Genomic DNA, 140,886 nt, shown 5'->3' with positions numbered 1-140,886 from the left:
CAGCCCTGGGGCCCCCAGCCTGTCCTAGCATGCATTTGCTGCATGGCAGGCTGCATGGTAGTGGCAGCCTTTCAGCCTCTGCTGCTGTCTTTATTTGACGCCACCGCTGAGCTGGCCAGCGTGAGGCATCCCAGACTCATCAGGGTACTTATGTGGAACCCAGCTTGTGCTGCTAAAGAGATCATAATCTAATATGGGCAGGAGATAAAATCTCATTATTGGTCTTAAATGCTGTGATAGCTTTTGAATTACCATCTAAAATAAAGCCAGTTCTTCAAAACAAAGCACGCAAAGTTAAGCTCCTTGTGTGTATTTAGAGACCACATGATTTTCAGAGATGGGCAACCACAGCTGGGCATTAGAGGAGGCCCTGCTGGGAGCTTGGGCAGCAGGCAGAGCTGAGTGAGCCCCATCCCACAGCTCTGACCCAGTGCCAGTAGTTCTGGCCACTGGGCTCAGCCGCAGCACAAGCAGTCCTGGACAGCAGCTGCAGCTGCAGAGGACTGCCCAGCTTATAAATCTGGACTTGGGTAAATACAATAAGAAAACACCATTTTCTACAGTTTGTTCTTAGAGAAACCAAAAAGATGCAGAGGAGCTTTTGAAAGGGGGCAGTGAGTGCCTTTCAGCGTTTTTTGTTTGGAGTGGCCTGTAATTTGGGGCTTCAGCTCTGCGTGTCATCTTGGAAGTCTGATCCTGAGGTTCTCTACCACAAAACTTGACACTTTTCCATTTAAAGCAGAAACACTTCCATCCTTATAGACTGATTTTGTTTCCAGTTGCTGGAATTCACTACAGTTCAAAGGTCTGAAAAAAAATTGATTCACGTGAAAGAAGGTAAAATGAGACACTATAAAGACACCAAGGATCATACTTGTTTTTCTGTGAGGTATAAAGCAAGAAGAGCCAATGTGTTGCCATAATAGAATCTTTTCTGGAGCCAAAAGCACTGTGGGTGTTCCACACTGGACCTGTAGTTCGAGGCATTGGACCTGGATAGAAAATACTGAGATTTAGATTGCCTGGTGTAACCAGTATTGAATGTACAATCAGTAGTGTTGCTAATACCAGGCATACAGATGGCTGGCATGCTCTTATTGACTCTCAGTGCAAGATTCCAGAAAGCCTTAGTGGAAGGACTCTTTCAATGCTATAATTAATAAGATATTATGATCACTGCGGATGTGTGAATGCTGGCACCCATTCTTCAAACAGTGCTTCTACAGTGCACTTAAAGTAGAAAATGAGATTCTGGGGATGGGAAACCAAGTCCTTAGAGCTTATCGTTTTGAAATTACAGTTCTAACATAATGCATAGTGCTTTGTAAACGTGGGTGGATGAGAAATGGGTAGAACTGCCAGCATTGTCACAAGGCAGCTTTATGTACCACTGGTTTTTCATTCAGTTTGTAAAGAAAGTGCATTCCTCAGGAAGCCAGGGCAAAAAGCGCTGCCAAGAATGTTTCCTGAAACAATCTTGCTTCATTTGAAAGAAAGATCTGGTTGTTTAAAAGTCAAAGTTGAGCAAAAACGTTTAGTTCTGCTAACATCCTGGGAATGAGCAATGCAACCCAGAGTGGGCATAATCTCTGTTTTACTCCTGAGTGTCTGGAGGCATTATGAGAGCACTTCTTGGAGTGAGAAGCTATGGAAGTCTCCTATCAAATACTTCTCAGTACTCTGATGGGACTATATAAGGATGAACCCATAAGAAAGATATGCGTTAATGTGGCAGGAGAAGAAAGAATCCTTCCCAACCCTTTAGCCTCTGTTTCAGACGTACCTTGAGAAATGAATTCAGGACATAAGAGATCAGGATTTACCTTCCAGTAGCTAGATCAGCATCCTGGTACTGCATTCCATTTGAAGCTAGCGGTTGATCAGTAAAACTGAAGGGAAGCTAAAACATGGTGCCACTGAAATATTGTGCTTTCTCCACGTGATCATGTGCAGGTCTCTAACATGAGCATTATGTTGGATGAAATGAAGAGTGAGAGGCTTGTGGTCAGTAGCAAGCAGACCACATGAATTAGGAAACACCAGGGGCAGAGGAACACTTGCATCACCTGCACTTCCATGTTTCCCTCCTGGAGAGTGGATGTGGGAATCTCTGTGAACATAAGCAAGATGGAGTTGCATCTGCTTCCTATGCATTCGATACATTCACACCCTGTGTGTAATCAAAGAAAATACTCAGGATTAATCAGACTAATTCTTCAGAAGGCTCATGCAGGGCTCTGTTAGCTGGCTGTTCACTACAATAACTCAGATGGAAAGCAGGTGTATTATCTTCCCAAACAATTGACACTTCTGTCAGTGCTGGACAGCAAGGTATCTGTTGACCTGTTTCTTTTAGTATGTTTTTCCCTAGGCAAACTTTTTAGGAAACAGAACTTTGGCTTATTATCTTCAGTGACAGTCAGTCTAAATCCAATTTTTTTTCTATGCTGTCAAATACTACTCTGGCCAAAACCAGGACTCTGTCTTTCTTGTGCCACTCTCCACAAGTTATCCTTATAATGAAATTTCATTCCATTTAATAGCTGTTATTTTTCTGAATCATTTGCCTCTTATAGGATTCATGTGTATGCAGCTTTGGTGGCTTCTGCTTTACACGATGTGCTTAGGAAGAAATTAGAATTGAGCGTGAGACTCTTAGGCTGATCATTAGTTGGAGATTTTTAGCAACACAAAACTCTTTCAGATGCAAAATACACATCAGTTGGTGATCTTATTTCCTTCTTGATACGCACATTAGCTTTTCTACGTTCTTAGAATACTGGAATTTTTTCATGCTTGTACTCTTTGGCTTGCTAAAAAAATATTTGAGTTAGGAGTTTCTGGGAAATCTCCTGAGTATGTAATGTTTGACTCCATTATTTTTGTAATGCCAGACTGTCATTGTCTATGGGCTACCCTGCCATGTAAGAGCTCCACATTCCATTCTTGTCGGTGAGCTCTGACACTTTGCTCCAGGCACTCTAGCACTGTCCCATGGCTTCCCTTTTTCATAATTATTGTAAATTTCCATCAGACAGATAGTCAGCCCTGTCCACACTGGCTGCCTCTGAGAAGTACAAAGACACTGGACAAAATTATTTAATGTTATTCCCATGCAAGAAAAATGTTTCATCAATAATGAGCGGTGACACCCTGTCCATCTCAAAGGAGTTTTCACCCCTCAAATCTGGTACAGGGTCACACACATACATTACCTTTCCCAGATCCTCCCCATCAATAAGCAGAAGTGGTTTGGGAATGCTGCATTGCTCACAAACAATTGCAGAACTGGGCTTTGATGTTAGCACAGCGGTAGCCCATGTGTGTCAGTCAGCTTATAACTGCCATTTCTATGTCTCCCACTTGAATTTAGCTTGGGGCTATGTGCTGTTAATGGGCTCTGTGTCTCTAAGTGATTTTTTTTACTTTCCATGTCCTAATTAATGTCCCTCCCTCTGATTGGCAACTTCCTTGTCTCCCCAGACACACTACGATGCTGTTTTTATTTTCAGCCACCGTTCATCAGGTTGTGATGTTGAATACTCCAAAGATACTGTGTTTAACTGTGTTAAACTATCCCTCCCAGCACTGTAGACCTTTTGTTCTTGCAGCCATACTTTTACTGCTCACTAAAAAAAAAAAAAAAAAAAAAAAAAAGCACCTGCATTTTTAGTTTATTTTACCTTTACTAAAAACTCTTCATTCTGTTCCTTACAAATGCCATCATGAAGGGCTGTGTTTTCTTTTTCAACCTTCCTTTTAAAGTCAAGCTCACTGGCTCATTGTTCAACCCCCAGCTGTAATACCTGCGGGCCAAAGCCCCCATTAATTCTAATATTCACTGTTGACAAACTAATGACGTAAACATTTTTTTACTCTGGAATGTTTGTTCTAGTCCCCCTTGGTTATGATATGTTTATAGCTGATAGTTTGAGAACAAAATTTGAGAAGACCATTGATTTTAAGGAGAGATTCTTGAGTACTCAAAGTTACTACACGCAGGTACAAAGGTAAATGCTACATGAGAATGGAGAAGGAGACATCTAACTGTACCTATACGCACATTATTTCCTAGGAAGTAGGTGGGCACAGTAACAACCTCTTTCCATTTGAGAGGTGAGAGCTGAACAGGGTGTGTGAGCAGAGCCTCCTTTTTTTCCAACACCAGCAGTGCCCATCGCAGCAGGTTGTGTGGGCCCACACTCCATCTGGCTCCTGCTGCCCAAGCTGCTTTTGCAGTGGCTGTGGGGAGAGAGGATACCCTCTAGGGCAAGAGGTCTCCAGTTAGCAGAGGTCTGGCTGCCTGCCTTTGGTTCTCGAGAAGCAGCCAGAAATCGAGTGCACTCCTGGATATTAAGCACAACAACTCTGAGCATGGGTGTGTGTGCTGTTTGGTCATGTTTGGGTATGCAGGCTGTACTGTCATGGTCAGTAAAAAGAAGTATTTCGTGCTGAGGATGAGTGGCAACTAAATGAGAAGTAGGTAACCTGTTTACTTTCACTTGCCCTCAATAACATCTGCGATTTCTGGTACAAATAATCTGTGATTGATCATCTGAACGCTACCACCCAAGCTGTCATTTTCATTTAGAAAGATGTGGACAGCTTTCCTCTTTCCTGGAAAGGATTAACAGGGTGATAGGGAATCAATAAAGGAAAGGATTTGAAAAGCAAACAAACAACAAAAAGAAAACAAATCACGAAGTAGTACTGAACAACTAACATCCCATAGCATCTAGTAATATTGATTATTGTTTTGCCCTCAAGTCCCACTCTGCCTGCATGGAAGTATTAACCCTTTGGTAAAATACAAAGAGGGAAAACAAGTGACACAGATCAAGTGTTTGTATCAGTCCCTGAAAAGAAACAAACAAAAATAATGAAAGGAAGTATGGGCTAGAGAGTGAGACACAATGTCTAGGTTAATGATATTCTGGATCAGTAGTTTCCCAGATTGACACGTCATCTGTACTCCCGTCTGTTCTGCTCACGCTGGAGAAAAATTGAAGAATGACAATAGGTCATTCCACATAGCTTGGCCAGCCTTGGGAGAGTGATGTAATGTGCCTTACGGTTTTGGGGATTAACGTTGGATGATGGCACTCCAGTTCTTGGATCTGCAAGTTGACCAGAAAGCAATCACCTAGAAATTCAGGTGCCAACAGTCCCCAAAACATTCTGTAGAAGAATGCATACAGAGCAAGCCACAAGTCTGTCCAAAAAACAGGATGGACATGCAGCTGAAACCAGGCAATGTTTTTGATCATTGTACAAGAATTATATGAACTTCCGAAGTCCTTGATTACTTCACTTGGGAAAGCAGGAACAATACTTGTGTGCGGTCTCTCTGGCTAAAAAGAGACATCAGTAGCACAGAATTGTTAAAAGCAGTAAGTAATTGATGCCATCCTAGTGCATGCACTTTCAAACTAAAAGCTATTTCAATGGAGGTAGCATAAAACATCAAATAGGCTACTTGGTGAAATCTATTAGCTACAGTTTGAGCAGAAAGCAAAATGAAGAGCCAAAGCTCTACTGCTCTGCTGCAGTAGATTTTTGGATTTTTTTTATTTTTTTTATATATTTTATTTATTTATCAAGAAACATACTTTTCTAACCGAAGACGCTTTTCTAACTTTGAGGGTCTTCTAAGTTGCCACTCAAAATCCAGTAAATGAAGAACATAGAGGATACAGGCATTAAAGAGAGGAGATCAGCAGAATGTAGATTAGCAACAAAACTAATTAATCATTTTGCATGTAGTATACAGGTGGATATAACTCAATAGAAGAAAGGCAAACATTCTGCATTTGTCTGGTGTGATCAACTGTGGAAATACATGTTCAGAAAGGCAAGTTTGATAGCAGTTCTACCAACAAGGGCCAAGGGGATCTGGATCACAGACTGAACATGAGTCAGAACCATGCTATGGTGAAAAAAGCTGCATCACAGAAGGGTGTATAAAGAAAAATGACTGTTAGATGAGACATGAAGTAACTTTGCTCTGCCAGATTCTGTCAGTAAGATTTCTGTTAAGTGCTGGACTTCAGAAGAGATTGAACCAATTTGGCAGAAATTGGGGAAACAAGCTGGAATTATAAGATATCTAAAAGATATGTCCTTTAATAACCTACAGATAAAGACTAATGAAACTAAAAACATTTAGTTTTAAAAAAATGCAAGTGTCAATAAAGATGAAGGAAACATGCTCTCAATCTCATGGGGTGAGCACAGGAAATAACGAGTTTAAATTGAAGCAAAGAAGATTTTGATTTAACATGATGAAAAATTCTCCAACAGTGGCAATAGAAAAACAACAACGCTGCCTAAAGAGAGTGTAGAACATCTTCAGAGTTTTTTTCAGGAAGAAAAAGGCAAGTATTGTTTATTTATTTCACAATGGGGAGAATTTATCCAGTCTGAAGGCAAGGAAATAAACCAGGAGCCATTCAAGATACTCCTATCATCATAAGCTCCGCAGAGCCAGGGGCAGGCTTGAGCTCTTGTACCCAGATACCCCCTAAGGTGCTATAGGTGTTCTCAGTAGGGTTCAGTCCTGCTCTGGGCACTGTCCTGGGGATTGAAACTCCAAAGATTGGTCTCAGCAGTCACTATGAACATGGCCTTTGCATCCAGGGGAAAAAGTATTCACTACACTAGCCTCGGGGCCAAAGCACAGGCCATGGCCCTGTTGCTTGTATAGGTGGAGATTAAAAGTTCCCTCTGGTCCTAATTTCTGTGGGCATTTCTTTACCAAGCTATTTTTAACAAGAAGAATCCAAAAGCCCTCTCAAAATATGTACAATTTAAATGAATAAGCTTTTTTGTATACAAGAGGCATCCAGCCCCGGGGCATTCATGCAGTTTTGTGGCACTTAGCAGCCATGAATAAATAACATGTGGAAGGAAATATTCCATGCATATGCTTGTAAATTCAAAATAGTTATAATACTTCATTTCAATGTCACCAAGAAGAAAATCCCATTATTCTAAGTACTTCTACAAATCAGTAGCAAGAGGCACTCCCTGTCCCAAACACTGTGCAGCATGGTCTGGCAAGACCAGAGCATGGACAGGAGCAGAGGGTAAAACGACGTGGTTATGTAAGCCATTTGATTCCAAAAAGATTATTATTATTATTTTTTTTTTTTAGAGTAAAAGTGGGATTGTCTGTAGCTATTTTCAATATAAGACACGATTATTTATCATTTCCCGCTCCACTGGGGCTTAAGTGAGTTTTTAGGAGGTTCAGCTCAGTAAGGTTTATGCAATGGTACAACTGCTTCAAAATTTGGTCTCCTTGTTCAAATAAATATATCAGTTAATCTGTAACACGCTTGTATAGGTTGTTTCCATTTATGAAGTTTCAAAGGGTTGAGTAGTAAGGAGATGAATTAGGAGTTCTTACCTACAGATATTGACCTAAATTTAGATTTCTCATTGTAATGAGAGGAGAGTGAAACATGGTCTGGTTCAATAAATACAACTTATTCTTTTTCAAGCTGTAGACAAGTTCAAAGCGATCTGTTCTTCTGGCCTTCTAAGCACCACCAATACTTTGAGTAGCAGCCCTTCACAAAACTCTTTCCTTAGGAGAAATTCAAATAAATTTATATTTGGTCCATATGTTTCATGCAGTAGTAACAATATCATGTACATCAGGGTTATTTTCTTTTCCTTTCAACCACCATAAAAAAAAGTATATATAAAAGCACCACAGACATGGACATAAGCTAGTGAGTAACCTCTTAGTGTACTGACCTGTTTGCTGCTCACAAGAGGGTTAATGAATATATTAGCTTTAGATAGGGTACCATTAGTAATCTATGCATGAGTTTTGTTACATAGCCTAAACCCCATCCGTCCCATAGAACACAAATGCACATCTGTCACACACTACTACATAAGAAGGTGAGTTGTGGGGGAAAATAATCATTAATTCTTTTATATATTAGTCCACAATGTATATTAGTACACAATGTGAAAGTTGTGGTATTGAGGTATAAGATTTCACAATTAAAAAAGGGCAGCACTATGCTACTAACTTCAAATATGGTATTCAATCTAACATTAATTTAACCATTCTGTTTGGGTCATTTCTAATGATTCCTACCATATAATCCTAATCCTCTCTGTACCAAACCTCAGAAACCTCGCTAAATTGATCTCAAAAAGAACCTCTGGCATCGGAAGAAATCACATCTAGATGTACACTAATTTCTGTAAGTACATTAGTAACTCATCTTTAAGGAACAGACAATGAAAAGTCCCCACTATGCTGTAAAGAGAAGACTGCAATCAGCCATGGATCTTGAGAATGGGAGAAGGAGCTTAATGAAATCGAAGAAATGCTACACAGAAATTGAATGTGACAGGATACAGCTACTAAATTACATGCTTTCTGATGATGAGGCTGGATCTAAAGCAGCTGTTTTAAAAAGTGTAATGTGGTGTTGGAAAAAAAAAAAACCCAACACCAACAGAGTGCTAACAAAAAAGATTGGCTCAATGTTTGGTGCTATGTGAAATGGCCCTTAAAAATCAGGCATACTATCTATCCCTGTTTGTTGTTTTTTTTTTTTTTACTCTATAAATGCACTTTGCACTTGCATTTTTCCTACCAACAGTGCATTTATACTCATCTGACTAAATTATTCCCAAAAAGAAACAAAATACAGCTCTGTAGCACAAGGAAATGAAGCAATTATAGGTAGAGTTAATAAATCCACTTTGACTGCCTTCTCCTTTCAGAGCTGCATGACACATCCCAAGCCCATCGTTAGGAAGACACATTTTTGACAAAGCATGGTAGGAGCCTCAGAAAAGCAATCAAAAAAAACCAACTCACGCTTTTGCAGAAAGTGGCAGATGTACGTCCGATGTGATGAGCCTTTATGGCATAATCTGCTGCTGAGCAGAGGTTGGACCTGGTGACCTCCAAAAGTCCCTTCCCACCTCAACCATTTTGCAGTATGGTAATATCACCTCATTGCCTTGGCTGAGTTTGAGCAAGAGCACAAAGCAGTGTAGTGAAATCACTGCAGTACTTGGTTTGGGTTTGTATATGCTGCTTCTCACAGCATGGCTTTGCCTCCCATGTGACATACCAGCAAGCAAGAGCACATCCCTGCATCCTGCTGGAGAAGGCAGCAAAGTGCTCATCTGAGTTATGTTTTCAGGAACGTCTTTAAAAAAAAGAAAAAAAATGGAGAAAATTCAAAAAATATATATAATACCACCAAAGCCAGAGAATCCTGGAGGTACAAGGAGAAATTGATACTGAATTTATTCTGAACTGATGATATGCAATATTGCAATGAAAATATTAAAATGGATGATACTAATACCATAACAGATAGGATATTAACTATTAGGCAGTAGCTACTTTACCATTAAGGGGGGGGGGGGGAAGAAGGGGAAGGAATCTGCCTACCCCTAGAAAACCTCAGGTAGACAAGGATCTCTACCAAGTTAACTTTGTTGCCACTGCCAGCCCTTAAATGAGGTCTTGGATGGATACTGGCTCCACCTCTTCTGGTCATTCAGGTACATTGCATGCACCTGAGCTCCCCTGGGTTGGCCCTGCTTTTCCACCAGGTGTTCAATCACTGCTTCAGGCTGAGATTTGGCATTTCTGCTACAGTTTTGAGATGTGTGAATCCTCAAAGTTTGTACATTAACATGATGTGACAGAACACTAGTTTCTTTTTATATGAAAGAATATTTGGTATTTTAATCAAAATTAATAGAAAACATTAAATAAGACCCTCTCATAGCACAGCTAAGTTGCTTATTTCTATTTTCTCTTTAAGTGCTGTCATTAAATTTTGTATCTCATTCTGGGGTCTATCAGTAAAGTCAGCTGAAATGCTATCTCCATTAGTGTTGGTATTAGCTGCGACAAATCTTTCCCTTGAAGCCTGTGCCTGCACTGATGGCTGCTTCAACACTGACTCATGACTGAGAGGAGATTAAGACTTTGTTTTGACAGGTTATAATCCTCTGCCTGCAATGGGAATGCCTGCTGCCTACAGAGCAAAGCAGTGCTCTGATATCTCTCAACCACCACTCAGTGCGCAAAGAGGCGTGATGGCCCCATCTGATGTAATTCTGTTTGTTCTGATTAGAAAATGCACACATATCTACTTGAGACAAGGGAATTATTTTATTGCATTAATAATGCACTTGGAAAATCTGTGCTGGCACTTATTTAATAAGTGTTTGGTCACATACATAAATGGGCTCTGTTCATCACGCAGGATGCAGGTTAGAAACTGCATCCTGCAAAGTGGTTGGAGCTTTACTTAGTTGCTGAGCTGGCAGCATTTTTCACATTCTTTCCAGACTGTCCTTATGTTTCACAACTATCTTCTCTCTCTTTCTGAAGCTGGCTTTGTATTATGACACAAATGCTAAGAGCAGCACCTCTTCTACCAAGCTTTACAGTGCTTTGATATGCACCACAGTATGTTGCATCCGTAAAAAGAAAAAAAAAAAAAGCAACCTTGAATAAAATATAGCAGTAGTTACACAAAATGTGCCTCTTTTGTATTTTCTGAGCTTTGTTTCTTACCATCTGCTTTGCATGCTGCACTCATGCTTTTGGGGCAGCTTCCAGGATTTTGGCATTTCTATTGCGGATGCCACGCTTCTTCCCTGATATAATGCCAAGATTTTCTTTAATTTGAAAAACAGCATACACAGGTTATACACTGGCTGACAAAGCTGACATGATAAAAAGGAAAAATACTGATTTCCATAGGAACCTGCCTAAAATGTATGCTAGCTTACATCATATCAAGATGGCAGTTGTTAATTCCCAGTTCACTTACCTGTCATTAGTTGTCACGCTGAGGTGATGTACCCATCCAATTTAGAAAAATGAAGTTCACCTGTAGTCTGGTGTCACATTGTGGGTCTCCTCTTTCTTAAAGCCCCATTCCAACCATGAGGTCGGTGGTAAAATTAAATGCAAATACTTGAGCAGCATGAAGCCTTAGGATCAGAAGGCAAATGAGAAAAACATTTTTCATTTTGATGTAATGCATCTTAAGGGGAGGATGGGTCTAGATGTATGGACCTGAATACCTGGACGGTACATAAGGTCCACTTTCATAACTGGTTGAAGCCAAACTAAGTCCACACTGTTCTAACAGTACAGCCATCCCAAACCTCACAGCTTTTGGCTGCATATTCTCATTGCAACTATTGTGAATATGCAGCACTCCTGCAGCTGCACAGTTATCCAGACCAGGGACTTGATCCACCATAACACATCTGGTTTTTGGGTAAGGAAGGAACAGAGAGAAGGATGTGACCACCTGGCTGCATGAATAACCAGCATGTAGCAAAGTAGAAATGTTTACACAGGGGGAAGGAGAAGATGGGATAGTCCATTGTGGAAGCAGCTACTGCTTAAGTCAAATTAAACTGATGGCTAACCTGTGTATATAGCTAGATAAATGTGGGCACTCCTTGTGCTTTCAGAGCATAATGCTGGATCTCACCAAAATGCAGGTATAGATCAGACTGTGATGTATCATTAGCCAGCACAAAATCAATTCCAGCATTCACACATGAGATTCACTATGAAATTCGTAAGAGCAATGAGGCATTTAGATAGATTGCCCCGAATGGAGCATCTCACTTTGTGACTACTTAAAGAATGGGACAAACACAGAGCAGGTGCCACCCTGCAGCTTTTCCTTATCCCCATTTCTGTGATTCCACAGGAGGAAAAACATTGCCAAGGTAGCCTAAAACAATTTCAAGACCCAAATGCATCCAAACATATCAACATGCTTCTCAACCAAAGTCTCAAAACCATCTATTTGTTCTTCAGATAGCTACAGCTTTGTCCACTGTTTCACTGGAGACATCCCATGTATTTGGCTTCACTAGCAATGATCACCACGTAATGAAAACATCTACCTAGTTCAAGAACCAGGTAAATCCTTTAAATCATTTTGCTTTGTGCTCCCAAACATTTAGAAAGAACTGAAATCTCTAACTCAGACTCCAGTTCAGGGACAGCTTTGTAAGGTAGATATAAGTTAGCGGCTTTTTTCCCACTGGAAAGCTCATCACAACTTCTCCATTTGTGGCAGCATGGTCTCTTGGTGAGGCCTTCAGTCATTCACGCCACAATGTCTAACAGCTAGCAGAAACAGATATTCGGATTTTCATAATGTTTCTTCATCGCTCCAGATCAAATTTAGGAGCAAATTTAGATGTTACAGCCAGCTAGGTCCTTCTCTCTGTGCCAGAGGTCTACAGCAGATCTTTATAAATGGGTGTTTTGAGATTCCTTTCTCCACTTACTTGTTTCGGAGCTGTTGCATACATGCAGGTATTTTCTTACATTTGAGGGGCATGAGAAATCAATCAGAGCATGAGAGACCAAAATCTTGATGGTTCATCAGTATTTCGGGCCCCATCAACAAGGCATTCAATTTTGTTCCAAAAGGAAATGGAAACTGTGCCCCTTTTGTGGATTTGGAGAGGAGCCAGTCCTGCCCAGGGACTTATCTTCTCTGCAAAAGTTTAATTTTCTAAAATGAAGCTCGCTCTCCATATTTTCTGTGTGACTGTTTCCTTTGCAACTCAATTCTGCCAGTCCAGTGTGCACTGGATTGACTAATAGAATCAGTGTCGTGAGTCTGAAAAGCATTTCCAAAACGTGTACGTGCCTGCTCGGCTCACAGTGTTCCTCTTGGAGGGAGAGTTACTGTGCTCAGACAAACATGTTGTACACCAGTTAGTCAGGTACCCTGCTGATTACATGTAGCTCTTTAAAGGAACGCCATGCCTTTTTGTGTAGTTTTGACTTGTTTTTATGGACTTTTTTGGCAGCTTGCTCTTTCTACTGTTTTTTTCCTTTCCCAAACTGTAATGTTATTTTCAAGAGTCTTAGAAAATTAGAAATGGATGTTTTGATTTTTCTCTTCCTGTTCAATAATTATGCACTTCCCTCTCTATTTTTGCTTTCCTCCCATTCCACTGCAATTCATGTTCAGCATCACAGGAAATGAATCTTGCGATTTCTGAAAGCACAGTTCAGAACTATAGATTCCTGAGATCAAAACAGGGCATAACCCACAAAGAAACGGAAGTCTGATTTTCATGTTCTGTCAGACAAGGCAACAAGTTGAGTCAAACATGTAGTTAGGGGATAGCTCAAATGGTAACCACAGGCTTCAGGAAGTGGCTGCGTGAACTCAGACTGCCCAGCAGAGACCAGAGAAGGATGAGCCTGGAGGTAATGGTGAACCAAAAGGAGGACACAACACGTATTTCCCCACTGGGGCTGTTTTACTGAGGTGGTGGGTTTTGACCCTCACTTTCTCTATTCTTGGTGTGGTTTCTTTTGCCTGCAGCTGCACTGCCAGCCTGGCCTCTGGTGCCTGGGAAGCTGAGGGTGTTGGAAAGCCTTCTACCCTTTTCTGCCTTCCTTGGGTTAAACACGGATGCTGAATCTCAGGCAGGCTGCCAGAATAGGAAGCAGGCTTGGAAAGGCAGATTAGAGCTTTGTTTTTAACACTTACCCCAGGAAAAAAAGAAAGAAAGAAAGGAAAAAAAAAAAAAGCTGTTTTCTTTATTCTGAAGCAAATAATGGGCATGTGATAAATTTGTAGGAGAGTTTGGGCTTGTCAGTTTTACTGCAAGAAAAACTTAGTGAGGTAAAGCACTCTGCCTCTGCCTCTTCTCTCCAATCATCTTTTCACGCTAAGTTCATTTGTTTTATCCTAAAGCTGCAGGATGTTACCCCACACATTGCTTCTTGGTTTTGTTTTTTTAACCTCGGGAGACTTCACCCATGGGAAGTAATGCAAGGTATAAAAGACACTGTTTTTTATTAAAAAAAAAAAAAGACAAGTTGCATGTTGGACTAGATATTCTCATTTTAAATTCTTCCATCCTAAATTGTCCTTGTTTCCTGTGAACTCAAGGGCCAAAAAGCCCTCCTTGGAGTAAGCAGTATACAAATGCTGTGTAAATTGGGATTTGGGAAGAGCTAGCATGTAGCCCAATATATCACAGGACAAGAGTGGCAGGAAGATGCTGCAGGACAGCTGGGACTTCTGTTGGTCACAGCTTCTCAAATGCCAGCTGGGGAGTGGATTGGGCCTATCCGTCTCTCATTTGCAATAGCTCTGGGGAGAACATTGGTGGATCAAGGCAATTAAAGGTGAAATTCTCACTAGGGAACATGGAATGAGGGTTTGAGGGTTAACTCCACACCCTAAAATTCCCCAATAACGACATTAAGTATCATATGCAGATAAAATCAGTTGTGCTGCATCATTCTTTCCATCTGTCCAGGAAAAGAGCAGGGAAGCTGTCAGGGCTAGCATCTCCTTTCTGCATCCCCAGGCTCATCATGCTCACACCTTCCCAATGGACTAGAACTGGCTTGATTTGATCTTGACAAAAGAAGATTAAGCACAAAAACACTGAAGGTATTGTAGAGAACATCTCTCTGAATCACATTTAGCTTCCAGTCATGCTAGGAGATTATCTCCAGTTAAATCCACCCTTAGTTGAAAGGAAGCATGGAGCTAATTCAGCTCGGTGTATTTCAGGTATCTGCAGAGCAGTAGCTACAATCAACCACTCTTTTTAAACACCTTAATTCCCAGGATATCGTAGGAAGCTAAACTGGATGACAACCCTCAAAACTTCATCTTCCATGTGCTGTTTCAAAAAATACATATTTTTTTCAGAGGTCTCTCATCTGCCACAGTTTTATATTGTCTAAACATTGCTACCATGGGCTCAGCTGCCCATTCCATTGTTCTCCTGATTTGTTCAAGTAAATCACATAGAGGTGGAAAACTGCCTTATGATTATTGCATAATAGTTGTATAGACAGGAGGTCAACTCACAGTAGTTACAATTAAATTATGATTCAACTAAATTCACATAGTTGTGATGAAATTGAGATTAAAATAAATTTGCATTCAGATGTCCAATCAAATCAAATCCTAAGTGTAAAATCATTTTAATCTCATGGAATTCATTGAATTCCTGCCCATTTTCATCAGCTGAGGCACTGACTACAACAGGACTCTTCTGAGCAATTTCTCCTCTCTATACCTAACAAATGAGCTTTCCAAAGTGCCTTGCAAGTTTCTGTCCATTCATTTAAGCAGAGGTCCTCTTCAGTGTTTTCTGTATCTTAAGTAGGAAGCAGGGATTCTGCAGCAATTCCTGCTGAATCAGGGCATACACTACCAATCACTTTTCTCACAAGAGTTCTTAAAATAGCAGCTTCAGCCCAGCCTTGCTTGTTGGGGAATCTGTCAGCAAATTTCACATTTCTGATATTACAAAGACCAATTTTAGAATCAGAAATATATAAATATATATACCCTAGTAGTGATAAAGCTCAGAGCATCTTAAAAGAATCCAGGTGAAGATGGAGCAGCACTGCAAACGCTTTCACAATGAAGTGCCAGAATTTCAGTATGAATTCACTCTAACATATTCATATCATCTTGGCTTTTCACAAACATTTGGGCAAATGAAATCTTGAATGACAACAGTGTTTACACTTCATTTCTTACAAAGCTGCATATGCAAGTCTTCACAGTAAATGAGTTTTTCATTAGCATTAGCAATCTTGCTAAAACACTCGCACACTCCTGAGTTTAGGAGAGCAGGTCTGCTGAGATCTGTCCCTATTCTGGGCAGTATAGAAATGTGTGCTTACCTCCCAAAGACTTCCTGCAGGTGCAGTTCTAAATTCATCTATTGCCATGCAGACCCAAGAAGTGAAGCTGCAAAGAGACTGAGGGAGGTGGAGGCTGGGAACTGTATGATTTACCAAATACTAAGCTTGAATAGCTGACACCTTGCTGTTATTCAAAAACTTTAAAAAAACCACAAGTGGTCACAAATTTTCTAATAATACAACTTGAGAGAAATCACAACAACTTGTAAACATCCTATAATTAAGGAACGTCAATTAGTCATTTCTGTCAAACATCGCTTTAAAATCAGACAAGTCTAGCACTCGTGTTTGTTTATTTCTTTTCATGCGATTAAGTTCTTTTAAAGCAGAATACAGCAACCCTGATTAATAACAGTAGACAAAGGAGTTCTGACATGTCCTTAAAGAGAAAAGTAGAGAAAATTCCTCAAAATCCATGAGCTTTGTTTAATAGAACAAAGCTAGGTAACTCCTAATGCTTTGGCTAGTTATTCACTCCACATAGAAACATGGAATGGCGTGGGTTGGAAGGCACCTTAAAGCCCATCCAGTTCGAACCCTCTGCAAAAGGCAGGGCTGCTACTCACCAGATCAGACTGCACAGGGCCTGTCCTGTGTGGCCTTAAAATCAAAGAATCAAAACCACCAAGGTTGGAAAAGATCTCCAAGATCATCCAGTCCAACTGCCAGTACTTCCCCACTAAACCATGTCCCTTAGAACATCTAAACGTTTCTTCTACATCTTCAGGGACAGTGACTCCCTGGGCAGCCCATTCCAGTGTCTGACCACTCTTTCAGAGAAGAAATTTTTCCTAATATCCAATCTGAATATCTCTAGGGATGGGATATCCACAGCTTTTCTGGAATTTAAATTATCAGAGAGAAAAGTCTGATTTAAATGCATGTACTCAACTCTTGGAATATTTCTATGGGATCCATAGTCCTATTTCAATCATGTTATGGAAGGGTGTCTTACAGACCCTCCCTGTGCAGCACAACCCTGAGCTTGTCATAATGGTGCTGCTGGACAGGTATCATCCAGTCACTTTTGTGAGAGCAGAAGGAAAGCAGCCAGTGTCTGAAGAAAGTGACTGATTTCAGTTAGGAACTGAAGTAAAAATAGAATTATGTTCTAATTACTTGTCATTTCTGTGAACTGGCAAGGCTGAGCCATGCCTCTCAGATATGCCATTATGAAATATGATTCATGGTTCTTCATGGATGTGTCCCTCTGGGTCCAAATGCAGCTCTGCATAGATTGTTTCACATTTGGTTGACTTTGAGCAAACCTATAAAATCTATTACTGTTCCCATAGTCAGTGTAAGCAATACAGAGAATGAAGAATGTATTAGAATCCTTATTGTCCTCCTCTTTTTTCAGGCTATCAGGGCACTTATAGGCATGTGTTTGGTGTAATTTTGTGTTCCTATCTTAAAGACAGGCATCAGAACACAGATTTAAATGTCTTAAATTTGGAGTACTGCTAATAAACAAGCATAAATTATTTTTAAAACGCAATAGTAATTGAGAACCTAAACACTGCATGATGTTAGAAAACAAATAGCCTGTCCTTGGCCATAAAAAATAACTTCTCTTACCCATATGCTTGTTGAAAGAAAACAGAATTTATAGTCCCTAGGTACTGCTTTGAAAAATTGATGTCAGTAGAAGTGGAGGTCTGAAGATAGGAAGGATTCAGAAGAAGAGAAAAAACAACAAACAACCTAAGGTTTCTAGCTGGAATCTGAATATTCTGCTGGTAATCAAAAGAGCTGTTAGCTGGTGCTGCTGACTCGTGCTGTTCCTGCTGCATCTGCCACCATAATATTGCTATTTTGCCTCAAGCATTGCTGTGGAGCTCACTTTAGCTAATGATCATGCAACTAACAGTCTGTCAGCCTTAATATCTCTGGGAAACAAAATGGAATTTGTCCCTACATTATTAGCCATGCTTTCTAAACACACCTCCTTTGGCCATATGTATTGAACATTACATTTGATGGCTGCAGTACTACATGTCTACTGGATCTGTGCAATAAAGGCAAACATTATTGCTCAGCAGATAGAAGTCTGCACGAACTTCTTTGGCATAACCTTAAAATACAAAATCATTTAGATCATTGCTCAGATTTAGGAGTATATGGAAAAAATTGGGAGCAGCAAGTTAGCAGTCTGGCTAATCAGAAAATATCCCAATTTACTGTAAGACCATTTTTGCCTGAGGTCATCTACATACGTGTATGGTAATCATAATGAGATGTAACACAAGGACAATGAAAGCTTGCATTCTGAAAAGGTGGAAAGGTCTAATTGCTCTAAAATGTCTCAAAAGGAAGTACAATGAGCTGGGGGTGAATCAGACAGGATTCCAGATCTGCAATCTGTTTAAACACAGGGAGGGATTACTCTCTTCAGCAGTAGCCACCCAAACCATCACTGTGCCCTAAGCACAGATGAGTAGCAGAGCATGTTGGGTAAAAAGCTGGCTGCCTGTTGGTGTCCAGAGTATGCTGAGAAGGCTCAGATAGGCATCTAAGTCCTCCCTGGTCTAGGGCATGTGCTGCTGTGCTACTGTGCTGACCCATTTCTTGTGGCAGTGAACTGATATGCAAACCGTCAGGAAAGCATGAGTGATGGGAATGGGGGAAAGCAAGCAATGAATTCCTTTCAGCCTTGCAACTACTGCTGCAGCACAGTGGACCCCTGTAGACTATACTTTCTTGTCTCATAAGTAGGTTTGCTTTAAAGAAATCCAGGAAAGCAAAATGACTACATCTTGCTTTTAGCAGATTTTCCTTCTCTGAGTGCAGCCATTGCTTTCATTCTCTGGTCAGTTTTTCCTTCCTCAAGTTTCAGTTCCTTGACTGAGAGAAGAGTACTGGTTCTTTCCAAGTGTCCAGTGACAGAAACAGGAATTTGCCCTCCTGACTTCGACTCAGGAAAGCTTGAGTGCTGGCTGGACCTCACAGCACACATCAAAATGAAGTGCAAAAGCCATTTGATCCCACAGTGGTCTCCATTTTTTCTAAATCAAGGAGCCAAGTAGTGTATAGTTGTTGGAAGGCAATGTAAGGTTTATTCTCCACACTTAATTTCTGCTACTCTCCAGCAATCAAGGTTGTGTTCCTGAGTCTGTAGGTACTCCTGCTTTGAAGAAGTGACTAAAAATACAACCGATGCACTGATATCTGGCTTAGTTTTGTTTAGAGTAAGAGTAAAGGATTTAATTATTTATGCTGTTGGTTAGTTTAGAAAGGTAGTATGCAGAAAGGTTTCAATATCTAAAAAAGTTATTGCAGAATAACCCAAATGAATTAATTTCTATGTGACTGGGGACGGGGGGCAGAGTGCTGCAGCAGAAGAGATTTAAGATGGTCCTTAGGAAAACCTATCTAATGGTCAGTGGCAGTTAAACACTGCAGTATCCACTGGAGATGGAGTGGGGTTTCCAACTGAAGTAATAAGGGATAAGCCCACTGCTTGCTCTTGACATAAGATGATTATAGGTTCAAATGAGTCTCTCCAGAACACCCGTCTCTTGCCACTCAAAAGACAGCTGGCTATAGATGGCAACTTTCTAGGCAGAAGCAGGAGAATATCTTCAGCGTGGTAAATTGTTGCTGTTGCAGTCTGCTTTGTAGCAACACTACTGCTTTGCTGGCTTTCTTTGTCATTTACTGATTGTAGATACGTCCTGCACAACAAATCCATGGACCCTTCACACCTTCTTTTAGTGATTAAATCAGTCCAGTATTCAGATGGTAAGTGACTTATTCAGCTGGTTAGCATACACTGCCAATTAGAGTGGGGTTCTGAATTCTGGAAACCATATATTTGCACTACTATGTTTGAGATACCACAACAGAAGCTTGAATGAAGCAAAAATGAAAAGCAAGATTTTGCTTTGTAAATCATACACAAAATCATCAGAGCCTTCAGAAAATCCTTTGGGTTTTTGGAGAAGTTATCTCAAGCTAGATCTTTGTTTCCAAGTGTTTCATAAGAAGTGAAATTAGAAAAATGTTTAATGTAATGAAGGATAGAGCACCATGGTGAACCTACCCAAGAACTCTCCTACGGGTACTCCCACCTGCATTAACTTCATAGGAAACTGAAGTGTTGTACACTATGGCCTTTTACTCACTGAAAAGGTCCTTTAATTTAATCCACATATTAGGTCGCAGGTGTTGCCTGGAGATAAAAACATTCAGTTTCTCTATGTGATAAATCTCAGAATAGCAAAGGCACATGCCCCAACCCCATTCCAACCTGGGGCAATGTTTTAATCGATGAGTGAAGGTCCTGGGGAAAGCTTTATCATGTACACACTTTATGAAACATGGGAGATACTCATTTTAAACAGAAAATGAGAAACTAATACGAAGTATTAGTATCATAAATAACTACATTTGCAATATTTTCTTTAAAACATAGTATAAATAATAATATTACTAAATTATGTCCATTTCTGTTAACTGATTTCAGGGAACAACTCAATACCAGCACGGATGCTGAGGAGCCCCCACACCCACTTTCATTCCAATAAGAATTGCTGGGTTTGTTTCCATCAATTTATAGGATTATGAATGTCTGCATTTACTGCATTCTTTTCTCCAGAAAATTAGCTGGATGTGACAGACAAACACATTTTGACACTGTATGAAATCTGCTTACGCTTAGCAAGGCATCTCCATTGTATAGGAAACAGTAATTATTTGCACATTAGGAATGACTAATATGGAGAAATCCATTTGTATTTTATGCAGTGTGTACTGTTTAGGAAAAAGAGGAAGTTTGGCTCAGCCCAATAATTTCGTCTTTGTGGTAACTGTACCATAGTTCTTCCTAGTATAAAAACAAATTGGGCCTTTACTGGAACAGGGCACTTAGAGTGTGAAAGAACATTAGAATCTTGTCCTCTATTTCAAATTTAAATATATATATATATATAAGATAAAGAATCCCTAGCTGAAATTTCAAATTTAAAGCAAAAATCACTGAAGAGGTGCATGTAGGTGGATGCATGTAGAAATACTGAAAGAGTTAAATCTTCTGCTCAGAAGTAAGTAGGTGTATTCCTTCTGACACCTTCTAGCCATCATACTGGTCCCTGCTATGCTCTGACTTACAATCAGTAACATTTATGGAACAATCAATACTGCCATTTTTATGCCAAAATAACATCTTGTTTCCAAATGAGACCTCTCAAAGCATCTGTATTAGCATGGCAGTAATCGAATTGCTGCTCTATATCACACATAGAGAATACAGCAGAATAAAAGAGGGATGGTCACACATAGGTGTAACCCTCTAGCCAGGGAACAGCCACGGTAAGAAGCCTATACACATGGTTCAATTTTCAGCTTCTGGGGACCTAGTTAGTTCAGTGTACAAAGATGTTCAGCATCTCTGCTTGTCAGTCAAGCCACCATCTGCTCTCACTCACTGTAACCCCTTCCAGGCTGCCTATTCATTACCACATGCCTTCAAACACTCCCTACCTCAAAGTGTTCGAGACAACTTCTGATCCTTTCCCCCCCGCTCCCCCAATTTCAGCACACCCCAGCTCCATGTCATGAAGACTAAGTTCTGCCTAGTATATGACCACACAGTATTTTGAAGGTAGATGCAAGTTTGCTTCAAGGTGGTAGGAAGGGAGCCAGTTTGAAAGCAAAAGGCACGTGACTGCATTATCAGCACAACGCTAAGCTTAATGCAATAAGCCTGACGGAGAAGTAGAATACATTAACTGAGCTTCAGTCAGTGCAGAACACTGGCAAAGCAAGCTTACATCTGTCTGCAATCTGTCAGGCAGCTCTACGTTGTGCCTGAATTGCACAATTCCCCCTTGAGTCTTACTAGCCCACACACAGACTGAAGCAGGGGCAGAAAGCGATTCTGTTTGCCTTCTATGGACAAATTTGCTGATACTGGGCTTCTGTCAGAGAAAGAACACCTGCATGGACAGAGTTCTGCTCTGCCCTACTGTTCCACTGTATCTATCAGAGGTACCAGGTATATATTTGCCAGAAGCACTTTATAGACCACATCTATGTTCATTCAGTTTACCAGCAAGAAATTATTTTCTGCACTGCTACCTGCTTTCACCCACCAAAAACCAGCTTCCTAATACTTTTATCACAAAAAAAAATATATATATATATTCTACTCTCTTTCCAATTTTGGTCCATCCAAAAGCAGTAGAGTGCTAATAGTGTAAGACTTTCAAAGGAGCATCTTGCTTTTGGTAGGATTCGTGTTTCAGTATCATTTAGGATAAAACCCAGTTACTCATTTTGAAGCACGTAAATATTGCTAGACAATAAAGAGGCCTTGTGACCATACTCTCCTGGGAGTTTTTACATGCAAATTTTCCGAGATCCCATTTTCAGTGCTACATCTAATGAACATAAGAGTAGCACATTACATATATACTTACTCTGTCTGAGGCCAGCTGCTAGGTGCATTGGCCATTTCTTTAATAAAACTCTGAGGACCTGTCAGGTTCAGCTGGAACACAATTGTTTTTCTTCAGAACATCTGGTTTCATGCTATGTTTTGGTTTTAGGAGAAAATCAATGCTGATAACAAACTGCTGTTTCTAATTGTTGCTGAGTAGCTTTGTAATAGAGTCAAGGATATTTCAGCCCCTCCATTTCTGTTGCCCAGCCAGGAAGGCACAAGGAGCTGAGAGAGGACAGAATCAAGACAGCTGACCTATACTGGCCAAGGGAATATTCCATATCATGTAATATCATAAAGAAGGAAAGTTTGAAAAAGAGGGCAAAATCTGGGGGTTTTCTTCCACTGCTCAAGAAGTAACTGTGCTTCAGTCACAGTGGGTGGTTAGCAATTGCTTGTGCATCATTCGTTTATATATACATATATATATACATATACATATACATATATATTAGTATATACATATATATATATAAATTATATATAATTAATTATATATAATTTTATATATATATATATAAATTGTCATAACTATTACTCTTTTTTTCTCTCTTCCTTTTTTCTACCTTAGTAAGTAGTCTTTATCTCAACCCAGAATTTCTACATCATTTTTTTCCTATTCTCACCCCCTCCCACTGGGAATGGGGGAGGAAGCAAGCAAACAACTGCATAGTGCTTAGCTATCTGCCAGGTTAAACCACAACACTTCTGAGAACAAAATCACCAGACACACTAATCAGAGCCACATCTCCTCAGAAAGCACATTAGGATCAAGTTTATAATAGGAATAGGCAGGATACATCACAAGCAGATACAGCCCCACTTATAGTTTGTGGGGATCAGGCACTGACATATCCATGAGCACTCCCTGTACATTCCATAGATCCAAAAGTCCACCACTTGGCTAACATGTCTGTAAAAACCCTATGGGAGCAGACATTAGGACAAGCAATCCTGCCGGTAGGGACATCCCATCCTGCTGACAGAGCCTGCATCTAGGCATGTTCTACATAGGACACGGGTTAGACTAGGGGAGGAGCCTGGACCTAGCTGCCAGTACTTTGCACCCAATAAAAAGCAACCAAAATCTGCAGGTGCAGTAAGACTTGGACACTCGTTTTCTCCTCCTAGGAGAGGGAAATGGGTGGCTGACCAAGTCTCCTGTCGGAAATCAGCAGCTTTTGTGCACTTCACTTACTTGCAAAATACAGTATTTGCAGGAGGGTAGATGGAGAGTTAGTCATCATTTGAAAACTGAAGTGCAGAAAACTTTTGTTATGACAGGTACTGTGTGGCTTTAGTGAGCTACCAAGCCTTATACACTACTTGGAAACAAATGACCAAATGAAACAGAAGGCAGTTCATGCAGTAGCCCTTGGGCCAGTCTGAACAGGACAAGAAGTAAAAAGAACGTTCTATGCTGCAGACATTATCCTATTTGGAGCCTCTGGCAGAAAGCCCCAGGGGATACTTGAGGTCAACCCCTAGAGTTTGGGAGTCAAGGACACAGAGAATCTGGGGCCCACTGTACTCCAACTGAAAAAGAGATGTTGGCAGCATATAACAGCATTCAAACTGCTTTGGAAGTGGTTGGTCCTGAAGCACAGCTCCTCTTGGCACCCCAAATGCCTGTCCTGGACCGGATGTTCAAGGGGAGGGTCCCCTCCACACATCGGGCTTGAATGTGGAATCATGGACATTCAGGAATCTTAGACATGATTATGGACTGGCCTGAAGGCAAAGATTTCAGAATATTGGCAGAAGAGGGGATGACACATGCTGAAGAGCTTCCACTATATAATAAATTGCCAGAAAATGAGAAAAAAAAATATGCTCTGTTTGCTGGTGGGTCCTGTTGCACTGTGGGAAAGCATCAGAGATGGAATATTGCTTTGTATGGAACCTAGGATTGAAAGGATCCAGTCTGGATTATTCTTGCGTTGGGCAAAGACAAGTCTATTCGTGGGACTTCCTTTGCTCAAGGACCTGGGTGCACATGGTAGGTAATGCGGAAGGATGGGGCCATCCATTGTGTACCTCAGGAGGACTTGATGCTGGGTGAGAAAAGCCAATAATTTGAACTGTATGATGTTAAATTGCTACGTAATACTCCATGTCATCATTATTGCGGTTGTTATATGTCAACTCGCTGAAACAGCTGCCTAATGCTCATGTTAAGCACTGAACATAAAGCAGCCTTGATCCCTTTGTACGTATAGTTCTCCAACAAAATTTCTCTCTCAAATCACGCAGCACATGCTAGAGAGATATTCACTATCCACAGTTTTCTTGTATAAGAACTGAAGGTGTTATTCAACGAAAAAGTCCAGCTTTTCAAAAGGACAATAAAGATTACTAACTCTAAGAGACATGCAAATTCAGTGAAATGAAAAATATGAGAAAATTTGAACAGACTTCCAAGAAAAAGTACCTGTAGCAAAACCTAGCATAAAGGTCCCCCCCATTTCTTCCCTAGCAACAGCCAGTGGCAGTCAGTACACGCTAGTACAAGCAGTACTGGCAAATCCTAGGCCCACCTCCAGGCTAAAGTAAAAGCTGACAGGAATAGCATGCCCATGGTGCAGCAGTACTCTGTTCTCTTCTGTGACTCCTGACCTCATTTCCCCCTGCAGCACAGGATTCATCACCTGTCTCACAGGTGCATACATCTGCCATGACTGAATTTCCACTGTGTCAATCTGCTTCTGAAATTGTTTCAAACAGCAAGGAACATTACTGATACCCCAGCAGAAACAGACAAAGCAGACAAAAAGTGCTTAGGGCCATTTTGAAACAGGGAGCTCTTTCACATTGAGTTTTACTCAAAAAGTCTACTCCAAGAAACTTCTCTGCCTGCTGGCTTACACAAATTTCTCTTGAAATGTAGTCCTGTAAGTGCACTTCAGCACCACCCGTATAGCTCCCCAGGCTGGAGCACCATGCCCAAAGCATAGTCTCAGCTCCATAAAGCTCCAGGTCGTCTCCAAGGCTTTATCTGCACAACATACTGATATCAGGAACGGCTGCAAAACCTCTTTGATCTCCCACTTGAGAAATGTGATAAAGGCAAAGAATCAGCATTACCATAATCACAATAACCCGATGCTACAAAATCAATCTCTCATCCCTGACTGGACTATGCTGAGTAACTCACTGGACCAAGACTTAATCCTGCTTCAGCAAACTCCTGTGTGCTGCCTCCTTTGGCAGTACTTAAAAGCAGGCTGTAAAAGCACAGTTTTCCACTGAGGGTGAAGTGCCTTTCTGGCACAGTAGCTCCTGCTCTCCTGTGTAGGTAACCTCCATCAAAATTGAGATGATTCATAAGATGACATAGTTAACAACTATACCAATTGAAATTAGGAAGAGGCATCTTGCTGGCCCCTACGGAGAGATTGCTGGAAAATATGAGGCTGAACAGAGGTCTTAAATGTCCATGGAACAGGATTAAGGCCCAAAAGTTCTGGCTGCTAGAAGGCAGCAGAAGTATTTGCCGGATAGCATTACTCCAGTTGGAGCTGAAAGACAGAAGAAGCAGAGGAATGAACATTAGTTTCCCTATAAAGCAGAGCCAGAAAGCTGAAGATTAGAGGATGAAAGATGCTGACACATGCAGAGGGCAGAGAACAAGTGGTGGAGGAAGACTTGAAGTGCTCTTGAAGGAGAAATGCAATGCGTACTTGAAGAGCCTGCCACACCACACGTACTGCACAGGGAAGATGGATGGCCTTCTCTGCTGGACTTTAGATGTTCAGTGTGTTGTCCTAGGCACTTTTCTTATGTGCAATAAACACCAATCCCCCTCCATCACTGTCTCAGGATTGCCATAGCTCTAGCTACCCTTAGAAAGCATTCCTCCTGGGGAAAACAACTGGGGTTCACAGCTGTGCCCCACCTCAGTGCACCAAGCCCTTATATGTTAGTCACATCCTGGCTGCTCTGCTGTTAGTGGGCATTTTCAGGGCACAGGGATGGGCAGAGGCCAGGCTGCAGTGTGAGCAACATCTCCTGCAGTGGGTCAGGGTTGTGGGGAGCTGTCTCCCAGCCCTGCTGCAGCCATGGGAGTCATGGGAATTCCCTGTCTCCTCCTCACATGGATTTCCAGGCTTCCTCTGACTAAAACCCCCATCACCAGAGCCCCTTTTCCTAGTCTCAGAGTCACCTCTCTGACTCTCAGAGTTGAACCCAAGGGGCCATTTCTATGCTCACCTCTAATGTTAGTTTGACCACCCCTACATTAAATCACTGCTTCTCTGGCACTCAGTGCAGAGTTGCCTTGTGCTTTGTGTCACTCTGTTGTTGTCTCACTGACCTTCCTTCCCAGAGCGGCTGTCACTGCTTTCCTCAAGGGTCCACAAAGAAGCCAGTATTGCACACAGCTGTCTCTCAGCCTCACTTCGCAGTGATCTCCTCTCTGGGGACCATGGTCTTTCTCACACTTAACATCAACTGAGATCAATAAATCCACTCCCCAATTATATTTCTCTACTGTCAAGTAGCTCTGGCACACCCTGTTGACTCTCAAATTAAATGTAGAATAAACATAAGTCTTAGCAAGTAATTACACTCTACTGTAGGTGTCTTTGTGCATCTTCAATTTGAGTACAGACATCCTTGGGGTGTACTCATGCAACACCTGTTTGTCTCAGGCATTCTCTCATATTCACTGGGAGAGATGGCATATTTTGAATTGCAGCGAAAGAGAGTTAGTGACCATAACTGTCTCAAAGCCATCAAGCTGCATTTTCAGTGGGCTGAAGCTCAACTGAAGCTAAAGAAGTTAAGCTGTGATGGAATAAAAATAAGATACTGTCATGGAGTAATAAATGTTTTTTAAGAATGATTAGAAGACAGGACATAAAGCACAGAAGTCCCATTGCTCAGTGGAAGAAGATCACCAGGGAAGTCCTGCAGGAAGACATACTGATGGATCTTGCTGTAAGTGACCTGGAAATCAGACTAGAAGGAGTAACAGTTCGCTGATAATAAGAAGTTATTCAAAGTACTTTAGTACTTTTGAAGTACTGCTAAGAGCTGCAGGAGGATATCATAATGCACAATGACTTGCAAAAAGAAAAAAAAAAAAAAAGGCAGCTATATTCAATATTGATAAATGTAAAGTAATGCACGGGAAAGAAAATGCCCAACTGTGCATATGCAGTGATAGCCTCCAAAATAGATGCTACCTCCATGGAAATCAATCTTGAGGTTATTATAGATAGGTCTATGAAAATGTCAGCACAGTGTTCAGCAGCATTTAATAAAACAAATCAAATATTAGGAAAAAAAACAAAGAACAAACCAGAAAATATCATGATATCATCATAAAGTGACTTTATCTGAAATGTGTGTGCTATTCTGTCCCCATTCTCCCAGCTCAAAACTGAGAAAAAAAAAAAGAAAGAAAGAAAGAAAGAAATACACTCAGAAGTCTGGAATGGTTTCTATGTGAGAAATGAATAACCAAAGCGGGAGCCCTTTTCTGTGAGAACAGAATACCAGCAATGAGAAAATCTGAACTGTCTTAGGTGACTAGATGGATGCAAATAGTGAATAACTACTCACCATCTTCCAATACAAGAATATAAAAAGAAATCTATAATGAGATGTTCAGAGAACACAAAAGGAGATAATTCTTCAGTCAGCTACAGTTCAGCATTGTAACTCATTGCCCTCAAGAAAAAGTCTCTGTAGGCTTGGAAAGTTCATGGAAGATGGACCCATTTAAAGATTTCTGGATAGAAAATCCCAGTTTCCCTAAGATGTAGATCTCAGGACTGTGGGAGATGTCCCTGTTCCCTTCCTGCATCCCATTTCCCTTTAGGCATCTGCTGATAAAAACAGTTCCCATGTTTTTAGGTTGTCTCCTCTAGAGATCAGAGTCAATCCCAAAGCTCATGCTTTCTTCTCCGAAGTGAGAAGGCAAACTTAGCTCTGATGTCTATTTTATGCTAAAATGAAATATAGTTTGGTCAAAATCAGAAGGGAGGTGTAAGCGGTGTGACTTGGATTAATTTGGCATTCAGTGGGTGTGCGAATGATGACATACCCACCAATGGAACAGATGGTCTGGGCAGCAGAAAAAAATAACTAGATAGCTACAAAAGAAAGCTTCCCCCCAAGCAAGTTCTGATCTTCATTTCACCAGGATGAACCTGAAGCAATTTCATTGAAGGGATCAAGCTGTTTACCTGTTTTACCCGAGGTATATCTTAGGTCTTTGCTTATTTTGACCTCTTCCTGCAATGTACTTGCTGGAAATTCATCTCCTTCCTCCAGGCTGAATTTGGATACTTATGTTATTAACTCTGCGTTGTCAGTTCTTTTACATGGTATCTATGGAGTAGATGTATGTAGTCTGATCTCCACAAAGGTGAAGTCAGTCTTACATACACCTCTTCTCAATTCCCAAGGCCAGTGGGCAACAACTCCATTGATCACACAGTGGTGCATGCAGAAATACCCTGAAATCCCTTTCACTTATGTTCTAAGAGTCTCGGAAATCTACAACCCTAAACTGCAGTAGAAATATAAAACTAACAGCTACATCCACGGTCTCTCTTCTTCTTCTCTTGCCCTGTCCATCTACTCTAGAAGTGCTGTGGCCACCTTGGTGTCAGGGACACGTCCCTCCTCCAGGACAGTGACACAGCACACAAGTAACTCCCAGGATTGCCCAAAAAGTGTATCAGATGGGCCCCAAAGCAAAAAGCTTTTTACATGTCCTAAAGTGATATCAAGATAAATAATAACACTGTGCTGAGCAAAAATATTTAGGTATTAGTATAGTATATTTAGTATATTTAGGTATTAGTATATTAATATTATAATATTGTAATGGAGAGCTTGGTGACAGAGCTTTATCCTAATGTCTTCCACACTGCAGAATTCAGTTTTCTTTAGTTTTGTGAAATCTGTTAAACATAGTTTCTGTTATCGTAAGCATGAATGTTTGTCAATATCAATTTTAAATAATGAGAGGGTGATTTGATTGCAGGAAAAAAAAAAAGGAATGACTCATCTGACAGCACATAAAACACTGAATTCTTGCAAATATATATTGTATATCTGAGGACTTAAACAAGCCTAAAATATGAGGATGCAATATTGTTTTCAAGTAGAAACAGCATCCAGATCTCTGTGTGGGTGGATCGGCAGTGGGTGGGTATAATAAAAGCCTCTGTGATGTATTGTACATATCCCTCTGTTGTTTTCAAATATGGTTCTGAATTATTAATACCTAAAAATGGAATTGTCCAGCTCCTATGCATCATTGTTTACATCAATAATACTAAATATAGCAGGAAATATTGAATATTTAATTCTGCAGCATAAATAAATACGGCTCACAATAATTTTGGAAAGACCCTGTTTCAGAGATGGCAGCAGTCTTGAAGTCCTTATTTTATTTATTATTTTTTTTAATTGCTACTGAGGTCTGCTGATTTATGACTCAGTCATTTGATACACTGTGATGAACTCCTCACTTTCACAAAGCAGGAGGAGAAAAACTGAGAGGTCTCTGACTTCACCCTTTGCATCCAGGACATCGCTTACCAAGTAGACGTGAGCAAACACATATCTGCACAGGCATTTAACATTGGCTTAGCTCTTCCTTTGAGACCCACTAGCAGCAGATGCTGACTTTTCTGCAGTTTTCTTGCAAACAACCATTCCAAGCATACAAACCCCCATGTGTAGGTGCTCTCCTGCCAGACGGCAGGAGAGGACTCCTTCCCTCAGCACCCACTTCCTCTTGTGTCACCTCAAAGCCAGCCACAAAGTGCCTGGGGGAGTTGCACAACAGGAGCTGCCCAGCTCCTGGTGACAGATACAACTGGAGGTGCACTGACAAAGTGTTGATCTGCTTCAGCCAATAGTTTTTTTCCTCTGTTTTGACACTGGCACATGTCCATGCCTCTCCATCACTACCTTTGATCCACACCCGAGTGTTTTGCAGTTATGAAAATTCTGTGGCTGAGGCATCATTGGGATGTTTCCTTACCCCAGGTCTCCAGGAAGTCTGTGGCCTCTTCAGAAATCCATGTGGGATTCTTAAGACTAGATAATTCAAGAGCAGCTTACAAATCGGGTGCATCTTGCTATGGGCCAGCACATAAATGTACAGCTGCATGCAGTGGGGCTGTGCCAGGGGCAAGTACATTTGTTAAAATCAGACACTGTAGAGATGTTAAGCACCTATTGCAAGCTCTGCTCCTCCCTGCCTCACAGCAGTACTGCCAGCCCCTAACGGCAGGCTTTCTACCTCTTTTCTGGGCACACTGGAGGATTCATGGCCGTAAGATCCTTATGCCTCATATCCACAGCACTCCTCAAGGAAGCCCCTTTTCCTACCAATGCGGATATGGCTGCACAGTCACTGCCTCTCCCCACAAGCATTCCTCAAGCCATCAGGATCCCCTGCCACCTGCACACAGCCAAAAAAAATCCTCTGCACACTCTGGACCTGATCTTCTATACAGACTCTTGCCTGGTGCAGCAGTGACACCTAAGCTGTCCCACACAGGCACAGACACACATATAAATACAACACAAGGATTCCTCTGAACACCAGGCAGCATTTCTCTACTGTGAGAGTGACAGAGCACTGGGACATGCTGCTGTGGGGTCTCCTCCTTGGTGATCTCCAAACCCCATCTGGACACGGCCTTGGGCACCCTGCTCTGGGCGTCCCTGTTTGAGCAGGGGTTGGACCAGATGGATCCTGAGGTCCCTGCCAAACTCAGCCAGTCTGTGGTTCCATGATACAACAGGAAGCTGAAGTCACCTCAAGACCCTAGTGCATCACTGCCCAGCATAGAATACTAAAGCATAGTCCTAACTTTGGGGGCCTATAGAGATTCATCCAGCTGTACCAAAGGGCTTCAGATCTCATCTGCCCTCTTATGCTACCTGTTCTGTACAAGTGCTTTAGCCTTTTTTTGTTTACCAGCATACAGTACTGGATAGGTAGAGCCAGAGAAAAGCGCATATTTCATAGTTTGGAGTTTTTTTGGTTTTTGGTTTTTATAAAATGATGGTTTTGTCATCTTAGGGGTTATCTGGGAGCTCTGGGTGCAACCTCCCTTGCCTGAAACACACCAGAAATGGAGAAGTGCTTATTTTGATAATACATTCACATGGAGTTCATGATTGCAGCTTGGGGTTTCAAAGAGGTCATTTTGGGAAAATGATTCTACAGAAGGTTAAATAACTAGAGACAAAGGCACACTGTGTGCTTTTTATGCTGCAGATTGTATCTTAATTCCTATCAAGACTGAGTATCTAGGCAAAGGTGAAACTTCACCAGGCTATCAGAGCTTTCTGCATATCATTTCTCTCCAGAACTTCAGAGATATACAAATGCTCCCTTTTAATTTTCATACATTTGTCCAAAACATGGAAGAGATAACAGCTTACCTAAAAATATATTTCTAAAACATATTTGTTCAGCATAAAAGAGAAAACCCTATCGATCATTACTCCAACATTCTCCTTATACAATCCTCCAGTGTAACACAAATTAGGAAGCCTGTAGTTTCACATTTCCATATGTAGATAATGACAAGCAATTTCAATATCAGAGTGCACATAATCTGGGTCAGAGCTTCAGCTTCATCTCTGGTGAAGACCAAGTGTCACGTATACATATTTGTATCACACAGCCATATGCACACAATATGTAACTCTCAAAAAGAGTGGATGGGAAGCAGTACCCAAGTCAGGAGTTGTGAAAAGGTCTCTCAGTGTAAGTATAAAGCTAGAAACTGACAGAGGGAAAAAAAAAAAAAAAGGGGGGGGAGGGAAATGAATAAGGCACATATAACACTGTAAAACTGGGGCCTATGATACATTATGGAAGGTGCTCTCTAGGATCTGTGCAGTGCTTTCTAATGGAAGACAGGGAGCAGAGTGTGTTTGTTAGCCTGGTAAAAAGGCAGGTTCCTGCAGTAGAGTATGAAGCAACAGTAAACAAAACTGCTTCAAATTGTTCTTTCAGAGACCACTAGGAATGAACAGTCACAAAGGTAATACAGAGCACAATAAAGATAATTTACAGCAGTGTATTACAAATACAGACCACTCAGCTATTGTTTAAAATGAAGGGCCCTAACATCCTGGAAATGTTGCACTAGGTGCTATCTGACTGCTTATAAAATAGGTAAGTTGTCCAATCCATGGATAGGTTGGATGCTTTCCACTCATTTCTAATACATAGTTCTGGCTTCATACAGGATAATTAAAATGTCTGACAGTAGATAGGGAACAACTCTTACAATATTGCAGCAATCTTTCCTTGCTATCAGGTAGCCTATATCTCACAGGCAAACGAGGTTTATTTTTTTTTTTTTAGGATCTTTGTTCAAGCAATTGCAGTTAGAAGTCAGACTAGCAGTGGAACTAGCTGACATCTTTGTGACTACTTCAAGAGCCCAGTTGATGATGGTTACCAAGGGCCCACTAACACTAACTTTTAACAATTATTTTGTAGTGCTTTAATAGTACTGAGAAGGGAAGCCATTATTTTTTATGCATCACATGAACACTGTAGTCCCATTCCTGAGACAAGGTGACAGTTTCCACTGCAAGGATAAAGCCCATTGACATGCACAATTTTCAGAGTCCAAGGCTAAAGGACAAATTCCTGCAGCCACCAAGAACCACCTTATCGTTCTCCACCTTTCAAAAAAAAAAAAAAAAAGTGTTCCACTTGAACCTTTTCTTCTCTGAAAAAAAAAAAAAGTATACTTATGTATATTTTATGTGAATACAAAACAAAAACAAGACGCAGTTAAAGAGAAAACTAAACCCTATTAAAACAAAGCATTACTCCAAACATAATGTTTCCCAAGAGAGTGATGAGGATGAGCTGTAGTGGCAAGCAGCAGGTACATCACTTCCTATACTTGGCTTGCACTCAGATATTACTGCATAGGAAGTGCAATGAAAAGCCACGCTGAGCATGATGGAGCACTCGCTGTGTGCCACCGGCTGTGGAACAGGACACCCTTGTAGGAAGGATGATGTTGGCAAAACTTTCAGTGTGACTTCCAAGCTGCCTGGAGGTGTGAGGTGACCCACACACTGCAGTAACAATTATGTTCGTGTGTTTTAATTGAAATTAAACCCAGATGACATTTACCTAGGAGAAAGGGACAGACCTGAAAGCAGGAGCAGAGGCACATAAATATGGTAGTCTGTTTGGGAGAGGTGGTGCAAATATGGTGGAAGAAAGGGGACACAATTGCACCGTACTGTTTGGGAGAGGTGACATGATATTGCCTGGGGCATTAAAGAAGAGAAGATGCAGAAAGGTTGTGTCTTAAGAGAGGGTGTACTGCTAGGGAGGGGGAAAGGGCATAAGGACTGTGCAATATGCAGATTTGGGGCATGAGGACTGCAAATTTATTTCTAGTGCAAATTAAAAGCCACATGTCTAAGTGCAGGGTCAAATTCTTTGGATTGAGTAGGTTCCATTGTATGGACCCTACTGGGTGGGGCAATCTGTTGCAAGTATTTGGTGGCTTAATTATGGAAGAGAATTATATTGGCAATATGCAGGCTGTTGCTAAATTGTCCAGAGCAATACGCAGATTAATAAATAATTAAAATTAGCATAAAGGAATGTAAATTCGTTGTAACCAAGTAACAAATTATGCAAACCATGGCAGGATCCCAAACTTGATTAAGAATAGGTGTGTAACAAAGTGGTAACTTGACCAAATGCAATGCCAGCCTATGAATAATTGTGTTATTTTCACTGAACAGCCTACAGATGCTTAAGCAATATTTAAACTTATAATACACTTGCCATTCCTTCTGTGTCAGGCCATGGGAGACACAAAAGAGTAAATACCAAGAGCCTTGCAGGAGACTGGGAAGGACCCAGATATCGTGGAAACAAATACCAGATTTTAGAAAGTCTTTACCTTGAGATGATATTCCTCTTCATTTGCTATTATGAATAGCAAATAAAATATCAGTCAAATTATCCTCAGACTTGGAATTTCAGCTACAGCTCAAGGAGAGTGAATGAGCAAAGCAGAAATACCCTATTAATATCACATCCAATAAAACAACAGCAAGCTTCTTCACTCTGTCATTTTTATGGTGTAATTGGGGCATATGCATGCCGTAACTAACACGTGAAATGGCTAATGGCATGGTTCTCAAAAAAATACTAGATTATCAAAAACCTGGGGAATGAGAGGATAGACTTTTTTTTTTTTAACATTAAGCAAAGCATGAGCATTCTTGAGAGCTACTCAAAGGCACCAGAAAACCCTATAGCTGCTGGCATTATCTCTTGAATCTACCTCTCAGCTGTCAATACCATACGCTATCCAAACTTTTCATAGTCTGGCAGGAAGTTTACACAAAACCTGAAAAAATTCCTCTGATTCCAGCCTGGATGGATGTAACATTACGACTTGTGAGGCTGACCTGACTAAGCATTTAGACACTTGTCCCAAGCACAGCCAAATCTTCTGACCCTCGAAGAAGATATTCATCTTCTATTGAGAGAATAGAGATGAAAAAAAACATATCCATTCAAGTATTTACTCATGTATAGAGAACCTGAATACCTGTAGACTGCATATCAACAAAGAGCAAGAGGTCTCTGGCTCTCTCAGACAGACCCAGCAAGACATTTTCTAAAGATCTAGTTACATCAGAAAAATAAACTTTTATCAAAATGAACTATGAAATGACCAGCCACACACATCTCACTCAGATTATTGCACTGATATAGTCTTGGGATTAGTCCTTTGGTTGGAGTTGTATAAAAACATGGGCTGAATTCTCCAAAGTTGCCAATTCTCCAGAATGTACTGAATGATCATTCAGGAAAAGCCTTTTAATATGGCTTCATGATGCAAATAGAATGCACATTCACTGTGTGAACTGCATTTCTTTTAATCATAATTTCCAAATTTCACACATAAATAACCTCTATGCAATATTAACAAGAAAACCTCCTGAATGAAAAGTATATTATACAATGCATATAAACAGCACTGATTCACAATGCATATACTGGCAGAAGCAGTCTGGTTAAGTAGGAATATAGTACCTTAATCCAATATATTAAGTCAGCACTGCTCAAGTCTAAGTATTTCCTTTTTCTCTCTCTAAAAAATAAATATGAGAGGGGACAAATCAGTTTGGTCAAAATATGAACTTGATGGAATTTTCACCTCTTTTGAGGACCAAATTCCAGCTTCTTCTGAGGATCTGAAATAGTTTTCTACACTGCTCATTTGCAGAGAAGAAGCACAAAAACATGAGGAAAATGGTCATTGTCATAGTGTGTCCAGGCCACATTTGAATCAAGAAAGCAGTAATTATCACTTCAAAGGAATTCTTCATATTCTGAAAATTCATAATGGACAATCAGTACAGATATGTATTCAAGCTCTAGATGCTTACTAAATAATAAAAAACACAGAGCATTGGGAAATGTTGAAAACTCACGTTCTCTCAAACTGGGTCTGTACTGTATTTATGACCTTTTTTTTTTTTTCTGTTGATGTAAGCAGTACATCTTCATTGCGTGGTTACCCTTGGTTATCTGTATTGGAATCTAACCAAAACACAGATATGCTCCAATACAAACTAGACACAGTGACAGTATTTCAATTATAGGTGAACAAGACATGACTGTTTTTTATGTTGACAACCTCTATAGTATTTTCTCAGCCAAATTTGTCACCTGTGAGGAAATATTAGCACATGGGGGAGAACATTGAGAAGAAGGTTGGAAGATTAACTGTATTCAAGATGTTTTGTCTCATGCTTCATTACAAAACTTGTGATTTGCAATCCAATTTAAAGAAAATCCCACTCTCATTCACCATGTTAATTTAACAACCCTCCTGCTTTGAAGTCTAAGAAGACAGAAGTTAAATGCCTGGGAAAAAACTCATAAGAGCTCCAATTAAGAGGCCAGTTACAACACACCTAAAAATCCAATTTTCTACCATTACCAAAGTAGGAACATCATTCACGCATTACACTGACTTCACCTGGAGAGATTTGTGTGTGTAACCTGCAATGCAATAGCGACAGCAGTTCTGACATGACAGTGGACAGAAATACAAGGAAATTGCTAGAATTGCACAGAGAGCTTAAGAAAAAATAGCCAAATGCAAATAGAGTAATTGAGGACAAACACATTCAGCCCAACATGCAAAAGAAGAATTTGATTGTACCAAGCAAAATCTCTAATTGCGTTGTTCAATTATTAAATGCAATGACCTCAGAGTGTGTTATTAGCATTAATTACTTTTACTATTGCAGCTCTCCTTATGTAGATACCTATTAATATTTTCAATTTGTAAACAAGAGATGCAGATCATTAATCCAGCCCAGAGTCTCCTGAAGTCAGCAGAAGTCTTTCCTCGGAGCTTGGAGGGCAAGCTGTGTGATCTGCACTGCAACAGCCAGAGAGGATCTCCTACTTTTGTTCAAACACCTTCAGACTAAGAAAAACATGTTGTCCTTCCAGATCTCATGAGCTCACTTTTTATGTCAGTAACAGGAAAATACATCAGGCCATATTTCTTCAACAAAATAATGGCCAGGAAAACAAACATGATAAGGCCAAAAGCTACCACTTTTATTATTAAAAACAAAACGAAACAAAAAACAGGAGAAGACCTAAGGGCAGCATTTGGCTATACTTGAACTGCAAAATGTACAAAATTAAAGCAATTATTTACCTGAAATTGATAGTCTTTCCATCTAATTGTTGTTGTGCTCCTTTAAGACAGTAGAAGAACGTGAAAGCAGCAACTCAGGCTGCTGAGCAGAACCGTTCACATTTTCACTAAGCCAGATAACTTATGAAATCCTAGCTGATGTATTTCCACTAAGAGATTAAACCTTTCCAAGAAATTGCTGTAGAAAAATCACTTGAATAGTAATCATCTGTAACACAATGGGTTAAAATGATAAATAACAGTTGCTACATTCATCTCTGTTGTTTAATATCCACAGGGGAAAAAAAAGCAGCAACAAACAAAATTGTCCAGGAAAAAACCTCAAGTACATTTGAGTTTAAAATGGCTTTTGCGTTTTGTGATGGAGGTTAGAAAAAAGCCTTACTGGAGTAAAGAACACTATATTCCACAGCAGATCAAGATGCCTTGCCAGTACTCCTACTGCAGCTAGTAACTCAAATACTAGCATAATCGTATTTCTATTTTTCAGTAGTATAAGTAAAGATGTGAAGGTCTACTTCATTGACTCACTTTTCATAAGCTTATAATCCAATTGACTTTTATCAACATACAATACAGCACAAGAATACATGGCTGAAATAGCAATCAGTAATTTTTTCAACTACGTATTTTCCTTCTGAAAAGTGATCCTTTATAGTTTTGTACATAATATCAAAGCTTCATGTATTTGAAAAAAAAAATCCAGTCTGCCAGTTTTGGACTTTCAGACAGTACATGAAATAGCTTTCTGAGTTTTCAATGTACAGTGGGAAATTTTTTATTGACTGTTGGACACATTATACAAATATTTGCTTAACTAACTGCTTGGAGCACAAGTTGTTCTCCAACACAAATAAAGGCAGAGGCTGTGTCTTCAAAGGTTAAAATATGCTAACTGCAAAAACGCATATCATTGACCTGTCTTCTTTCTTTCAACCACTCCCATGTTGGTAGTGCTGTTTACAAACAAAATGAATTTTTCTACTCTTAGATTAAGCTGGGCACTGAATATTAAATTAAGTGTTTACTGTCTGTTAATAAGTGGTAACTCATCTCTGCAGAACTAGCTGAAATTTTGCTCTCATTTCACCTTTCCAAGAGAAATTTTTTTTTTTTTTTTTTTTTTAAATAGGATCACAACTGTCCTTCACCTCCCAGATTGTAATTTTACAGACTTCCTTCCAAAGAAGCAGTTGACAGTATCACTGCACTGATTCCTTCAGTAACCTTCTCATGTTTGGTGGATTTCAAATTGAAAAGTATCTTGCATTTTTCCAGGATACGACCAAGAAACGTGGTAAGAGCAGTTTCCAGTCAACTGGAAGCTGGCATATTTTGTCCCAGTTTTAAAGAAGGGCCAGAAGACCCTGATAGAGCTGTCAGTCTCACTTCAGATCTTGGCAAAATTACAGAGAAATTACCTCTGAGAAGTATTGAAAAACACTTGAAAGACAATGAAGTCATTGGTCACAGACAAGATGGGTTCAAGAGGGGAAAGCTCTGTTTAACAAACTTAATTTCCTTCTATGACAAGCTTACCAAGGAATGTCTGTTAATGTTAATGTGTTGGTTTTTTTTTTTTTTTTAATTTTAGCAGAGCTTTTGATACTGCTTCTCATAGTAGTCTTCTGGACAAAACATCCAGCTTACAAGTAGACAAATACATAATGTGATTGGCTAGCAGGTCCAGCTCAAAGGGTTGTAATAAGAGGGGTTACATCAAGCTGACAGCCAGTCACTAGCAGGGTTCTGCAGGGCTCCATTTTAGGGCCAGTTCTCTTTAGTGTTTTCATAAATTATTTGGATAGTCTCCTATGTCTGCAGAGGACACTGAATTGGGAGGAGCAGTTGATTCCATTAAGAGTGGGGAGGGCTTGCAGAGAGATCTTGGCAAAATAAAAGGGTTGGGTAATTACCATTTGTATGAAATTTAATGAGGGCAAGTGTCAGATTCTCACCCTGGAACAGGGCAGCCCTGGATCTATGTATAGACTAGGGGACAAGAAGTCCTATGGAAAGGGATCTGGGGGTTCTGGCTGAAGGCAAGTTGAACATGAGCCAGCAGTGATCCCTGGAAGCCAGAAGGGCCAACTGTACCCTGGAGTGCATCAGGCCCAGTGCTGCCACAGGGCAAAGAAAGAGGTTATCCTGCTCTGCACTGTGTGGCCTTCCCTCAAGCATTGCGTGCAGATTTGGGTGCCACAGTGTAAAAAGGACATAACTATTATGATTATGTCCAAAGAAGATCTACAAAGGTGGGGAAGGGCAAAGATGGAAGGTGAGGGTTGTGAAAAATGGTGGAGGTCTTTTGGTTAGTTCAGCCTGGAGAACAGGAAGCTGAGGGGAGGTCTCATGGCAGCCTGCAGCCTCTCACACAGGATCACTGATGAGCTCTGCTCACTGACAGTCATGACAGGATCCAAAGAAATGGCATGGACCTGTATCAGGGGAAGTCAAATTGGGAGTTAGAAAAAGGTTCTTCTCCAGAGAGCAGTGGGCATGGTCCCAAGCTACTGAGGTTCAAGGAACCTCTGGACACTGCCCTCAGACATAGGATTTGATTTTGGGTGCTGCTGTGCAGATTGAGGTGTTGGACTTGATCCTTGTGGGACAACTCAGTATAGTCTGATTCTATGGTGTTATTCTGTCAACAATATTAGGATTTCTTTGCTGGGCTCCACTCCACCCCTCTTTTTTCCCTGATTACTTTCATGCTTCATTTTAATTAAGCCATCTGTTCACTCCAGTAGCATCCATACCTTAGCAGTGATAATAACAGCCATTATGTGACCTCTTCTCCCACAACAAATTTCAGCTTAAACCAGGTTAGAAAGAACAGTTAAGAAATTCCTTTACAGAAATACAGTCTCCTTCTTCTCTCCATTCCCAATCTTTCTCCAAAAGGTTGTTCAAAAAAAACAACACAGTCTTAAGCTCTCAAACTCAGTACCAGATCCTGAGTGCTTTTTTTTTTTTTTGTTAGAGTACGTGTTGCCATACCACGTGGTGCCTGGCTAATGCTGTGCAGTCAATTATGCAGTATCTGGGCAGAGAAGCAAGCACAGCACATAAGAATGTAATATTAAACAAATCACCTGATGCCTTTCTTAGCCCAATCCTTACTACTCCTGTTAGTGGGAAAGGGTCTTTAAGATAATTCAAGCTCTCTTTCTTTCTCTGCCTCTTTTTTTTTTTTTTTTTTTTTTTTTTTTTTAGGAAAATACTCACCTTTTTTAGGTACAATTATAGTCAGGCATACAGAAAGGAGAGGTTTTTGTTAGTACTATTCCGATCTGTCAACAAGAGAGCTCTACTTCTTGTACACTGATATTTAACATACCAGTAAAAGGACAAGAAAAATTACAGCCACTCACAAGGACAGGATTGCAGTGAGTATTTTTCTGTTTCTGAAGAAGGAAAGGAAAACTACTTACCATACCCAGACTAAAACCATCTTAGTTGGAACTGGACTTAATCTCTTTAACTTGCTTCACTGTGGGACATATATATATATAATCATGATACCATGTTGATTACACTTTTTTTTTTCTTCATTTAGAAGTTTGAAAAATGATACCTCCTATTGTTTTCATAACACCAGTTATACAGCATCAAAGAACGTTGCTTAGGAGAAATGGGAAGTATTAAAAAAATTACAAAGAACAAAAAATAAACTATATACCTGTAATTCCTCTACTCCCACTGCTAACATTTGCCACTCTACCCTCTGTAAATTCTGCTGAACGCCTCAGCTCTCACTCTCACAGTCAGAAATGTGAATCTCCTTGCTGCAAAGAAAAGGTTATCACTCCAATTCATTCATGGGCAAATTGTTCAGACTCAGCTGTCAATCAGCAGCCCACTCAAGCATCCAAGCAGATTTGTATCTATCACAGGTGTTTACCTGACATATTCTCACGAGCAAGCTGGAGCAGAGAAAATATGCTTAATGGCAGCATCATGCTGATGACATATTTTCTGCAGATAACATTTGCATTATGTGTTTACTGTTCACAGAGTATCTGGAAGACATCAAATGGAAAAGACCGCATTTCAGGTTTTAAGCACATATTCCATCAAAAAGGAAAATGCTGGTTTGTGGGAAAGCACTTCAGATGGGAGAGCCTGTATACAGTTTTTCCTTTTCTTTCTGGTCCCTTTCTACCTTCTCTATTTCTTTCCATCTTACTCCATTTCCCTTTCATTCCCTAGCTTTTCTTTCTCCCTGTTCTCTTACTCTGGAAAAGATACATCTAAAGAAAGAAAAACAGATATGCTCATATCCTATTTCCATACTTTCAATGATTTATGGATTTTGAACACAAAGAGAGATTAAAACAAATCAACATATGGTTGGAAGCATGAATATTCATGAATCCTGAAATCCTGTATTCTTGACAGGTATTGCTCAGATATAAAGAATGTCTTGCCTAATCTCTCTTTTTTTGGAAAAGAAAGCTAGCATTTCCTCTAATTATCTCATGTTCTTGTTGTGTGCATGTCTTGGACAATAAACTGAACATGCATGTATCCTTTGAAAAGAGAAGAGCTAAAAGCTGACAAATATCCTCATAAGTATTTAACGGCCCACCACTTGAAAAAACAAAAAATCAAACCACTAAAATTTCACTTCTGTGGTAGGCAGGAATAAAATTTAAGTATTACTAAATACACCACAAATTAATTTAGATTTGCAACTCACAGCCTAGTGCAAATCTAAGTCACTAATAACAGTGGATCAGTAAAGAAATGGCATTTAATATAAGTATTTATTTACTCTTGGGCAGACATTAGCATCCAGAAACTATCTACTTTATTTAAGTAATAAGCTGCTGCCACCTTCTGAAAAAAACTCAGAATAACTACAAACGTCATCTTACGAAGCAGAAGATGAGTTACACATACTGATCCAGGAAAATTAAGTAACAAAACAAGCTCTGCTCTAGAACACTGTGGTGGTTTACTCCTCCTTGCTCCCTGCATGGACCATCCACTCATAATCCTGCTCAGGCAATAACCATCAGCAGCAGCTGTGATAGACACATCTGGTCATAATAGCTGAACAAGGTCCAGGGTGGATCATTTAGAGAAGATGCATGCACCAACCAAATATGGATGGTATGCAAATATGACCAGGAGTGAGTTATCTTGCCCCACATAAAGGGGGCAACAGGGCAACACAGAGCCTGCCAGGCTCCTGTACATCAGGCTACATGCCAGAATCTTCCTCTTGAGCAGCAACATCATTCAAGGTTACTCGTTGAGGTTGAGAAATTCCTTATCTGAGACAGATTCTCAATAAGCTGCACAAGTTGCTTTGAAAGTAATACCTCTCATTTATTTCCATGAAAACTACAACAGCTGCAAAGAGCACTATAACACTATTTGATAGAGAAAATTCTCAGCTTCAAAACAATGTTTTTCAACATTTTCATGTTATGAACAAGAACCTGCATGCCATACTTGTAACAATCTGCACCGGCAGAGGTGACCCACTGTCACCACTGCTGAAATGCACCATTCACCACCTCATCATTTGCACATCCACTGTTTGGTCTCCACCACCATTCAGCAAGCATCAGTGAATGTCAGTGGGTGCCATTTATTCCACATGGAACCCCTTTGCTTCATCCACACCTCCATGTCAGATACCATTTGGCAGACTACTCCTCTGCTGCCATCTGTTGCACGGCAACAAAATGTAAGGAAATACCGGTGAGAAGATTAAATCTTTACTGCTGTACCGCCAACACCTGCCTCTGATATAATGAGGCAACATTATACAATAGAACGCATTACTTTTGGAGTATAACTATATTATATATTACAAGTTCACGTATGCCAACTTCAGGCATTGTAACTGTGGTACAAGCCTTATTTGTGCTTTACATTCTGCCAGCACAAGCAATAATGTGAGAGTATAAGGGCAGAACAGGAGAAAAATTAGTGCCACATCTGGCAAACCAATATGTCACAGTATCTGTCATTAATAATCATCTCCCTAAAATCCTCCCACTCAGTAAAAATCATGATATTTTAGCCTGATTTTTCAGATGAAATGAAGAGTATGTTACTTGCTGTCTAGCTGGTCCTTCCCCTATAATAACTTCTGCATGCATTGGCCAGTTCAACTAAATTTGATAAGAAACCGAGCCTCAAAGATACACTCTCCAGAAACTTAGAGAGCCCACAAAGCATGCAGAGGAAAGCAATATTAAGAAGCTGCACTCTTGTCTGACCAGCCTGCTTCAAAGAAACTCTGAACTACAACTGTGCTCCATTCCCTGACCCTCCATTTTAACTCCTCCATCTCAGTCTGTTAGTTAAAGATAAGGCCCCTTATCCTTCTGCTTGTTTGTCTTTCCCAACCTTCCCCTCCATATGTATCTATGTACTCTTGTTCCACCTGCGTCTTTCTACCTGGCACAGCTTTACTTTACGTTTCCATCTCTGTCCAGCCCCACATCTCTCTCTTTCTCCCTTTATCCTACTCAGCCTCTCTTTTGATCCTCCCTTTTTCCCCCCACTTCTCTCCTTTTTCTCCTTTCTATCCCTCTGTCCTGTTTTGTTGATGTTCTTTCTTTCAAACAGCCCACTGTCCCAGCTCCTCTTTCTGTTCTAGTCTTGTTCTTCTGCCCATCTTTCTGTCAATGATTTATGTTGGTCCCACTCCCTGATATTCTCTTCCACTTGTTGCTCTGTCCTGTTGCCTGCCCCTCATCTGGAAGTCACTTCCTTATCAAAACCTTAGAAGGAAAGTTAGTCTTACCACATAAAATACTTAATCCTGACTGATCAAGCTGACATAGTATTGGCCTGATCGGAGAAGGCATTCTTGTGCCTTTGTCAAAACAGGAAGGCTAAAACCTTAGGGTTCTGCTAAACATAATATCTGAAAAGTACTACAAACCTGAACATGAAGTAGTCCCAAGGCTTGTGAAAGTTTTCTCACGTATCTGCTGCATCCTTGCTACCTTGGAGCCCCCCCCAGTGCATGACACTGAAGTAGCCCCCATAGTGGGGGAAGGAGTGCACACCCCTGGATCTCTAGCCTCCATGGTTCCATTGCTGCCAGAACTGCTCACAGTGCAGGCACTTCCAGTAACTCCCAGCAATGCCCCTAAAGGCTCCTAGCAGGGTTTAAGAGGCTTTGGGTCAGACCCTGCCCTGGGCCCACAACAAGGCACAGCTGTGCTCAGACAGCCCCAAGACCCACAGCTCCTGAGGGTTGTTGCTTTGTTAGTGCAGCCAGGCATCATTAGGACTACCCCAGGGCCCTGACAACTACCCCAAAACCTTTGGGCTTGGCTCACCCAGACAAGGATGTCCCCATGCACATCCCATTGAAAAGTCATGGATGTCACCTTGCTGTGCAGGACATGGTGGCAGGGATGGGATGAATGTTGCAGGGTAAAGAATGAAAGGATGAAGGGTATGGGACGAAGGATGAGGGGTGAAGCTGTGGGCAAAGGGAGAGTAAAGGATTTTGGGTGGTGATGTGTGAAGCCAGGAGTTGGATTCAACAGTCCTTGTGGGTTCCTTCCAATTAGGGATATTCTGTGGTTCTATGATTCTGTGAAAAATCCTAATCCAAACCATAAACTGCATGTGAGTTTCCTGGGCAACATCTATGGACCCATGATAGAATACTAAAGTAGATTTGATTTGGAGGCAATTTCAAGTTATGCTGGGAACATGCCCTAGTGCAGCCTAAAAATATGGAGGAGTAAAAAAGATGGAAAAAAGCAGAGGCCACTGTTTGGGACATTGCTAGTTCTCAGGGAGTTCTTACTGTTATTCGTTTTCTGCACAGAATGGAAGAAGCACTAATTTGATGATAAAAGTTGAAGGTTTAAAGCTGATGATTTTTGATTTTGTGTCCAAAGAGGGGCAACAAAGCTGGAGAGGGGTTTGAAGCACAGATCTTATGAGGAGTGGCTGAGGAAACTGGGATTGTTCAGTCTGGAGAAGAGGAGGCTCAGGCAAGACCTTATTGCCCTCTACAACTGCCTGAAAGGAGGCTGTGGTGAGATGGGGATAGGCCTCTTCTCCTGTGTAACGAGTGATATGACTAGACGGAATGGCCTCAAGTTGTGCCAGGGGAGGGTCAGGTTGGACATTAGGGAAAAATTATTCTCCCTTATTTTCTCACACAGAAAGAGTGGTGAGATGCTGGCACAGAACATCTGGGTAGGGGATGGAGTCATCGTCCCTGGAGGTGAGCAAGAACCGTGTGGATGTGGCACTAAAGGACATGGTCAGTGGGCACGGTGAGGGTGGGCTGGTGGTTGGACTGAGTAATCTTAGAAGTCTTTTCTAACCTTAATGATTCTGTGTTTTGAAGCACTTCTCTAAAATTCATTCCGCCTTTCAAAACCTTGCATCCTCAAGATGGTCTGCCACAGCCACCACCTCTGGGGTTTGATGGTAAAGCTGAACAAATCTCAGCTGTGTTAATTACATTTTTTGCAGTTAGCTAAGTACGGGACGGGGCTCTCAGCACTTTGCCTGCGGCAGTTCCTCCGTATCATACATCCCACAGCACCCAGCCGCCACTCTCGTCCCCACGCGGTGCTAACTGCTCTCCAAGCCCGCCCGCATCCCGACGGGCTCGAGGCCGTCCCCGTCCGGGGCCGAGGCGGCGGGGCGGTGCCCGCGTTGGCCCCGCCCGGCGGAGCTGTTCAGGGCGGCGGGTGCTGAGCACCGCCGTGCCAGGCAGCCGGGCGGGGCCGGCGCCTCCCCGCGCCGCGCTCGAGGGTGCCGGCGGGGGGAGCCGGGCCCGCCGCCGCCGCCGCCGCCGCCGCCTGGGGCCATGGCGGCGCTGGTGCTGGTGCTGCTGGCGGCGCTGGGCGGGCGGGCCGTTCTGCCGGGCGCGCGGAGCGCGGCGCCGCTGGCCGAACTGCGCTCGCAGATCTCGGGCGTGGAGTCGCTGCTGGAAGAGTTCCGCCGGCAGCTGAAGCAGGAGGAGCCGGCACTGGAGGCGGCGGGGGGCGGCGGAGAGCGGTGCGGCGACAGCGGAGGCTTCTCGGCCAGGCCCGATTCCATCATCCGCACCAAGGACTCCATCGCGGCCGGCGCCACGTTCCTGCGGGCCCCGAGCGGCGCGGCGGGCTGGCGGCAGTGCCTGGACGCCTGCTGCGCCGAGCCGCGCTGCACGCTGGCCGTGGTGCAGGGGTCCGGGCGGCCGCGGGCGGCGGCGGAGCTGGGCTGCTTCCTCTTCAACTGCACGCACCGCGGCCGGCCCGTCTGCCGCTTCGCCCCGCACCGCGGCTACAGCACCTACAGCCGCCTCGCCCCACCGCCGCCCGCCGATGACGCCGCCGCTTCGTCCCGCGGGGCGGCCCTCGTCCCGCCCGCCCTGCCGCCGGGTAAGGGCCGCCGCGCGGAGGGGACGCGTGGAGCGCGAGCGGGGGCCTCGCCAAGATGGCTTCGTGAGGGGAGAGCGGCGCCCCGCGCGCGGAAATGGCGGCGGCCGCCGGGAGGTGCGGGGCGGGGGGAGGGGATCGGCCGCGTGGCTGGGGGGCAGCCCGGCAGAGCGCTTCGAGGGGGGTCTGCCGCCCGAAAGGTACCGCCCTGCGCAGGTTTCCCGTGCGCCCGATTTGGGATAGAGCCTTCTCAAGAGCGCCGGGGTCAGGCTGATGGAGGGGAGGCCGTTTCGCAGATAGACCGGAGGTAGCGTGGAAGCTCTGTGAAACCGCCAGAGTCCAGGCCACGTGAAAAGCAGCGGTTTGATCAGCCCTGAAGGGTATTTAAGCACAGTACAACCCAGAGCAAAACCCCATCAGTGACAACTGCTCTGTATCTGGAAGCATAGTCAATTTCCTAACACCTGATCAAGAGCCTGCACTCTCTCCCACCTCCTGCAAATATCTTACATTGTTGAATGGTTGCATCTGAACTCTTGCCTTACTTTAATTACCTTCTGTTGACAATATTTCCTAAATGTCTTCCTTCATAAATGCCCTCCTCAGCGTTCACCTTGGGTACAGACCCAGGTAAACAGATCGCTGCATCCATCTCCCTACCCAAGTAACCAATCGCTGCATGCAGCCTGAAGGAAGGAAATCTGGTGGTGTTGTGAACGAAGACACTGTTCTCTGGAGACCTCTGGTATTGCTCAATTGGCTGGGAGGACCTCAAAGTTGACTAGCAGTGGAGGTTCCTGGATGTGGGGGAGAGCGGGGGCTGGCTTTCTGGAAGTTTTCTGAAGGGCCTAGATAGGTAAGCTAGAAAACTACAGGGAGATATCTGTGGAATTGAGACAAGGGTAAGACACTGGAGAGACCCAAGGTATGGCTTTGACATTTACAGCTGGGCAGGTTCTACACCCACACTATTGTTAATGTAGCAGTTTCTGATGATTGCATTTTATAACCCTGCACTTGCGAGATAGAAGGCTTAACACTGGAGTTTAAGTCAGAGAGAATTTAGCAGCTTTGAAAACCTTCAAAAATATCTTTTGATGTCCTGTGTCATTTTGAAATGCCTTAATTCCACCAAAATGTGGCCCTAGTGTAGAGTGTAGTCCTGTCACGTTGTAAATAATACCATTGTTGAAGCGATAATCTGCCTATTAGAAATCTTGAATTCCGAAGCCTTGCTTCTTTGGCTGATTTATGACTATCAGCACTGGGCTAGCAAAGCCATTTCTGTTCCTAATCTGCAAATTGCTCCATGTCCTGTTGGGTTTATTTAGGAGTCTGCCCTGCAGGCGGTATCAGAAGCTGGAGATTATGACTCCTTCATGCAATTAAGTCAGAGCTAAAGCAGAGCTGCAGAGGAGAATGAACTTCTATTCAAACATCTGCCATCCGTGACATAAACCAGGAAAGATAAATAAAATTAAGATGAAATTATTTTGTTGTCTGATATCACGTTACCACTGCATTCTTGAATTACGTTGAAAATTAATCTGGACAATGTGATGAGGATGGATCTCTTTTCCCTTATGTCACCGCATGGTTGAATTTGGAATCTCCCAAATCTCGGGGAAATATCTTTGGTTTCGAGATTTTATGTCACCGGGGAACCATTCTTTACCTTTTCTTTCCTTTCAGATACTGTGGTGTTGGGTCTTCTGTTTCTCTTTGATAGTCCCAAACCAACACCTGTCCATAAATGTGGTGTCCCTGTAATTCGAAAGTATTTTATTTCTGAGCAGTAGTGTACAGCAATCACTATGGCGGTTTGATTTTGTTTGTGTTAAGGACCTTCAGTAATCTGAAACCAATTGCAGTGACGGATGTGTATTCTTCGGATCTCGTGCTCCTCTGTGTACTTCCAGGAGGGCCTGTGGTAGGGTGAGCTTTGGAGGCTGAACTTCCCAGTTTCCCAGCCTTGATTTTTCCCTGAGTTTAAACCCAATTTATTGCAGGGTTAAGTGGCAGATTTATTTAGCACATTCGGGCAGTTTGTGCTGTATTAACACTGAAAACCCACTGAAAGAAGAGGAAAACCTTTTTGCCTTTGTTAGACAAATTCTTTAATTCTGGACAAAGAAAGAGTGCTTGAATGCTTCAACAGAGATGTGCAGCTTCCATCTCTGATACTCAGCACTGCTGCACAGTGGGAGATGCAGCATTAGGGTAAAACGGTATCATGGGAATTCAGTAGTGAAACAGCCCTTTACTGCAAAGCCCTCACTCAGGCAACTAGCTGGCAGATCCGTTACTGGTGGGCCATGTCTGTGTGAAGGAGGAAGGAGAACAAATCAAACCTGTTGTGTTCCCCCTGCTTATGAAAAAGGAGTTGCTTATAAAGTTACAGCTCCTTTCAGTTCACGGGTCTGCCCCATCCCGTGCTACAGACTCTCTGAGGTCATTTTTTTTCTTTAGAAGAGATGAGTTGATTTGATGTTGATTAACCTTTTTGAAAATATTCTGGCAGTGTACAAGCAGTTGTTGTGTTTTCATTCTGTGTTTTGACAGGAAGGAATCTCTGTGCAGTGCCTCAGCATGAAGTGGCCCAGCACAGCTCCTGCCAGCAGTATGGCTCGAGCTTCAGGGTAGCATTCATCTGGAAAGGGGAAACACATTAGGTTGGATATTAGGAAATATTTCTTCCTTGAAAGAGTAATGAGGCAGTGGCACAGGATGCCGAGGGAGATGGTGGAGTCACTGTCCCTAGCGGGATAGTAAACTGTGTGGATGTGGCACTGAGGGACATGGTTGTTGGGCATAGTGGTGTTGGGCTGGTGGTTGGGCTGGGTAAACTTAGAAATCTCTTCCAGCTTTTATGATTCTATGATCCTTATTGCTTATGGTCCAAGGGAGCTGGGGCTTGCCTCTGTCTCAGAGTTAGCAAGGAAATCGTCAAGTTAGGTAAAGCAGACAGGTAGCACACAAACACTTCCCAAGTAGGAAGCAGAGGAATGAGCTGTGCCGTTTCAGACCCAGGTCAGTCAGATTCATTGTCCTCTTTTGACAAGTAAAGTGAATAATTTGTAAAAATGGCACATAATTCGTAGATACCAAATAAGAGTTACCCTGGTACCATGCTGTTGGTGTTTAGTAGTAGTATTTTTTTTTGCACCTAAATGGTGCTTTTTAAACATCCTTGGTTCTGAAAACTGTGTGTGTAAACATTAGGCAAAGCTTCCTGCGCCAGCTGGATCACTAGGAACTGTTTCATACTTTCTTATATCAGGTTCTATTTTAAGTTATTTGTACATTTTCCTATGTTAAGGCACTTGCATTGGAATTTTCTGTTTTTGATTTCATCTGTTTTTCTTTGATGGCTTCATTAGAATGTCTTAGAGAAAAGCAACAGAGAGAGGGTCTCCTCTTCTGTTAGTGGCAGTAATGTGTGCCACTGCTTTGTGAGCTCTGTGCCTTCAGGCAGGTTCTTGAGACTGGTCAGGGACGCATGCCAGGCAGATCCCCACACTGGTAGCAAGCACCTTGTTTTTCCTCGTGCTCTACCCAAAGAGAGGATTTACAGGCATAGGCTTAGGAGGTGCTTTTCATAGCTGAACGTCAGTGTTCTTTGCATCTACCTTCTGCATTCAACTTGCTGTATACTCTGACTGTTGTGTATTCATCCTTCCAGAAATGGAAGGAAGATGTCTCCTGCAGATAATTAGGCTGAAAGTTCTATCTTCAGTAAATCTGGTGTAGTTTGAAGAAGCAAGCTTTGTGGATTGCTTGCATGGGGTCAGAGGGAAAGCAGAGAGCAAAGAACAGAAAGTACTGTGCCACTTCAGAGTGCCAAGGAATACACTGTGCTCAGAGAATGAATGAAAGCTGGTCAGGGAACTGCAAAAAGATAAGATCTTATGGCTAGATTAGTCGAATGCTGACATGTAGAATTAGATCATAACCCTCTCTTTCCTGCACCTCCTGAATGCAGTGGACAAATTACATGAGCCACATCTCACAGGCTGTTTCCCTTAAGGCACTGTGTGCTTTCTTAGAATCATAGAATGGCTTGGGTTGGAAGGGACCTCAAGGATCATTAATTTCCAACTCCCATGCCACAGGCAGGGTTGCCAGCCACAAGATGATGTGCTAGATCAGATTGCACAAGGCTCCATCCAACCTGGCCTTAAATTCCTCCAAGGATGGGGCATCCACAGCCTCTCTGGGCAACCTGTTCCAGCACCTCACCACTCTCTCAGTAAAAAGCTTCCCCCTGACATCTAATCTAAATCTCTCTTCCTTTCATTTGAAACCATTCCCCCTTGTCCTATCACTATCTACCCTTGTAAAAAGTTGATTTCCCTCATGTTTACAGACCCCCTTTAAATACTGGAAGTCTGCCTTCTGTTTTCCAGGCTGAACAAGCCCAGTTCCTTCAGCCTGTCTTCTTGGGAAGGTGCTCCAGCCTTTGGATCATCTTCGTGGCCCTCCTCTGGACCCTCTCCAAAAGGGTCCTGTATTGGGGGTCCCAGACCTGGATGCAGTACTCCAGATGGAGCCTCACAAGGGCAGAATAGAGGGGGACAATCACCTCCCTGTCCCTGCTGGACAACCCCCTTTTGATGGAACACAGGATACCATCGGCCTTCCAGGCTGCAAGCTTTCTTAGCCTAACCTGAAAAGCTTGTGCTCTGATTGGCAAAAGTATTTAATACTTACAGTTTTAATCAATTAGTATCATATTTAGAGTATAACAAAATGCCACAGTCAGATGGTATGAAAATCAAGTGTCATACATCAGACAGATCAGACTTAAAAATGGTGCTCATTTCTCATCACTGTTTTCATTATGTTGTGCACTGTTTTACTAGGATGTCAATTTACATTGAATAACCATCAATCCTGTGAGGACATACCATAAAAAGAGACGAAAAGAGCCTTGCTATGCAGAATACTGTAAAAGATGTGCAGCAACTGACATCTGAATATCTAGGTGGTTTACATTGAAATCAATTTTCTGTAGTTCAGATCAAAAATGCATTGATGCTGGCAGTCCCCTTGTATTAGTGAAACATCCACATAGGGAGGATTTTCATGCCACATGCTTGCAAGGTAACAGCTATTTCCTGAAGATGTGAACCAAAATGTATACGCATGTTTCAGTGAGAAAACACAAGTTTGTTTCCTTAGTTGAAGCTTAGCTTTTGAAGAGCTTTTCTTTTTCACCCTGCACTAAGTTTGGAGAGCAGCCTTGGAGCACCATCTGACAGCATACTCAGCTAACAGATGCAGACATGCTGAGACAGTTTAACTGCATGGTCTTCCCATGAGACTTGGAAAGATTGCTGCTGAGTGCTGAGTAATGTTTTCCTCTTTTTCATGTAGTTGCACAGTGGTGAATCAATAACTTAACCAAGAAAAATATGTTTCATATAAATAATTACTGAATTCCCTTTGATGAATGACCAAGCCTCTCTCTTTTTTTTTTCTTTTAATTTGAAGAAGAAGAATTTGATGAGCCTCCAGTGTGCAAGGCAGGACAAGATCTTGTGCTGCAGTCACCTGTCGACTGGGTGATTTTGGATGGTCGCGAAAGTTCAGACGACCATGGAATTGTGCAGTATGAATGGACGTTGCTGCAAGGTGATTCATCTGTTGAAATGAAGGTACACATGGAACCGCACATGTAGCCAGTTATTTGCAGGTTGTTGTATTCAGTGTAGCTCAGGTTTAAATGTAGGACTAAAAATATTAAATTTTTGTGTTTGAATGAGTATGGCTAACAAGCACCATAATTAGAAAGACTGCACGCCTGAGCTTTCATGTCTTGTGGGTTTTGTAGTTCATCTATATCCAGAGTGGCACGTAACAATCAGCAGCAAATGTGTAGGTCTCATGTGTTTCAGCTCTGCTTTCTTTCCTTGTTGTTTGTTCTCACTGAGCGTGGTTTTCAGCCTATGTGATCCAGGTTAGAGACACTTCAATAATTCAGTTACTGAAAGTCATAAGGTATTTCACCAGCAGCCTTTCTGTCAATGTTTGTGGAGAAACTGCAAGGAAATGTCTGATGTAGACCTTGTAAGATATCATGAGATCCTATTTTATTATACCTGTAATTGGGTTTCAGCTTAAAATTAACCATCAAGAGAGGGATTCTCCATTCTATCCTTGTTTACAGCTCCTATAGGAGCAGCAGCAAAGAAACAGAAAAATGCTTCAAACCCAAAGTGCCAACTCACAGCCTGTACACAGGGCACATCGTTAAAAGGGTGTGTACCATAGACATCATTGTTGCTGAGATGCTGCTGATGGATAGGAAGAGTTCTAGGCCTTTAAACAGGACAGGACCAGCAACAGGAACAGTCCAATATCCAAGAGCCACCGTGAGCCTCCTTCCTGTTTGAAAGGTCCTTAAATAGAGACCAGTTTTTATTTATTTAAACCTGCAAAATTCTCACATTCATCTTGATGATTTCTTCATATTTAATAAATAAAAACAACTTTGAGAGGCTTCTGCTTAAACAGATGATTTTTTGTTGTGTTCAAACTGTTGTGTTCAAATGAGCAGGGATTTCTCCCACAGGTACATAATCTGATGGTTATCCTCTGCAGTTTAATTTTTGGAGATGAATTGATAGTTGTGATCATTCATACACATTCAGTTTGCTATCTTCAGTGCTTTTGTTGTCATCTTGATGCCAGTGGATTTCTTGTGATCGATTCTTCATAAACTGTACATGAAACCACAGTTGCCAGGGAAAATGAGATTGTGTTTATTTATGATAACTGGCACCTGTTGCTTTGTAGTTAGGTACCAAAAGTAAATAAAAAGTACCGGACATGGAAAGACTGCTATAAAGAGTTCTTATCGTACTGTAGAGAAAAGACAGTGTTTTTTTGTTTTGGTTTGTTTTTTTGGTATTGTGACTGCTTAGCTTAAGGATATTGTGCTTCTCAGATTGCTATCCACATGCTGTAGCTGAGAAACTCTGGCAGTTGTGGGTGATTGTTGTTTTTTTTAATGCTGATTATCTGGAAAGTTCTCTAGTTTGAGCCAAAGTTTGGAACAAAGCAGGTACAGTCAGGCATCCATCAGGGCAGAATGGAGATAAAAAGGAAAGCACAGGGATTGTGTGTTCTGAAGTCAGCTGTGCTTCTTTGGAATTGCACTGAGAAGAGAGCTGTACTTTGCAGTTCATGAGTTTTAAATACCACACTTGCACTCCCAGCAGTCGTGGTGAAGGACAGCAAATGCCTTTTTGAGCATATTTAGTTCTGTAATACAATAAACAATAATATTCTGCAGTGTCATATCCATCCTAAGGAGATAATCAATAGAAGGCTGAGATAACAGTACATTTCGGTAAGCACAAATGGAAATTTTGTGTTAGGAAATTAACTTTCTGGAAGAAAAAAATGAATTTACCAATATATGTCTTTATAATGGTAGGCCTAGGACTCTTTTAACATATTTTTGGAAATTCCAATTCTCTTCGTGTGAAAAGCATTGCACAGAAATAATGTACTTAGTCCTAGAAGTTACAGACAGATCCTTTATTGTAGAGAGCAATGATGTCATTGCTGCCTACAACTTCCTGAGGAGGATAAGCAGAGAGAGAGGTGCTGGTCTCTTCTCCCTGATCACCAATAGTAAAACATGAGGGAACTGCATAAAATTGCACCAAGGTAGGTTCAGACTGCACATTAAGAAAAATGTATTTACTGCGTGGTCAAACACTAAAACAGGCTTCCTAGTGGGGTGACTGATGACCCATGGCTGCTAGTCTTCAAAAGGCATTTGGACAGAGTCCTCAGTAATATACTTTAACTTCTGGTTGGCTCTGAAGTGGTCAGAATAGATCTCTGAACGTCCCTTCCAACTGAGCAATTGCACTGTATTGTGTTGTACTGTATTGTGTTTAACTCTGCTCTGCTCTGCTCTACTCCAATCCCATTTTTTTTTCACATTCTTTTGCCAGGTACCACAGCCAGGAACGCTGAAGCTGTCTCATCTTCAGGAGGGCACATTCATTTTCCAGCTCACCGTGACAGACACTGCTGGTCAGCGGAGCATGGATAACGTCTCTGTGACTGTTCTTCCCATGACTCATTCTGCAGTAGGTGAGAAACTGACTGCAGCCATTGCCCATATGCCACCTAGGGTATGCTGCTCAGAGCAAGGGTCTTGATGGAGGCAGAAATCTTATTCTCCATTTCTATCATATTATTTCATATCATATTATTTGCTGTATAATAACATCTCTTTCCATTTTGAGTTGCTGCTTCAAATTGAAGAAGCAAACATCATGCTTGTTAGTGCAGGAATACTTCAAGCTTTTAAATATTCATACCTACACTGCTAGTAAGCACTTAGGGTTGGAAATACTGCCATATGCATCAGACACACTGTAACTGTTCACTGTGTTGTCAAGAGGGGTATGGAACAGGACAGGGTTTGTGCTACAGGGAAGACCCAATGCACTTCAGCTTTACTGTGTAATTTTGTGAAACAGTGAAGCCTTATGTTATTGTGAAAACCAAAACTAGAACTGACCCATCATTTTTTAAACTCTGAGTTTGAGAAGCATATAAAAACTAAAAGGTAGAAAAAAAGACAGATTTCAGTGGCTGTCAGTTTCGAGCTCTTTAATGTAATAACTTCTAATTATGTTGTAATTAGCAGGATGCTAATACAGATCTGCTGCTATGGCACAAAGTAAAGGGTAAACTAGCATCATTAATGTGTTGAGCTGATCCAATGAAAGCTCTGCACCACTGCAATATGTGAGAGGGTTGTCCCAGTGGCAATAAATAGGTATCATGAAAATCTGCTTATGAATCTGTTTAATAATATCTGTGCTCCAGTTATGGGCAGTAGAATCCTATTCATTAATGCTTAATTCAGCAGAAGCAGCCAGAGAAGTTTGCTGATTTCTTTATTTTTTTTTGCTTTGAGCATCTGTGGCATCTCTTGAGTGGATTTGCTTTTTTTTATTTCCCCTAGTCCCCCAGTTATGTTTGCACTTCAAGCACTACTGCCATAGTTAAACCAGTGCGCAGTGCCTCAACGCACACAGGACCTGCACTGTTATTAGAAGTTAACGAGATGCATTTCCAGAGTATGATTTGGGGATTTAAAAAATATTCATGTGTTCCTGCCATACTTTCATTTGCAGTGCAGAGGTTTAATGTTGTTGCTGTGGTGCATAGCAGTATGACAACCAAAGGCTGTCAATTGCTTATGCAGACTGGTTTGCTGTTAGAACCATAATCCAACACTGAATTTGACAGTGCTTTACAAAGCGATGAAATGCACTGCTGTTGGAAGGACAAAAACACATATATAAAACATTTGATAATTACAAGGATCAGGATGGGTTTCAGGAAAACTTTCAGTATGCAGCTGCAATTATGAATTGCCAAGGGACATTCTCAGTTTCCTGAAAAATCTAAATACTAAAGCAGGCAGCAGGCAGTTCTCTTGGTAGATGTCGCTTGTAAGACCTTGTGCTCAGAACTGTTCTGGCAAATGCTTCATAGGAATCAGTGGATTGTTCATGTGGATAAATGATGAACACTCTTCTAGCATCCTAATTACTTTTAAGAAAACATTCCACCTGATGTAGTCCATAGGTGTGCCTGTACGATAACTTACTGTCAGTGATACAGAATGGGGACGCGGTAGGAATTAATTGTTGGAGAAATGCAATTCCAGCCACCAAGATTTCATTTATCTTCAGGACTGTTCTTAGTCCTCTAAGCCTGGAAAGATCTCCTTTCAGCATAGGCTGACAGAATTTAAATTGCAATAGGGCTGCTGCATGGATTGTAGGGTGCTACAGCCTCCAGGTTAAGTGAGTTTGTAGTAATACATTTCCAGAAGAGTGATGAGGCTGCCAGGAACAGCTATCAGCTGTATTACCTTTTCTGTCAATATAGTATCGTGCAGCTGAGCCTGGTCTTTCTTCAGCTTTTCCTGTGGTTCTTGCCACAGTGTGGTTTAGTGGTTTAGGTTTTTCCTGGGTGCTGCAGATTTTAGTCATTGACTCGGTACTTACTGTTTGGATTTGTCTTTTGGTAATTTGGAAATTGTTTCTCAACAGCCTGTGTCGGGGTTTGCACTCGCTACCAGTTTATCTGTGATGATGGTTGCTGCATTGACATCACGTTTGCTTGCGATGGAGTGAAACAGTGCCCCGATGGCTCCGATGAAACTTTCTGCCAGAACCGTAAGTGCCACATGGGGTAACACTGAATGTGAAAGTCACTGCAGATTGAACAACCAAAGGGAAATGATATCCCCTTTCATGGTTTCTCCTCTTTTGAACGAGCAGCTTGCTACCAGCATGGAGCCACTTGTTGGATATAATATGTGAGAAAGATTTAGATCCACATAGAGCAGATGCTCAGAAATCAATTCCATTTTTTTTTCAGTGTATATAAAAATGATCAGAGGTCTCCAAAGAACAGATTTTGAGTTAGTTTTCTTTTCAATCAAAACTGAAAAGATTGGTTCTTTCTGTCTTGATCTGAATGAGCATCTCAGAGGCGCACTTCAAAGTGCAGCTAAGTACCTGAACAGAACCAGAAATGCTGGATATTTGAGCATGCAGGGGAATCATCACTGTTGTTCTGTTAGTTTTCATTATTTGCCTTCAATATATGCCTGTGCTCAGCAGAGTGAATAAAAATCATCAGAGGGTGAACTGTCATGATGGCTAACCACTTTCATTGATATTACAATTGCTGGATTTCATTTTAGAGTTCATGAGTATATTCTTGCTCTATAGCTGACTTTGGGCAACTGGTAACCTGCTAAGTACGCGGAACTCATGTTTCATCATATGTCTGAATCTAATGAATTTGTTTAGTTTACCTCTTGAGGTAGACTTGCAGAGTTCTCCATCAGAATATAAAAATTTTGATTCTTGATTCTATTAACATAGTCAGCCCAGGACGGAAGACAGTGACTCATTCAGCTCTCAGCACTACTCAGCAAAGGACTGTAGGACTGACAGAAAAAACAGACGAGAGCTTATCTGCAGAAAACACCCTGAAACCCACTGTCAGAAATCAACTGCTTCTTTCACTGGATGCAGACACGTCTAACCAATCGCTTTCTCAGGGACCAAAAAAACAAAACAGTGGATTTGTGCCAGGTAAGAACTGAAAAGGATCAGTTTCAATAAATCACCCTATCTTGAGGAAGAAAAATTCTAAATTGTACCTCTGGGGGAGGAGAAATCTTTCATCACTACAGAGTAGGCTTGGTCTTTGGTAACAAACAACTTCAACCTAGTAGTATTCTCCATACTGCCTGCAAGCCCGTTGTGAGTCACTGTGTAGTGATACTACAGGCACCAGTCATCAAACATTGCCTTGGTAAAGCTCCAGAAGCTGCAATGACATTGGTGTGCCTTTCAAGGCAGCCAAAATACAGGTGGTTCCTGCTGGTAAATTAAAATGACCTGAAATGGCAATTGAATGAAAGCAGATCTGTGCACGGAGCCTTAAATGAGTGCAAAACCTCCCAGTTTTATTTCTTCAGAGTTCAGATAGATCCTTGCTCCCCAGGACACAGCTAATTATTTTCTTCTTACAAGAGAGCAGTGCTTAGTGCCCTCTGCTGCTGGCTCTCACAAAGGGCATTTCCCTGGTTCACACTTGTATCTTCAGATTCTTGAATTTCATCTGTGGAGTCTGCAAAGGGAGTGAAAATAATGATCAACAAAAACTTGATTGCTTCAGAGAATAATTAGAAACTTATGGCAATGCATTCTTTCAAATGTTTCCACTTTTTTTGTCAGTGTAAAACAACCTCATTGTTCCTTATCAGAATGAGTTGAAACTGCAGTAGGCCCCAAACCTGTTTGGCTCTCATAGCTCTGTGCGACACGTGATACGAGCCTACCTAAAATAGAGGTCAAGTTGCCAAAGCTTGTTGCAAACTCTAGTGGAAAGCCAGCTGCTAACTGTCTTAAAAACCACTGGACTTGTGAATCCGGAAGTAAAACCAAATTAAGATCACTAAGCTTGGCAACCTGTAATCAAATATTACAATCAAACATTAAAATCATAAGTTCATGTAAGAGTGACACCTCTATGCCATCATTTCAGTGTCTGACCTTTGCACAGTAACTTGCACAGTTCTTGCTCTGAAGGTAGCCTTGTACATAGCAGTAAGCAATAAAAAAAATATATTATAAAACTAAAAATAACTTGATGGGTTTTCAGTGGTTATTGTAGTACCAGAAACTGCTGTAATCTAATATTTTAAATGAGCAAGATTTCCAGCTGACCATGTCTGTCTTTAATTCTTTTGACATCAGTCAGAATTTTCAGTTGAATTTTATGTAGGGATTTCCTTGTAGAAGGAAAAGACCCAGTGCTTAGTGAGCCAGTAGCCCAATATTTTTAACCAAAAAAGCAGCAGGAAGCTTTTAAACAGCTATGGCTCAGTGCCAAAGGGGGTGCAAGAGATAGGATGTGAAGAGGAGCTAGGTACCCAGCTTCTAAGGGCAACTGACAAAATCTCCTCTGAGTTGCTGTACTCTCTTGCAGACATTAAACTTGATAGCAGTCGTACACTGTACATTACCAGTCCTGCCACATGAGAAAGCATCACAGTTGTTATGGACTTGAGCTGACAGACATCTAACACATTCCTAAAAACACACCCAGATTCACTGAGTTCAGTTTCTTCCCACCAATCTCATCTCCTTGAGATGACAGACCACATTTAATAACTACAATTACGCTACATTTTCTACAAAAATGCAATGATACTCATGTGTTTTGTTAGATAATTGGCCCAGAGAGAGGGAGAACTGGATTTGGTTCCCAAAGGTGCATGTCTCACTTCCCACCTCTCAGAGAAGTGTCCATGCTGTTGTCAGTGAGACTTGCCAGCTCACTGCAAGGATGTTTGATTTGATTTAGAATAGCAAGAGTAGAAAGTGGAGATCAAAACCCTTCCTTAGTGGCGAGCACACTCACCCTGGGCATCCTGACTGCTTGTCCTTTCTCTAGCCATGTATGTGTGTTTTAGCCAGTGATTATTGAAAGTGATTACTGAAAGCCATGTACTTGTATGCTATAAGGAACCTGCTTTAGCAGGGGGGTGGACTGGATGATCTCCAGAGGTCATTTCCAATCCCTAAATTAAGTGCCCAGGAGAATAGTATCATATAGGGAATATAGGGAAATTTACTCCAGAATGCCTTATCCTCCTAATAATTTCACTGTTCCCAATTTCCCTTAACCTGCTTTCTTTAGTAGACCCTCAAATTTGGCTCTGATTCGGTACAATTTTTTGGTAAAGATTTACACTTCTTCACATTTTCATACCAATGTGCAAGTGCGAGGTAAGGACTATCTAAAACTTCTACCTGACCTAACAAGGGATTTAGTAACAACAGAGTTAGAAAAAGTCATTCACTGTTGACAGTGGATGACCCCTATTCTGCACGCCTGCATTTCCAGTGAGGTTCCTCTACAGCAGTGCGACGCCAGGGGAATGCCAAGTCCAACATAGAGCCTACCTTGGCAGCCAAGTGCATAGAGTCTTTTGTAACAGACTCGTGATTTACTTTCGTCCAAGCTAGAAGACCAAATATTTTATTCCTTAGTTGGAGTGGATGCAGGAAGAGGAATTTGATGTCAATAGAGGAGTCCTTTCCCTTTGCAGACATGCCTCCAGAGTGAGGTAACCCTGACTGTATCTCCTCCAAAGGCCAGCTCAGCAGTTCTGCATGGCTGCCTCCAAAGTGCCCTGGCATTAATTTCCAGGGAAGCTCTCAAGCTAAAACAAGTGTATGGCACTATTGCACTTGTAAATGAAGTCAATAAAAATTTAGTTGCAGCAATGGACCAGGTTCTAAGCATCAACAGCCATTCTAGCAAGCATGCTCATGTAGACAGGTTAAACTCATAAGAAGCCTGAAGATTTTCACTTCCCAGCATAGCAAACTCAAGTGTATAAAACACCATAACAGCTTTGCATTCCCCTGGCACAGGGTCTGTGCATCTCTCCAGGCTGCCCACACCAGCTGTTCTGCAGTACTGTTCAGGGGTGGGATTACAAAATTTGACTGAGTGCCCAAGCATTAGTCATGTTTTCACTGCAGAGGCATGAACAGCAGTAGCTGTTACTTAGAGCTGAAATTTAGGGCACCCATAATGGACTATAGACTGCAATTTCCTAGGCACAGAATAGAAAATAATGAGAAAGTAAGAATAAAAGTAAACTCACATAACATGCTTTAGCAGGCAGGCAAGAAGCCCAAATATGTAAAAGCTATATCACCTTTTATCATTTATTTCTCCTTTCTCCAAGTCCCAAGGCAAAATCTCACAAGTTAGTTTCATGCTTCTTCCTTTCCACCTGTTTCCCAGTGGGTGCAGACACATGCTGTGTCAGGCTCCCAAAACTGTTCGGGGAAATCATTTTCCAGTTGATTAACAGATAAGATGTTGAATGGTATTGCCCTCAATAGCCTCCAGTCCTGTAGGAATAGCCCTAAATCTCAACAAAACTTACTGCTGCAAGATTTGCTGAAAGGATTCTATTATTTTTCTGCTCTTTCAATTTTTTCCTAGTTCTTTTCCATTTAGGTATATTTGCCAAAAGTCCTTACCAGCAATTGACTTAAATATTCCCTCCCTTGCTCAAATGGAAGGGAAATAAATTTATAAAACAGGCATTCAGACGTGGCCTTGTTATACAGACAGCAGCAGCTCTGAAAAGGAGCTCATACCTTCATTTCCAAAATAAAGAAAAATATTCATGTAATTCATTTAGGGAAACATAACTGAAACCAAAACCAACAGCTGTTTTGTTTGAGTTACTTTATACAGCTCTGGTACCTTAAAGCCAGCACAATTTACACTTGGCGTTCTCTTAGATCCTTTTATATGCCTGAAGAACTCAAAGAAACCTTCATGTGAGGAGAAAGAGGAGGACTGTAGCTTATTTCTGAGGCATTTCCCAGCACGTGATGTTGGGTGTTCATACATGCTGAGCCTTAATGACAGCCCAACAAACCCAGAGGCTGGAAGAACGCACTGTGTCTTAGAGTGGGGACATGAGCACTAACCTCACACCTGCAACAATGGAATAACTTTGGCTTAAGTTGAAAGGTTTTTGTATTTCCTCCTTACCCTGTTGAGACAACTTTCTGCTTTCTTGTTGGGTAGGAGGTGGATGAGTTACGTATTCAAGCTAATTGACTAAACGCTTCCTCTTTAACACCCACCTTTAAATGGAACGCAAGTTATAATACTTCATATTTTTCTGACGATGCAGCATAATGTTTCCATTTTTATCATTGCAGAGGAAACACATTTCCAAGAAATAGTCACATTGCAGCCAAAGTGCCCAAACACACTCATCACATTTAAATAAAAAAAAAGATGCATTTCTGATTTTTACGAAGACATTGAATTAAGCTGTCACTCTTGCATTAAGCAGCCCTACAGCTATCAGCTCAGGCTTCCAGTGTTGGAGTAAGAAGAAATTCTGGCTGCATTAGTTTTTGCTCTCATGAAGCAAAACTGCAGTTGTCTCTGCTGCCAGAGTGAACACTTCTTGGCAGCAAAGTGTCTGCTCTCCTCCTGTGTTGTTACAAATGATGTTCAATTGCATCCTCTCTTCCATGCACAGCTGTGACTAAGTCATCATCTTTGAAATGTTTTCCCAACATACCTTTGTGTCTTCCAAGAACTTAAGTTCTGCTTCACTGCGTGGCAGATAGCAGACAAAATAAAGGAAGTTTGGGCAGCCTTTATATTCCCTGCTTTATAAGCAAGAAGTATGAAGGTAACATAACTTGGAACAGCTTCATTTTCAGTGGAATGCAAGTGCTTTTAGTATGCTTTAGCTCATATTGATTGGTCCGTACTCTGTTATGAAAATATTAAAAAAGGAGAATTTACATCCTTTTTTTCAGTGGAAAGTGACCCTACTTAGGTTTGGTCGAAATGCTGTGGTTTGTGATGCTAAAAATGAATTTACATTTTAGCATCAGTTTCACATTCTTTCAAAAATTCAAATCAGTATTCACTTGTCTTGCTTGGCTTTATGCAGATAACAGTTCCTCAGGGAAAAAAACAGATGATAAAAATGGAAATGGCGTAATCGTGCCAAAGAGAGATCAGCTCGGAGATGGTCGTCCAGTCCCAGAAACAGGTAAGTCTGACCACGTGAAGTCATTTTGAATTACATTAGAATTTTTCAATCAAGTAACACAGACCCAGACATTATAGGCAAGAGTTGAACAGTGTGTTTCCATACTCTGAATCATTCTCAGCACACATGATCACACATTTTAGTTTCTCAGTGTGAGTTGCACCAAATATTATCACCAAGCTGATAGTCCAGCTGTATTTTTGTGGAAAAAATTGAGTTCTTCCTCTACTGTTTCTTCACTGGATGAAGCATAATCTCTCTTACCCTTTCTGTAGGTGCTGTACTACCTTTGGCCTTAGGTTTGGCCATCACTGCTCTACTGCTGCTTATGGTTGCTTGCAGACTACGTTTAGTGAGACAGAAGCTGAAAAAAGCTCGACCCATTACATCTGAAGAGTCTGATTACCTCATCAATGGGATGTATCTCTAAAAATCAGATTTAGGTCTGTTGTTTTCTTCCCCTTCTTTTGTGTCCATGAACCTCTGCCTCTAAAAAAGGACCAAAACCTTTAGTTAAGTTTCAAATGTAGAAGAAGCTTCCATGATAAGGAAAATGTTTTCCCCCTTTAGTGATGAATACAGATGTGGGTGGGTGCCTGTATTCAGAAGCTCAGAAGTGTTCAGGCTCCAGAGGGTAGTTCCAGTTGGCTGTAGAAGATGCCACGAGGTGGAGAATTCCCCAGGGGACTTAGGATGCCCTCATCCTCCCCATGGCTACTGGGGTCCTAGGCCAGAATGCTGGGGCAGGCAAGGCCAGCAGGTCCCCATAGCATTAGCAGGGACAGAGGGCGGCTTGTCACCACCCTGCTGCCACCAGCGTGCTCTGCACTGGGTACTGGAATGCTGTAGACCAACATGAGCGTACCATCTAGTAGAGATGGATCCATGCACTTTCCACCTCAGACACTTGGAATGTTATCATAAAAAAAAAAAAAAAAAAAAATTGTTCTGCTTTGTTAACTAAAAGCAATTGCCATCTAAGCACCAGCATTTGTATTGACATTTGGGATTTAAGGAACGGAACACATTTTTCATTCATAGGTTAAACCTCTGAGCAGCTAACAAAGTCATGCTTACTAAATGCTAAAATGAAAAGAGTAAGTACTCAAAGTTGGGACTTACCAGTGCCTGACAGCTGTTGTATGTGATCCCAGAGCTACATCTCTCCCCATATGGCAGGCTTCAGCCTTTTGTACCCACAGCTCGATGTGGGTACAAAAAGAGCTCCACTCTGTGAAAGAGCACTTGGCAGTGGCTGTTCTTCAAGGCACCGGCCCCAACCTTGCTACACAGACTGGTTAGCAGTGTTGGTATTCTGCTGGGTAAAAACCAAAGTTAATTCTAGGCAGACAGGCACAGTCAGTGAGACTGACGCTTCTGGCAGAATGATTAAAATCCGGCCGCGCTTTCCCCACAGCAAGGGATTCGTGCTGGTTAATTCTTAGCTCCCTGCAAAGCTTGAAGGCTTCAGCAGTGTGTCCCCATTCCAGCAAAATTCTCATAGAATTAGAGCAAGTAATTGTGTGAGTGAATTTCAGACGTGTTAACAGTAAATTGTGTACAGTACATGTTATATATACATATATATATATAGACACCGTGCTGTCTACTTTGTTTGACTGTCCAAGGATGTTGCATTCATCATGGGTCCCAATAGAAATGGAGGCAAGACGAGGCATGCATCTTTTTGTACGTCGTCTTTTTACTTCAGTATCTTCAAGTCTACGAGAATATTGCCATGTATACAAATAGTTCTTTGAGTTGCTCAGTCCTGATTACTTTATGGAAAATAGCTCTAATAAACCTATTTTATTCATACATTTCTTGCACTGCATTTATCTTCAGCTACCAGCTAAATGTTCTTAACTTCCTCTCAGCTGGTAGAAGAGCTCAAAGTACAATACTGTGGGCAGACAGAAGCGTGTAGAGCAGCCTCTATGAAATGGCCTTAGAAGAAGCTGGGATATGCGGTGGGGGGAACGTAGGGACATTTTGTTGCAGGAAGGCTGCGAAGGAGACAGACCTCCCCTCTTTATCCATTACTGGCATCAAGAGCAAGGCTTGAGCCATGCAGCACAGCAGCTGTGGAAGTTGGGCTGCCAGCACTGCTTCCCAGGGCCCTGCTGCTGAGTGAGGAAGAGTCTGATCGTTCAGACTGCAGCAATTTATGGCATCCAGAAGCCTCTCTGCTGCTATCATCCATTTCTAACCTGGGAGCACGGCTCTTTCTACAGCAGGCATGGCAAATTGTGCAAGACGCAAAAGATCGCATTATAAATACAGCCATCCAGAAAAGATGCACTGCCCACCTGCTTAGGGTGCATTTCCCATCACTGAAAAAAAAAAATAAAAAAATCACTGTTTGGCTTTGTTTGCAGTTTAATGAAACAGCAAATCCTTCTTCACCATCTCTCCAGAACAGCAAGAAAAGCAGTGCAGCACTTGGCAGCAGCTACCAATGTGTTGCAGTTGTCTGCCCAGAGACTTCTAAGAGGTGGTGGTGGGATTTGCTGCTATGCAGACCAACACACTAAGGTAACTGGAAACTCCCCAGCTAGTCTGACATTAAGAAAAAACTTGCGCTTCACCAGAAAGTGTGGGCGTCCTCAAACAGATTAAGAGCAAAACAAAGCCAGCTCAACTCCTGCAATTTGTACAAAACTCAGTAATGTTCACTTTCTACAAATTATTTGCCTTCAAATGAGTGACACCAAATCACTGAGCAGGAGCACACCTGAGCACATCAGGAAGCCATGCTCTCTGCCCTGCCCACTGCTCCTGCAGCCCTCCTTGCAGTTCCCAGGGCTGACTGCAGACTGCCCAGCCTAGCTGCCTTCCAGCACCGGTGTCCCTTAGCCAGAGAAACAGAGAACACAGAATTGTTCTGATGGCATACACCTATGGATGCTACTTCTCTGAGTATTAGGAGAGGTCATCAAATTGTTTCATTGGTGTTTTAATGCTGATCAAGGCACACATTTTGGTTAGATTGCTTTTCTCTATTTTGAATTGTTTTGCCTTTCAGACACTTACATACACATAAGTGTACAATCCATTTTCAAGTACCAGGTAGTGCCTACCTGAATTCTATCTGCAATTTGGAATCCCATTTTTCTACCTAGTCCCATTCTGAACAGTCTTGGCCTGAAGGCCCCACACATTCCATGGTCCTGCAATATTAGGGAGGGGCAGTTGCAGAAGCACATTTGGAAAACAAGAGTGCTGAGACAGATCAGCATGATGCTCCACTTGTTTTTTAAACCCTAAATAAAGCATAAAGTTCCAGTCCAAACTGCACACGGTGGGTAGGTGGCGGGGAACAGGGCAGCACAAACACAGCACAACACAATGGCCTCCCCATGTCGGGAACTGATTGTTTTGCTTTCTAATGGCAAAAGCTGAAATAGCACTGGGCAATGGGAAAAAACTAGAAAAGATTCAAAGAGACCTGACAGATCACAGAGGCAATTAATAAATTGTGATTACTATGAAAGAAAAAGAGCCGACAAAACAGTTTGGCCAGAGTAAGAAAAGGCAAAAGTATTTGTAAACAGGGAATACGTGGGGGAGGGGGAGATGTGTAGAATTATCTTTACCATGTATTTTTCAGCTGCTGATTAGCTCAGGTAGGATGCAAGAACACAGAGCTATGGGTACACATGCAATACTGCAGAAACCCCCTCAGGGCACCAAATGCTGCTCTGGACCTCTGGAGCACAGAGAAGCCTGCAAGCACTGAGCCACCATAGAAAGCCATGGCAGAAATAATCTTTTATAGGTTTCAAAGCATGTAAATGCATTTTAAAGATGATAGAGCAGGGAATTTCAACATAGGAACTGGAAGGTATGAAAAACTAATGCTCAAAGGAGATAGCACTGACATTAAATTCAGGACAACCTTCTTCAGCCATGCTGTTCCCCACAACTGCACTGGATCAGCGATGTCTATAACTACCTAGCAGCCCTGTAGTTAGAAAGGAAAGCACAGAACCCTACAACTAGACCAGGCACCTACCCTCAGCCACAGAGGAACAACACTGCACACACAGAGAACTCACAGGCCTGGTGAGAACCCACTCACTTGCTCTCCAAACACACTGGTGTCCACTGCAAGAAACTCCAATAAGCACCATACAACTGCATTTACACACCAGACTTGGTAACTGCTGCCATGTGCTGCAGCACATTAACTAAAAATGGACTAATTTCTGGTCATCTAGCACTTCTTATATAGGCTTGCTTTCTTACTGGATGTGCAAAGTCCTGCGAAGGCAAAGATTTTAGAAATAAAGAAATAAACCCAGACATCTAAATACAGCTTCCTCTCAATTTATTTGGCGAAGTAGCAATTCAGACATTTCACACAGCATTTATTCAAGCTCTTCAACTCTTCTGCACATCAACTTGTCCTCTTCTCCAAGAAGCTCGTACTTCAGAACCATCGCTCCACCACGGCGGGGTCTTCATTCCCCAGTTCCTAAATGCTGCCCCTGCATGCTCCGCCCTGCCCAAGTACCCCGACTGCCACCAATTCCTTCTGCAGAACGGGTGCCTCGTTGCAGCCTTGGTCCCTGAAGTGTTCTCCTCACAGAGCTGTTGCCAGGTCTCAGCTCTGTCACCTCTCCTGCCTCAGGCTAGCTTGTTACTGTGTCCAGAGACAAGAATTTGGAGACAGTTGAGCTCTTATCTTTCCTTTGATTGATTAAATTAGTGAGATGATGTAAATAAAGCTGAACTCAAACTGAATGATACAGTGACCAAAAGGCTGAACATTAGCATGCATCATTTAAGATAGTTCACTTCAACACCAACAACTAGATTCACAGTTGATTGTGGGTTAGTACAAATTCATCAGACACAGATGGGTTTTTCTGAACTGTGTTGTCTAGAATACACGCTGTAGTAATTCCTTTATAAGAGTAATCCTTGTGTGTGTGCTCCCAGGCTGCGGTCAGATCAGGAGGTGGTATATTGACTTCCAAACATCTATGTGAATTGATACATCACTTTCACACAGGAACAGGACTGTGCCGACCTTCACAAGGAAGGTTATTTAAAACGTTACCTCTTTCAGATCCAGAGGCCTTTGAATTTTTTAGACTTTGTGCTTTCCGTGATTAATCCTATCACAAAATATCGCTGTTCTGCCACAGACATCCAAATGCATTTTACAGTGATCGTGAAGGCTGTGTTTATACTGGTTATTTTATTCTATAATCCTTTCTATCATTGAGAAGAAAACAACAACATGCTGCCTACAATATTTCCCAGTTGCTCCAATCTGAGCAAGAAGAATCAGACATGCTTCTCCACTTTTCCAAAGCAGCTCAATTTGCTGTACTGCTTTGCATTCTCCTATACCAAAACAGAAAACTTGGGGCAGAAAAAAAGATTTATAGCCTTCCAACTATTCTTCTATATGAAAACTGAACAACCGTAGGTAAGAGTCCAGGATTCTCTACTCATTCTGCATGTATCACATTTTCCTTGCAAAACAACAGTTTGCTTTTCAAAAGAATGGAATTTTTCCAGAGTGTCCATAGTCAGAAAAAAAAAGAAACATTCAGCATGTGGCCTTGTCAAAAGCAACTTTCGCTTTGAACCAGACTAGATATTGATCTGTTTCCTATTTTTAAATAATGCAAAGATCTGTATGTCAGCCACATACTGATCGTAGTCCTCCACACAAGCACAATCTCCCTCTTGTTTTTAGCCTTATTATCCCAGTGACTGGGATGCTCTCATATTTTTGGAGGTAAATCTATGTTTACCATAACAGCAGTGAGCTGTAAACCAGAAGAGAGTTTCAAGTCTTCATTAACTAATTTTAGAAGGAAAGGGAAAACCACGTCTTTTATGCCCAACTCAAACAGCAATATTTAGTAAGAACAGCCAACTTTGATGTTTTTAAATTCAATATATACAAATGCCTGATTTTAAGGTAATAAAGCAGCTGATTGTATCTACTACATGCTAGTCTATGACACCATGTCAAAAGCTTAAAAAAAAAAGTTGTTCATTTCCTTTTAGTAGCATCTAGCAGACACTGGGACACAGAAAACCTGGTATTGCCTATGTAGTGTCATAAGGTGCACAGAAGCAGTTTTACCAAGGGACATGGGAGCCAAGAGAAGTGAGAGTGTTCAAGTACCCCCATCAAAATTAGAGTTCACAAGCTATAGATCTTCATCCGCAGTTCATCTGCAGAAATTCACTTCAAACAGATGAAAGTAAAATAAAGGCATGTTAAATAAAACAGTGCCCACATAAAACTTTTTACCATGTCTTTATCAGATTTGCCTCGAGCATCTAAAAAAATAAAACAAACACCACGCTTTTCCATGCTGATAACAACGGTATAACGAAGTCCAAAACAAGCTGCAATGCTGTTGGTTTTCAAAAAGCTTTTAGAACTGGAGATGAGCAGTCCACTGTAACACTATGTTTGGGTCAAGATGATGTAGCTTTTACAATTCATCCCTGCAGAAAGAAAACACACGTAGTTATACTTTTAATCCTTCTGAAAATGACATTTGAAAAGTCTTGTTCCTGTGTCAGAACACATTTAAAGGCTCAAACAAATCAGCAAAATTTCAGAAATCTCTTCAAGCATTTAGTCAAAAAGGAAAGGCAACAGCAATCTCATATTGTCTCAATTATGTGACCTATTGTGAAATACAAGTCCCTCCTCTATTTCAAATAGATCGTTTACTCAAGTGAATGTCTCCCACACCACCAAAATCAGTAATTTTTGAAAGTTACACAGCTGCCTGTCATCCAACCTCCACTGGCTCCATACTGGCAAGAAACTGAGCCAGCTTACTAGACAGTATTGGCAAAAACCAGTCATGGTAGCTACCAAAGAGACAAGCTTAACTGTAATTACAGTCTCTCAAAAAAGCTGGGAATTCAGAATGTCAGGAATTGGAAGAGACCTTGAAAGATCCAGCCCATCAACCTCATTTCAATATCATAAAGTCTACATCAACTATTTTATTTCTTTCTCAGAGGAACTCTATTAGCTCCTGAAACACTAAATCATAGTGTATGATTTAGAAAGGGAGTTGTTACATCAAAGGAAATTCAAGGAGGAGAAAGGATGCTTCAAGAAGTCTCTAAATCACTGTGATGACACAGGAGAATGCAGGCTTTTATTTCTACACATCCTATAAAACACACTGAAACAGGGAATCCATAGAACCCATATTCCAACAGTGAAGTTATCTTAATCGGTGATTTGCTTAAATATTTCCAAAGTATTAAATTGAATGCCAGATGCCCATCAAATCTAAAAGCAGTGCATTGGCACTACGAACATTGGAAAATTTAATCAGAAGTGTTTGCTTTTCCCCTTTCATCCACAAGGCACAAGCAATCTATAAACTGAGTTTACTGCACTTTTTCTTTTAGTAAGTGCATTGCTCTCATTAGCCAAAGCTAATGTTTGAGTTAACAAAAACTTCACTAATGTGATTGCTGGCTCAGTACACACCAGTATTTCCAGCTATCATGCAAACTAACCCACAGAAAATATAGTGCTACGTGCACACAAGCAAAAGCTTTGAAGTTACAAAGGCGTTACTGTTCACAAATCATAGAGCGTGGAATGGCAACATGCACATCATTTTAAAAGCAACTGATAAGGCTTCTGCAACCAGTTCTAATGCAGCTGGAATACAAATCTTATGATTTGTATTTGGTAAAATATTTGCATTCTTTGCACTTTGCACTGCCTTCTATAGTGTAGGTATTGTTAATACAGCTTCAGAGTGTCATAGGAATTGAAAAAGCAGAAAAAAGCAAAAGGGAGGACAAATCTTCGCAGCAGTAAAATAAAATCTGTTTACAGCCAAATGTTTGGAAGGTCTCTGTATTTGCATGTTTCATGAAGTAGCTATTTGCTTTGAACAGATGAAATAAATGAACCTCTGATACAGAGTTTACAATGCAGTGCAGGTGACTCTTAGCCAACTACTCCATTCTTCCTTAATGCTTCCAGGAGCTGTGCCTCCTGTTGATATTTACTTAAAAAAAAAAATGTAAAGAATGACTACTGTTACTGCTGCTTTAATCTCAACATGCCTCATAGCTGATGTGATTTGCATCCTGAATCCCACCACATACTCTCACAGCTTTGCAAAAGCCTGGTCTTTTACTGCGACAAACTACTTCTGGATCCTTCACACCCAAGCTAGACCCTCAAAAAATTGAAAGCAAAAAAGAAACCCTATACTTGCTCTGGAAGTATTAAAGATGGCACATTACTCATATATAAATTTTGGCAAAGTTTTTGCCAGCTAACTTAATGTATTTGAAGGTTTTTTCTTTCACAAAATGGTATTTGTACTTAGAATTCAAGTGAGCTGTATTGACATGCCAGCGTGATAACCAATCTTCCATTGCTTTAAGCTGTTCCCAACAAAAAAGGAGAAAGTACATCTTAGATGTCACTTTCAAAATAGAGATTTTCATACTGTTTGTTCAAACATACACTGGTAGTAAGGGGATTGGCCTCCCTCAAAGGACTTTTCACCCAGGCTTCACTACTTCTTAATCCAAAAGCAGCATGCCAGCCCAAAACAATCCATCATCTGTGTGTTAAAATTATGCAGTGCTTATTTTTTTACAGTTATGAGAAACTGAGCTCATGCGTGCATTATTGTGTGTGTGTGTGTGTGTGTGTATACATAAATGTTAAAGAAAAACATTCACAGCTTTTCACCTAATGCAATTAGCCAGCAGAATGAAATACACATTGCAAAACAGCATCAATTGATCTTGGCCTCAACTGTATGAATCAGAAGCTATCAAGCTATGACTGTTTTGTGAAACACCAATACTGAACATGATGAAGCAGTTCCCTGCCTTAGGAATGAAAGCACTTGGTGTGATGTTAACGAAGGGAACTGAGCTAAGGATAATGGATTCTTGAAGTCCTCTTAAAAATATATGTATACACCATTCAAATCCATTTAATTTGGGATCTACAGCCACAGGAGCCTCTCTTATACTACAGCTCTTTATTACAGCGAGATCTAAATAAGCTCTTTCAGAAGAGTAAGTTAGTCTTTCATCGATCTCCACTCACAGGTCTTCAACAATTTAGGAAAGATAAACTGAAATCTAAGAAGCCCAGAAAAAAAAAAAAAAATCACACACCTTTTTTCTTTGATAGTAGCATAGATAGCAAATACTGAATTATTATTAGGAGATTCCTTAGCAGCAGTTGGCTGACCAGCACTTTGGTCCAACCAATCAGAAAAAGTATCAAAAAAAAAAAGACAGGTAACCACCTCCTTTAAAGTCTACAATATGGCAGTTATCCTCAGGAAGGGAATGGGAGTTTTCTTCAGAACAAAGGACAATTTAAGAACGGAGATATTGTAATAACTGGACTTCAGAGATGTCTTTTCACAGAGATTTCCAAGTCTGAAGCAAATTAAACATACATCAGAAGAAAAAGCCTCTATGCCAATGTAAGGTCATACTTCTGATTACACCAATATGTTTTTAACACTTAAAATAAATCATGAAGTATTTCAGAACAGATCAAAGACTTTAAAAAAAAAATCTGGGGGGAAAAAATTGAAATCAAACAAACGAACAACAAAACAATCACAGGACTGAATGAAATCCAAACAATCTCATTACCTCTTCCTGCACTAATAGAGAAAACAGAGTACAGAACTGTGCACGTGAGATACGAAGACTTTAGAATTCTAAGGTCCTAACTATACTACACCATCACTAGCAGCATGGGATAGCCATGCTTCCAGCAGTCCTTCATGAAACACTATTTATAAAAATACTCACTGGTACTATGAAAAACAACTGCTGCTATAATTAGGTCAGATGGAAAAGCAGAAAAATGTACTTTGAAACTCTCTGGAAAAAAAGATAGCTCAAGAAGAACATTCTTCTTTTTCAAAGCCTAAACTCCAGATTTGAATAAAGTCGGTCATATTTGGCAGAGAAGGAAAGTAATCACAAAATGAGACTTTCAAATCCTTACACTGGCAAGAAATCCCCAAGTACCATGCTGACAGAACACTGCTAAGATTCAAGGATAAAGTATTAATTTGCATAACATACAGAAAATCTGAATAGTAAGCATGTTTTGCAATATCTGATCTAAGCTCATTTAGAACTCATGTTCTAACACTAATTTCTACATGCCCACTATACAGCGACTCAACAAACACTAAAATGAGGTTTCAGCAAGCAGCAGTAACACTAACTGCTTTATTTGTACTTTCTTGCGGACATTTTGATATCTTAAAGTTGAAGTGTTTGTGTATCCAAATCATAAGCTATACCACAGAATACCTAGAAAAAAATAATATGTAAGAGATATAAAGCTCAAAAGCTGTTTCCAGAGCTCAGTACAGATCTGTGCACTTCATTAAAACAGATAACACATTCACAAGTGTTTTCTGGCAGGAAGCAGAACAGGACTGCTGCTTTGTTCACTGCCATACAAACGCCTAGTGTAGTTTAAGCTGACAGCTGTGCTGTGTCTGTGTTTCTGCTCATTCAGCTCAACTCACTGGAAGGTCTACTATCTCTAGAAAGGCCTTCAGAGCTTGCTGCATTGTGGAACTCAAACATATCCCCAGACACAGGTGACAGACTTATTAACAAGTCTGAGAAAGTTTTCTGAACACTACTCAAATACACTTATACTTCACAAAAGAGGGGATTAGCTTCTTCACTTTCTGCTGCTTAGAGGCTGAGAAAAAGGAGTTAAGAAGATAATCTACATTGCCCCCCAAGGATTTTACACAGCTTTCTCTTAACTTGTAACATTTCAGAAAAATTAAAAATGAACAGCTAATTACCACTAATTTACACTATATTTGTTCTTCAAGTAGTATTTTACACTTTATCCTATTTGGCAAATTGCTTATAAAGAGCTCATTAAAAGAAGTTTAAACGTAAAAAATATTCTATTTTAAAAAACTAAAAAGAAAAAAGTAACTTCAACACACCAAAACTAAAGAAAACATGAGTCCAAAAGAGACAAAGTGCAACTCATGCAATATTTTTTTTCTGCTTTTAATTTAACTTAAACTTCGCATAACCTCCTCTTGCTGATGTAGTAATGCAAACGGAGTCACTTTTCATGGTATGGAGCAGCAGAAAGCAATGACAGCAGCAAACGCAGGCCTTGCAGTCTATCTGCTTAAAATTCACACCCTTTCACCTTGTGTGTGTGTGGAAGAAGTAAGTGGAACAGAAAATCACTTCCACCTGGACCACTGCTTCTCTTTGTCTGTTAAAGGCACATATATCACTCCCATCAGAGGCTTCATTTTGACACTGCCATCTTCTAGTTTGTCGTACTGTTCAAGCATCTGGTTTCCCCCTGCAGGACCAACTGGTAATATCAATCTTCCGCCAGGTTTTAACTGATCTATAAGCTGGAACACAACAGAAATTAGAATGTAACCAGCCACCTAGAGAAGCTGAATCCAACATTGATTACATTACATGAACAGCTTTGCCACATTGTTTATCTGCTATTATGCAGTAGATAACTACTTCAATTAACAAAAAACACTGAAAATGAGAGGAACATGACAACATGGCAAAACCAACGTTGCAAACACGTTCACAGTCATTTCATGTAATTCCAAAGTAAGGTAAAATAATTGGGTTGTGTCAGATGCAAATGAAACTACTCTGTATGAATGTTAAGATAAGTGATAAGAAACACACAACGTGAGAGAATTGCCTGGAAACTTCTTTTTGTTTTTATAATTAAAAAGGTGGTTAATTACAGCTGATCAGTAGTTCCCAGAAGCTGGTAAAAAAAAAAATAAATAAATGTGCTCTGCATTTCCAACTGAGCACATTATTTTTCCAACAAGCCCAATATCTCAGAACCTGGGAAAGAAATATTTAAATATTGTCATTCAATTATGACAAAAACAACTTATTAAGGAAAATATTCCATTGTTGTAGCACTAATTTATACACCTGACAATTTAAAATATGTCTACAGGAAAGTTATTAGAACATGCAGCCTTTAGCAAACCAACCAGAAATCCAATATAGACCATACACTAACAGTATCCTAGCCACTGATACTGCCAGCAGTGCAACTCTCTGAAGTATGTTACATATTTAAGTATATAAAATGGTCTTTACAGCTAAGAGATTAATGAATAACACACACAAAACATAAATGGCTTACTGCTTGGGGCACAACTGGTGCTGCAGCTCCTACATGAATTGCATCATAGGGAGCATCTTCTGCATATCCCATTCTTCCATCTCCCACTGCAAGAAAACACTTATTTTTTTTAACCTTCTCAAAGGTTTTCCTACTCAAAATCTGCTTAGTCAAAGTAATACAAAGTCAATATAAAAATATTAACATAGCTATAAAGAGAATGCAACAAAAACCACATACACACACAATAAGTAGCATAACACATGAAATCAGAAAGCACTGATTTATTCTGAAAGCTCTTGAAGACATGTTGTCCATCCAGAAAAGATACCTAAGCATATATGTCCCCTATCATTCCAACAGATGTGACTTTCCCTTCATTTATCCTTGTAGAAAATACGCTTTGCCTTATTTTTGCTTATGCTGTCCTTAAGTATAAAGCAGATCACAAGCCTCAGCCATTACATCTCCGAAGTACATATAAGACTCCTAAGACAAGGAAAGGACAAACTAGGTATTCACATGGACTGTACACCTGTAACTGCTCTGCCAGTTGGAAGGATACAGAAAAAAAAGGGATACAGAAAAAAAGGGATACAGAAAAAAAGGGATACAGAAAAAAAGGGATACAGAAAAAAAGGGATACAGAAAAAAAGGGATACAGAAAAAAAGGGATACAGAAAAAAAGGGATACAGAAAAAAAGGGATACAGAAAAAAAGGGATACAGAAAAAAAGGGATACAGAAAAAAAGGGATACAGAAAAAAAGGGATACAGAAAAAAAGGGATACAGAAAAAAAGGGATACAAAAGCAGTTTCAGCTCATGGAGAAGTATCCCAGTACAGATGTTTCATACCAGCCCACTGAGCACTCTGTAATAATTAAGCTGGAAGGAAATGGGATACAGAAGAGCAGCCCTTTGTCTGTGCTGGACAGACACACACACTACAACAGACAAGTATCTCACTTCTGAAGATATACATGCACAGGACAAAGTGTTTGGAAGCACCATTACAGAATTTGTCTTCATAGTGCCATACAACAAGTGGCCTGCATGGACCAAATGAGTTAGTCTCAATTGCTTCATTAGTCTGTAAACCAAATAGGGAAATAGTTTAAACCTTTTCACCCACTTTCTACTGCTTCAGCTGACAACCTCATTTAAAGTAAAGATGTATAATCATCTAAAGTAAAGACCTATATGAAAAAAGCCATTCTGAATGTTGAAAGATACAAGTTTTCAGATCATCCAGGCCAGAGTTACATCTGAGCTCAAACTGAAAAAATAAACTCATTGTTCAAAGTTCAATGATCTCTGTTTTGGTCACATTACGTACCTGCCATAAATATATAAAGCGGAAAGCCACACAAAATCTGCTCATGTGCTGTATGTACTAATTCTCATAGTAAGCCTATTCCTTCTTTTAGCATGCCATCACAGAAGGCCCACACCAAATAGACCAACAAGGCTGTGATGGATTGGATAAAACATTAAAATCAGTGGAACAAAACTAATTATTGCATTCAAAAGTCAAAAAATAAATACAAATTATTGACAGTTACTCATGTGTGAGACAAATATTAGTACCTATACAGCAAAGCAGCTTGCCATACAGTATTCTCAAGAGCAGAATGGAGGAGATTATTTAGGAGAAAATAAATAAATAAATAAATCAGAGCCCAAGACTGTTTAAAATAATTGTAACCTCTGGCAAGTTCTACAGAAATCTACTTGTCAGAAATAAGCCTGGAACAGACAGAATCAGGCAAAAGAAGTCACTTTGATTCTTCATCTATGAACTTTCAAATGCTGAAACTGTAGGTTCCTTTGAAATATAGCCAATAAAACTTCCAAAGACCTTAGTTATGTTAATCTGGCATAAATCTGTGTGTTGGGTTTACATGCCAACATTTTGGTAGCAAATGCTGGGAAGTGAAAGGCTTACTTCTCACTCTCCTATTCTATTTTTAATTGGCAATACAATACTTTTCCCCAATTAGTTTGCTTTGCCTGTCACAGCAATCGGTAACTGATCTCTGTCTTTAGCTTCATCTGTGAGATTTGTCATCTTATTTTTTCCACCTGTCCTGTCATGGAGAGGAAGTGAAAGAGCAGCTGAGTGGCGCAGCCAGCCAAGTCTGATAGTCAGTCACTACAATGTGATATCCCAAACTAGCACAGAATTCAAAGGAAAATGAAGTTAAAAGGAATGTCTTTAATCACCAACTGTGTGTTACAAGACAGCCTAGAATCTGAATTAAGATTTGAAAAATTAAGTGAATACTGTATCCACGGTATTTAGATCAAACCAAAAGAAAGTTCAGTTCACACCAGGCTTTGCACAGGGTTCTCTCTGGAGTTCTTCAGGGAAAAAAAAAAAAAAAAAGCAAATTATACTAAACCATTCATAAGTTCATATTCAGTGAGTGCAAAAGTTTTAGTTATTAGTCAAGAAGAAAAAGAAAGAAGGATAATAAAGATAATTCTCTGCTCAGCACAAGTAGCTTGGGGTTTCCTGTCTTAGTACTGAGCTTTGACTTCTGAAGGGCAGCTACTATCATTACAGATTAATAAAAAGGCTGAATGAATCAAAGGAAGTTCTGCATCTCTGGCCAAGAGCTGGAAACTTGACTTTTTGCCTTCCATCAAATCACAAGAGAATAATTACGTGGTAACCATGGCAGGAAGATCTAGACAGCACTCTGAAATAGTTAAAACCAGAGGTTTGTTGTCTTTCCTATTAGGTCCTGAAGCAAGACCCTACATGTATGCTTTACATCCAAAGCTTACAGACAATAATACTGCATATTTTCCTAGTTGCTGAGTGCTTTCTTTCTGCACATCACAAATTCTGAGCAGCACAATCCACAATTCGGAGGATTTCAAGCAGAAACCACCAATGATTAAAGAGAACTCATGGCTATCACCACTTTCACTACAAAGACAAGGTGGGCTTGTTCAGCCTGGAGAAAAGAAGGCTGTGGGGTGACCTCATTGCAGCCTTTCAGTACCTAAAGGGAGCCTACAAACAGGAGGGGAGTCAACTCTTTGAAAGCGTAGATAACTGCAGGACAAGGGGAAATGGCTTTAAGTCGAGGGAGGGAAGATTTAAGTTGGATGTCAGGGGGAAGTTCTTTACAGAAAGAGTTGGGAGGTGCTGGAACAACTGCCCAGAGAGGTTGTGGATGCCCCATTCCTAGAGGTGTTCAAGGCCAGGTTGGATGGGGCCCTGGGCAACCTGGTCTAATATTAAATGTGGAGGTTGGTGGCCCTGCATGTGGCAGGGGAGTTGGAGATTCATGATCCTTGAGGTCCCTTCCAAGCTTGGCCATTCTGTGATTCTGTGATTTCACTATCCATTACTGTTCCACTACTGCTACGGGTAATGAAGATGAAAGTTCCAGTAATTCCAGGACCTAATCTCTCTGACCCTAGAGAAGTCTAGGAAAATGATCTCTGCACACTGTATCATTGACAGCAGTAGAAAGAAGTAAAACATCTAAGGAATTTCCTCTTAAAATCAATAGCCCAAACCAAAATTACCATCTTCAGGCACATCTCTACTCGCAATCATAGAATACCCCAAGGGATCGAAGGGATCCATAAGGATCAAGTCCAACTCCTACATGAACGCATTTTCAGATACTCAAAGGACAACTAATTTTATTTTCCAAGCCAGCATTCATATATTCATTGTGACCCAAATTGTTACTTTATTCAATTTCCAAGGGGAAACAGTTCAGATTATGAGCTTGCATTCACAGCTTGAAACAGCCTACTCAAATTTCCCCTAACATGCAGTGTGTTAGTGAACTAAAATAATCACTGGGGCAGGGTATAGGGGAAATCATTACTTTCTCACATGAAAGGGTTTTGTACCTTCTTTCTGAACCTAGATCTGATCTGCTTGTAACAGTACTCAAGCCTTCAGTGTCTCCATACAAACCTGCTTCACAGAGAACTGCAGCATGAGTACAGAACAGAAGAAAATTACTTCACTGTGCTTAGAGGAATCTCACGTCTGCATCAGCAAACAGTGAAGCACAATAGCAGTAAATCCATACAGCAAAACAATCTGTGCTCAGGACTTAATGTCTGTGCAACATATGCATTTCAGAATGACTGCTTTGGTCTGGTTCTAGTCTTACTTGTTATCTTTATGTGACCGTATTCTCAGAGCACATCATCCAGTATAGTTTCATCCACAAAGAATCAAAGTTTGTGCTCTCCATGTATGCTTTCATGGGAATGGTTGAGAGATTCACCTCAAAAGGCAATCTCCTGAACCAAAACAAAACCCAACCTACACTCCACAAACTAACACAGACACAACCTAAGGATACCTATTCCCCAGTTTACAGTGCAGTTGCATTGAAAAATAACACTGATGCTTCTGAAATGTCATTACAGTAAATCCGTGGTGCAACAAAACAACAGAGAATGTTTCAGACATACCTGTCAAAGACTAACCACTGGCTTCATTTGTTTTAATTCATATAGTTCCTACCACCAAATAACTCTGCCTTTTCAAGTTTTTTTGTTTGTTGGTTTTAAACAGCTCTATCTTGATTCTAACTCCACATCATAATATTCCCAGGAGTCCAGCGCAGCTGAAGTATTATTATTCTCCATCTAGTTCACATTCCTGCTACTCCTCCCCCTGTATTTAATGCACTTCACAACAAAACTATTCATAAGTCTCTTAGTTATGCTGCTACATAGTCAAGCATAATATTGGTGATGACATTTACTTAGAACTCTAGATTCCAGAGAGCATCAGAGTTTGTCTCAGGTAAGACTTAAGTCAATTTGCTCTTGTACAGCACCAATAGAAGTTATCCTCTTATCTCCTCTCTCAATTCTCAGTCTCAGTTACACCTTAATGTTTTTCAAAAAGAAGTCATAAGTGTTCTCAGTGATGTAAAATTGTATAAAGATAGTGTCCAAGTACATGCATTGATGTGCTTATTCCAAAAAGATTTAGAAGATCATCATTTAAGGAAAAATAAAAAAGAAGAAATCCGGGAATCAAACTGGAAGAAACTAAGGTAAGAGCTAAACATCACAAACCATAATAATATTTCCAAGCACTTTCAAAAGAACAGCCCCAAAATAACCCAGATCTTCAACTTTTTTTAAATTTAACCAAGGGAATGATGATAACAAAGGAAATGCTTTCCTCCTGCCAGCTTCAACTCTACTGAGAAAAACAGGCATCTTTCCCCCTTTAGTCACGTAACACAAATAACAATTCTCTCCTTGCATAATTTCAGCATTATTTCAGCTAGCAACTCTCATTTAAACTAGTTTGCATCCATTAATCACTTTCCTAAAACAGAAACACTGTTAATTTTAAAAACAACTGAGAAGCTTCAGTGATGCATATTACCAATCTAGTATTTTTTCCACTCAACTCTCTGCTTGCAGCTTTCTCAATTACTATATCAGAAGTATGAATGCTCTGTTAAAGTGTTCAAATTTAGATGAGAGCACATTTAAAGCTGTGCACTGAAGCCCAATTTTAAGAAGCAAACTAACATGACAGTGCTTTAGCATGAAAAGTATTTTCATAAAAAAATGCTTGCATGTTGAGCTTTCATAATAGAATGAGTACATATTCCTTAAGATTGCCAGAAGCCATATTCTCAAAAGGGTGCAAAGATGGTATTTTTCAAAGGCCAAAAGAATTGGCTCTTCCTTCTTTAGTTAATTGGCCCTTCTTTCTTTGGTTTAATTTCTTATATCAGAATTTTTACTCACATTCAAATTCTAGTAACTTTCAACCAGTTGTTAGAAAGAATACCAGTTTAAATAATAAGTATATCAGAGTCTGATGCTCACCAATCAGTTTCACTCTTCCTGAAGACAGCAATGTGGGATCGTCTTTTTTGACATTATTTATTGAGTCATCTACTAGTTCTTTGATATGATCAATTCCTACAACTTGTCCTTTGGGACCAACCTGAAATAAAAATATACAGTTGAATAAATTCTGCTAATTACGGTTTACTTATAGAATCAGAATTTCCATCTTCTCAGCCCATTTCTCTAGTACAAAAACAAATCAGCAAAGTGGTAGTACCTTACCAATGCTATTAATAATACTGCTTAGAATTACACATTCTGACTGCTAGAAGCAACCACTAACTAAAGCTCACCAGCTAAGACTTATGTTTGTTACAGTAAACTTTTTAAGAATCAATTCAGTCAATTTAAAATATTAGTGAGGATTTCTCCTCTGAATTTTTAAAAGTCAAATTACATAACAAGTGTATGTATTACATACAATAAGAGGCAAGGACTTCAAGGACAAAGACTGGAACTTATCTCCTTCCATTCTGAGTTAACTTCCTTAAAAATTACATTGTGAGTCGTTTGTTTGTTTGTTTTTAAAGAGAAAAACCTTATTTCAGAGAAAATAGTTAAGTCACATATTTTGTTCTAAGTTATCTCAAGGGTTCTAATCTTTATGAGGCAAATTCAACAGTTAACAGTTAGGGACAACTTCCATCTAGCCTCTTGCATACATGAATATTCATGAATTTACGAGGGTGGATACTGACAGAACAAGGGGGAATGGCTTTAAACTGAGACAGGGGAGGTTTAGGTTAGATATTAGGAGGAAGTTTTTCACACAGAGGGTGATGATGCACTGGAATGGGTTGCCCAAGGAGGTTGTGGATGCCCCATCCCTGGAGGCATTCAAGGCCAGGCTGGATGTGGCTCTGGGCAGCCTGGGCTGGTGGTTGGTGACCCTGCACATAGCAGGGGGGTTGAAACTAGATGATAGTTGTGGTCCTTTTCAATCCAGGCCATTCTATGATTCTGTGATTTCATATTTACAGCTCTCTTCCACTAGGAGAGTAGAACTTTTGAGAGCTTGTAACTCACAGATTGTCATAGAAGATCTGTGTATTTTCAGGGGAAACAGGCCTCCAAAATTAACATACTTTTAAAAGTATCACCCTAAAAAAAAAAAAAAGTTTCCCTTCTGGAATTGTGCCTTTATTCCAGAAAACTTATTTTAGTCTTGGAGAGAAGAGAAAAATAATCAAAATCATAGAATAAGAAAACCTTTTGCAGGATCCATTTCAAACAACTCAATTGCAAAATACGTTCTGGAAGTCCATGTTGTCACACAACTCTGCCTTATAATGGCCACATTTGAATGTGTCAGTAATGTTTCTGTATCTTTCATTTTATTCTTTCTAAGACATGAAAAGTTAAGAAAACTCCCATCATAGTAATAATCAGCTTTTATGTTCCTTCATGAGCAAGTCCTACTTTAAAAACACAGAAAGAGCAGTACTACCTCTTTCAGTTGGAACAAGACTGGCCTAGCATGTGAAACAGAACAAGACACAGGGCAAGTTTTCACTATAGCAGCTAGAGGCTAGTGTTTGCAGGAACGTACCAAAAGCCAGCAAAATATTCAGTACAGGCCCTTCAGGGTAATGGCACAGAAATCAAGATTCAGCAAAACAATCATAGTATGAAATAGCCTGACTTAAAGTAACAGCGTCTCCAGCAACATGCCATAGTCCATTATGCTAATTTCTGAATATTCATCAACCTAGATTACTCCTGTCTACTCTGCTCTACTCCTGGAACCTCAAAGCATACATTATCAAGGCAGTAGTAAAGTGGCAAAACATTTGGGGTTTTTGTTATTATTATTTTTTAAAATAAAAATACATCCCACTTTTTTTTTTTTTTTTTTTTTTAAAAGTAATTCCAGTACTTAGAGTTCATTTAACTTGCCATCAGCCTTTAAAAGTGAAGAAAGTTATCTGCAAGGCGTACAACCTACTAAGTTTGTGGCAGCAGTTTAACATAAAAAACAAACATCCTAACCACACTAAAGTAAATAAAATGTTCTCTAGGAATGCTACAAACGAGTCTGTTCTCGCAGGAGTAAAGCCACCATGACATCAATGTGCACACAGCAGCTTATGCCACAAATACCAGATGTTCCTTCTAGATCTCCAGCAGACTGAGAAGTATGTCCAGTAAGCGTACCTCCAACTGAATTCTGATAGGAAAAGGCTAACAGAAGCTTGAAAGTACATTACCTGGAACGATTGTAGTGTTAGAAAGAATTTTTACACAAGAAGAAAACTGAGTCGGAGCAGTATGTACTCTTATCTGCATCCATTCAAGTGGATGAAGTGAGATCTGTATTACACAGTAATAATGCTATCGAACAGAACAAAGCATTTGTTCAATATGCTCCACAAAACGTGTGTTTGTAAGGAATTCCACAGCACACCACCAAGAAGGAAATTCTGGCGGAATTCAGAAGAGGAACATGACAGTCACACAGTGATAAATAGTGTGGTTAACCCTAGCAGAATTCAAGAGATTTCCTTTTGTGATAATTCTGACCTTTTTTTTTTCCCTTGCATATTTTCTCAGCTTTTCTTATACAATTGTTTTAAAAGAAAAAAAAAAGCACACAACCACATGTCCCAAATGTCTTATCTAACATGGCATTTTATACATTCATCATTTTTAATGAATAAACACACATCTTTGATGAAAATGTTAACACTTGCAGGACTCAAATTCCTTATGCATGCTACTAGCACTTGTTGCATTTGATTATCTAAGCTAGACCGATTACAGGGTTAGACTAAAAACAATAGGTAGAAAGTTAAAGAAATGGCATTTAATATTTCCTGCAGACAGCAGTTTGATGAACTTATTTCACTTTTTTTTTCCATTTACCTTTTTAACACGGCAGCTAGCATTCTTGAAAAACTGCACACAGACTTTCACTAACACATTATTGAATCCTAAACATTCTTATCTAGCTCTTAATATGGGACATGAAGATTCAACAGATCAACACTTGAAAATAGTAGAAGTTAAGTAGTAAAAGAACAAATGAGAATTTGTCATCTGCATCACCATATTCCAAATTAACTTCAGAAAAAGAAAAAAAAGCAGCAGGTTGGCAGTTTAGTGAAGGCCTCTGCTAGTTGTAAAGCAAAGTCCTATAACAGAGAAGGAAGAATTGATCATATTTCACCAGAAAAATCAGTCAGGAAAAACTGTAGTTACAGTCATCATAAAACAAAATTTTTCATCTGTTTTTTCTCTTGATGTAAAATAGGATAAACTTGCTGAGAATTCCCTTAGCATAGGCTGAATAATCTGCTATGAAGTTACTAGGAAAAGATTTAAAAAGAATATAAATTAGTACTAATTTTAAAAGAGATTAAATAGATGCTTATACTTCCACAATAAAATAAATGGAAAAAAATGAAACTAATTTCAGAAACTATTTATACACATAGATATATAATTAACCTGTGGAAATAGGATTCTTTCAGGTCTCATTAAACTCTCATCACAGTAGAAAAAGAAAAATGATTATCACAATGAGAACATTCCCAGCCACACAAGTTAAGACAAAAATTGGGCTAAGTGGGATGAACACCACCTTCCTTCAAGTTATACAGCAACCATTAAACCAAGAAAAAACTTCCCACTGAGGCAGTTTCTTTAGCAGCAAAGTATTTACTGGACCCAAGCCTCAAGTACCAATATGATTAGAAGTGCATACTAGCCACACTCAGGAGAGTAGTTTATTTTCTGTGTAATCTACTTCACCCCACCGTAAGAAGCCCACTTTTACCCTTGTCTTTAATTCAGTTATGCTACAGTTCAAACAGTTTTGATGGACCAATGATTAAACTAGATGTCTCACCATTCGTGAAAAGCATGCTGTAAGGATTCCACTTCCAGATCCCACATCAAGAGCTTTGGCTCCTTCATGTAATTGATCGGACAGAAGTTCAAGAGCATATGCATGCTAGGGGAAGGAGACAAAATTTCAAAATATTATAATTTTTATTTTATCCTACACATCTTCATTCCTTCAGTGTTTTGAGGCAATGCACTGAAGATTAGTCTAAGAAATTTCAGAATTATGTTTTCACTACATAAAAACAGCATACGAACTCCACAGGTAGCAGAGTTAGCTCTATAATATAATCACTGTTGCTTCTTTTATTTCAAGAAAACTTTTCTTTTTCTTGTTTGTGGAGAGAGACAATTGAATAAATTCAATTCTCTTCAGGTCTGGTGGTTCTCAGTTTTTTGGTGGGTATAAGCCTAAGAGAATTTACCTTATTGTTGTGCTATATACACTGGAATATGCCGAGACAGAAGCTAGCTTCATAGGATCAAAGAAAAATTATATTGTAGTTAATACTGCCTGCACACAGCTACTCAAGGGAAAAAGAAGGTGGCTTTTACAAAGTCTGATATCCAAAATATTCACATATGAAAATTCAGTAGTCTACATCATGAGCTGCTTTGTTTTCTTACACAGTTGACCAGTACACAAACTAAACCTGTCACATGCCAATCAATTCATTATTGAGACTAACAGAGTTGTTAGTTTAACCTCATCCTCTGGAACAGTTATGGAAGAGATCACCCCAGGAAATACTGAAATGCAGTTAAAGAACAGTGCAATTATCAGGCAAAGTCAACATGGGTTCACGCAGAGAAAAGTCCTGCCTTAGTAATCTGATCTTTCTTTGATAAGGTCACCCGCCTGGTGGATGAAGGCAAGACAATGGACAGTCTTTCTGCATTTTGATACTATTCCTCACAGCATCCTTCTGGACAAAATGTCCAGCCATAAGATAAACAAGTTCATGCTATGCTGGTTAATGAACTGGCTCAACAGTAGAGCTCAAAGGTTGTAGTGTTCAGGGCGACATCTAGCTAGTAGTCCGCCACTAGCAGCATTCCCCAGGGATCAATTCTGGACCTGGTTCTGTTCAATATATAAACGGTCTGGATGCAGGAATGGTGTGCATCCTCTGCAAATTGTCTGGTGACACTTAATTGGGAACTGCTGCTGATTCTTTAAGGGGACGAGAGGTCTTGCAAAAGAATCTAGGTAGATGGAGCACTGAGCGATCAGCAACAGCATGAATTTCATTAAATGAAAATGACAAATGCTACAGCTGCAATGGGGTAATGTCAAATAAAAGGTATAGACTGAGAGACGAGTGGCTGGAGAGGAGCTCAGCAGAAAGGGACCTGGGGGTACTGGTGACAACAGGTTCAGCATGAGCTAGCAGAGAGCTCTGGCAGACAAGATAGCAAAACCTCAATTTGGGGTGCATTAAACACAGGATAGCCAGACTGCAAAAAGAGGTAGTGCTGCCTCCTCTTGAATATTGTGTGCAGTTCTGGCCTCCACAATATTAAAAGGATGTGAAGATACCTGAAAACATCCACTGGAGGGGAACAAAGCTGGTAACAGGGCCGGAACGCATGTCCTGTGAGGAGAGGCTAAAGAAGGACACTTGAGTTGTCCAATCTGGAGAAAAGGAGGTCAAGAGGGGACCTCGTTACTCTTTGCAAGTTCTTGCAAAGAAGGTGAGAGGGAGATGCTAGTCTCTTCTCTTCCTGGTAATTAACAATAGAACCCATAGAAAGAGCACAAAGCTGCACCAGGAGAGGTTCCAAAAAAAATTTCTTCACCATGAAGGTAGTCAAACACTAGAACAGGCTTCCTAGAGAGGTGGTTGATACCCCTTGCCTGTTAGTACTCAAGAAATACTATTTAGGTAATGCTGTTAGCCAAAAGTTAAACTGCTTTTGGGCAGTCAGAATAGATGATCTTTGTAAGGTCCTCCTAACTGAATCATTCTAACTCTAGTTTTTTAATGTTTTACAGATAGCCATTATCACGCTTTTACAGCTTACTCCCCTGATGGACACAACTCATCACTTGCTTCCACTTGGACTCCACCTGGAGTCACTGCTTTCTGACTGCAACCATCCAATCAATTCCTTATCCACTGTACAGTCCACAATTCAAATCCAACTCTCTCCAATTTGGAGATAATCACATGGTATGGGACCATGCCAAAGGCCTTGCAGCAGTCCAGGTAGATTTACATCATTAAGTCTTCCCTTGTCAACAAATGCAGTCATTCCATCACAGAACGGAAATGTTCCAGTGCTTGACTACATTAAGTATGATTTCATCACAATAGAATTTAATTTCCTACATTGCATTGTTTGTCCACTACCCCACATCCTATCACTGTGCATCTGCAGAAAAAGTCTGGCTCAACCTTTTCTGCACCCTCCTATTAGGTAATTCACAACCACATTACTGCCACCAATTCCTGGTTAAATTTGTTGGGATAAATATTTTTATTTTGGGAATGTTTGTATCATCATAAAATCATCTACACAAGTTTAAAGCTTACCATATGTGGAGCACTGATTGTTGCTTGGAAGCCTGTAAAACAAGAAAGCAGAAGATTTGATAGTTGTTCAGATCATCATTATTGATCTTGACTATAAAATGCAGTATCTTCACAGTTAGCCTCATTCAGGACATCAGACATACGCTAATGGTTATGTAAGTACTCTACTTCAGAAGTGAGTTAAGTACATCATCTGTAAGCTATGTCTCCTGAACTCTGAACGGGAAAAAACACAGTTCTATACTTGACCTCAGTTACAATTTCTATTCTGTGACTCCATCTCTTTGGTTTTATCAAATATGTTGAATTCAGATGAGCTGTGTTTCCCAGAATAACCTGATTTCTTTTTTTTTTTTTCCCCTCCTTCATGGACTGTATATAAAAACCCAGATTTGTTAGTAAGTTTACGTGGTGGGGACCTCTGACAACAATGACATTTTTTTTTCCCCAGACAGCACATAAACCTAGGAATACAGAGTTATATTTGTTCCTCTAGAAATATACAAATTTTTGAGTACATACCTTAGAACATTTTTTTTAATGTCTCTACACAAATAAAATCCAATTACTACTCATAATGCTCACCATCCAGCATGGAAAGGAAAGTAGAGGAAAAAAAATAATAAGAAAAGAAAGAAGGAAGCACATAAATTTAATTCATTCTCCTGCCTTGGAATGATAAAACTAAGATCTGGATGAGAAGTTAATGTCCTACAACCATCCTATCAACAGATCCTCCCATTTAAAGCCTGTTTTTGTATTAAAAAAATCTCACGTAAAAATCTGAAGAGCACTGTACTGATCTCTCATGAACCATTTCTGTAAAAGAGAGACTGTTCCTGAAGTAAATTGTATACAAGTGGTTTATAAGTATTTAAATATCAGCTCCACCACTACAAATTGTTGCAGCATAAAAAAAATATATATACTTACACATTAATATTGGCCAAAAACAATCTACTGGATGTATCTAAGTATGCCAATTGTGTTCCATAAATTCAAAATGAGTAGTTAAAAGAGATTGAATAAACTAATACAGAACTAAGATGGTTCCAAATATAAAAATAAGTTTGCATATCTATTACAAAGGCAGTTACTGTTACAGAAATTAGGACAGAGCATTTCATAGAAACTGACTTACCTATAGATTGAGGAGAATCCATATAAGGGTTGTATTTTGCATAGTGGCAACGGTCTGTAGCCAGCATTACTTCAAATACCTTGTCTGATTTGATTATTCCATTTTCTATAAATAAAACAAATCACATTGAAGGCATTCTGTTCCACAATGCAAGAACACGTAAAATACATTAATATACTCCTACCGTTGTGAGAAAACACTCTACCTTACTCTCTCTAGTACACTAACCCTTGTCATCTTAGAAGTTAAGCTATGATCCATTGGTCAAACACTGCTTAAGACAGGCAATCGTAAGCAAGACTCTCCCAGAAGTTACAGATGCTTTTCTGAAACAACAGGGACCATTCGCAAAGATGTAACTCCTAGAAACGCTGTTTCATGCACAGCTTTGATATTCCTGAAAACATATAAAATAAGAAATTCATACTACTCTATACAATAAACAAGATTTACTTATTTTCTAAGTGATCGATTATTGAAAAACAAACAAAAGCAGGTTAGCAGAAACCATAGCATCCCTGCTCAATATTGTATTTTCAAGCCCTGTTTCTCTTTTGTGTTGGCAAAAGAAAAAAGTCCCTTGTGAAGAAACTCCTACAGAATCAGAATTCTTACAATGGGGCAGGCTGAGGCCGAAGATTTCTTGTATCAACACATTCGGAAGCTGTTTGTTCTTAAGAATAGAAAGTATGTACAAAACATCAGAAACACTGTGCTGTGAAGTTACTTTTTTTCTTTTTAACATTTATAGATTTAAGTTCTGAAGAGATACTTACAAGCAACAGAAAGCAACAAAAAACAAACAGAAGAAACTAACCAATCACTTTCATTAAAAAATTCAGGATAAACTCCAAATAATGGCTATTGCAATGATGGAAGCTTTACTAAGTAGCTTACTAGCTACTAACTTTCCAATAAAGTTTTGCTTAGAAGAAAAAAATAATAATTTGAATGCTTTCAAAAATCTAACACAAACTGCAGTAATTTAAAAGTAAGATGTGTGAGCTCTTCAAAGATTATCTTAATTGAAGTCGCATCAGTTTTAGAGAGCTACCAACACCAAGACATCTGTGACCAGGCTGCAGCTAACTTTTGCAAAGACCTTCCTGTCTGTTTACAATGTGCTCCCATCAAATACTCTTATTAAACATGATTGAGGGTATTTTGTGTCTTTTTCTCAACACCCATCCCCAATATCCACTACCTGTGCCCAGTTTCATTAGCCTATAGAACAGAGAGCAAATTGATAACCCCAGAACATTGAGCTCTTTGTTCTAAAGACCAAGTAGCAGTTAGAAATGCAATAGCAATATGCCATCAAATTATTAAGGAAAATAACAATGCTTTATAAAAATGGTCCTAAATAACAATATCTTCCTGATAAATCCTAGAAAAGGCATAAGCTCCCTGCAGCTTGCATACATTACACATCTCTTGTGCTTTGACTTCATTCAGAACTGCACGCTACAGTCTTAGAGGGAATTCCTCAATTCAATTTGTGTTTTTTAATCTGAGAGACAATAGGCATTTGCAGCAGTAGTTCATAAATTGACATCTTTTCCAACCTCGTTGATTTTATACTAAGCAAAATTGTACCCCAAAGTAAAAGAAAAAATTTAAATTGACACTGTGCCAGCGTGCTATTGCGTAAGATAATCCATGAGGAAGATCCAAGGAAATACAGGCCCATCAGCCTGACCTCAGTGCCAGGAAAGGTTATGGAGTAGATTGTCTTGAGAGAGATCATGCAGCATGAGTGGGACAAGTAGGGAATCAGGCCCAGCCAGCATAGGTTCATGAAAGGCAGGTCTTGCTTGACCAACCTCATCTCCTTTTACAACTGAGTGACTTACTTGGTGGATGAGAGAAAGGCTGTTGACATAGTCTACCTAGACTTCAACAAAGCCTTTGACATGGTCCCCCCCAGTGTTTTCCTGGAGAAGCTGGCAGCTCATGGCTTGGACAAGTACGCTCTTTGCTGGGTAAAGAACTGGCTGGATGGCTGGGCCCGGAGAGTTGTGGTGAATGGAGTTAAATCCAGCTGATGACCAGCCACCAGGTTCCCCAGGGGTCAGTGCTGGGGCCTGTCCTGTTCAATATTTTTGTTCATGACCTGGGTGAGGGCACTGAGTACATCCTCAATAAGTCTAAAGATGATACCAAGTGCAGGGGGAAACACTGATCTGTCTGGGGGTAGGAAAGCCCTTCAGAGGGATTGGAACAGGCTGGATCAATGGGTTGAAGTCAGCAGAATGAAGTTCAACAAGATCAAGTGCTGGGTCCTGCACTTTGGGCACAACATCCCCAGGCAACGCTACAGGCTTGGGGCAGAGTGGCTGGAAGACTGTGTGGTAAAAATGGACCAGGAGGTACCAGTCAGCACTCAGCTGAACATGAGCCCACAGTGTGCCCAGGCGGCCAAAAAAGCCAATGGCATCCTGGCTTGTACCAGAAAGAGCGCAGCCAACAGGAACAGGAAGGTGATCATTCCCCTGTACCCAGCACTAGTGAGACTGCACCTCAAGCACTGTGTTCAATTTTGGGCCCCCTCACTACAAGAAAGACATTGAGGCCCTGGAGCACGTCCAGAGAAGGGCAACAAAGCTGGCGAAGGGTCTGGAGCACAGGTCTCATGAGGAGAGGCTGAGGGAACTGGGATTGCTTAGTCTGGAGAAGAGGAGGCTCAGGGGAGACCTTACCACTCTCGCTCTCAACAGCTGCCTGGAAGGAGGTTGTAATGGGGCAGGGGTCAACCTCTTCTGCGTAACTAGTGAAAGGACAAGAGGGAATGGCCTTAATTTGTGACAGGTGAAATTCATGTTACACATTAGGAAAAATTTCTTCTCCAAGAGTGGTCAGGCACTAGAACAGGCTGCCCTAGGTGGTGGTGGAGCCTCTCCAGAGGTGTTCTAGGAACATTTAGATGTTGTACTAAAGGACATGGTTTAGTGGGGAAATAGTGGTGATAGGTGGATGGTTGGACTGGATGATATCAGAGATCTTTTCCTATGTTGTTGATTCTATGATTCTACAGTATGAGAAAAAAAAATAAGAGCTCCCCCAACCACTTGGAATCCATTATATGTTAGTTCTGGGAACTAAACTAAGGAGAAAAAAAATATACATATATACATACATATATATATGCATACGTATATACATATATACGCACACACACACACATATATATAGTTAGCATCTCATTAGATATCACCAAGAAAGTAGCTTTTCTAAAAAAAGTGTACCTAAAAATGAAAAGAGAGGCAGGAAAGCTGATTATAACAGGAATAGAAAGTTATGGGGGGGATGAGGGAGATACAAACAGGCAGCTGAAAAGCATTCAGGAAAAATCTAAACTAGCTATTTACTCCTTTATGATGCATTGTGCAGACAGATTGATAAGGTAACCATCTGTTCTTCCCTTTTGCGCCTTGGGGAAACCAATGCGCAGAGTAGAAACAGATGAAGCTTCCAGCCTGAAAGAACTGATAAATGTCTCAAGGGAGGCCCTGTGATTGGGCAGACAACCTCCTCCATTTATAGAGGACCCTCTCTATAATTCCTGAACCACAAGATTTTTTTCCAAACCTCTTTTTCCACACTATTCTATGACCTGTCCTGCTGCCACCCCCTCCCTTTTTTCTTTTACAGAACTGCACACCTGCATGTTCTCTCATCTGTTCGTCATCTTTCTACTTAAAGCATTGCTAATTAAATTCCCTTCTCAGCATTTACAATTTTCCTTCTGCCTGCATTACATTACTTTTCTTATGTATTTTATCCACCCCTCCCCCTATCTTGTTTTATCAAATTTTAAGAGCTCTATGGATATTTGTACAAAATAAAACCCCACATTCTGTTTCAGCAGAAATATAATAGAGCAATTATAATAGTATAATTGTCCCCCATGGAAAGAAAATTAAGTCTGCTTTCTAGACTTCTTTGCTTGTTTGGAGAACACCAGAATACAACACACACACACACTCTTAGAAGTGCTATTCAGTCCTATGTAGAAGTAATAAAATTTAGGAAGTAATTAAGAAAAGCAGTCAAGATCTAACCAGTAAAGTTAATATTGACTTTGTAGTATTTTCCCCCACGTTGGTAACAAATAGATTTTTCCCTAGAATCATGATTAAACATAGAGAAACGCAGTGACTTTAAGGTACTGAACTCCAATGGAAGTTCAGTAGGAAGTCCCTTCCTTACTGCAGAAGTCAATCCCAAGAAGACTAACAATGAATATCTTAATTCCATCTGGGAAGAATCTCTTCTCAGATTCCAAATTGCTAAGAAAACACATATCACCTAAAAAAAGCCAGTGCAGAAAGAACATTCTAATTTCACACTGTCTTTAAATGAAAAAACAAACAAAAAAAAACAAAAAATAAGAGAATTAAATTCCTTATTATTAGAATTCCAAAGCAAAATGTTTTCTAAATCTTAGAAGGGAGCTATGTCACAGAAAAATCACTTACAGTTAAGTATATAGAGGTTGATTTTCCTTTCCAATGACAAGCATGCACAGAAGACTTGCTAGCCGAACAAACTGCTCAGCTTCAAGATACTCATAATCAGTACCAAAACTAAATCATAAATTATTAATTATTATTATTATTATTTATTATTATTATTACTGCTTGCAAGCAAATACAAACATGCAAACACACTAGTTTAGAACATAAACTGTAAGCTCTATTTATTAGTGATATCAGCACAACTCAAGATTCAAAGGGACAAAGCCAAAAAATAACCAAGAAGAAAAGCACAGCCTGCAGAGTTCAAAAGTTATTTTGTGCAGAAGCTGTGGCACCAACAACTTGACATAATTGGAGCTTGTTTTGAAAACTCTACTCTGCTTCTTTTCCATGAATAACATGGTGAAAACAGGAAAAGAGCTCATGCAGCAGTCCCTGGGCTTGAAGGTATAAATATTACCACTGTTGAACATAATCTTGGGAAACCAGGCAGTTGAATGTTGGAGAGCAATGAAAAAGCTGAAAGCTTGGAAAGACAAGATGGATATACAATAAGCAAAAAATGCTTCAGCAAAGTTATCTTAAAAAGAACTGCCTACATGATTTCCTGTCCCTGGAAAGGTGATGGAACAGCTTGTGCTGGATACCATCTCCAGACAACTGGGAGAAAAGGAGGTTATCAGGAGTAGTCAGCATGGGTTCACCAAGGGGAGGTCGTGCTCGACCAACCTGGTGGCTTTCTATGATGCTGTCAAATGCTGGGTGGATGGGGGAAGAGCGGTAGATGTAGTCTACCTTGATTTTAGAAAGGCATTTGATACTGTCTCCCACAACATCCTTATAACAAAGCTGAGGAAGTGTGGGATAGACGAGTGGACAGTGAGGTGGGTTGAGAACTGGCTGACTGGCAGAGCGCAGAGGGTCGTCGTTGGTGGTGCAGAGTCTGGCTGGAGACCTGTAACCGGTGGTGTCCCCCAGGGGTCTGTGCTGGGTCCGGTCTTGTTCAACATCTTCATCAATGACCTTGATGAGGGGACTGTGGCCACCCTCAGCAAGTTTGCTGATGATACGAAGTCGGGAGGATTGGCTGACACGCCTGAAGGCTGTGCTGCCATTCAGCGAGACCTGGACAGGCTGGAGAGCTGGGCAGTAAGAAACCGGATGAGGTTCAACAAAAGCAAGTGCAGGGTCTTACACCTAGGGAGGAATAATTGCATGCACCAATACAGGCTGGGGGATGAGCTGCTGGAGAGGAGCTCTGCAGAGAGGGACCTGGGCGTCCTGGTGGACGACAGGTTGGCCATGAGCCAGCAGTGTGCCCTCGTGGCCAAGAAGGCCAATGGCATTCTGGGGTGCATTAAGAAGAGTGTGTCCAGCAGGTCGAGGGAGGTGATCCTTCCCCTCTACTCTGCCCTGGTAAGGCCTCATCTGGAGTACTGTGTCAGTTCAGGGCTCCTCAGTACAAAAAAGACAGGGATCTCTTGGAAAGAGTCCAGCGGAGGGCCACAAAGATGGTGAAGAGCCTGGAGCATCTCCCCTATGAAGAAAGGCTCAGTGAACTGGGTCTGTTTAGCCTTGAGAAAAGAAGACTGAGAGGGGACCTGATCCAGGTTTATAAATATCTGAGGTGTGGCGGCCATAGCGGTGAGGCCAGTCTCTTTTCAGTGGTACGTGGAGACAGGACGAGGGGAAATGGACATAAGCTGCAGCATAGGAAGTTTCGCACGAATGTGCGTAAGAACTTCTTCACGGTGAGGGTAACGGAGCAGTGGAACAGGCTGCCCGGGGAGGTTGTGGAGTCTCCTTCTCTGGAGATATTCAAGACCCGCCTGGACGCCTACCTGTGCGACCTGGTGTAGGGAACCTGCTTTGGCAGGGGGGTTGGTCTTGATGATCTCTAGAGGTCCCTTCCAACCACTACAATTCTGTGATTCTGTGAATGATTAACCCTGATCATTGATCAGTCAAGTTTTCAATGTGCTCAAAACATACTAGCAGACAACATTCACAGTAATACTAGTCTCTAGATTAAAAAAAAGCATGTCTTGTTGCTGCATGATATAATCACAGAGTATCTTGAGTTGGAAGACCCACAAGGATTCACAGAGTCCGGCCCCTGGCTCCAAACAGCACTACCCTAATCGCAGCTACATCAGAGAGCAGTGTCCAAATGCTCTTTTAATTCCAGCACTTGGGGCTGTGACCACTGCCCTGGGCAGCCTGTTCCATGCCCACCACCCTCTGGTGCAGACCCCTTCCCTAACCCCCAGCTGCCCCTCCTCTGACACAGCTCCATGTGGTTCCCTGTCACGGTCACAGAAAGCAGAGCTCGGCGCTGCCCCTCCAGCCGCCATCAGTGCTCCCCTCAGCTCCTCTGCTCTGGGCTGAACCAACCCAGGGACCTCAGCCATTCCCCATACACCTTGCCCTTCAGACCCTTCCCCATCTTCGTAGCCTTCCTGCGGACACACTTTGATAGCTTTATGTTCTTCTTACATTGTGGCACTCAAACCTGCACACAGTGCTCAAGGTGAGGCTAGCACACATGCTTACAACACAAATCTTGACTGGTCCTGCTGCAATGGTCTGTCACAACAGAGTAACAGCTGGTCAAACACATCCTATTTCTAGTTTACATAAACAAAATGATTGCGCAGATGCCAAAACTGTTACACTGGGACTTTTTTCAGTATCCACATACTTAAATCTTTCCACGGATTTCCTTCACCATATCCACTGCAAAGTACTTCACTTGCAGAGACAACTTTTCCATTTAATAGCAACATTATCAAAATCATACAGAAGTCTTAAAATTTGGTGCAAAGCAAACATAGTGCTGTATGGCAAAAGATGAAATCAAGTAGATTAAGATTACTCAAGTGAGAAATAACAGTTTCAGACATCACTACACAAACCAGCCAAACCATCCAACAACTTCTACGTGGAAAGCAGGCTGGATGAGAATGACATCTTGATTTTCAAACAATGCAAAGCTAGTTAGTTCTAAGCAGCTCATCAACTGAGTTTTTTAGGTTGGAATCCTTTTGTTGGGGAGGAGGAGGAAAAAGATGAGAAAGAAAGCAATTCAGTTACAGAATTTTATGTCAGTAGCAAGCATTGTAAGCTTTTTCTGTAAACCACAAACAAGACGACTGTGATTCTAACACGAAATGATGGATCAGCACCTTGAGATCCAATAAAGGACACTGGCCTCAAAACATACAAAGTTCTTTGTGCTAAAGTAACAAAGCACATGCTCACAAACAAACATTTTTTAATCCATTCATACATACAAATCTCTTGGTGCTTTGCTGACAACTTACAGAGCATCTGCCTCAAACATTCAGCTGCTGGCCTGCTATTTCTAAGCCTTGTCATAGTGATAACACATTATTCAAACAGAATATTGTATACAGCTCACAGGAAGAAATCAATTCAGAGTTTGCAGTTTAGAGAGAATGATGACAAATATACTGAGGAAAGAAAGAGATAAACAGAGCTAATCTTGGAATCCAGAAATAAATGTTATTGTTCAGAATATGTAGAGGTAAATCCACATAGAAACCAAAAGTTTCAATCCACCAAATATATATCTTCAAGATCTCGTTAAATGCAAACATACCTTCAAAAATTTCACTTCTATTTTATGAGAGCACTCCATTTCTATTTAATAATTAGAATTTTCAAACCAACCTATCCGTTTTGGTATCACAGATAACCAGCTCTCTATTCATTTTCATGGATCTGGAAGTCCTCAAGTAACTAATTTAGGCATATTTAAGTATAGCTTTCAGTAGGAGGGAACAATACAGCAATGTTGCAAAGTAAGTATCAACAATTTTCTCTTCTGGGGACGGGACAGGGAAAGGCAGGCTATTTCTTTGCTTGTAGTGCTACAGTGTGTCTTTACTACAAAAAACATCTGTAATACAGTCGCATCTGTTGAACTGCTATGTTAATCTAGATCTGTATCAGCATTCAAGTGAAGAAGCTGTTAAGAGCGCGTGAAAGAATGATTTTACGGTTGGGTTCAGCCTGCAAGAGCATGGAATGGCACTTCTCAATACATTTTGACAGCCCAAGTGTGGGAGACTTCACCTATAAGCACATTTTATCCCTCTACATTTCAGAGGGCTGAGCTTCACTTAAAATTCACATGGGATGTCAAAATTAAAGAGTTCAATAAAAAAAGTGGGAGCAACCATCAGCAATAACAAAAATTATTATGATAAACCTAGCTGGATAGGACAGACAGGTCGGGAACTCTCCTCATAGCAAGGCTTCATCAGCAGCTTTAACAGATCTCTAAAGAACAGCAGATGTTGAACACCTTGCACATTAAGGAAGAGATTCCATGTAACATCTTTGCTCACTTGTTTTCAGAAAACGTAATGCTGTCAAAACTAGCAGCTAAACTGCATCAGTTGTTTACTTTCAATGCAGTCTCATTAAAACAGCCCCTAAATACAACATGAAAGCTAAGGGAAGATCAGAAGAACAGTAAAGCACTATCTGAACTCCTAGGGCATCCAAGCATGATTCGCCATTCTGAATTAACTAGCTCCCCAGTGATGAAGTCTGCCTTAGAAGTCTCATGAAGGAACAGCAGAACAGTTCCTATAGCATCTACAGCTCCATGGTAACTCCATTAAGGAGGACTGCCAAGCTGACACCCCTGAAATCATCAGAAAGCCACCACTGTGCTAACCCACCCAGCTATCCCAAGCGAAAGAGACAGAGCTATAGGTAACAGTGTAATATTTACTGACCATAAAGCAACATGCTAAGATACAAAATGACAAAAAGCTGTCACACTAGCAGAAACAAAGAACTTCTAAAGCTATGTTTGTATGATCACCTCTTTAGTATTAGACAGTACCAACATTTAAGCCCACTTTGTGCTCAATTCCAACGTCATGTTTTCAGACTCCGGAACCTGAACGCAACTCAAGTCAACTCAGTAAAGATGTCACTTCAGAAAATTATTGGCCTTAGCCTCTGAAAAAGTTTACTGTGTCTTTGCCAAAACTTGGTTATGCCAATCAAAGTTAAAAGCATTAAAAGAGCTTTTTACTTTTAAGAGTTCTTTACTTTAAACATTATCATCATAACACTAACAAACACGGCTTGGAGGTGTTATATTCCATAAACAACCATTCAAAAGAAAATCAGCATTACGTGGTTTATTCCCAAGCATACTAACAGGTCTTAAGGAGCGTTCCACGCTACGCCAAGGTAGAATAACAGCCGCATTTAAATAAAGGCTTGGAGTTATACTGAAACTAAAACATACCAGATTTTCACTTTTTAGCATGCCCACAAGCAATGGTAATCACCTGCAAGGGATACATTTACAGAAATTATTTCCATTCCGCCACGGATTATTAGGCAGTTTCAGACTATCACAAAAGTTGTATTATTATGCCTTTAAACCCAACCAGAGCCAAAACACACCTTCAACCAAGCAGAAGTACTAAACATTTTTGAATTAAAATGACTGATTGTGAAGTGTTGTGATGTAAATAAGCAGCGAGAAACACACATTAAAAAAAAAAAAAAATTGATTTCCAGGTATTCCATTTTCTTGCTATAAACTACAAAGCTCAGTCACTCAAACCTCAACACAGTGCACGTGCTGAAGGGAAAACTGTTTGCTGAATACAAATAATAGGCAGCATAACTGTTTGTACATCATGGGTATTAAATTTGGGGTGCATTTACTGGTTTATTTTCATTTCATTTTATTTGCTATTTCCCTGATCCATGCTCGTCCCAGTTATGTAAGTCTCCCGTGCACAAAATTAGTCAGTTGTGGAAAGGATTCGAATGAACCAAGGGAAATGACACAGCAGGAAAATAAACAAACAAACAGATAAAACCACAGAATCCAAACTTGAGGAGCAACCATGCTCAGTTCTCACTGAGCCAAGCTTAGGCTTAGCAAGGCCATGCGCAATGCCGTCACGTTCACGGCACTTCGCGGAAACAAGCTATCAAACTCTGTGGAATCCACAATGTCTCGTAAATTACAGCTCCAAACTTTTCTGAAACAAGTCTACGGATCTGTTGGATGATGGAAAGAACTGAATGTAGCAGGAAACAAGCACAAATACAATTAACAACATTATGCAGCTCTTAATCACATTCAAGTTAATTCATCTTCGTATTTAAACCCAAAAACGTGGATTCAAAAATATATATATCTGGTTATAACACCACTGGCACAACACAGCCAGAAAAGCAAGCAAAGAAAGACTGTCCTATGGCAGCACACCATATTGTCCGGAGGAGACAAATAAAGGTGTGATAAGGAAACCTTATTAACTTTATGGATTGTGAGTTGGACAGAAACCAAACTTTGAGTTCTGCAGGTGGAAAAGAAAAGCTGATTTCTTAGATGTTGGTGCATAAAATTACAGGACTTGGCAAGAGCCCATGTATGAAAAACAAAGGGGGATTAAAATGACACAACAGTGAGGCGAGACAACAGTGGCTACCTGGAGATAAAGGGGATGTGGGGGGAGAGAGAAGAGATCTAGAATCCAAAGATTCTCAACCAAGTAATAGAATAGTAAATTAGCCATCCATCCATTACTGAATCTTTTCTTAATTTTCAGCATCCATATATGCTAGCTTCACAACAAAAAGGAACTTTGGTCATAGCTGTGAACTTAAACAACGGCCAACTATTTCTACCTTTAATATGATCTATAACTCTCTAGCAGTCGACCTTTAGATAACTTCCCAGAAGTGCTGCCTACGCTTTGTTTAAATATTTCTAGAGGTGAAGTTTGCAGACATGTACTCAATTAATTTTGCTTCTTCTCAGCTGGATTTAAATAATAGTACTTTTTCAAACAACTCTAATGCTTGAAGAATCAAAACGTTCAGGAAAAAAAAGCACTTGAAAACAAAGTAGCTGAACACCTTGATGGAACAAGGAGACAAATTCAAGGGCAGCACTCTTGTTGAATAGTAGAGTGCTTTTTAAGCAAGTTTATTTTGTGTATTGCACAAATTGTACACCCCCAATGCCTCAAATCAACAGAGCAAGATTATGCAATGAACAGCTAAAAATCAAAAGAACAAAAAGCCACGGAATATTCTTCAGTCACTTGTTTCTAACTATGCACTAAAAAATACTCCAAGTTCCACGGCCTTCTTAATTAGTTTGTTCCTTCTAAGACACGAAAACAAAGATAAGGCTCGTGAAGAATGGTTGCCTAAATCTGCATGCAAATACCACAAGTGCTTAGCACTGCTCAGGTTGGAAAAGACCTTAAAGATCACCGAGTCCAATCACTTAGCAGTACTCTAACAATTCTTGTTACCTCTACAGAACAACCTATTTCCATAGTTGAGGCAATACTGGAATAAGCATATATTCATATATCTTCATTAAATTAGACTTTTTCTTTTTCTTTTTTTTTTTTTTTTTTGCTACAAAATAGAAGATAAGTAACCATCACTAACAAATTACAAGAAAGAGTAGTCCTTACAGCTGGTTTAAAGCACAAGAATATACAGCTCACGGGAGTTTTCCATTGATGCTTTTATACAGAAGTAAAACAAGGACTTCCCACTCTCCCCAGCCCACTCACACCCACAGCAAAGTTTACTACTTCTCTAAACATAGCAGTACAGCAGCTTACAGACACTAAGGAGTTTAAAACGTTTTTGGTTGTGTTTGTTTTGTTGTTGTTGCTGGGATTTTTTTTATTATTTTTTATTTTGCCTCACAGAAGAGAACATCACAAAAGCTCACCCTTACAAAAGGGTAAGAAAGATCCAGTCTTACTAAGTATCCTCCCCCACACATGGCTCTGTAGGCACGGGAAGGAGACAACCAGCGGCATAAGGGCAGGAGCAAGAACAACTCGGTCAGCCTTTGCTGCAGAAAAACACATCACTACAACTGGAGTTATTTAATGTATGCAAATTACACAGTTACTAACTTACACACACACAATACCCCACACAATTAAAGAGCATCAAGCTAACCATCTGATTTGTGTTCTTATTTCTACATAGAAATGCTACGCTGCTCAGCTGCTTTTAGAGGAAATAGTTAAATACGCTGAGGGATCTACTATTCAAATAGAATTTTCTAGACCATTTCACTCTTTCAGTAAGCAATGATTTTTAAGCTTGTTGATAATATGCCTAACTGAAGTACATACCACACAAAAAGGTATTTTCCTCTAAACTTTTCCCCAACTTTCAGCAACAAGTTATCACCTTACCTGGAGCACCACATCCAAACGGTTTTTAAACGCATCCAGAGATGGTGACTCAACCACCTCCTTGGGGACCCCATCCCAGTGCTTCACAACCCTTTCTGTAAAGAAGTTTTTCCTGATATCCAACCTAAACTTACCCTGGTGCAACTTGAGGCCATTTCCCCTCATCCTGTCACCAGTGAGAAGAGACCAACCCCCCTCTCGCCGTAAGCACCTTTCAGATCTTGGAAGAGAGCAATAAGGTCTCCTTTCAGTCTCCTTCTCCACAGACTAAACAGCCCCCGTTCTTTCGGTCTCTCCTGGTAGGGCATATTCTCCAAGCCCTTCACAAGCCTTGTTGCCCTTCTTTGGACCTGCTCCAGCACCTCCATGTCCTTTCTGTACCCCAAACTGAACACAGCACTCGAGGTGAGGTCTCACCAGTGCCAAGTACAGGGGCAGGATGACTTCCCTAGTCCTGCTCACCACACCATTCCTGATCCAAGCCAGGATGCCTTTGGTCTTCTTGGCCACCTGGAATCTATATCATCACTGCAGTCCCACTGAAGTTAACAAAGCACCTGCCAGCAGCACAACCCTGCTGCAAGATCAAAAGCATCTGTGCTTCGGCAGTGATTTATTTCCACTCCGTGTTAACATCACTCAAAATATTTTGAGATACATTGGCAAAACAGACGGGAAAATTACAGAATGCAACTTTTCAGGTAATTACTGTCACTTAAAATTTTGAGATTGCAGCATTAAACTTCCAGCTTATTTTCCTCTTCCTTTACAAGCTGAGCTGCTGTTGTTGCATTCTCATAGCGGCTTTTAACTTAAGAAAAAAAATACATTATTTGCAAAGCCCTGAACAGCTTCCATGTGTTGAAACACTGTCATTGTTTTCTTCAGGAACAAAATCAGTTTTGCCTTCAGGTTCTCAGAGCTGTAAACAGTTCTGGCAACAATGACTTTTTGGATATAATATGCAAGTCTGACATCCATTCTACATGCTGCGTAAGGGACATCACACCAGAATTTCATTAAGGTAGTATTTTTATCCCTCAGAGACAGAGATGAGGGGCAGAACGTTGCAACTCACAACTAGAGGATTTGCTATCTATTTGTTAAAGCCGCAATTTTAATGTCAAATTGAAAAATTACTTCAAGTATTGCTCTGCTGGGTGGAAGAGTTTTCAATAGCGGCAAAAGAAAATGCTGGAAAAGCTCTCAGGATCAGAGCATCCATCACAAGCTGGCTAGAGAAGACATCAAGGAGAGTTCTCCTCGTCTCAAAACAAGGAGGCTAGGTAGATAAAGGCAGCACTGAAACACAAGGCAGCTGCCACAGCACAGGCTGCGAGTCTGGATACACCCTTTCATGACTTGAATTTGTGCATTTGAAGACGGGAAGGCAACGAGCGGAGGGTAAAGAAGAGGGACGCTACAGGAGCATCTATCTAACAAAGACGACGCGCAGGACAACACGCGGTTATCTCCCCGCATGACACCGCAGCACCCGGCTCACGGGAGCCCAGCGGCGCGGAGCATCCTGACAGAGCCGCCCGCCTTCAGCACAGGGACAGCACGAACCGCAAAGGCAAGGAGCGGCAACAGGACGGCGAGGCAGCGGCTCTGCCCTGCCGCGGCCCCAACTGACCCTCGGGAAGAGCCGCCCGGGCGTCGGGGCCACGCCGGCTCTGCGGACCTCCCCAGCGGGCCGCCGTTACGCACCTTTCGCCCAACGGACGCGCCCGCTCCCCCTCGAACCGCCCCGAGGCCCTGGAAGGCGGTCGCCGCGTCCTGCCAGACGCCGCCCCGGGACGCCGCCTGGCCCCGCACGAGAGTGCGGGAGAGGGGACCCGAGGGGAGGCTGACGACAGCCGCAGCCCCGAAGCGCTCCCCCCCGAGACCGCCGCCGCCGCACCCCCCCGCCGCATCTCCTCCCGCACCGACGGCCCGGGCCCGCCCCGCTCCAGCGGCCGCCGCCCTCGGGCCGACACGGCGGGCGGGAAGCGCGGGGACGCGGCGCCGCACACCCCCCGGCCGGGCGCCGCCCTCGCCTCCTCCCCCCGCCGCCGCTCCTTGACAGTTGGCAGCCGGGCGCGCGCCGCGGGAACTCCGTGCGCGTGCGGCCGAGCGCAGCCGTTCCCAGCCGCCCCGCCGCCGAGGCGCCCCCGCCCGCCCCGCAGACTCACTGCGGAGGTTGTGGATGAGCTCGGAGTGGCTGGCGCCGCCCGACTTCCAGGCCATGGCGAGGCACACTCTGCGGAGCAGGTAGAGAGCCGCCTTCAGCGCCGCGACTGCGCACAGCAGCTTCCCCAGGAAGGACACAACCTCCAGCGCCGACACAGGCGCCGCCTCCTCGCCGCCTCCTCCTCCTCCCCCCGCCGCCGCCGCTGCGGCTGCCGCGCGACCGCCGGGGGGAGGGGCCACGCGCCCACCGCCCCGCGCGCCCGACATGCTCCGGACGGTGCCGCCGCTCCGCCGCCCCGCGCTGCGGACTGCGCATGCGCGCTCGCCGCCGCCGGGGCGCGCGGGGGCTTCGAGGAGGGGGAGCTCCCCTGGCCTGGGTGGGGCGCTGCGCACCGTGCGGGGGAGAGAGGGGGGATCGCGGGACGTGCCCGGCGCCACGGCGCGCGCGGGAGGACGCGGCTGCGGTGTGGGGAACGGCCTCGTGCGCCCTGACACGAAGGCTACGGCCCTCCCCAGGGTTGATTACGGGGGTTGATTACGAATATGTCTGACGGGGGAGGCGGCAAGCACTCTCTACGAGGTGGGTTAACGAGAGACGTACTGCAACTGCGCTGTTGCGCTCCCCTGAGCTCTCCTCACCCTTTGTGGCCACTCTCGTGAAGCTCCCCCCACCTCACACCGCCCGGCCCGGCAGTGTCGGCCGTTATTGGCCCGCGCTCCCTGCCGCCCTCACGAGTCAGCCAATTACTGCCGCCTCGCTGCGCGGCGTTTTGCATGAGGTACGCCTATTGGCCGCAGCCAGCCTGTGAGGGCCGAGCCTACGTGTCGAAGGTTGCTATTGGTCAGCTGGCGCGAGCCTCGGCGGCCGGGCGGGAAGATCCGCTGAGCCAGCATCAGGCGGCCGCGGCATTGCGGCTGTAGGGTGACGGGGGCGAGTGCTGCGCTGGCGGCTGAGTATTGCCATATGTCTGTCGTGCTGTTATAGGGCAAGGCTGCACGCTTAAAATTCCTTTTAGGAGGCGTCCGGCTTACAAAATCGCTAGCTTGAAGTGTAATAAATACTACAAGGCTTCGATACAGCTTTGTTCTGCCCCTGCGTGTGCACAGTGAGGCAGCAGTTCTTTGCTTTGGAAACGTGAGACCACGAATTGCCAGGTCCTGTCGGCAAGGTGTAGTGTGAACGTTGGGGAACGTAAGGTGTCAGTCATAAATTGAAATACCATATTGTTCTCTGAAAGCGCTCCAGGCAAGAGGACACACACTGCCTGTTATACCACCGCGAGAGATGCAGATAACATCTTTTTGTGTAAAAATCCATCTTGCGAGCAATGACGCACCACCATCTCCACATCACATTGCTCTCCATCCCATGATCATTAATTCAGGTAAGTGAGGTGAGTGCGGAAATTTGGTTTTCTGGCTAGCATTCCCTAAAGGGCAAAGCTGGCAGTTGCCCATTGTGCACATCAGGGTCGTGTCCATTGAGTCCCCAGACCTTTCCCATCTAATTCTTGTAATATTGGAGATGGATCTGCTGCTCTCAGGCACGATCTGGAAACTGCTCTGCAGCCCCTCCCACAGCATGCAGGGTCTCCTTGTTGTCCACTTGTGTCCAGTGGGTCAGGAAGGAAGGAAAAAAGCCATGGAGTTACAAGAATTCCCAAAGGGCAGCAAGTACAAAGAACAAACAGACATTGTAAAAACATGCAAACAAAAATACTTCATTGTTTTAAATGCAAAAGGCATTTTCTGTTGTCAGATGCAAGCAAACTGCATTGCTTTTACATACAGAGGCTGTTAGCAACAAACTAGCTGACCCATGCTTAAAAGCATTCCAGGGATACTTACTCCCTTGGGAGACCAGAAATACCAGAGAAGCCATTTCATTTTCATATAGCCTGACTGTTCCTACCAGCACCAGGCTTGAATTAGGCTTATGCTTGTCAGAGAATAGAGGAAGAGCCTAACTTTATCTCAGAGGAACACACAAACCTACCCTGCAGCTTTCAGGCTGACCTTGGCCATTTATTGGCACCATGCTTAGCATGGTTTCTCAGATAGTGACAAGAATGTAAGTGATATCTAGGGTGGTAACAGGCATGTGTGAAGGAAATGGTTTGGCTGTGCAGATTTTCAGGAACTTTAAGACAAGCCAATTGGGCTCAAATGACACTGAGAAACTACAGTGCATCAATGGCAACAGGATGCACCCTGTTGTGCAACAAACAGCCATGAGGGTCACTTGCACTTTTCCCTCTACAGCCCCAGGCCATGAGTCTGTTCTTAAAACCTATTAAGAGCATGTTTGTCAATAAAAGCCCATGAAAGAATGCCTGCATCTATGCCAGAATAATAATTAAATATATATATAATTTTTAAAGCGTTTTCTGTCTATCAACACATTTTCATCTGCTCTGACACTCAAGGTTCCTTCATCTTCCTCCTCACTTGTCTGAACTAGCATGAGCACCTCAGTCCCCAGATGTCCATGGTCAGTTGCAGACCCCTCCACCTTCCAGAGGTGCGACCAACTCCCCAGCCCCCCCAGGCCCTGCCAAGGAAGGGACAGGGGAATGCCAGTAGTGGGCGATCGTGACTGCTCTGACATGGAGATCCCAGTAGTTTTAAGCATGAGCCCATTGGTTCTCTCTCCTTTTCTGCACATTCACCCACATCTCAGTCTCTTGTATATAAGCCCCTCCATGCTACTATTTCTGTTTTATCCTTTTCCTCCCACCTCATGCACCCATTAGAATTTTGAAAGCCTTTGAATTTCAAAAGCATATGAAAAGTTGTTCATCACTGTCTGGTCCCATCTGCTTCTGCATATACATACAGCAAGCAGAAATTTCTTTATGAAATGTTCCTGCTGAGCATTTCCGCAGCTATGTCCCAAACCATACACTAATTGGCTTCTACACCTACACTCACTCCTCTCCCTGCCTCTGTTCTCTTTTTAACTTAATCATTCTCCTTCATCATTTCTCTCTTCCTGTTGTTCCGAGTCGGCTTTAATTTTATGTTTCCATTTTAGAACTTTGCATCTAAGGTTATTTCGAACTCTGCCTCCATCGGTCAGGGCAAGCAAGGGCTATGAGTGTGCTTGTGGCCCCAGCTCTTTGCTCTTACATCTGCTCTGCGGTGCCCTGCACTGGCAACTGTGCTTGTTCAGGAGATTGAACTGGGCACAGCTCCAAGGGCTATGACCAGCAGTAAATACAGAGTCTTCAAATAACTTTCTTAAAATACTGCTGTGCAATAATTAGAGAAAAGCAGGTTACTGGCAAATAGAATTCAGAATTGGCTTCATCCTGCCCTTGCACACCCACTGACTGGCAGGTGCCTGCCTACCCAGGCTCCACAGCCTCTGACAGGGAGAGACATGCTTTGGCTTCTCATCCCTCTTGCTCACACTCCTAACTTTAGTCACAATGAGAACAACCCATACAAACTCATTTCTGCTTCTGCTATACGTTTGGGCCCAGTGCCCAGACCAGCTTTGTCTAGTCCTAAAGTTCTTATTGACAACCTCAGGAATACTTGATGAAGCATTTTGTCTTGTGATGTTTGTTTCCCTCTTTTACTTGTTTAAATAAATTCGATATTATCCTGAAACAACGTGCTAACACACTACCCATCTTTCATAATGATCAAATGCAGAGATTATATTTAAAGGCCTACAGAGCAGCCCTAAATCCAACATAGAGCATGCTGCCAAAAGAATCTAAAAAAAAAAAATCAACACAGGGAAGAAAAATGGATTTTTTTTTCCTTCCCAATGAAAACAGTCTGTGTCCCACCTACTCACTTTAATACTTCCCAAATGCTTTCAACCAAGCACTCCTGAGCAAAGAGAGCACAAGAGCACAGAAGAAATAAAAAACCAACACACAAATATTATGAAGTAACCATCAAAGATATTTGTCTAATAAAACATTTCAATAATGTCCAGGTATGATCTCTTCCATGTTGAGTTCTCCAGTCTGTCTCCATGCTCTTCCCAGTGACTCTTCTCACAGTGACTTGCAAGGTCGCTGCTAGCAGCTCAGTACAGGGTGCTGCTGGAAAGTAATAATGACACTGCAGGGAACGGGAGAGCTGTCTCAAGGTTCATAGTATGGAGACTACCATAGCATCTGCTTTTCAAATACATTCCATGTTGGTACTGCTGTACATAATTATAAAAAAAAAACATTGCCTCGAAGGAAGCTGAAGTGATGCACAAAGCACACAGGCTAATGTCACTGATCTTGTATCACATCTAAAGAATTGTGATGCTGCAGAGGAGACCAAGAACGCATGAGAACCAGTATGCAGTAGCAGAGTTGGAAGTCTGACCAAAACATTGCTGCTGCTGCAGTAAGCACAGCTGGCAGAGTCCCAGGCAGCCGGCAGCGCTAGCTGTGAGAAAATGCAGCAAAAATCAGGCAGGACGGAGCAGGAAGGTGCCTGTGGGCACGGCCTCGCTGCGCCGCAGCGCCGTCCCATCCCGGCGCCACAGCCCGGCCCCGTCAGCCCGGAGCTCGCTTTACAGCTGACCCCTGAACTTTGTGTGCAGCACTTGTTGAGGGCTCTGGCGATCATAGAGTCACTGGAAGGGAGCCAAAGGGATCACGGAGCCCAGCACCACCCAGATTCCTGCCCTATCTATGTCTGAGCGTGTCGTGCAAACGCTCCTTGAACTCCCGCTGCCTTGGGGCTGTTACTGCTGCCCTGGGGAGCCCGCTCGTGACACATAAACGTGCTGCCGTGCAGTATTCGGAGAAGGAAAAAACCATTGTGACCGCGGGCGGGAACGCCCGCATCGCCGTGCCTCCTATCGCGCGCCGCCGCTCCCGCCGCCGCGCCCGGCGCTGTCCCTCGGCGCTCGCCGTCGCCACGCAGCCAATCAGGCGGCGCGTGGCAGCGCGGGAGCCGTGCGGCGCCATGGAGGAGGTGTGCGCGCGGTTTGTGTCGCAAAAGATCAGCAAGGCCCGATGGCGGCCCCTGCCCGGCGCCGCGCTGCAGCCTCCCGACCTCTTCGCCACCGGCTCCTGGGACAACGAGGTAGTGCGGCGCGGTTCCCCTGCCTCGGGCTCCTCGGCCGCCGCGGGCAGCCGCCGGGGAGCCCCGTTACGCGAACTCCAGGTAACAAGCGGCCGTGTCGTTTCCCTGCAGGACAACCGCGTCTCCGTTTGGTCTGTGGGAGATGCGGGAAGCGCGGGCCTCAATGGGGAATATCAAGGAGAGCCTCAGCTGCTGTGTGACATCCGGCACGACGGTGACGTGATGGACATGCAGGTGAGGGAGCTGCTCTGTAGGGGCTGGTCACCTGGGACAAATGGGCTGATAATGAGCTGAGATTTGAAAAAGAAAGTTATGAAGAATGGCCAAATCAATTGGTATCGGTTTGTGGGTGTTTTACTGCTCCTACCGACACATCTGAATACTCTGAATTGAAAATTATCATCTTAGTGTTGATATTGATTCATAACATGCTTATTAATCTTTTCAGTTTTTGGATCAAGAGAGAATTGTTGTTGCCTCCTCAACAGGAAGTGTGACTGTATTCCGTCATCATCAGAACAACCAGGTAGGTTCCTTCAGCTGTGTTCTGTGCAGTGCAGGTCACTTGGATCTCAGCATAAGATTTCTCAGATTTAAAGCAAGAGACGTCTGTATTCAGGAATAAATTTGTTCAAAGCATGTTAGAAAAAGAGAAAAGGAGAGAAAAACATCCTGCACACACACAATATAAATCAGATTCCAGAACCAGACAGATTGGGTTCTGTTAATATGTTGTAAGCAAGCAGTCTATTCACTAAAAACATACTTGAGTTTATATGCGGTTATTTATGAGAATAAATAATTTCAGGGGGTGGGAATGAATGAACTTGCAAGTTTATTTATTTGCAATGGCATGACAAAGATTAATATCTGTTAGTAGTTTTATGTGGTACTTATGATAAACTGAGTTTCTTGCAATCAGAATCTAAATCTGACCTTACACTTCATAAAGGCCTCAGCTCTTTTTCTTTATCCTAGGGAACGATTGGGGAGATAAGTCTAGTGAGAGACATTTCACATTCAGACATAGATAATATTAATTCTGAGTTCTCTCTTGTGTGAAAAAGATGGTTCAGAGCTGACAGTGCCTCACTGAAGGGAGTCACTGAAGGGAAATTCAGATCTTTGGTTTTTATTTATGTAGAAGATTACTATTCCAGTGAGGTAGTATGGCTTTCCTGAAGCTTCTTTCCAATTCTGTGAGTATTTGTGAGTACTCTGAAAGCTTTGCTCAATCAGGATCATTGTTTACCAGCAGAATCTCATGTCTGATTACTGCTTAGACTCTATCTGCCAATCACCGGTGGGAGAATGCCCATTACCATGCAGATCAATACACAGCTTGTGGTGGAGCAGCGTGTACCGGAGTCATCTGCAACAACCCAGAAATTGTCACTGTTGGAGAAGATGGTAGAATTAATCTTTTCAGAGCTGACCAAAAGGAAGCAGTGAGGACTATAGGTATGCCAAGTAAATACTCAGCATATTTTGGTTTGGAACAATTTGGTTGGTGTATAAAATAGAATATTTATTTTTGCCAAAGTATTGTTGTGTGACAGAAAGGAAAGCAAATGAGAATTGAATTAAATATTCCGAGGTGAATGTATTTTCTCCAGATCATTCCTATATTCCTCCAGACTTCAAGTATTTGAAGTATATTTCAGATATGTTTCTATGTGCATTCATACTTCAAATGTTTGTAAGCTATGTTTTAACTGGTGGAGATTTTAAGATTTAACATTCTCAGTAGCTGTGTTTGATCTGGAATCGTAGCTAGATGCTGTGATAGAATGCATGAAATACAGTTACATTTCCAAAAGCATTGTGTCATCCGTTGTTTATAAGTAGGGGTTAATTACTACTGTCACTTCAATTCATTATTTGTAGTAAGATTAACCTTTGTGCTATCCATATTCAAAACCATCAATTTGTGTGGAAAAGAATTTGTGTGTTCGAAAGGAGCACCGGGAGCCAGAAATTACTATTTGTCCTCTGTTCTACCAGATATCATGGCTTACAGCCATCATCGCTCACTTAGTGAAATGGGTTCATATTTCCTTGAGTAAGCTTTACCTAACAGAGAAACAGATGCCTGTGGAAGGTGTCAAAACTTATTGTCAGCATTTCCATCATGTTAGTCTCATGGAATAGTATGTAGCAACTGCTAGAAATCCAATTTAAAAGCAGAAATGATTTGAAGCACAGTAACAGCATTCTTGATAATGGAATTTTCTCCCTGAAACCTCAGTTTGACACGTTGCCTGTGTTTCTCCTCAAGTGAAATCTTGCCTCAGATTGAACAGATGAAGGAACTTAGACAGTGATAAGCCAATTAAGGAATGAGCTCTCTGGGATTTCTAGAGAAGGGTACTTGTGTGTGCATGTCTGTATACATGTGCACACAAGGCAAATCCTATTAATTGCATACAGTTCTTTACTGAAGCTCCTTGAGAACTGCAGGGAGTCATTTTAGAACATAGGAAGAAACACAGAAGTTGCACAAGGCAGAGTTTCAGTAGTAACACACAAAAAATTAATTCTTCAGTGTTGAGAGGAAAAAAGTAACTAGCTAAAAAGGTTTATTTTAATTTCAAGTTTTCATTTATAAACAGATACTAACAGAATGTTTTGGCAAAGGTTTAATAAAATAGAATGTTTTGCTGACTCAGGAAGGAGATGTCTACACAAATCTTTATTTTTCTTTGAGCAGTTGCTCAAATGATTGTATTCAGATTTAATAATGTGCAGGATGCAAGTCATTAATCTTCTTAGTGCTCACTTGATGGTATTATGTAAAAAGGTTTGCTTTGTAGAGGTAACATAAACTGAGATTGCACTGAGGCACTGAGCTCAGCAGGAGTATATGCATAAAAAAAATCGTATGTGAATTAACTGAGAAATATCCTTTTGGAAACAGAAATAATGAAATATAAATGAACCATAAATAATTCAGTCAAGTGTATGACCTGGTAAATGGATCTTACTTGGACTTAAGTGGAAAGGACTAGCAGAAACTCATTGATTAGAACTGATTTTACAGTAAAAGTTGGAGTGGGTGAGAAGAAGATGTCTTGGAAGATGCTTTAAAGTTACCTAGGATGCAGTTCAACATTGTAAGCAATCCTTAGTGTAGTCATTTTAGTCATTTCCAAGTCAATGACACCTCATTGTTTCCCAGGCACTGAGCTCTCTCTCTTTCTTTCTTTTTTTTTTTTTTTTTTTTAAACACACCAATGGAATTCTTACACCCTGTGAAATATTCATACAGAAGTATCTTGACGTTTCTACTACCATTTAATGGATTTAAGAATATAATATAAAACTGATAGGCTTATACCCAACTGCTGTGGAAAAAATCTCAAGTTAGAGATGAAGTAAGAATCTTTTGGAGACAAAAGTATGCGTCATTGCTAAATCACTTATTGTTATTTTGCCAGAAAATTGTAAATCCATCACAACTTAAGTGTTTAAGTTAGTCATTTAGCATTTTTTCTGACTGTGCTGCAGCTTTCATTTAAATATTAAGCAGAAAAAAAATCCCTCGCTCAAATGTCTGTAACCTGGCAGTACTTAAATTTTATCTCACTACCAGGAAAGGTATTCCTGTTATGCAACCAAAAAAATCACCTTTGATTTTAATTAATTTTTAAAAAGTTGGAGTGAAAGTAGACTTAATGATAGCCCATCATATCATAATTGAGATGAAAGATTTATATAAAACAGAGCGATTTTGTATGTCTGCAGTGCTTGTTTTAGTCTTTCCTAAAGCCTCATGTTTCAAGTCAGTGCTGTGAGCTGTTTTTGACATTTGTAGAAAACTCTGATCAGAAGGAGCACTGTAGAAAAGGACCTGGGAAATGGCTTTTCCGTTAGTTAAGGTTAACAGACAAAGCATTGTTTCTGTTAGTCTTATGGATGAGTATATCTTGGAAAATGCCTAAAGAAAGTGTTATAAACACTGATTGCTGAAATAAGTGCTTCTGTGTACCACTGTTCTCAGCAAGAGTTATGGTTTCTTGTAGGAGAAACAGAAAGGAGAAGAGCATTCTGAAAAATTCCATAGCCTTTCTTGCATTTGTGGATGCAGAGCATGTAAAGAAAACTCTCAGGAAAGTCACAGCTTGGCTAAATTGAGTCTTCTTAGGTACTCCAGAAAGAAAACTTATGCATCAGCAAATGGGTCATTAAGTACTGAATCTAATTAAATACAGTTTCTTAAAGATCTGTCTAGATAATATTTCTATAGAAAGCATGGTTATTCTTGCAACACTTAAAACTTCCCATGGTGCTGGGCCATCTCTGACCCTGAAAATGTAGTCTGATTTTAGAAGAGCTGTTTTGCATTTATTAAATGGAGATAAACATTCAGTAGGTTTACCTGAATTTGTAGTTTAATGCTTTGCTAACCTGTCTTGCAGACAATGCGGATAGCAGTACACTCCATGCTGTGACTTTCCTTCGCACAACTGAGATCTTGACGGTCAATTCAATTGGACAGTTGAAAATATGGGACTTCAGACAACAAAGAAATGAGCCAGCTCAAATATTTTCTTTGTAAGACCTTAATTTTTGTCTACTTACTGAGAAGCACGTGCTACTTTATATCTGAGTCTTTCCTGATGCCACCACATTCTTGGCAATGGGATGATAAATAACCTTTTTTTCCCCAAAATATTTCTACTGCTTTGGTATTTCAGTACCAGAAGCAGATTCTGCTTAATTACTGTTGTGAGTGAGCACTGTAATGGTCTATTTTGTGATCTAACTCTGAAGGACTGTTGTATCTGCACATTTGTTCTTTAAGAGAAAAGCAAAGCACTTCTTCCTATTTAGCTGATTAATTATACATCTGGTTTTTTTCTCAAAAGGTCTGTAAAAAAATTGCTGACATTTGAAATGTTTCTGAATGATAACTTTAGGCCTTTTAAGGTATTGTGAGAAAACAAACATAGAGCTAGATTCATATCCTGTTGTTTGTGGAATAGTTCCCATTGCCATTAATAGGCTTAGGTTTGGTACCTGGTTAGTGCTTCATCTCCCCTGTAACTGAGACCTCCCTCTGTAAATGGCTGTATATGTTGCAACTGTAATTATAATTTGAATGCCAGCGTAACCTTCTTGTAGGTATACTTGAAATCTTTGTACAAGGCTTTCTCACCCTTGTTGTAAAGCTGTTGCATGCTGTGTAGGTGCCTGTATGCACAAGGGCCAGAACCTGCTGTCCTTCCAGTCATAGCAGCCTGTTACTACTATAGGTCTTAACCCAATTGGTGTCATGTGGCTGCAGTTGATACAGTTGCCCTGTCGGTCAACACTCAGAGAGTGTAAGAGAAAATATAAATTGAACGAAGGATTAATGTATACATTTATTTTTCTTCTTCTTCTTTACAGGACGGGTGACAGAGTTCCACTGCACTGTGTGGACAGACACCCCAGTCAGCAACACATTGTGGCCACAGGGGGCCAGGATGGGATGCTGAGTATCTGGGACATCAGACAGGGTACTATGCCAGTGTCCCTGCTAAATGCTCATGAAGCAGAAAGTGAGTATCCGAGTTAAGGAAAAGAGAAGGTGTTTTAGAAAAAGGTTCTGTAAATCCTGGATGAAAAACTTGGATATGTTTAGCAGCAGTAGAAAGCAATCAATCATATTTGCTACATAAAGTGACTTTATCCAATTGGTTTTGTTTTGTTTCCTCTTTGTATATGAAATTGTTATCATCTAAAAGGCAACTCTGTTTACATTAAAGCTAGAATTAGTAAGCAGTTCTTTGTTAGCCGAGACATTTAATCAGAAAGTAATTTCCTGTAAAGTGGGTATATTAATAGTTTCTACTTAGAGAAACTGATGCTGCAGTATACAGCATAAAACAGTAAAGTGGGAATAAACTTAAAAACATAAAGGAGGAAGAAATGAATATAGTACACATGCATTTGGTGATTTCACAGTGCTGAAATGGCTCGCTTTTATTTTATATGAATAATAGCAATTCATTTTGTGCTGAACATTTCGTGACTGCCGCAATTTTATTTAAGGATTAAGAAATAAGCTTTGAGTTAAGCTTTACTGTCAAATATTTTTCTCAGTTGTGGTATTTAGACACAATTGAATAACGTGCATGCTGGGAAGGAGTGTGTGTGTTGTGTGCAGATTTAAACTATAGTAGAAAGGTGGCATAAGAAATTGTTCAGAATGCCTGAATTTAGAGAAGATTGTAACTTCTAGCGGCATGCGCAGTATTGAAAATGGGGCATTTGATTTCTTTATTTTTTCCCCCTCTCCTGTGGAGGGAAAACTGTAGTAATAACTAAAGGTGAGGTTTGGGGCCTTTCCCCACCTGCTCACTACACCAGTTGAGAATGGAAGCTTTTGGTGGGAGCATGTGCACGTCCATGTCATATTTAACAAGAGGACATTGAGCTTTGTATCTGATACTTTTGAAATGGTTTTGTTCCTTTCCAGACCCTGAGGATCCAGGCTGTCTTCACTAGTCCATAAAGTTTAAAAAAAAAAAAAAAGTTTCCTTCTCAGAAAGCAGTAGCATTCTTCTGTTTAGTTGAAGTTCTCTTTTCATTTGCTGGAGCTGACAGTTCTTTCTCAGCACCCTTCTCACAAGCAAACCTATAGGAGGCACTTACTGAGTGACTCCATTCTGCATATAGCCAAGCTAAATAATGCTGCTCCCACTGATGTGTATACTATTCAGTACACTCCTTTTTATTTGTGCAAACACCGTAGTTCTGAATGATATATCCTACAATGCTGTGGCAACAGTAGGACCACAGTGGCCTTTGAAGCACGTAGTGCTCTTCCAGACTGGATGGATAAGTGAAATACTTACATTTGAAATGGCTGGAAATTGTGGTGACTTCATTATCCATACCACTATCCTTACTGAAAGAAACCATCCTGATTTACAGTTGCAAAGCTATCTTTCTCCTTTCATTAATAATACTTCAGTTATTCTAAGACAAAAGTGAGCTCTTAGGGTTTCATAATCACTAATTGGATTTCAGTAATGGAGGAACCAAACTGCTTTTAGGATCACTGCAATGTAGAAATATTTAGGAGCATGGTTATACTTTTTAAGTATGGTTGTTGTTTTTGTTTTTTTTTAAATATTTGTAGTGTGGGAAGTTCACTTCCACCCCTCCAACCCAGATCACTTATTTACATGTTCTGAAGATGGATCTCTTTGGCACTGGGATACTTCCACAGACGTATCTGAAAAACCATCTTTTCTTCATCAAGGTAAGGATGTCTGAAGTTAGATTGCATTTAATTTGTCAAATGACAGCATAATTAAAGCCACTGTGCTTATTTATATAATCCAATTATAATACAGTCCTAATTCAGAAAATTAAAACGTTTTATGTTCTTAGAAAGGACTGATAGGCACTTCAGGAAAACTGCTTAAAAGGCAAACACTCGAGTGGGGTTCTTCTGTTTTTAATTTGTCCATGCCATACTCTGTCCTGTACATAAAGAGGCACATCTGGTATTTCAAAGATATACTGAGCCCAGTTAAAAGTCATACATGCACAGAAAAGACATGAAGGCAGGCTAAATGACCTTAGGTTCTGAGGGAGATGTGCAACATTTTATAATACCAAAATAAATGGTAAGTTATTAAGATAGTGGAATTATGAATTTATTCATACATAAACTTACCAAAGTCACAGCTAGAAGATTGTTCCTGAATGAAACTTGATCCCTTCATGTTGTGTAGGATTTTAGTTGGCCATATGATACTGACTTAATAGAAACATTTCACATTCTGATCATAAAGACTGCTTGATTGTTTGTAACTTCAAATTGTAAACAGTAGAGAAACGTTCTCCTTTTTTATAAACTGATTTCCTTATCTTCCCTGTTCTCTTTCTTCTAGGAGGAAGAAGTACTGCCTATATTTCCCACAGCACCATTAACCAGTCTGTAGTAAGTGCCTGGCTAAGCAACGATCCAACCAAGGACCGAATGGAAATCACCAACCTAATTCCAAATCAGACTTTGTCTGTGAATACTTTAGATGTTTTGGGACCATGTCTAGTGTACGGTACTGATGCAGAGGCTATTTATGTGAACAGACAACTTTTTGCATGAACTTCTTGTATTCCTTTGAAGTGCTGATCACCTTTAACTACAGAGAAATGTTGTCCATTTCATCTGACTTCTTAACTACACTGAGTGTTATCACATGTGGAGGAGAAGCTTTCAGCTTGGCCTGCCATTGCAGAAGGAATACAAGTTATTCCAGATTCTGAAAGCTCTCAGTCATTACTGATGCTTCAGCATGAGTAGCCAAGCACATTTACATGTCAGCTTGCTCTGATTTCTTCCATGATGCCTGCTTTTGCTAAACAGACATGGTAGTTGCTAGGGCAAAAGTATATGTTGTAAGATTATTTCTGTGATACACCCAAGGTGAAGTAAAGGCAACACAAGCTTCTTCTTTTTTTTTTTTTTTAACATAAAGACATTTTTTTCGAGTATTAATTCAAGGCCAAACTATGGGGTTCTTTGGCATTCTTTTTATGTCATTTGAGACAGATAGAATTTTTAAATCTGAGGGTTTTTTAAATGTGTTTTGGGAACATAACTTTTTATCCTAGGGCTTGAGAATTAGAAAGGAAAGCTCTTAGAGCTCTGAAATGTGAAAGGTCCTGTCAGAATCTTAACATTTTAAGAACATTATTTCAGGTTACTTACAGCTTTGTTGTGGATGTTAAAACCTGAATGTTAAAATGTCTCATGTTAAAATTTGGTCATGATAACCTGTCAGTTATTCTCAACAGATGACTGTTTATGTAGTTATATGGTTCAGAAGTGAGACTTGTTGGCTGCGTTTCTGGGTATGAGACTGAGACTTCCTCAACTTTGGACTTGTCCTGTCAATCAACCTTTCACATCTGGTCTCTTGTAATCTTTGGAAGGTTGATTTTTATTAATAACGTCATTCCTCCCTTTTGTTGCAGAGAACAGTTTCTCTTTTTAATAAATATTCTACAGAAGGACAGTGGTCTGACTTGTACATTAGTTCAAATAGATGTACCTGTAGCCATCTGCACAGGAAGGTAAACGAGTAACTGGAACCAATTCTGGGAGTGGGATCTGGGTTATGGAGGGCAGTGCCAGTACTGGGGCAGCAGCAGATAATGTGACTGGGTGTTAAAATGTGTTTTCCAGCAAACGAGCCTTAGAACGTATGTTACTTTCAAGTTGTCTGCAGAGCATTCTTGACGTCCCGTTGTAAGAATCTTCCCATCTGAATTTCTTGTGCACCCCGCTGGGCAGCGGGGCTTGTTGCCAAGAGGACCGTTGGTCTTCAATTTTTCTTCCCGAGTTGTGCGGAAATGCAGCGTACTGCCGGAGAAGAGAAGTGCATCCCCCGCGGCCAACCGTCGGGCTGCCCGCGGCAGCACACAAACGCCCCTCGGGCCGGGCCTCGCCTCGCCTTCCCCGCCCGGGCCGAGGCAGCGGGGGGAGCGCCGGGCGCGCAAGGGCGGCCGGGAGCTGCCCATATCCGGGAAGCCCTCCGCGGCGGAGACACCGACAAAATGGCGGCGCCGAACTGAGCTCCGTGGCGGCGGCGGCGGGCCGTGGCGGAGGGAGCGAGCGGCCGCGGCGGGCAGCGCGGAGGACCGCGGCGGTCGTCGCCGCGCGGGCGGGGCCGGGGCGCTGCCGCCGCCGCCCTCTCGCGCAGGTGGGTCGGTGGCGGAGGGAGCGGGAAGCCGAGGCCTGGCTTCGGCGCGGGGACGGCCGCGAGCTCTCCGCCGGAGAACGCGAGCCGGGTCCGGATTCCGCCGCCCCGCGGGTCCGCTCGGCCGCTCTTTCCTCGCGTTCCCCGGGGGGCGGCGGGGCGACCGCCGCCCTTCCCGGCGCGTGGGCCTGCCGCGGCCGGGGAGCGTCTGTCCGTGGGAAGAGCCGCGTCCCGCTGCGGGAGATAACGGGGCGGGCTGAGAGCGCCGTGTGCCCGTGCACGGCGAGCCGCGCTCATTGCCGCGCTGAGTGCGCCCTTCTGCGCCGGGCTTTCCTCCTCTTCTAGAGGCACTCGGCGCTGGCAGCGCGTCCTTCGGTAGGCGGCTCGGTGGCTGTAAGTGCTGGAAAGAATTGCTGCCTCTCCTTGGTTTGAATCGAGCGCCTGCGAACTTAAGTTGATGGCTCCCAAATTCTTGTGTTGGTTTGGTTTTCCTAGTGATGAAGTCTTGAGATCACAAATAAATTACTGCACCCAGGGTATGGAAGTGGAATCAAAGACAGCTTACAACACGGTGCTCAATGCTCAGTGGGGGAAGAGGAATTTTTAAATGTGTTCAAAGTTATTTAGATATAAAATGTTACAAACTTGCTGGAAAGCCGTGCGTTGCTTTTTTTTCCTCAGAAAAAACATGGTTGTCTGTGAAAAGACAAGTGTTTGTTGTTTTTCTTACAGTTTGACTCATAGTAGAAAATACTATTCAGTTCAAAGTTTCAGGGTGAAATGATTTTTTTTTTTAATTTTTGTTCTTTAACTAGTTTAGGGAATTAGGGAGTTTCATTAGTGAAAGTACTACTGACAAACAGGTTTATCACTTAGGTGTAAGGACACACGAGAGCGAGGGGGAATACCTGCTATAGGGAGCCTGCTGTAACAGGGGGTTGCACTAGACAGTGTCCGGAGGTCCCTTCCAACCACTGCAGTTCTGTGATTCTGTAGGCACGTGTCATTTCCCTTGGGTGCAGTCAGCTCTTTCTGGTTAGAGGTGAATGACTCTGGTCGATCTCTTACTGAGCAGTTAAAATGTTCTTGTTTTACAACGTATACAAACGTCTCCGGGAGGAGGTGACCTGAATTTTAAGTTTAGATGTAAAGCAGTGTTAGCTGTAGCCAATGTAATGCTTGCTTTCTCTGATTTTGTAAAACTGGGAGACAGGTTTAATTGGCTTTCTAAGCAATTAAGACTGCTGTCTCACATAGGCATCTAACTTATTACTCAATCCTGCTGTCAAAAGAAACGACCTGCCAAAAAGCGACTGTTATCTGGGTAAGTTGCCCCAGCCTGATTTGCACTGTGCGGCCTTACACGCAGTTGCACAGACCCAGGTGTGCGGTGGCAGGTAAGCAGGATGGCTGCTTCATGCTGGCAGAGCTTTAGCTGGATTACCCTGCCAATGGTGAACTAATAATCGCTCTTAATTTTGGCTGAATTTGCACAAGTAACTGAAATTACTGAGCTCTGTCATTAAATACTGTTGAATAAACTCACCTAGAGGTTTTGCTTTTTTGGAGGAGAGAATTCCTTCAGACGCTGTTAGCATGCGTCCCAGCACTTGTGAATCCAGTTTGTGTTCTGAAGCAAGTCTCTTGGAAGGAAAAGGAACATGCCAAGCAAAAGTATTTTCTAGTAGAATTTCTCCCTTTTCTTTGGGAAAAGCGTTTTTAGCCAAGTGTTTTTCAATGCAGTCTTAAGCATCACGTTTTGAAAATTATCTTGAAACTGGGCCAAATTAAATTATCTTTTAATTGCTCTTATGACATGCTTTCTGCTGAAGGTTTCTTAATACTCTAGACAAAACCTTACTGTTTATTATTAAAACTCACTTAGATGCTTGATAATCTTTTCCTTATTCAGTGAGTACTGAGGAACTGCATGCTACCAGATTGCAGGAAAAAGCTTTAATATCAGTACCAAACTGTCTTCATTTAAAGTTCTGTATCTACCACAGAGCAAGGAAAGTGTGGGTGCAGTTGTAGCACCGAAGATTTAAGCAGTTCCATTCAAGAAAGTACAGTATGAAGATTCCAAGGCGAATGGCATCAGGTGGTTGTCCTTTGTGTTCCTTCTTGCAAGCCTGGTTTGTGTCTTTCTTCTTTAAGCTTTCCAATTTCATTCATGCATAGGTAGTGTGTATATGCCACCTGTATAACGTGTATGGGTGTCAGAAGGTTCTTTTTCCTATTAGCTGCTTGTCACATTCTTCCTCAGTTGTTGAATCACTAATTGGTTTATGGCAGTGCAGATATCGTGGAAGTGAAACCAGGGTAAAGAAAGAGTGGCTTCTATGTGGGCTGTTTGAAAGTCCTTAGATGTGTTTAATTCAGATGTCTGTCGTGAGAAACACCTACACAGTACTTCAAGAGACAAATGATGCTTACAAGCATCTGGATCCTCAAAATCCTTTAGAAAATGGGGAAGGCAAAATTTGAGTGCGTTAATCTATCGGGTGTTGAGCTGTGGTAAAGGAGCAGTGTGAATTAAGCTTTATAATTCTTCTAGTTGCCTCTGAAGACAGTGCTAAAACATGTAATTTTTGTGTCTTGTACTGTCTTTAGTATATGATCTGCCCCTGTGGAGCAGTATGGACTGCAGAAGGTTTATTTCAGGATACTCTGAAGAGGCAGAGGCTCTGTAACCTCTTAGTGTATCACCTTAGTTTCTGTAGCTTTGCCATACTGGTTACAGTACATGCTAATGCACAGCACAGAGGCAGAAATTTTAGTTCACCACAGAGCACAGAGTTCCTTCCCTGATGAGTCAGGCCATTCAAAATGCAGAAATTATTTATTTTTGGCAGAATTTTCTGTTTTCCTTACCAAATGTCACAGTTACGTTTTCAGTGAATTTAATGCTTGAGTTGTTAAATGATATTGCAGTGAGAAAGTTTTGATTTTCTTTTATCCTCCTGCACCCATCTCTCTTTATATTAAAAAAATATATAACTACTAGCAAAATACAGCTGGATCCAGAAGGCTCAAGCTGAGACTGCGATAGCCTTAGAAAACTGAGACCTTAAACAAGATTAGGTGGAAGACGGTACTAGAAATCGTAAAGTTGCATGTGATGAAATTGGCCATTTTTTTTATATATGCGGCTGGTGGAGAATGGATAAATCACAGTAGATCTATACATACTTTGTGCCTCCACCTGCTCGTGGAGCTTGGTGTCAGGGCTTTTGAACAGCCAGCATGGTGGTCCATGGTGTAGCTGACTGCCTGGCAAGTGCAGCAGGCACCTTCAGCTTTCCAGAGTGCTGATGGAGAGAATGTGGGCATGGGAATGAGGGAATGGGAACAGCAGACAAGGAAGGCAGAGAAGCAGCGGTAGGGCTGTGTGGGGGAAGTGCGCTTAGCAGCTATGTCTGCACCTTGGCTTTGAACCTCACCCTGAGTTCCTGTCTGCTCAAACTTGAGGCATCTATGACATTCCTTAAAGGACTGTTAGGAGCCCAGCAAAGTTTCTAGTTTGGGTTATGTAAAGACTCCCTGAAGAATTTGGGTAGCATACTTGTACGAACTCCGAAGGCGTCACTGCTTGTCAATGTTTTACTTGTAATGTGTAATGGGATTTTTGTTTTGTTTTCTTAACAGGATAGCTGCTTTGGATTGTGACACACTTCAACACTACAGGAACCACAGTTTAGCAGCAAGCAGTCGCTGCCTTCACGTGTTCTGAAACTACCAGCCAGCCTTTCTGGAGTTTTGCATTAGCGCGAGTCCTTGGTGAAGGTTGCATATATACATGTTTTCATGAAGAGAACTGAGAAGCCAGAAGGTTACAGACAAATGAGGCCTAAGACTTTTCCTGCCAGTAACTATACTGGCAGCAGCCAGCAGATGCTACAGGAAATACGAGAGAGCCTCAGGAATTTACCAAAACCCTCAGATGCTGCTAAAGCTGATCTCAGCATGGGGAAGATGTCATCTGAAGATCCTCGACAAGGTCGAAATCCCCCCAAATTTGTAACATATCATAAAGTTTTGCAGGAGATAAGAAACTCACTGCTGCCCTTTGCAAATGAAACTACTTCAGCTGTCAAAGGAACATCAGAAGTTAATCGACAAATGCTGCAAGACTTACAAGCTGCTGGCTTTGATGAGGTGAAATATTTTGTATTCAAGTTTTAGTGTTGTGCTAACTATAAACTATCAGTGTTGGTCATGGAATGTTTAGACAGCATATGATAAGCAAAATCTGGTGGAGTTCTAATTAGAACTTAATGAAGGGATGAAGAAGGGAAACAGATTTAGAGAGATTTGGCTATTTTTCATTTTTTCCACCATTTGCACTATGTATGGTAGGGATTGTTTTAATTCTATAAATCAGTTTAGACAGAGAGAACTGGACACTTCAGAAGATGGATTTTGCTTTGATACTCACCAGAATTTTAAATTGTGCACAACTAAAATGCGTTGATAAGGTATGGCCATTCTAAAGTGAAAGGCAGCACCACATATTTCAGGATTAAATTTTAATGATCTTTTCACATCTGTTGTTAGTGGAAAATCAGTGAGGAAAAAATGTTATAGCTTTTTTTTTTTTTTTTCCCTGACAAAAATATTTAACAAGGTATACTATAAAAGCAATTTCAGGTTATCTTCTCTGCAGTTATGTTCTCAAGACAAAAATGTTGCGATCACAGCACTTGAAAATCATGGGTACAAGTCACTATTCTGCTATCATTGATATATAAAAAAAAAAAACCAAGAACATTAGACAATTATGCACTAAATTTACTTCCATTCATTCAGTATGTGAAAGGAGTTTGAAATATGGTTTCTAGGAATATAAAATGACCATACTTAGAGCTCCTGTGTCTTTACTGGGGATTGCACATCTACGTATTCTCATTCCTTCTCTGTAAATCTGAAAAGCAGATAAAAACACAAACTAGCAAACTACTCTGCCACCCTGGGATGGTACAGTGCTTCCCTTTGAAGGAGCGTGCTGACTGCCCTAGCACCCAGCTCATAAGTTCTGCGATGCTTTGGTATTCACAGGGAGGTTAAGAGGAGCGAATTTCTGTAAAGCTATGAATTGGTATTTCCTCAATAATGTCCCAAAATGAGGTGCTGATTCTGGAAAAAAACGCTTTTTTTTGGCTTCCCAAATGCAAAGACCAAGCTTGATTTTCAGTAAGAATGGAAGGATTTTATAGTGATAAATGATTTTTTAATGATTTGTTCCTTATCTGTGGTTTGCTGCTGGAGTGGTTTTGTTTTCTTAAATGGATTAGCTCTCGTATCCACTGTTACAGAATGAGTTTCCAGTCACTTTCCCAGGCTGTGGAATGGTTTGTGGCTGGATAGTAAACTAGAAAACCATCTCAAGTTGGTATTTCTGTTGGAGCCTCTGTGTCTTGAAACCTTTTGTCTTCTACCCTTTGTTCTTGGATACAACCAAGAATTCACAGGGCACTTGGGATTACGTGGACCTCTTCATCAGAGGCAGAGACAGCGTAAGCAGTTTTTGCCACATGATAACCCACAGCTGTGTTTCCACAATAGTCCATATAGGAGTGGCCTGCAGACACCACCAGGGAGCAGATACAGCTGATAGCATTTTTCAGAGTGAGGGGGTTGAGACAAGAAGGAAATAAGGGGGTATTTTGAGCTGGGTATTCTGGACAGGATTGTAGTTGAGTGCGTTAGCTGCTTATGGTTTGTCCAGATTGGGCTGTTTCTAACTTATATTAGGTATGTTTGTGCCTTAGCAGGTTACATGGACGTTACTTTCTTGATCTCTGGTGCACTGCCAGAGGTTTTCTAATCTGCTATATTTACAGTAGAGGCAAACTTAAGTAGTGGTTACCAACTTCATTTTCTGTTTTACTTAGCTCTTGTCAGAACCTATATTAAGTTTTAGTGGGATTTTATTAGGGTGTTCAAAATGGATTTGAAGTAACAATAAAAGCTTATTTTAAATCAGAGCAAGGTCTTTGCTGTATTGCAGGCTCAGTAGTCACTTGAGGTTTGGAAACATGGTGAGTTTATTCCCACCTTTTTCATTCTGCATGTATTGATTGTATCACAGTAGTTTTGGTCATTTCCTTCAGTCACCTTCTTTAATAGTAGGTAGCATTCAGGGTTAAAGCTGAAATTGTGTGTGTGTGTGTGTATATAAGTAGTAATAAAATGAGAGTAGTAGAAAATATAGTACACTATACTATAGAATTTTGGAAAAAGAACAAAATAGAAGAATGTAATTCATTCTACTCATTTAAAAAAAGGAAAAAAAAGACATCCTAAATTGTTTACAGGAAATCTGTCTTATTGAGATTGAAGTTCAGTTCGAATGTGTTGTATGTAAGGGAATACTTTCCAAGATGTCTAATACTTCATCTGACATAAGTGACCATAAAGTATTCTTCGTTAGGAGAGACCCTTTGGCTGGCTCTTCCTCATGTTCTCTGATTAGTGGACATGGAATTTAAATTTAATCTAAAATATTGCTCATTCTGTACTTTAAGTTTATATTTAACTTTATAGCTTGATGATGTGAACTTGTTATTTTATGTCTGCGTATTGTAGACTAATTTTGCTGAAAAGCTGGTGAATCTGTTTTTGAAACTAAGAGGATTAGAGTAGTTAGGTATAAATGAATGATGAGCCCTGTAAAAAGCATTTTCACATTGGAAATGTAATACTAAAGACAGTCTAACCTTCTGTTTGCACAATGATCCAGTAGCATACTGATGCTGAAAATGTACTTCTTTGCAACAAGTCAGTCCTGCCTATAATAGTTGAAATGTTGCAGGTGTAACTGTCTCATGAAAAAGTGATGAGATCAAATGCTGTAACTTTTTGATCCAGCAATGTCACCTGCTCTGTAAACATCAAGGCTATCTTGTTTTCTATATGTATGTATGTATATTCATTTTATTATTATTTCTGAAGGCTGTGCATATTTCATACATTTACAATGTAAAAAACATACAGATGTAGTGAAAGTATAAATGTGAGTCTGAATTAGAAATTGATACTGACCTCTTCCCTTCTGAGCCCTCTTGGACTTCCCATTGATTTTGCTGGTAGATGAATCATAGAATGACTTGGGTTGGGAGGGACCGTAAAGATCATCCAGTTCCAGCCCTCCTGCCATATACTGCTGCAACTTGGTGACTTGTTCAAAAATAATGTGAACTGAAATGATAGCTTTGATATGACAAAGTATGGCCATAACAGATCACTGGAAGGCAGTGTGGTTAATTAAAGGGAGTCACTCTGTATATATATTTTTTTCAAATTCTGAGTCAACTGCACAATACCATTCAATAAAAATGGGAGAGGAGTGCCTGACTTTTTTCATCACCTCTGTTTCTTGACTTCAATCACATTCAAGTCCAGAGAAACACCACTGATCCATAACGCATTTTTCATTGACAAACCTGGGATTGGTCATCTGATCAAGGCTTCTCTTTGGATCTCTAAGAACACAGCAAATCCCCACCACAAAAATAACAGAATTTCTGCCAATGTTGTTGTGTTTACTAGTAAAAAATACTTGAGGAGAAATTAACAGATATTTGTTGACATTCCAGGTTGAAGAAAAATGAGCAAATGCAATAGTACTGAATGTCACATTTGGATATCTTTTATAGAATAAGTTAAGTTAGATGGGACCTCTATCTGTTATCTGAGTAATGCATATAACTAATAAATACCCAGAATAGACAAACTGTAAGAATAGTGTGGTGATACATTCAATATCAAAATATAGTTGTTTTTTTGGAAGATCCAGACTATTAACTTTTTGGAGGATATTTTTGGAAAAAACCTTGTTAGATTATTTTTAAGTTGATTGAGAGAAATCATTATGTATTTTGGCAAAATCACTGGAGGATATTTGGCTAAATTCTCATGATTTTTATTATTCTTGCTATTTTTAGTAACTTTTTGTATTTAATTTTCCCTTTAGGATATGGTTATACAAGCCCTTAGACAAACTAACAACCGTAGTATAGAAGCAGCCATCGAATTTATTAGTAAAATGAGCTACCAGGATCCTCGTCGGGAACAGATGGTTGCAGCTGCAGCAAGACCTGTAAACGCAGGTATGAAACCACCAGGTAGGTATATTCATGGCACTTCAACTCATTGACTGTGGTCTTACTGTGAAAAATACAAAAGAGCACACTCTTTCATGTGCTCAGAGTAGAAGAGTAGAGGTGCTGAGATACAGAGTTTTGCTTTGAAGATTATTTGTGAAGTATATAATAGGATTTGTTTGAAACATGATTATCTTTGATGTGAATTTAAGACTTTTTTTTTAATATCTGCTTGTTTTTAGCATTTTGCCTAAGTATTAGAATCACAGAATCATAGAATCACCAAGGTTGGAAAAGACCTCCAAGATCATGCAGTCCACCCATCACCAATATTTCCCACTAAACCACGTCCCTCAGGACAACACCTAAACAACATCCTTGTATTATATTCAAGGAATGATACTCAGATCTCAGTCATTTTTGCCCCTAGTTGTTGTGATGCTTGTATTTTTTCTCAGTCATGTACCATTTAGAAATCAGTGCCGTTTAGAAGTCAGTGAACTTTGACTTAAAGTTGAATACTCAACAGTTGTCTCTTTAAAGTTGTTTTAAATCCACAATATAGATGTGAGGAAAAAATGATAGTCAAGAGTAGCAATATAAGCATTTATTTTCATTTAGCCTCTGAAGCAGAACTAGCTGGTGCTTGTATGAAGCAGCTAGCTAAATGCTACCATTGAGCTGTAATTTTCATTATTACTTGCAAAGTTATCATAGTTAGCATGTTCTTTTACTGAAATGATAGAAATGCTCTGTTATCTTTCTGTAAAAGCAGGGACTGTACAGCAGTCGATTAACCGCAAGCAGAGCTGGAAGGGTTCTAAGGAATCGTTGGTTCCTCAGAGACACGGTCCTTCCCTGGCGGATGGAGTAGTTTATCGCTCAGAAAGTCCCAGCTCTCAGCCTGATGTAGGAAGGCCGCTCTCTGGATCTGGCATTGCAGCATTTGCTCAAGCTCACCCTGGCAATGGACAAAGAGTGAATCCCCCACCGCTCCCCCAGATAAGGAGCGTCACGCCACCTCCTCCACCTCCTCGAGGGCAGACACCCCCTCCCAGAGGAACCACACCACCGCCGCCTTCCTGGGAACCAAACGCTCAGACAAAGCGTTACTCTGGGAACATGGAATATGTGATCACCCGTATTTCTCCAGTGCCACCAGGTGCATGGCAGGACGGTTATCCACCTCCACCGATGAATCCGCCACCCATGAATTCTTCCACTCAGGGTCAGAGAGGCATGAGTGCTGTCCCCATTGGAAGGCAACCAATAATCATGCAGAGTTCTGCCAACAGCAAGTTTAGCTTTCCTTCAGGAAGGGCTGGAATGCAAAATGGTAATTGTCAGGCAGAGTTCATAGTTCACCAGAATGTTGTGTCTGGGAACTCGGTGAGTCGCCAGCCACCTCCATACCCAATGAACTCAACTAATAGGCAGAGTCCTACAGCACTACAAATGCAGGCAGGGGGATCTGCTCCCCCTTCAGCATACACCAATGGGAATCTTCCTCCAACAATGTTGGTGCCAAATAGAAATAGTCACAACATGGAACTTTATAATACAAACGTAGCTGGAATCCCTGCATCCTGGTCACAGCCCCCACCTGTGCAGCCGCAGTCATCACCCGGCAATGGGCATGAAATCCCTGCATGGCAGCCCAACCTTCCAGCACGGTCAAATTCTTTCAACAACCATCATGGAAATAGACAGAGTCACGCTAGCGGCTCTCAGCCTTCAGCCACTACAGTAACGGCTATAACACCAGCTCCTATTCAGCAGCCAGTGAAAAGTATGCGTGTGTTAAAGCCAGAGCTGCAGACTGCCTTAGCACCAACTCACCCTTCCTGGATGCCGCAACCAGTACAAACCATTCAGCCCATTCCCTTCTCCGAGGGTCCATCTACAAACATGGCGGTTATGCCACCTGTTGCAGAGGCTCCAAATTACCAGGGTCCACCCCCACCTTACCCCAAACACTTGTTACACCAGAGTCCATCTGTCCATCCTTATGAGACTGGACCAAAGCTTAGCAAAGAGGAACCACCCATTTCATCTAAGGAGGAAGAGAACGAAAAGAATTATGAATGTGTTGATTCAGCAGACAAAGAAAAGAAACAGATTACAACATCTCCCGTTCCTGTTAGAAAAAACAAGAAAGATGAAGAACGGCGAGAGTCTCGTATTCAAAGCTATTCCCCTCAGGCTTTTAAGTTCTTCATGGAGCAGCATGTGGAGAATATACTCAAGTCACATCAGCAACGTTTACATCGGAAGAAACAACTGGAGAATGAAATGATGCGGGTAAACTCTTTCTCCTAAATCTTTGACTAGAATTGCCTTAATGGTAGGACAAATTGTACAGGTACATAGAACATTGTAGTACAGCATGGTGTTGAGGGCTGTTCTTACTTTTTTGTATTTCAGATGTGGCAGTTTCCTCATTACTTTGCTTATGTTCTTCATTGTCTTCTTAGAAATTAGTTTTGTGAACTAAGGTTTCAGTGTGTCTAAACACAGCTCGTATGGCTTATAATTGGTAAGGCAGAAGAAGCAGGATTTCTGTATGAACTGAGATTTAACTACTTGGCTTATAGTTTATTTTCAGGATTCTATTTAATCCTGATTCTTCTTTTGAGTGAGCTCTGTGCAGTGTTTTAATAGTATGTGTAGGTGTGTATAAGGAAACACTGCAGGGACGAGTTGGTACACCTTTTATGTAGTCACCTGAACAATATCTTTTGCAGTTTGTTCCCACTAGTAAGAGGGTTTTTGAAGTTCATACCTTTAAAAAAAAAAAAAAAAAAAAGTGTTTAATTGTATATTTCTAAAATGAGAGTGATGTGGTACTTTTTGGCAAAGTATTTTATAATCCAGACTCTAAAGGTGTCTGTTCAAACAATCAAACAAGGTGTAACTGAATGGGATGATAACAAACACCTGCAAGAATATATAGAAGCAATTTCTTTGCACATACGTGAAGTCAGTGGTCTGTTCCTGAGATTTCATGTTCTGTGAAACAATCTAAAAGGTTAAAAAAGCAAGTGATGTATGTATGTGTAATTTCAAAAGTGAAAATCATGAGATTATTAAGACTTGCAGAAATGAAGATTTGAGATGCATTTTATATATTCTTAGCAGCTGTAGTTGAAAATTGGACATAATTGTGATGTGCCTTTTAAAAATGCACTTGGCTAATGCCACTTCCTTGAAACGCTATTTTTTAGATCCATGTTTTTTATTCTTTGAAAATTCCTACTGTAAGCTGTAGTGTTTTATGTTTGGTTAATCATAAAATATGTAAATGTTAGCAAGATTTCCTGAAATTCTTTCTAGATCTTTATTCTTAGTTTTCTCTCTTTCCTTTTCACTTTCACTAACAGCTGATTTAAACTGTTAAGGTGTGGGAAGCTTTCCTGAACTCTGTAGCCTCCATCCCTGTGTAGGCAAGTAAGATTTTTGGAGCAACAGTATTTTTTTTATTAAAGAGTAGCATGATCCCTTTTTAGAGGTCTTTGCATGCAATCCCGCATCAAAATTAAGCATGAATTTTATTTTGACTATTTTTTAGTACTGAAAAGTAAGATTATAACTCATGTTGATTTGCAAACTTCACTTTCCCTTCTTCCTGTGTTGTTCCATAGTACCAGAATCATGTCTTACTTAAGCAAAGACACTGACTGTAAGCTTTCTTGAATGTTTTCTTTGTACATTTAAAACACTTAAGTGAATGTCTTTTTTTTTATATGAAATACTTTTTATAATATTTATGCTAGATTGAAAGCTGGGATGTTTAATTGCAGACTGAAGCAGGGGAAATGCAGTATTACACTGCAGCAAGCCTCTTCTCTTTCATCAGGTTGTAGGACAGAATTCCCACAGTAGTGTAGTATATTTGAGGTCTTCATGATAAGAAGTAAGGGTAACTAGTTCACTGCACACTGTTAGGAAGTTTAAGAGGATTAAACAGGTATCGATCCCCCTCTCTTCTCCTCCTTGGTAGGAATTTTGAAAATCAGAAAAGAACACAGAACGTATCCCAGCAGAAATATCTGCCTTCGGCAGATGCTGTATTTCTAGGATAGGTGATGTATTTGTGTTCTGTCGGGTCTTCTGGGGAACTAAGAGGAGGTCTGTCAGAAATATTTAATTTGAATGTGTGAATTTACTTCCTTTGCACTCGTGCCCAAGTATTATGCTAGATATGTCTGTCACAAATAGAAATTTAAGTAGTCATGATCTAAGGAACAGATGAGAAGAAAGTAAAATGAGAGTAAATGGTGTGATAGTAGATAGCAATTCAGGAAACTTGTGCCTGATGCTGAATAGAAGTTACAAGAGATGTGAGTATGTACATGCTTATGCACCTGACAAAAATAGTAAATTTTTGATAAATTCCATAGCTGAGAAGTCTTGTAACAAATTACTGCAGTATGGGGAGAGATCAGTTTGTGACAAACGTTTATTTTAATGAATGGCATAGGAAAAAGTGAAGGCTGCATTTGAGTGAATAGATGCCAAATTAGGCTACATAATTTGGATTTTACAACAAAATTGTTAGAATGCAACAACAAGAAAGTGACAGGAATTTTGGAGACTGTATTTTGTATGTCTTGCAGTGATTAACTCCCTCCTAGTGTTTTGTTACCTCCTGGACCATTTTCTTTGCTAATTATCTAACAGGTGGGATTCTATTTGTGTGCAATTGGCGCTGTCCTGAAGGAGACTTAATGGTGCAGGGGGCACTTGAGAGATGCTCTGTTGTCTGAAGTTTAAAAAATGTCGTCTTGATCTTTTGAGTTCTTCAGAAATGCCTTCTTCTGCACTGAACTGTACCTTAAGCACGTTCATCCACAGAAAACTTAAGATGCTTTCCACTGTATCTCTCTTTTCAAGGGCACTGCCTTGGTATTCCTACAGTAACATGGAGGTCAGTTGCACACATTGGCTGTACTTGAGGTAGCAAGTTGAATGTATTTCCCAAAGCTAGCTCTATCTAACTGCTGCTTTTCTGACATAGATGAAAAATTTTGTCTCAGATTTGAGACAGCTTTCTCTATTTAAATCTTACTGCTATTCATTGTAAATTTTTTATAGTCTTTTTTTTTTTTTTCATGCTTGTAAGAAAATCTGTGATTCTAACAGTGTGGGGTTTTTTTGTTTTGTTTTTTTTTTTTGTGATTGATATATGGTATACTGAAGGCATTTGTAAGATACGAGTGATATCTAATTGGTCTTCCAATCACTCCTTTTTTTTCTCAATCACATATTATGTTTTGTCACAAGTTAAATTTTAAGTTGGGCGAAGCGTAGGAGTCATCTGTTAACAGACAGTATATACACGCCTCAACTGGTGATTATCTAATCCTGGTGATGGTCTTGGTAGTATTATGCAGATAGTATCTTAAGCATTGTAGTGTTAGGGGATAGACGTTGCAACATCTGGTATCAAGCATCAGTAAAATAATGTGACACTAAGAAATTGGAAACTTGTGCTGAGCAGCTGTTGTTATGTTTACAGGATTTCAGTTTATGCCGTGTTCCATTTTGTGGTTGGAGTGTCCAGGAAAAAAAAAAAAGTTATTCTGTAGGTTGCACTGGCAAATCAGTGCTGTTGGCTGGCAGTTTCAAGCCAGATGGACAGAAAAACAATTGAAACGCTATATAAAAGGAACATTAAAATGTTGAAAATGTTTACAGAAAACAAAAGAAGGAATGAACATAAAGTCCTGTAGTGGTAACATCACAAAGAAAATAACAATTCTGAAGAAAAAGTTTTCTTCAGAATGAATGAAGAGATACCTGATTCCAGGGCCTGAAATTCTCCTTGATAGATGCTATTGGAATGCTTAAAAGGAATTGAAGCCAGAAAAACACACCAGTAGGAGGAACCAGAGTTGGAATATGATGAGAATGCTTAGCATGGTTATAGAAGATAAAAGCATAGAAACTCTAGGCTGTGAGTTTCACGTGGCTTGTGAGAATTTCAGCTGTCAGAGTGCTAGTGGTATTGACCAAACGCCAGGTATGTTCATTCAAGATAGCGATACTTGCTGAGAAATGATAGTGGGTGGAGGAGTGAGCCACTTCCAAGAAACTGCTCCATCCAGCTTAGTGGTACACAGAGAGCAGCAGAGAGAACGTGACCGAGGCCCTGTTAGGGAGAGGTGGAACTTGTGGTAGGAGGGAAGACTGGGCCTGGGCTTGTGGTGGAGGTGTGCCCTGGGGTTGGGCGGACAATAGGAAAAGGTGCCAAGGTTTAAAGTTCTGCCTGGTGTAGATAGACATGAGCGTGGGAGCGTTGTAGCCCCTCCTGTAACTGAGATTACACTGATGTGGCCAGGACGATTAGTAACACTGCTTCAGCTAGGGTAGAGTGTAGAAGCCTTTCCCACTGCAGCTCCTCTGCATGTCTTGGCTGGTTTTTGCTCTGCATGAAGCATCAGGAAGACAGTTAATGCACATTGTTATTCTGATTAATAAAAAACAGGGCAGGTAATACTTAACAGTATTCTGTAAAACATTTCACAAAGGAAATAACCATTCCTATTTTTTAGGAAGAGGAGCTTAGCAACAAAGACATGAAGTAAGATTAAAAGGATCTTGTTAGTCTCACATATATAAGTATTTTATTTATTTTGCTTAAGATTTGTAATGATAAGAAGATCACCTAGAACTAAGAGTACTATTCACTCTTCAAATGTAATTCTCTTTTGCTGCACAGGTTGGATTGTCACCAGAAGCCCGAGATCAAATGAGGAAAATGTTGTGCCAGAAAGAGTCTAATTACATTCGGCTGAGAAGAGCTAAAATGGACAAGTCCATGTTTGTAAAAATTAAAACCCTGGGAGTTGGTGCATTTGGAGAAGTTTGCCTAGCAAGAAAAGTGGATACTAAGGCTTTATATGCAACAAAAACTCTGAGAAAAAAAGATGTGTTGCTTAGAAATCAAGTTGCTCATGTTAAAGCTGAGCGGGATATCCTTGCGGAAGCTGATAACGAATGGGTGGTTCGTCTGTACTATTCATTCCAAGATAAGGACAATTTGTACTTTGTAATGGACTACATTCCTGGAGGTGATATGATGAGTCTCCTAATTAGAATGGGTGTCTTTCCAGAAAATCTGGCACGGTTCTACACAGCAGAACTGACCTGTGCAGTTGAAAGCGTTCATAAAATGGGCTTCATCCACAGAGATATTAAACCTGATAATATTTTGATAGACCGTGATGGTCATATTAAATTGACTGACTTCGGACTCTGTACAGGTTTTCGATGGACCCATGATTCAAAATACTACCAGAGTGGTAAGAGAAATATAAAACTTTTTTGTTGTTGATGTTGGCATGTTATTCTTTTGAAGAAAATAAATAATGAGTCAAAAGATGACTGCAACGTTGCCTTCATGAACATTAAAGCATCTAGCAGTGTTTCTGCATTCGAATTACAGAAAACAACATTTAGGGAGCATTTCTGAGTGTAGGTAGGCATTAATTGCTTAAGAGGGAAGAAATAAACTATGATACTGAAGGTTTGTCCCATTAGTATCTTCTGTATCTTGGAGAGAAAAGATGTAGCGGCATAATTACGTAGTTAACAACTCTAACTCTATTCTGAAGGTAGAATTGATGTTTTAGATTGATCGTTCTTGAAAATCTTTCCCCAAGCATCCTTGTAACTGTTGATTTCTTTTAAAACTCTAAATGATGACTTAAAATGGTGGTTTAAAAAAAGCCAGAGGGAAAAAAAAAAATTCCATTAGTGATAAAATATAGATTTATATACTAATCTAAAATTAACTTTTTAATTCTTAGAGGCTTGTTTTTATTTTAGAAAAGAATTTTTGAATTACTGTTAGACCAGGCTTCTTCTGAGTATCTCAAGAGAAAGCAAAAGTGTTTGCGTTATTCCAGATAAGAGATTGAAACTGATTACTTGGAAGGCATAAATAAAACCTCATCGATTTTTATCTTTTGGTAATTAGCATCAATTGATGCTTTAAATGTTGTTTTTCTCTCTTTGTGTATATTGTTCTTGCTCTTATACAGTGTATAGTCAGTGTGGTTATGTTAAGAAAAAACTTGAGAAGAATCAAATTTTCTCATAATTACTCTAAAAATTAACTTCTCAGATGTCGTTTGTATCGTAAGCAAAAAGTCAAAATCCTGATGTTTTAAGACTTTTCAGTTATTTTTCTTGAGTTGTGAAATAGAAACTATTTTGTAATAAAAATATAATAAATAAAGAGAATTTAATTCTAGTTAAGCTCTGAAATAGCCTTTCTCAGTTTTGGCATTTTTTTTTCTCATGCAATTGCAGGTGATCATGCCCGTCAGGACAGCATGGATTTCAGCAATGAATGGGGTGACCCAGCGAACTGCAGATGCGGAGATCGGCTGAAGCCACTCGAACGTAGGGCTGCACGTCAGCACCAGCGCTGTCTGGCCCATTCCCTTGTTGGCACGCCTAATTATATTGCACCAGAAGTATTGCTACGAACAGGTAATGCATTTATTTTTATTTTTTTATTGTAATCTTGCTGCAACTTAACTGGCATTCCAGTAGCAGTTTCGCCTTTCTTACACAACTGCTTTTCCCAAGTATATATCTTGATAAAAACAGCTATTAATATAGAAATCTTAAATGTATTGAATAGAATTACCTTGCGAACTTGCAGGATTAAATATATACTGAGGCTTTTTTTTTTTTTTTTTCCTCCAGGTTACACACAGTTGTGTGACTGGTGGAGTGTTGGAGTAATTCTCTTTGAAATGTTAGTGGGCCAGCCTCCTTTCCTGGCACAAACACCTCTGGAAACACAAATGAAGGTAATTTTAAAAATCTCATGGTAACAGGTAGAAAAAGCTGAAAAAAGAGGGTTGAAAAGGACATGATCTTTCTAATTTATAATGGAATCGAAGGTGATTTTTTTGAGAGTGCTGCTTTATTCAAGGATGTTAGGAACTGGTAGTATTGTAATTGTTACAGTGACGGTGTGCTCATTTTGTAAGGGGACTTTAAGAATCACATTCATGTATTTTATCCGGTTATGCTGCAATTGTACCAAGTCAAATCACAGTTCAGATCTCCACCATGCTCTTTAACTAGAAGTGAGTGCAAGAAGTTATTAATTCCACTTTCTTCTCATTTTCCAGCAGTCTGAGTGGTGTTCTGCTACCACTTGGGTTCCATGCTCACTTATCTGCAGATTTCTTTTTGCAGTATCTGCAGGTGCTCAGCATGTGAGGATGGAGGAAGAGCAGTTTAGTGTGTCTGCTTAGGGTTGCTGGCAACTCAGAGCTGTTGGTCTCTCCCTTCCCTGACCTCACCTGGTTCAGAGAGACTACAAGGCTTCTGCAGTCTTCTGCTGCGCCGCTTTTACAAAACAGCATTCAACTCCCAAGATATTAATAGGCCCAAATGTACTTCTGCATTGATCTGTAATTTTAAATTTGTTCACCTTTCCAATAAATGAAATAATTAAAAATTCATTCATCTCACCTTCTTTTAAGATTGTGAGCCCTGTTAGGCACTGTTTTTTATTATATCTTTTGGGTTTACGGCAGGCATGCTCCATGCCAGACTCTAGTTTAGATCTGGACTGTGAATAAACTTTATCTAAATTTTGACAGATTGTCACAGAAAGTGTTCTTTCTGTTTCTGAAAAAACAGCTTCATATTTACCCTTATTAGTCTGAAAACGTTACTTCTGTTGAGTGATCTTTTTTAATTTTCACAGTGGAGTTTCTTTTCTGTGAAGTTGTAAATAAAGTAACACATCTTCTTACTTTAAAGGTTATCAACTGGCAGACTTCCCTTCATATTCCACCTCAAGCTAAGCTAACTCCAGAGGCCTCTGACCTTATTATTAAACTATGCCGAGGGCCAGAAGATCGTTTAGGCAAAAATGGTGCAGATGAAATAAAAGCTCATCCCTTCTTTAAAACTATTGATTTTTCAAGCGATCTACGGCGGCAGTCAGCTTTCTACATTCCCAAAATCGCTCATCCTACGGACACATCGAACTTCGATCCAGTCGATCCAGATAAATTGTGGAGTGATGATGATAAGGAAGGAAATGTAAATGATACACTTAATGGATGGTACAAAAATGGAAAACATCCTGAACATGCCTTTTATGAGTTCACATTCCGAAGGTTTTTTGATGACAATGGCTACCCGTACAACAACCCAAAGCCCATTGAGTATGAGTATAGTAGTTCCCAGAACTCAGAACAGCAGTCCGATGATGAAGAACAAGCAGGTAGAGGGGTTCAGAATCGTGACCTAGTTTATGTTTAGTAGAGGAGTAAACACAAAATAAACAGTTTATTTTGCAGCTGACATTTTTGAAAAGTGTTTTCTCTGAACAGAATTGAGAGAAGATTGCTAAGGTGAATATATGCACGTTCTTTATTGTTATTTTAAACACTAAGTTGTATTTGCTTTCCATCTCTGTACATTTTCCAGAATACATTTCCAAAATCCAGGAAATTCCTTTTCAAAAATTAATTTATTCCAACATTGTCAATTATTTAATTTAGAAGAGATTCGATGTTAGGTGAAAAAATTATGACTTGAATTTTATCATTGATCTCTGTACTCTAAGTACTTAAAATAGGAAATAGTCATTTATTTTTTTTCACCCTGAAATGATGCCTGATACCTATTTGTACATATACTAAATAATTTTAAAAAAACAAGTCTTTGTTTCAGATTTTTTTTAAATGACAGTTCTTCCTTTGCATTGACCAAATATAAAACTAAATTTACACTAATAAAGCTATCTGATAAGTTTGGCAGCCTCTTCCTCCCCTTCCCCATACCCTCACTGCTCGCTGTATTTAGTATATTTATTCAGTGTTGGGGAAAACTGAGCCATCTTATCTGGTGAAATGTTTCCAGCTGCTGCAGTAATGGCATAGTTCTCAGCTTTCAAACAGGAAAGAGTCTTGGCTGTACTATCAATGTGACGTAACAAAGTGTTAGAACTGGTCTTTTAAATACATAATTGAATTTGACATTAGTAATGCTGTAGTATGTGAGCAGGGGTCCTCGCTCAGAAACAACTTGATTGTCTCCTGTCATCAGTTCTGTGACAGTTTTGAGAGAAGGCAAGCTTTAGGAAAAGTACTTTTTTTTTGAAATCCAGTTTAATTTTCCAACTACAACAGAACTGTAAAGTGCATTTTAAAATTTTATAAAATAATTCAGTTGGAATTTCTGCTTTGAAAACAAAATTTTAGAATAGTTTCTTTATTATATGTTTGAAATAGTAATGAGGAAAGAGCAGAAATTATGGCTTTTGAGACTTCTTGTAGGATCTAGTTTCACTTGCTTTTAACAAGTTTCCTCCTAGTGACACTGGCAGTGAGAAATGTCATGCACCCAATCTGATCTGTTAGTTTTCCTTGGTGCATTTTCAGTGGTTCATCTTTCACAGCCCAATTCAGAACAGAACTAGTTACCTGTGTCTGTCTGTTGCATATTCTGCATTCCTGTTTCACAACTTCCCACAGCAGGTGAACAGGTGTTTTTTGGTCTCATGGTGGGAGGGCAATGAGCCTGCTGAAATTGCCAGGAGCAGGAAGCAAGGCAACCCTGTGAAAAAAAAAATTCCCTGAGAGAACACCAGGAGTTTCAGGTGAGAGGCAGAAAGAATTACACTTTTATTTCTCTCCATCTTGCTCTATTCTATGACTTCAACAGAGCGGTAAATAAAATGCACTATTTTTAGTAAACTTCATTCCTTTTAAAATCCATCCTTCTTGGAATTGAATTCCAATAGATAATTCCAAATTTATTGTACTTGTATAGTATTAGTGCTTTCTTAAGTTATTATTTTGTGCCTCTGCATTGTCCTTGTGTCTATTCTTGCAGCAAACTTCAGTTACTAATTCAGTTTTCTCACTTAAACTGGTCTAAGAAATCCTTGTGCACTTTCACCTATTTGTTGCCTTTCTGTGCTCCAATTCAATACCTGTTTTTGTGCCAGTGCAGCCATTTACAATGCTAATTATTGGCTCGGTGTAAAAATTGGTCTTTAGCATCTGGACGGTTGTAGTGCATGTTCATTGAAGTGAACCAGTGTGGTCCAAAAAATGGCTTATATTGGCATAACTGAGGGAGGAGTGAATTGCAGTGAGTAAAAATGGCTGGCAGCATGGAAACTTCATAAACAGACTTTGTCACAAGAGGTTTTTTTTAAATTCACCCTTCTCCTTAGAAGTGTCTAGAATTAGATGATGCTTAAAAAAAAAAAAAAGCAAAAAAAGGACAATGCTTTTCATAACCAGGTAGATATTTTCTACAGTGAAAATGGGCTGTAGCTTAAAATAATTCATTTTCTGTCCAGCTGTTCTACAGTTGTTGAAACAAAACAGCTTTTAAGATTCATTTCATTTAGTTTGAATATTATAAAATGGCTGCAGTGTATAGCTACTCCATTTTATGTAAAAAAGATGGTTTTCAATGTAAATAAACTTTTAAAGATTATCCTCTTTCATAGTAAGTATCCCAGTAAAACTGGTCTACTTTGCTTGGAGTAAAGTGTAATATATTGCTAGTTAAAGGTAATTTAATGAAACCTACCTTACCATTTGTGAAGTTTGCAGAGAAAATAATGTCAGTTCTTCATTATTAAATTGACTGTTAAAAATTGCTTTTGTTTATCTGAGTATATTTCTCCTTTGCTTGCTTTATATTATGTTATTATATTCCTATTTAATGTTGTTACTGATCTCTAGCAAATAAGTTTAAAATATGAAAACAAAAAAAGCCACCAAAAACAAAAACCCAGAAGGGTCCTGCAAGGGCACCGCAATTCCGTATGAACAAAAATGATGGCTTTTAATAAAAGAAATTGAGTGTTTTAAGGACATGCAAATACTGAAATATTAAATATTATTTTACAATTTTGAAACAAACCTTGTAAGAACTCACATTTTTAGGCTTTAGTAGATGCTTCTAGCATTTTCTGTTACCTTGTTAGAAGTTGTAATATTCCTTGTTTGAATTTTGCCGTCCGTATGCTAAAGCATTATATGTTTCTTTGCAAAAATGCAGTGTGTTTCAGTCCATGTTCTTCTCTAAAAAGAAAATTACTTATGTAATGATGGTGCGACTCTCCAACATACTATGCCTTACCCATGTTTGAAACGTCATGTTTCACACACTTTGAGTCTGTTGAGATTCTTTGTAGCTGCTGCTTAAAACATGGGTATTGTACTGGCTACACATCATGGGGATTGGTTTATACTGGCAGTAGAGAAAAGGCTCCTAACCAGCAGCTGTGGAATTATGCAGTGAATTTTAGTTCAGATTACTTTTCTCTCTGTAAAGCATGAAAACAAATTTCTCATATGTGTCCTTGTATACATATAAATTGTATTTATAAAATATTCTATAATCGTATACTGTATTGTAAATACTATTTGATATTCAGTGGCATTCTATCCTAGGGCAGGCCCTCTTGCTGTATCTTTTCTATCCTCAGTTTGTAATAGACTATAGAATATATGGCTAGGAAGTCACTGAGGCTGACTTGCCTTCTGCTGTTGCAAAGCTCAAAGCTGTGAGTGGGAATGATTTAGTCTCCTTTAATATTGTTTAGCTAATAGGCAGTGCAGTGGATGGGTTCTTAGATGTTGCTGCTGTCACCGAAGATACCGTTAGGCATTGGTTTCAGATGTCTTTGCCATTTCAGATCAGACCTTTTAATGTTTGCTTTAGTTCAGCCAAAGCAAAAAGATGTTAAATTGGGTCAACATGATAGTAAAACGTTTGAATGCCTTAAGACGCTCTTGATAAAGGCACTATTCAAGTTTACTGATTTATATATATATATATCTATATAGGCACATATATAGATATATTCTGTGTGTATATGTGTGTATATATAATGTCTTTTTTGTATTATAAACATTCTTCTGATTGTCACAGTTCCTTTGGATCTTCAATTAAATACATAGACCACTGCACAGTTCTGCTCAAGCAAATTATTTATTACGTGTTTGTTAGTAAACTTAAAAGTCTTGCATTATCTCATGACCATCGTAAGTTACTAGTCTTTGAGTGTTCCGTGCTTGTCTATGTCACAGCCTGGACACCCATTTTTGATAGGTTTCTGCATACTTGTAGTACTCTGCTGTGTGATATCCAAATGCCTGCTGGTACATTTGGGTTTTATAGTGGTATGTGATGTTATGGTTAACCATAAACACTGGGTCCCCTTGATGTTTGCATGGAAAGAACAAGCATCTTCTACACCATCTTTTACAGTAGGAATTCTGGAGTTTCTTTCTCCTCTGTGCAGGATGCCAAGTTTCCTGTTCCTCTGTCAGTACCAGATAGCTGAGTGAGCCTTGCTTGCCCTGCTGACTCAGCTGTGAGTGCAGCAGGCCCCAAACTGGGCGCTGTAAGCACAGGGTTGCACTGACACAACACTACACTTACTGTATAGTTACTGCAGAGCAAGAGAATTCCAGAATGTGTGGACAGTATAACTGTCAGCTTCTGGCAATCAGTTACACTCTTTTAGAGTTTAGAAACTGGTTTTGTTCTCAGAAGCAGTTTTTGTAGCGTAATACTTACTGGGGTAGTGAGAAGTACAAAAATACAGGAACTGGAAAACAGATTTCTGTTTTGGTTAATCAGATGTGAAATGTACACAATAGTCATCCAAATGCAGTTGCTTTATTGTTTTCCTCCAATTTTCTCTCCCCAGAATCCCCCCCTTACTACAGCAGCTTTACTGATTAACAAAATAAATGTTTGTAACCTGTTCTCAGAAGTGTGCATTTTGATGTTCAAGAGCTGAATTCATTGATGCTCTTTCCCTGCCTTCTGCTACCATTTCCATCAAGATCATTAAGATGTTGTCTATTTATTATGTATAAGATTTTATCATGGAGCTATTCCTTCTCTGAAGTGATGCACCCTATTGCAGCGCTTATGTTTGTCTTAAAGGTGAAAGAAACAGATAATCTGAAGAGCTCTAGGTTGTCACAAACGATGAATAGGTATACTCTGTGGAAGGAATGCTCTTCTCTAGGCAGTTAACAAACTGAGTCAGTTTATAAGTCAGCAAAATCAAATAAGAAATTGGGACTGTGTACTTTTAGCTGAAACAACTCATGGGGGG

The 140,886-nt window shown here is 40.8% G+C and overlaps 4 protein-coding genes across 9 annotated transcripts; 3 read left to right on the top strand and 1 right to left on the bottom strand.

Annotated features, from left to right (window-relative positions):
* Positions 1-45,571: 45,571 nt before the first annotated feature.
* On the top strand, positions 45,572-64,258 carry LRP11 (LDL receptor related protein 11). The gene is made up of 7 exons (XM_085217020.1): positions 45,572-46,266; positions 51,757-51,920; positions 54,234-54,375; positions 56,358-56,483; positions 57,201-57,413; positions 62,339-62,440; positions 62,716-64,258. The coding sequence occupies exons 1-7, from the start codon at positions 45,711-45,713 to the stop codon at positions 62,868-62,870; spliced, it is 1,458 nt and encodes a 485-aa protein (XP_085073146.1). The 5' UTR covers positions 45,572-45,710; the 3' UTR covers positions 62,871-64,258.
* A 2,495-nt stretch (positions 64,259-66,753) lies between these two features.
* Positions 66,754-103,222, bottom strand: PCMT1 (protein-L-isoaspartate (D-aspartate) O-methyltransferase). 2 transcript variants are annotated; one of them, XM_085217022.1, is made up of 8 exons: positions 102,898-103,222; positions 88,003-88,107; positions 86,862-86,893; positions 84,329-84,433; positions 80,458-80,578; positions 74,637-74,722; positions 73,644-73,860; positions 66,754-68,920 (listed from the first exon to the last, which is right to left on the bottom strand). In XM_085217022.1, the coding sequence occupies exons 1-7, from the start codon at positions 103,160-103,162 to the stop codon at positions 73,681-73,683; spliced, it is 894 nt and encodes a 297-aa protein (XP_085073148.1). In that variant the 5' UTR covers positions 103,163-103,222; the 3' UTR covers positions 66,754-68,920; positions 73,644-73,680. The 2 variants fall into 2 exon arrangements, with proteins under 2 accessions (XP_085073148.1, XP_085073147.1); XM_085217021.1 differs by having other exon boundaries at positions 73,691-73,860; positions 102,898-103,221.
* A 4,584-nt stretch (positions 103,223-107,806) lies between these two features.
* On the top strand, positions 107,807-116,958 carry NUP43 (nucleoporin 43). Its single transcript, XM_010707174.4, has 8 exons — positions 107,807-107,941; positions 108,053-108,175; positions 108,390-108,467; positions 109,225-109,402; positions 112,360-112,495; positions 113,333-113,484; positions 115,071-115,193; positions 115,831-116,958. Exons 1-8 carry the CDS (start codon positions 107,822-107,824, stop codon positions 116,043-116,045), a joined length of 1,125 nt encoding a protein of 374 aa, XP_010705476.1. The 5' UTR covers positions 107,807-107,821; the 3' UTR covers positions 116,046-116,958.
* A 547-nt stretch (positions 116,959-117,505) lies between these two features.
* On the top strand, positions 117,506-139,723 carry LATS1 (large tumor suppressor kinase 1). 5 transcript variants are annotated; one of them, XM_085217019.1, is made up of 8 exons: positions 117,506-117,645; positions 121,291-121,800; positions 125,618-125,753; positions 126,523-128,048; positions 132,469-133,051; positions 134,064-134,246; positions 134,466-134,572; positions 135,540-139,723. In XM_085217019.1, exons 2-8 carry the CDS (start codon positions 121,450-121,452, stop codon positions 136,044-136,046), a joined length of 3,393 nt encoding a protein of 1,130 aa, XP_085073145.1. In that variant the 5' UTR covers positions 117,506-117,645; positions 121,291-121,449; the 3' UTR covers positions 136,047-139,723. The 5 variants fall into 5 exon arrangements, with proteins under 5 accessions (XP_085073145.1, XP_085073144.1, XP_085073143.1 ...); XM_085217018.1 differs by having other exon boundaries at positions 126,520-128,048; XM_085217017.1 differs by having other exon boundaries at positions 125,618-125,768.
* The last annotated feature ends 1,163 nt before the right edge of the window (positions 139,724-140,886 follow it).

This window comes from Meleagris gallopavo, chromosome 2 (genome assembly GCF_905368555.1).
Source record: "Meleagris gallopavo chromosome 2, MGAL_WU_HG_1.1, whole genome shotgun sequence".
NCBI classification, from domain to species: Eukaryota; Metazoa; Chordata; class Aves; order Galliformes; family Phasianidae; genus Meleagris; species Meleagris gallopavo.
This window is presented reverse-complemented; position numbering and strand designations above follow the sequence as displayed.

What these genes read in the sequence shown, in the direction of transcription:
- LATS1 (XM_085217016.1), top strand. Translation starts at nt 121,450, where the DNA reads ATGAAGAGAACTGAGAAGCCAGAAGGTTACAGACAAATGAGGCCTAAG. An exon ending in AAGCTGCTGGCTTTGATGAG is followed by an intron (nt 121,801 to 125,617) that starts GTGAAATATTTT and finishes TTTTCCCTTTAG; the next exon opens with GATATGGTTATACAAGCCCT. An exon ending in AGAAGTATTGCTACGAACAG is followed by an intron (nt 134,247 to 134,465) that starts GTAATGCATTTA and finishes TTTTTCCTCCAG; the next exon opens with GTTACACACAGTTGTGTGAC.
- PCMT1 (XM_085217021.1), bottom strand. Translation starts at nt 103,162, where the DNA reads ATGTCGGGCGCGCGGGGCGGTGGGCGCGTGGCCCCTCCCCCCGGCGGT. An exon ending in GCTCATCCACAACCTCCGCA is followed by an intron (nt 88,108 to 102,897) that starts GTGAGTCTGCGG and finishes TTTTATTTATAG; the next exon opens with AAAATGGAATAATCAAATCA. An exon ending in CACCAGTTGTGCCCCAAGCA is followed by an intron (nt 73,861 to 74,636) that starts GTAAGCCATTTA and finishes GTTGTGTTCCAG; the next exon opens with CTTATAGATCAGTTAAAACC.
- LRP11 (XM_085217020.1), top strand. Translation starts at nt 45,711, where the DNA reads ATGGCGGCGCTGGTGCTGGTGCTGCTGGCGGCGCTGGGCGGGCGGGCC. An exon ending in ATTCATCTGTTGAAATGAAG is followed by an intron (nt 51,921 to 54,233) that starts GTACACATGGAA and finishes TTCTTTTGCCAG; the next exon opens with GTACCACAGCCAGGAACGCT. An exon ending in TCGTCCAGTCCCAGAAACAG is followed by an intron (nt 62,441 to 62,715) that starts GTAAGTCTGACC and finishes CCCTTTCTGTAG; the next exon opens with GTGCTGTACTACCTTTGGCC.
- NUP43 (XM_010707174.4), top strand. Translation starts at nt 107,822, where the DNA reads ATGGAGGAGGTGTGCGCGCGGTTTGTGTCGCAAAAGATCAGCAAGGCC. An exon ending in GGAAGCAGTGAGGACTATAG is followed by an intron (nt 109,403 to 112,359) that starts GTATGCCAAGTA and finishes CCTGTCTTGCAG; the next exon opens with ACAATGCGGATAGCAGTACA. An exon ending in AAATGCTCATGAAGCAGAAA is followed by an intron (nt 113,485 to 115,070) that starts GTGAGTATCCGA and finishes AAATATTTGTAG; the next exon opens with TGTGGGAAGTTCACTTCCAC.